General features: G+C 33.8%; 14 protein-coding genes and 2 pseudogenes across 31 annotated transcripts; 7 read left to right on the top strand and 9 right to left on the bottom strand.

The window, feature by feature from the left end:
* The first annotated feature begins 7,349 nt into the window (after window positions 1–7,349).
* On the top strand, window positions 7,350–13,128 carry LOC140803594 (3-oxoacyl-[acyl-carrier-protein] synthase II, chloroplastic-like). 2 transcript variants are annotated; one of them, XM_073159497.1, is made up of 13 exons: window positions 7,350–7,664; window positions 9,214–9,413; window positions 9,501–9,704; window positions 10,030–10,140; window positions 10,229–10,324; window positions 10,494–10,539; window positions 10,616–10,695; window positions 11,136–11,204; window positions 11,327–11,411; window positions 12,036–12,190; window positions 12,291–12,371; window positions 12,669–12,728; window positions 12,878–13,128. In XM_073159497.1, the coding sequence occupies exons 1-13, from the start codon at window positions 7,412–7,414 to the stop codon at window positions 12,992–12,994; spliced, it is 1,557 nt and encodes a 518-aa protein (XP_073015598.1). In that variant the 5' UTR covers window positions 7,350–7,411; the 3' UTR covers window positions 12,995–13,128. The 2 variants fall into 2 exon arrangements, with proteins under 2 accessions (XP_073015598.1, XP_073015597.1); XM_073159496.1 differs by having other exon boundaries at window positions 9,211–9,413; window positions 12,878–13,127.
* An 11,728-nt stretch (window positions 13,129–24,856) lies between these two features.
* LOC140803593 (pectinesterase inhibitor 3-like) lies at window positions 24,857–25,643 on the bottom strand. Its single transcript, XM_073159495.1, has one exon. It carries the CDS (start codon window positions 25,475–25,477, stop codon window positions 24,923–24,925), a length of 555 nt encoding a protein of 184 aa, XP_073015596.1. The 5' UTR covers window positions 25,478–25,643; the 3' UTR covers window positions 24,857–24,922.
* A 6,347-nt stretch (window positions 25,644–31,990) lies between these two features.
* Window positions 31,991–45,014, bottom strand: LOC140842697 (phosphoinositide phosphatase SAC3-like). 2 transcript variants are annotated; one of them, XM_073210788.1, is made up of 16 exons: window positions 44,361–45,014; window positions 43,352–43,556; window positions 43,104–43,269; window positions 40,857–41,079; window positions 40,506–40,582; window positions 37,894–38,081; window positions 37,682–37,779; window positions 37,325–37,458; window positions 37,103–37,231; window positions 36,373–36,751; window positions 35,639–35,760; window positions 35,249–35,362; window positions 34,641–34,829; window positions 33,606–33,761; window positions 32,914–33,022; window positions 31,991–32,528 (listed from the first exon to the last, which is right to left on the bottom strand). In XM_073210788.1, exons 1-16 carry the CDS (start codon window positions 44,475–44,477, stop codon window positions 32,409–32,411), a joined length of 2,526 nt encoding a protein of 841 aa, XP_073066889.1. In that variant the 5' UTR covers window positions 44,478–45,014; the 3' UTR covers window positions 31,991–32,408. The 2 variants fall into 2 exon arrangements, with proteins under 2 accessions (XP_073066889.1, XP_073066890.1); XM_073210789.1 differs by lacking the exons at window positions 43,104–43,269; window positions 43,352–43,556; window positions 44,361–45,014 and adding an exon at window positions 41,376–41,914.
* An 11,120-nt stretch (window positions 45,015–56,134) lies between these two features.
* Window positions 56,135–58,720, bottom strand: LOC140842696 (leucine-rich repeat extensin-like protein 7). The gene has a single exon (XM_073210787.1). It carries the CDS (start codon window positions 58,600–58,602, stop codon window positions 56,440–56,442), a length of 2,163 nt encoding a protein of 720 aa, XP_073066888.1. The 5' UTR covers window positions 58,603–58,720; the 3' UTR covers window positions 56,135–56,439.
* Window positions 58,721–68,065: 9,345 nt separating this feature from the next.
* Window positions 68,066–70,868, top strand: LOC140842695 (V-type proton ATPase subunit D-like). Of its 6 annotated transcripts, XM_073210785.1 has the most exons (4): window positions 68,120–68,180; window positions 68,875–69,070; window positions 69,372–69,416; window positions 69,709–70,868. In XM_073210785.1, exon 4 carries the CDS (start codon window positions 69,727–69,729, stop codon window positions 70,510–70,512), a length of 786 nt encoding a protein of 261 aa, XP_073066886.1. In that variant the 5' UTR covers window positions 68,120–68,180; window positions 68,875–69,070; window positions 69,372–69,416; window positions 69,709–69,726; the 3' UTR covers window positions 70,513–70,868. The 6 variants fall into 6 exon arrangements, with proteins under 6 accessions (XP_073066880.1, XP_073066883.1, XP_073066887.1 ...); XM_073210779.1 differs by lacking the exon at window positions 68,875–69,070 and having other exon boundaries at window positions 68,066–68,180; XM_073210782.1 differs by lacking the exon at window positions 68,875–69,070 and having other exon boundaries at window positions 68,076–68,163.
* Window positions 70,869–71,523: 655 nt separating this feature from the next.
* Window positions 71,524–73,121, bottom strand: LOC140803716 (glucan endo-1,3-beta-glucosidase 8-like). Its single transcript, XM_073159608.1, has 2 exons — window positions 72,775–73,121; window positions 71,524–72,685 (listed from the first exon to the last, which is right to left on the bottom strand). The coding sequence occupies exons 1-2, from the start codon at window positions 73,119–73,121 to the stop codon at window positions 71,524–71,526; spliced, it is 1,509 nt and encodes a 502-aa protein (XP_073015709.1).
* Window positions 73,122–76,081: 2,960 nt separating this feature from the next.
* LOC140803715 (glucan endo-1,3-beta-glucosidase 5-like) lies at window positions 76,082–77,767 on the bottom strand. Its single transcript, XM_073159606.1, has 2 exons — window positions 77,424–77,767; window positions 76,082–77,264 (listed from the first exon to the last, which is right to left on the bottom strand). The coding sequence occupies exons 1-2, from the start codon at window positions 77,765–77,767 to the stop codon at window positions 76,082–76,084; spliced, it is 1,527 nt and encodes a 508-aa protein (XP_073015707.1).
* A 2,923-nt stretch (window positions 77,768–80,690) lies between these two features.
* On the bottom strand, window positions 80,691–82,445 carry LOC140803786 (glucan endo-1,3-beta-glucosidase 5-like). Its single transcript, XM_073159662.1, has 2 exons — window positions 82,063–82,445; window positions 80,691–81,986 (listed from the first exon to the last, which is right to left on the bottom strand). Exons 1-2 carry the CDS (start codon window positions 82,383–82,385, stop codon window positions 80,825–80,827), a joined length of 1,485 nt encoding a protein of 494 aa, XP_073015763.1. The 5' UTR covers window positions 82,386–82,445; the 3' UTR covers window positions 80,691–80,824.
* Window positions 82,446–85,788: 3,343 nt separating this feature from the next.
* LOC140842694 (protein DAY-LENGTH-DEPENDENT DELAYED-GREENING 1, chloroplastic-like) lies at window positions 85,789–93,030 on the top strand. Its single transcript, XM_073210778.1, is given in 8 exon segments — window positions 85,789–86,817; window positions 88,318–88,403; window positions 89,147–89,320; window positions 89,431–89,545; window positions 89,955–90,052; window positions 90,950–91,001; window positions 91,003–91,086; window positions 92,542–93,030. Coding segments are annotated over 8 exon segments (1,290 nt in total). The 5' UTR covers window positions 85,789–86,205; the 3' UTR covers window positions 92,611–93,030.
* Window positions 93,031–94,918: 1,888 nt separating this feature from the next.
* LOC140803814 (squamosa promoter-binding-like protein 5) lies at window positions 94,919–96,212 on the top strand (annotated as a pseudogene).
* Window positions 96,213–97,838: 1,626 nt separating this feature from the next.
* Window positions 97,839–99,509, bottom strand: LOC140803714 (protein FAR1-RELATED SEQUENCE 5-like). The gene has a single exon (XM_073159605.1). It carries the CDS (start codon window positions 99,507–99,509, stop codon window positions 97,839–97,841), a length of 1,671 nt encoding a protein of 556 aa, XP_073015706.1.
* Window positions 99,510–103,314: 3,805 nt separating this feature from the next.
* LOC140842691 (serine/threonine-protein kinase STY13-like) lies at window positions 103,315–110,562 on the top strand. Of its 3 annotated transcripts, XR_012120471.1 has the most exons (4): window positions 103,326–103,567; window positions 104,220–105,214; window positions 105,581–106,006; window positions 110,472–110,562. XR_012120471.1 is itself a non-coding variant. In XM_073210773.1 (3 exons), the coding sequence occupies exons 2-3, from the start codon at window positions 104,322–104,324 to the stop codon at window positions 105,918–105,920; spliced, it is 1,233 nt and encodes a 410-aa protein (XP_073066874.1). In that variant the 5' UTR covers window positions 103,315–103,542; window positions 104,220–104,321; the 3' UTR covers window positions 105,921–106,204. The 3 variants fall into 3 exon arrangements, 2 of the variants coding, with proteins under 2 accessions (XP_073066874.1, XP_073066873.1); XM_073210773.1 differs by lacking the exon at window positions 110,472–110,562 and having other exon boundaries at window positions 103,315–103,542; window positions 105,581–106,204; XM_073210772.1 differs by lacking the exon at window positions 110,472–110,562 and having other exon boundaries at window positions 105,581–106,204.
* On the top strand, window positions 107,731–110,562 carry LOC140842692 (serine/threonine-protein kinase STY13-like). Of its 4 annotated transcripts, none has more exons than XM_073210776.1 (3): window positions 107,731–107,932; window positions 108,598–109,592; window positions 110,056–110,562. In XM_073210776.1, exons 2-3 carry the CDS (start codon window positions 108,700–108,702, stop codon window positions 110,393–110,395), a joined length of 1,233 nt encoding a protein of 410 aa, XP_073066877.1. In that variant the 5' UTR covers window positions 107,731–107,932; window positions 108,598–108,699; the 3' UTR covers window positions 110,396–110,562. The 4 variants fall into 4 exon arrangements, with proteins under 4 accessions (XP_073066877.1, XP_073066876.1, XP_073066878.1 ...); XM_073210775.1 differs by having other exon boundaries at window positions 107,731–107,959; XM_073210777.1 differs by having other exon boundaries at window positions 107,731–108,020.
* Window positions 110,563–112,646: 2,084 nt separating this feature from the next.
* Window positions 112,647–115,077, bottom strand: LOC140842690 (beta-amyrin 28-monooxygenase-like). The gene is made up of 3 exons (XM_073210771.1): window positions 114,059–115,077; window positions 113,225–113,412; window positions 112,647–113,128 (listed from the first exon to the last, which is right to left on the bottom strand). The coding sequence occupies exons 1-3, from the start codon at window positions 115,011–115,013 to the stop codon at window positions 112,829–112,831; spliced, it is 1,443 nt and encodes a 480-aa protein (XP_073066872.1). The 5' UTR covers window positions 115,014–115,077; the 3' UTR covers window positions 112,647–112,828.
* Window positions 115,078–126,401: 11,324 nt separating this feature from the next.
* On the top strand, window positions 126,402–130,445 carry LOC140842689 (probable serine/threonine-protein kinase PBL17; annotated as a pseudogene).
* Window positions 130,446–131,262: 817 nt separating this feature from the next.
* LOC140842688 (TORTIFOLIA1-like protein 2) lies at window positions 131,263–138,821 on the bottom strand. 6 transcript variants are annotated; one of them, XM_073210770.1, is made up of 8 exons: window positions 138,692–138,821; window positions 137,324–138,074; window positions 136,380–136,574; window positions 136,182–136,287; window positions 134,949–135,610; window positions 133,669–134,367; window positions 132,278–132,443; window positions 131,263–131,525 (listed from the first exon to the last, which is right to left on the bottom strand). In XM_073210770.1, the coding sequence occupies exons 2-8, from the start codon at window positions 137,975–137,977 to the stop codon at window positions 131,467–131,469; spliced, it is 2,541 nt and encodes an 846-aa protein (XP_073066871.1). In that variant the 5' UTR covers window positions 137,978–138,074; window positions 138,692–138,821; the 3' UTR covers window positions 131,263–131,466. The 6 variants fall into 6 exon arrangements, with proteins under 6 accessions (XP_073066871.1, XP_073066866.1, XP_073066865.1 ...); XM_073210765.1 differs by lacking the exon at window positions 138,692–138,821 and adding an exon at window positions 138,292–138,683; XM_073210764.1 differs by lacking the exon at window positions 138,692–138,821 and adding an exon at window positions 138,367–138,683 and having other exon boundaries at window positions 137,324–138,228.
* Between the last annotated feature and the right edge of the window lie 5,358 nt (window positions 138,822–144,179).

Genomic DNA, 144,179 nt, shown 5'->3' with positions numbered 1-144,179 from the left:
GTCTAATTTTGGAGAGCAAAACTTGAGTTTAATTTCTTTTTTTGTTTTGTAATTTGTATAATAAAATAAGAATTCACTATTTAATAATATAGCACCGAAATATTGATTTGATTTTCACAAATATTTTTTGAAACTTCTTGTTCAGATTTTCAAATCAACTCGAAGCCTTGCCAATAGAATTATTCTGATAACATTATTCGTATATATCCAATTTTTCATTCGTTTTAAAATATAAAATAAAATCGTTATCGACTACTTCAAATCGATTATGAGAGACAAAAGTACTACTATATTATATATTTTCGCACAATTTATTCTCTACTGTTTTTTTCCAAACCATGGCCGTGTATTTCACTCAATTATAACATGTTACATCAATTTTCAAATTTTAGAGTAAGATAATATTTTCTCAAAAGTTTGTTAAAATTGAGGTAATTAAAACAGTACTACCAAACATCGCCATCAAAAGGCTAAAGATACTTAGACCCGTTAGTTAATTAATACTACCAAACATCGCCATCAAAGTAACATTTAAAATAATCGTATTTATTTGTCAACAAAAATAACGCAGTTTAAAAATAACTAACGTCATCCAAAATCAACGTAACGTAAACGTGTAAAAATCATAATATCATCAACATATAAAAATATGTAACTCCTCTCAAAACACATGAATCAATATGCGGAAAAATAATGGTCATCGGGTCGTGTCACTGCACATCCCGCCTGCCTACTCAGTCTTCGGCACCTCCAGCCCCTGATCAAAATGCTCACCTGCATCACACACGCCTAGTGAGTCTAAAGACTCAACACACCTGTACCAGTAATAACAAGTACATATAAGTAGCACACAGCAGTGAAAAATAGCATAATCAACATACAATTCATGAGCTTAAAAACATGAACATAAGCGTGTCGTGTAATTCCTCTGGGGTCTTCTCCCGTAAACGGGCTCCCTCTGGGCCTTTTCTCTCACGAAATCTCCAATCATATCATCGTGCTTGTCACAACTAAATCACTTCCTTCAAAACGTGTCATCATACACTTAATAAAAATATGCATAAACGTAATTTTTTCCTTAAACCCAAGCATGCAACATATTTATCATAATTGCGTGAAAATCATATGATGCATAAACATTTAAAATATCATAAATTTATGCTCAGGGCGCTGACATGACCAAAATCTCACCAGGGTGCAAAATGACCATTTTACCCCTGAAAACTCAAAAATTACCATTGTACTCCTAGACCCCTAAAATTGACCCGAAACTTACCAAACTCCTTAAAATCCCAAAACATTTTTAAAAGTATTCCTAGACGTAAACCCGAACCAAATTCACGACTTAACCGATTCATATTAAAACTTGGACCGAGATCCCGATTTTTACCCGAATCGAACCGAAACTTATCCAAATCTTTCCCAACTTTTTATCAACTCTTAAAAACACTATAAGACTCTTAAACTTTCAGAAAATGCCAAAAGATTCGGCCTTACTCTATATGGCACCCTATCACCCTCTTCTTCTCCTAACTCACGCTCCTAGCCTACCCGATGGCACCAGACATGGCTCGGCCTCCCCTAGACCAACCTTGGACTTCCCTGGAACCCATGAACCCACGGCTGCCCACCCATGCAAGCCACAGCCCCACCCCAACCCCGAAAGCCAAACTCCCGAGACGCACAAAACGAGCATCACTTCCTCCCTCTCGAACACCAGCGCTTGGGACAGTTCCAGCACGCCATGAACCCTTCCAAGCTCTTTCTCAGACCCATCAGGACCTGGTCTAAGGCTCGGCTACGTCCCCGTGTTGCTGGAATGTCCTTGCACGCCGCTACTCCAAGAACCGAGTCACTCCCAAGGAAATAAACTCTCGATCCAACAGCCTACAGCCTCAGCCCCATTTCATAGTCCTCAAAACCACATCTAGACATCACGCTCAGTGCCTTCCCATTCCAGAACATCAGCCCCTTACACCTAAACCAGAAAACGTGAGTTGGATCAGGGACGTAGTCAGAAAATATTTTCATCATTGGCTGAATAAATCGATAAACAACGTTAAATAATATAAATCAAATATTTAAAAATTCATTCACGTGAAATTTCCTACCAACAGGATACTAGCAGCTTTCATCCTCTTGTTTTCATTTTGGGGGACGGTTGTGAAAGAAAAACCTAAGAAATAGGCTAAATATTGGGCTAAAAATAAAAAAATACAAGGCTAAAATTTTTAAAAAAAGAAAACTCAATCCATATTCTTAAGTAGACCCAAAAAAATAGACTGAGCTGTGGGGTGGCGCCGTCCCTGGTTGGATGCCAAACAAGCAAAGTTTTCATGTCAAATGTTTTCGAATAAGCAGGCATCACACATATCGAAACTTTTGCATACAAATACATATATTACCACCTACTATTGGCGTGCATGATGAGAGAAGGATCATACAAACGTGCCTTGATGATTAATCTAGGAAAAACGATCGAGGAACCACGGCCGAAGGGGAAAGTTTTTTGCTTGAAGTGGAAAATGGAGTCACCGACAACTTGCAGCAGCAATTCACTGAAAGGTAATTAGGTTTAGTGAGAGCTTAGAGAAATACTTAGGTACTAAATATAAGGTTTAAGATTAAATAAATGAGCCCTAAATGTTAATCAAAAGTTTTTTTTTTAAAAAAGTATTAACCCAATAAGCTTAAAAGTAGGCCCATTAAATCCCAACACACTCCCGAAAAATATTTTGGGTTGGAAAGTTCTTAAAAATAATGGTCCGAACCCTCAAAAAGTCCCCCGATTCGATATTTAAAAAATAAAATCATGCGAGTAAAAATACCCAATAAAATCTCATTTTTGAAAAATACCCTTAAAAACACCTTATATAAATTAATGAAATTAAAATAGTTTTCTGAAAATTCTCCGCTCTCCGTTTCTCGTTCGAGCGTGAAATGCAACTTAAAATCATTAATGCATGAATCTTTAAAATTTCATGAAATAAATTATATCATGCAATAATTATCCATAAAATGCATAAAAATAGTTGAAAACATAATTGTTGAAATAAACATGCATTTAATGCTTTAAAATAATTTAATAAAATACCAAAGAAATTTAATATCTTGCATGCACGTGGTTTACGTGGACCTTCAAATTTTCGAGATGTTACTAACTACTACTTTCATTGATTGTATAGGGTGGCCTTCTACAATATTTTATTTTGGCGTTATTATTGGTGGAGATTCTCTCAATACCTTCGTTTGAATTGTAACGTGAAGATAACTAAATTAATAAAGAAGAGTAGGTCTTTTGACGGTCTCACGAATCATTATCTGTGAGATGGGTCAACCCTACCGACATTCACAATAAAAAGTAATACTCTTAGCATAAAAAGTAATATTTTATCATGGATGACCTAAATAGAGATCCGTCTCACAAAATACGATATGTGACACCATCGCACAAGGTTTTGCCTTTCAAAATTTATGTTTACCCTTAATTATTGTTAAATAATAATAATAATAATAATAATAATAATAATAATAATAATAAGGCAAAAGCTTGTGTGAGACGGTCTCACGGGTCATATTGTGAGACGGATATATTTGGATCATCCATGAAAAAATATTACTTTATATGCTAAGAGTATTACTTTTTATTGTTAATATGGGTAGGGATGACCTGTTTCACAGATTAAGATCCGTGAGATGGTCTCACATGAGACCCACTCTAATAATAAATGGCCCAGGTCAAATAAAAACCGTCGCATATTTAAAACTAGCGACTGTTTTTTAAAAACTGTCGCTATATTTAGCGACGGTTGTTATTTGACCGTCGCGAAAAGTAGCGACAGGTTAAAGTCAACCGTCGCCGATTAAAAATTTGGCGACGGTTAAAAGAACACCGTCGTCATTTTCAAAAAAATTCCACCCCGGATATATTTCCCTCCATTTTAACCGTCGTCGATTTAAACTGTTGCGACGGTTTTTACTAAAACCGTCGCCATTTTCAAAAAAATTCAATCCCACCTATTTTTCCCTCTATTTTCTTCCACCACTCTCTATAAATACATACAAATTCTCTCCAATTTCTTCCACTTCACTTCACAACAATTAAAATTTTTTCTCACTTACACAATTTTACAACTTCACAACACTTAAAATTTTTATCACTTACACGATTTTACAATTTCACAACACTTAAAATTTTTATTTCTTACACGATTTTACCACTTTACGATATTTAAAATTTTTATCTTTTACACGATTGTACCAATTCATAACACAGATTTATTAAATTTTTTATATTTTACCGCACCAATTCATAACACAGATTTATTAAATTTTTTTTTAATTTACCTAACATATTAGCGACGGAACTCATATGAACCCCGTCGCTACGTAGCGACGGTTTGTGATATAAATTCCGTCGCACACTAGCGACGGTATTTAACATTACTTCTGTCGCAAAATAGCGACGGTTACGAACATGAATGCCGTCGCAAAATAGCGACGGTTTTGAACATAAATTCCGTCGCTAAATAATAATTAAGAGGAAGTTATATGATATACTACTTCATTATTCACTATAATCGATGAAGTAAAACACATTTATTACTTCGACACCGGTCCAATTCTGGACCGGTTTTTCTCCCAAAACCGGCCAAAAGACTTCGGTATTTTCAATACTACAACTTCGGGTATTATGCGAAGTAAAAGGTACATCTATTACTTCACGTCCATATACTTCGGCACTTAAGTACCCTATTACTTCAGATATTATCTGAAGTAAAAAGTGATTTTTGGCATAGTGATGTTATCATGTATGGCTGTCATTGAAAATTACTCATTGATGAGCTCTATATGTAACCGATTGACTTCTATGGTTATGATCATTTACATATTTTGCTATGTATAACAAAACGTTCAATCTTACCATTAATATATATAATATTAAAAAAATCAAAGAGTTTAGCCCCCTGAGATATTGCAAACTTAAGCAATCAATGAAGCAATCAATGGTTGTAAATATTAGGGTTTGCCTTTAAATGCTGATCGACCTAACAATCAGACCAAAGGGTTGGAGAGATGTGAATTGCATAATCACTTTTAACTTATATTGTAAGCGTTTGTCACTTTATAAAAAAGTTATAGTTGGTGATAACGGTGCAGTTCAAATATTTTAAAATATACAGCAGCCCAAACACCACGATTCAATCGCTCTACTAACAGACACATTTATTGCAAACCAACAATCTTGTTCCTAATAATTACACTCTTTGCGACATTGATTCTGATACCACTTATAGGACCGAGAGCCTGTCGTTTTACCAAACTCTATATCCGGTGATAACGGGGCAACTCAAATCTATACATTGTACAACAGCCTCAAGCCACACGATTCGGTCGTTCTCCTAGCAATGACGATTATTGTACTCTAATATATATTGTAACTATTTACAAAGCAAAATATTTGGTCGGGTAACTATCAAACTAATGTATATAAAAAAAAAAAAAAAAACTTGAGACGAAACACCCCGAAAACCACCTCCGTCGATGATATATATATATTGATCAGATGTATGTGATGCTTGAATTGTTGAATGTATCTATCTCTACATGCTTTTCCCGCCGTTAGGCATCACTTGGTTAGGCATCACTTGGCCACGCTCGTTGCCCCTACAGCCATATCATGAATTGACCCAAACCAACCATTTCATTAATCGCTGGATTATCTATCCTAACAATTCATTAGCATCCCCCTATTTTAAAGTCTTTAAATGTGATTTTCATTTTTTTTCCCTTTAATTATATTGGAAATAATAGTTTATTCTCATCATATAATATATATATATATATATATATATATATATATATATATATATATATATATATATATATGTGTGTGTGTGTGTGTGTGTGTGTGTGTGTGTGTCTATATATATATATATGTGTGTGTGTGTGTGTGTGTGTATCAGTGTATGTATGTAAGTATTTTTATGCTTTTCATCGTATCGGCGTGAATTAATTCCTAACCAAATCTTTCTAAAAATGGATTTATTTCCTATAGCTGCCAATGTTAATTTGCATCAAAACATATTAAACAATTTATTTTACTTTTAATTATAATTAATGGTATATGTTTGAATGAATCGAGTCGAGCATTAACCGGATGTGATTCGCCGGTGGCGGCCATTAGAGATACAGTAGGGGTACGGCAGCATCTCATTAACCGCGGGGGTTTTGTCAAGGAGCTTCCGGTTCGATTTCAGGTTGTTTTTTGGCTTAGGAAACTGCCTAGGATAATACTGCTCAAATAAATTATAATGTTAGTATTTATTTCTTCAAATTCTATATTTCTACAAAAAAAAAATTATATGTTTAACTTTTATTTGACTAAGATTTTTATAATTGATATTTTCAATTTTAAAATTTATTAGTAGCCCTACTGTAAATTAGATATATAAAGGTTAATTTATGGGGGGGGGGGGGGGGGGGGGGGGGGGGGGGAATAAAAGTCATATATATATATAAATTATTATTTGATCATATATATAAAAATTATTTGATCAATATTCGTTATTAAACTAGCCCTCCCTACCACCGCAGTTACCTATAAAAATCTCGCCAACCTAATGGGAGAGTGAATTTATTTACGGGTTATACAATTTGATTTTGCAATATCGTTAAAAATAAGAAAATTCCGATTTACATCACAAAATCCAACAAGTAGGAGTTCCTTCATTTTCTATTTTTGTATAAATACATTTTTAAAAACATTTTATTGAATTCTAGAGCTTACCACACATATAGTATATATATTTAAAAATATTGAGTTGTATCATTATGATCACTAGCTATAGTTTTTAGTAAACGACAAACGTTCGAACTTATAATAATAAGTATTTTTAAATATTCCACGATTTGAATTGATCAATAAATTTGGGAATTTTAATATGCAAAAACTTGTGTGAGATGGTCTCACATATCTCTTATTTGGGTCATCCATAAAAAAATATTACTTTTTTTTGCTAAGAATATTATTTTTTATTGTTAATATCGGTAGGGTTGACATGTCTCACATATAAAGATTCGTGAGACCGTCTCACAAGAGACCTACTCATTTTAATATGACATGTTTTTTTTTTTGAAGAGAAAAACGATTTGAAGCAATTTAATTTGAGGTTTTGTGATATGGCATGTTTTATTATCTATAAATACTGAATGACTTTTTTAATATAATTAAATTGTAATATGGTATAGCCAGTTCATTTAAACCTATTTATTTCACTAATTTAATATTTTATTGATATAATAGATCGGAAACAAATATTCATTAACTTCAAGTCAAGGTTTATAAATCCCACAGATGGAAAAATATACATGGGCGTAGGCAGATACGGATTTATCAAGTTCGTATGTTATGGAGGCATGCATGCCAGTTTCTTCTTCCATTTCCATGCTATATACGCCACCGATTGATTCTTCCTGTTTCTGCAAATGGGCCACGCGTTACAGGAGAAGGGACCTGTTCAGACGCTCGCTGCGGTGCTACGGCGTCTACAGTTTCATGAACTCTTTCTCACCCTTCGAACGCTGCGAAGCATCGCACTTCTCTGCTTCTTTCTTAGGTTATCGCAGGGGCAGGAAGCTGCTTCCCCATGCTGCCTATTCTGGTGATTTCTTGTATATTATTTTTCTCTAGGCGCCTTTCTGTGCGTGCTTCTCTACGTAGTTGAATCAGCTCTTACTGTTTCTAACGATGTGTTGATTAAATCTTTTGATGTGCTAACTTTTTTTAATAGTTTTTAATTACAATATAACCCGATTCTGGACTTTAATTAAGTTGGTCAATTAAATTATTAGGTTATCTTAAGAAGTTTTTTTTGTAATTCATTGTCCATCTTAAATGAATTTAGACATTAATACACATTTCTCTTTATTTCTTAAATTTTATGTCAAAAAAAATTAATTTTTTACATTTCCTTGTTCATCTAAGTTAGCAAATTAAATTAATATGTCTTTTTAAGGGTATTTTTGTGATTCATTGTCCATCTTTGATAAATTTGGACATTAATTCACAATCTTCTTTATTTTCTAAATTTTATGACAAAAAATTATTTATTTGCATTTGTTAGTCAATTTTTGTGATTCATTGTCCATCTTAGATATATTTGGACATTAATACACATTTTTCTTTTTTTTTTCCCTAAATTTTAAACTAATTTATGATATAATCTTTAAAAAAATTTAATTAATATAATCTTTATAATAAATATGAATTATATTGATAGTTCATTATCATTTGTTATATAATAATTTATTATCATTTGTTATATATTACAATTTTACATATAAATTTTTTTAACTGAGTATTACATTTATATATGTTTTTTATTATATATATTTATTTGAGTGGTATTATGTTAAAATTTTATTTTTCTTAAATTATCAATCACCAATATTAATTTATAAACGATTCATTCTGATATAAAATTAATTATCTATAATATGTATTCTTAAAAAAATATAGAAATAAAATCTGCAATATGTTAAAAATTAGCAAAAGCAAAAAGTGATATTTACCTTAATAGCAAGTTTAATGATTTTATTTTAACATTATTATGATAATTTAGTAAATTAAGAGAATTTTATTTGACGTTTGTCTATGTGTACTCTATTTAATTCAATTTTAGTTTTGATTTTGGTAAAATTCACTATTATGTTAATTTTATTTTTATTTTTTATTTTTTCATTTTGAATGATATTTGATTGAAAAATATTTTTGTTGATTTATCATTTAAGAGAGCTGTATTATGTCGCGGATTGAAAAATGTCATATAAATTAGTGAATATATATGATTTATTATCATGATGTACTTTTATGTATTGTGTTTCGATATATTTAGATGGATAAATACTTATAAACATGATGTTATTTAAACGACTATATATATATATATATATATATATATATATATATATATATATATATATATATATATATATATATATATATCAGTCTATTGAAATGAGTGCAATAATGGTGGAAGGGTTACAAGTTGTGTTTGCCCGTCTTTCTTGTGTATGAATAATACTTGTTTTTGAGCAAGGGGTGTGATAATATTTTTATGGGAAGTGGAATATCATTATATTAGAATGATCTTACTGCGTCATTATTCAGTGAATTATCAATTTACATAGTTTCTTTTTGAATTTTAGAAGTAATGGATGTAGCTGTACATCCATACGACAAAGTAGTAGAGAAGAAAAAACGTCCAACAAAGCAAAGGCGCGTGGTTGTAACTGGTCTGGGTGTTGAGACACCACTTGGCGATGATCCGGATGTCTTCTATGACAACCTTCTTGAAGGTGTCAGCGCCATTAGCGAAATAGAGTCTTTTGATTGTTCCCAGTTTCCAACAGTATGTTTTTCTTGAGGTTTCTCTTCAATATTGTTCAATGTTAGTTAGTGTTTGTGAGTTTGATTATCAGCGTGGTTTCAACTGCAGAGGATTGCTGGTGAGATCAAGTCATTCTCGGCAGAAGGATTCGTTCTTCCCAAATTTATTAAAAGAATGGATAAGTTCATGCTTTACACTCTTAAAGCAGGTAAGAAGGCTTTGGCTAATGGAGGAATTACTGAAGCTTCCATGGATGAATTAAATAAACGAAGAGGCGGCATCCTGGTTGGATCGGCAATGGGGGGGATGAAGGTATGACTGCATCAACTGGAGGAAGAGCTGTGGAGGAGCTAATGCACAAATATACACAAGCATTAGAGTTGGCTAGATTTACTCTTACTTTTATCAATCATTCTTCTATAAGAAAAAGTGAGAACGTCTTATTTTGGTGCTTCAGATCAAATTTGAGAGGATTTACCATGGGTTAAAGTTCCTTTACATAACCTCTAGGCTTAAAAAACGGGAGGACTGGAATCTTCTTTTCCTATATATAGTTTTGATCTTGGGATTTATACTAGCACATCCCGTTTCTAGATATGTTTGTACCTCCCTCTGAGCTGATTTATTATCTGGCCAGGTATTTCATGATGCACTTGAAGATTTACGAATCTCCTATAAGAAGATTTCTCCCTATGGCCTGCCTTTTACGACTACAAATATGGCTTCTGCAGTGCTCGCAATGGATCTGGTTAAGCAAATTCCATCTTTTGACAATAGAAACATCATTAATTTGTTTTGTTGAAAACTGTCAAAGCTTGATTAGCACTGTTTAACAGGGATGGATGGGGCCTAACTACTCAATTTCCACTGCTTGTGCAACAAGCAACTTCTGTATACTAAGTGCTGCGAATCACATCATCAAAGGTGAAGCTGTAAGTCTCCGGCCTTTATTTTTCTGAGCATCAGAATACGGATTCTAAATCCATTTTGGGTTTTTTTGCATATTTACTGAAGAATGAACTGTAAATATTAAATATCTAAAGATGTCAGACCATCCCATCGCAACAGTATTTCCTGATGATTCTGCATGAAATTTTGTAGGATATGATGCTCAGCGGTGGCTCGGATTCGATACTTATACCAATCGGTAATTGTCTGTCTTGATATATATGTGTGTTTCAAAAACTCGCGTATTCAGTTATCAAATCATAAACTTTGTGCAGGATTGGGAGGTTTTGTAGCTTGTAAAGCACTGTCACAAAGGAACACTGAACCTACCAGAGCCTCACGCCCCTGGGATCATGTAAAATGCTTTATGCTTATGTCTCTAACATTCGTGCAGGGATTTGATGAGATGAGAACTATCTCTCATTTTGTTCATTTCTTTACCCGAAAATGTTTCCTTGTAGGATTATTATTATTATTTTATCTATGGTCGTCTAAAGCACAAGATGAATCTTCTTGTATTTTTCTAAATATTACTGCTATAAATCGATTTATATACATACCCTTTGATGTTCCAATCATCAAACCTTAGTTTTAAAATGTAGTTTGATACATCAACTATAGTTTAATCTGTTCATGTCTCGACTCTTGCAGAATGTAGGACAATAATAATGCATAGAAACCACGAAATGATGAGTCTTATAAATGCTAGAGACTAAAATAGCATGCTAGTCACTGCTACTTATCCGTCGATCTCAAGTATCACTTCCCCCAACCCATGATTTTGATATTTGACAGAGTCGTGATGGATTTGTTATGGGAGAAGGGGCCGGTGTATTGCTTCTGGAAGAACTTGAGCATGCCAAGGTACACTGAAACTTGAGTTATTTCAGAGTTCATATTTTTACCATCTTCTCACCAGAAATTCGTGGTTTGGCTGTTATTTCAAAATATTGATGATATGTTCTCAATTCTTTGTGGATGAGCAGAACAGAGGTGCCACTATCTATGCCGAGTTTCTTGGTGGAAGCTTCACGTGTGATGCTCATCACATAACAAAGACCCGTCCAGATGGTATATTTCCAACTTTTTTAGCCTACAAGTTTACCTGCACATTAGTTGAAATTCTTCATGCATGAATATCGAAGTGAGTACATGGATAGATCAAAATCCAGGCTGGATATTGGATTAATTAATTTGGACTAGACGCTGTTGATAGACTTAATTTGGGATATAATACAACCATTGCATGTCGACGAAAAAAGTTTAACATTCCGTTTCACTGATATTTGCAACTCTTGTACATTGAACTGAATGATTGAATCGATGGTCGGTTTCTTTTTTGCATTTAATTACGCAGAAAGATAGTTTTCATGAATTTGGATAGTACAATTTATGCTTAACAGTGTAACAATAGATTTACTCACAATTGATTTTATGGCTGTGATGCTTTTGTTGTGATTCGGAAGAGCATGTAAGCCAGTTGTGGTGAAAGTCTCATTTTCCATCTTTAACTTCGAATAACAGATAGATCGACAAGAATGAAAATGTCATTGTTTTCTGCAACAAGACAGTTTTTATAGTCATGTTTGGGTTTGATGTTCCCTATTATGTTGATGTTCCATGTTAATTCTAATATGCATCCCTTCTTAGTTCTTGACTTTCATGAAAATGATTTCTGATATTTACCCCGAGCAGGAACTGGTATCACCCTGTGCATAGAGAAAGCTCTAGCTAACTCAGGTGTATCTAAGGAAGACGTGAATTATGTAAATGCAAATGCAGCATCCACTCCTGCTGGCGATATCAATGAGTATCAAGCACTAATGCGTTGTTTTGGGCGGAATAAAGAGGTTCCCGAAAAGCAAACAAAAATCTGTTTTTGCCATACTGAATGTTGTCGTTTGCTAAAAATTTTGTTACATGTGGCTTATTCAACTTGTTGTCGCGCAGCTTAAGATGAACTCTACGAAATCTATGATAGGACACCTTCTTGGGGCATCTGGTGCTGTGGAAGCTGTTGCTGCTGTGCAGGTACCTTGCTTGTTTAATTTGCCTCTTATTCCATTAGTATAGGCTTATTTGTAGTGTTCCTGCTGGAATGAGGTGATATGGTCTTGAAGAAAAATTTCAAGATTTTATGCATAATTTTTGAAAAATACAAGTTTCGTCGTCGCCCAGATTCCATGCCTCCTCGTATGAATTCATGGCATATGTTTTCACTGGAAGAAAGTTGATCCCTCTGTTCTTATTCATTGAGGGGGTGAAAAATGTTGGTTTGCCGATTGAATGCTGATCGTCCATTACTAAACCAAAACTGTCGTGTCGTAGGCAATTCGGACCGGTTGGGTGCACCCCAATCTCAATCTTGAAAATCCAGATGAGGGTGTGGTATGTATTCATATGCAATGAGTTGGTTTACCTTTTTATTCACATATTTACTGCAAAAATATAATGTTGAATCACACTGAATGAACCTTTGCTAGTTATAGTTAATTTGATTCAGACACATGATCTGTCGAAGATGACATTTAATGCAGGATCTCAATGTGCTAGTGGGACCAAAGAAAGAAAGACTGGACATCAAAGTTGCATTGTCAAATTCATTTGGTTTTGGTGGGCAGAACTCATCTATTTTATTTGTACCTTACCAATAGATCTTAATTTGGGGTTGAAAAGAATAATCATGCTAGAGAAAAATGTAAGTATGTAACTGTGTATCTGTCAAATTAATTCTACTACAATGTTTATTTTTAGTAAACAGATATGCATCAACGAAGAACCTAAGGGGTGTAAACAGGGCCGTACCTCTTGTGAGGCGAAAGAGACCATCGTCTCAGAGTCCAGTCTTCACATGGGCAAAAATAAAAAAATTGTCGGTCTCATGTTGTTGACGTCTGCACATAAATAGTATGTTCATTGGATATTTAAAAAAAAGATGGACTATTGACCCATTGAAAACATGATTAAATATGATGATTGTGTTCATTGAGGATTTAATAAAATTATGTAGAGCCCAAACAATAAAGCTACGTGGCTCATTAATTAAATTTTTAAAAATTTGTATGCATAAAATTATAATGCTTGTCCAATATATTTATTATTTTATCTTGTGTCAACTTATGTGTTAAACTTTTATACTTTATTTCTCGATTATTTGGCCTATTTTCTTGAATTTATGTAGTTCGACCCATTTCAAAAACAAAACAAAAAACAAAAAATGTGATACTTACCTATTTTACATATCTTTATTTTCTATTTTCTTGAATAAAATATTATATTTATTATTTAAAACAAATCATATATTTTTACAATATTGGTTCATTATATTTATCATTTTGTTATTTTGATAGTTTATATTGAAAATTTTCAATTTTAGCAACATATCTTACAATTTTTTGTCAATTTCAATCTTTTTCCAATATAATTGTTCATATGACACTGCTTTACGTTAAAGCCATGTTGTTGTTGTGGTGCACGAAGAAAAAAATCGCAAAGAGATAAATATATAACTCGTAATTATATTTACTTATATCTATTTCGGTTATTTTTAATTTGCAAAATGAGCTTTACGATTATTTATCATCACAAGATTTACTTTTCAACATATCGCCTCAGGCTCTGTTAATCACTGGTACGACTCTGGGTGTAAATACGCTCCAGTGGTTCGAGTTTGTAAGAGCTATATCAAAAAACTGGTTAAGAGGCTTGTTACGTCTTGGATACAGACGAGCCGAACCAAGTCGGATATCTGGGTTGATATTTAGAAGCCTAGAATTATTGAATACATTTTCAAGGCTTGAGGAAATTATTCTCAACAAAGCGCGAAAAAATACTGATCAAACGCAAAACATGAAGAAAAAAATTTGATTCAAGAAAAAGAGGCTCAACTTACGGTTGGGCTTAGAAAATATGTAACTATTTTGGTTTTCCAATTTAAAAATACAATATAATTTTTTTTTATAAAAAGTAACTGAATAATATATACTCAAGGCGTTAAGGTGCAGTTGGGGTGCAAAACTGCAAGAAAATCCGAGTGTTTCTTCATCTGGATTTCTTAACAAAAAGTTCTATACAGTTGCGAGAACTGTTCCAGGGATGATTTGACAGTACGTGCATAAATTCTGAGCAAAAAAATTGTGTGAGACGGATCTCTTATTTGGGTCATCTATGAAAAAATATTATTTTTTATATTAAGAATATTACTTTTTATTGTGAATACGAGTTCTAGTCTCAATAAAAATGTTCCACTTACATGTAAAAAACGGGCTTAAGAGTAGGGTTGACTCGTCTCACACATAAAGATTCGTGAGATCGTCTCACAAGAGAAATTATTTCTCGTGAGCCTTTATTGGAATTTGTTACATGATGAATATTTGTATAAAAACAAGTTATATGTGGTTCCACGTTATTTTTTTTTTGTTTTCAATTCAGATATTCATTATATAAACTTATATCGTGAGTAACACTTTACACTCTGTAGCAAGGTTCTAAAAAGCGTGAAGCGCCCGAAACGCGGATATCGAGCTTCAAGCTTTTCAAGCTTAAGCAAGATTAGCACATGCTTAAGCGTGAAAAAACGTTTTTTATCTTTAGTGTAATTGTAATTATCCCAAACCAATAAATAGATAAAATAATACATAACCATGATAAATTTAAGTCTGATGCATTAATTCTCAAATTTATAAAAGCATAAAAATCTCAAAATTACAATTTTTATTTGTTTTTGCAACTTGATCACATTAAAAAATGCTAAATATATGTCAAATAATTATCAGACTTGCTTAATCATAATTAAAATTAAAAAATAAACATCTAAATTATAAACATAATTAATTATTTTAAAATAAAAATACATATCTTCAAAATAAAATTTTAAAAATAAATATATGCGATTAATTGTGCTTAAGAACACTTAATTAAACGCCTTATTTATGCTTAATTCGGTCAAACTATAGTTTAACCGCTTTTCTCCGAAGCGGGACGTTTTTGTCGAGTTTCAAGCTTAAGCGGGGCTTAAGCAGGATTTTTAGAACACCGCTCTGTAACATAAACAAAGGAACTTTATTTGGGGTATTTATATGCCATGAAAAAAAATGTGAGAATTAAACTCAATTTGCATGCCTAATTTATATTTCATTGTGTGATACACAAAGTTACCGTTTGGTTCATGGTATGAGATATATAGTATGGAGATAAGTAATATTTTGTAATAATAAATTAAATAAAAATGATACTTAATATAGTGTTTGATTTAATTGATTTGATTGATTAAATTTGAGATAATATGATATTATCATTTTATCATTGTTGAAAATATTAATAGAATATTAATAATATTATTTATTAAGGGTAATATCGTAATTTTATATTATTGATTTGATTGATGTGAGATAAATTATTACAAATTTGATTGATGTGAAATAAATAATTAATATTTTGATTGATCGAGATAAATAATACTTGTATAAAACAAGTGATATAATAGAACTATTTACAGGGGCGGAGGGATATGTGGGGCTGGGTTGGGCTCCAGCCCCACCTAATTTAAAAAAAAAATTTAAATATAGTTTATCTTAAAAATTTTATTGATTAGCCCAACCTAATTTTTTTTAAAAAAATTAAATATAGTTCATTTTAAAAAATTTATTGATTAGTCCCAAAACCCAATCTATTTTTTCTTTTTTTTTTCACTTGTTTGATATCTCATCTCTATTATTTTCTCTCAAATTATCACAATTTTCATTGCTTCAAATGGTCGTAACTTCATAATCGATCGCCATTTTTCAAAATCGATTGTAAATTCGAAAAACCCACGGCATAAGCTTTCTTTTAATACCGAAATTTCGAAGTTTCTTTGTCGTATTGGAATTAGCCGTCGCCCATCGGTCGCCGTTTTCACTTAAAATCATGAGGAAATCTTACTGTAAAGACTTTCTACAGTTCGTTCTTGTTGTTCTTAGTTAGATTTTGAATTTTAAAGGTAATTTCATATTTTAGTGTTTCGAAATTTGGGTATTTTGGTTTTTTTGGATTTCGATAATTGATATATATTAAATTGTTGATTGTAAGTACTATATTTGAGCCGATTGATGATATTTATAATTTTTGGGAATTTATTTGAGCATTATTTTGAATTTCCAGATTTTATATTGGGGATTGTCGAGTTTCAATGTTGATTATTTAGTATTTGGATGTTTAGATGCTATAGAAAATATCAATGCGAATTTATGGAATTTTGTAGGAATTGTTGAAAAATTCATAATTATGTAAATAGGATTTTCCAACTTATAAGTCAGGAACCTACAATTTGATTGACAAATGATTTATATATTTTTATCTACGTTGTTTACTTAGTTATCGAATCTGATATATTTATTTAATTTACAGATTGATTCATCTTGTTTTAACTCTCCCTAAAAAAATGGAAGCAGAGTTTTTCGGAGATTCTATGGTAATTTACATCGAACGAGATCTGGTTGAAAAAATTGATAACGATTTAATAATTAATGAGTTTTATTCTAAGAAGAATCGAAGAGCACAACTTCAGTAGTATTTTAATTCCATGTTTTGAAGGTATTAAATATTAAATACTTTTGTTCTATGTTTTCATGAAGTCAATGTTTACATATTTTTTATTTTAAATTTTTTATTTAATTATTTTTTATTAAATATCATATGGGACGGAGCCAGCCCCAGGTAATTTTGAATCCTGGCTCCGCCCCTGACTATTTATATTAGTACTTACAAGTACTTGAACCAAACAGTACCAAAGTGTTATTTTATGCAATTAAAATTAATAAATATTAGTTTTTGAATAATTATTTAGAATCGTTGACATAATATAATTAATATATTTAAATTATAAATATTGTTATAAAAAAATTATTATATAAAAATATTTATGTCATTTGGGATAAAAATTAATACAGAGCAGTGTTAATTAAATTTAGGCAAAAACTTGTGTGAGACGGTCTCACGAGTCGTATTTGTGAGATAGATCTCTTATTTGGGTCACCCATGAAAAAGTATTACTTTTTATGCTAAGAGTATTACTTTTTATTGTGAATATAGGTAGGGTTGACCCGTCTCACGGATTATGACCCGTGAGACGGTCTCACATAAGACTCACTCTTAAATATAAAAATAACACAAACTCTAAACCATAACTGAAATTCATTGATGAATGCATATACATAAATGTAATTTATATTTTCATGAGATGTCGAATTCAAATTTGAATTTAAAAAAAAATTGAAAAGACTTCACATATTAAGTACGTATTTATTTTTATTTATTTTTTGCGCATTTAATATGATAGATGAATATATTAATATTGATAAATATTTTATTTTATCTTTTTTTTGAGAATTTTTCCAAATATGAAAATTATAGCGTGTGTGTGTGTATATATATATAGATAGATAGATACACACACACAAATTATTTTTCAAATAACAAGTATTAATGACAGCTCCATCGATCATTTTAGAAGGAAGTAGGTCTCTGTAAGATGGTATCACGAATCTTTATCTGTGAGACGAGTCAATTCTACCGATAGTTCTGATAAAAAGTAATACTCTTAACATAAAAAATTATACTTTTTCATTAATGACCCAAATAAGAGATTTGTCTCATAAAATACGATCAATGAGACCGTATTACACAAGTTTTTGTTTATACCGTTGTCAAACGGGTAAAATCATGGGAAAACAGGCCAGCCCACCATCCCTGCGGACTGAAAATCCCTAGTCCAACTAAATCCAAAATAGGTTGCGGGTTAAATAGCTCGGTCTATTGGTCTGCTCACAAATAATAAAAATAAACAAATAAAAAAAAAATCATTATAATTGTTGAAATAATATATTTTAATATGGAAAAGTAATAGTTGAATATTTGAATGTTGAAAATAAGAGTTGTAACGTTTGAAATTTGTGTGTGATGATGTAGGTAATGATGTATTTTATTTTTGGATTATGTGTAATGAAACTCTATAAATAGATCTCTCATTTGTGAAGAAAAACACAATTGAGTAGAGAGAAAAATATTATAAAGTGTGTAGTTTGGTAAATTTTGAGAGTTTGAGATTTTTACTTTTTACCATAAATTTTTACTTTTTCACAACACGTTATCAGCACGAAGCTCTAAAAGTCCTACATACTATTCCAAGCTCCAAACAGAAGAAAAAGGTAACAAAAGTAATAATATTTATTTTACTGTTATTTATTTATTGTGTATTTATTTAATATACAATATAATGTTATTATTAGAAATAATAAAAATAAATTTTTCATAAACTTGTTATAAATCCTGGGAGGATGTTAAGACGACATCCCACACTCCCGGTAAGGGATACGACAAGTATAAAAGCCTATAAGGTTTTTAAACAAAATAAATTATGACACTCATTATAATATTATGATATGATATACATAATTATTTAAACATGTCTAATATTATATACATCATATTATTACCATAAAATTATACAAATACATACATTTATTTTTTGTACACCAACGGTCATAAACGGTAACAAACGGCTAGTTTTTGCCCTATAAATATCATCTCACAAACACATTCAATCACTCCAACTTTCTCTTCTTCTCTAAAAATTATTCATCATCAAATTTTTCGAAGAAAAAAGAAGATGGCTTTCTCAAGGATATTTTTAATTATTTTGGTTATCATACTCACGAGTCTTGTATTTATCGGAGAATATCCTCCTCGTGCGTTTTCTTTATTTTTACAAATACTTGTACTTGTTGTTTATCCGTTACTTTGTATTGCAATATTTATTAACTAATAAAATGCATCGTAATTTTTTTTAGTACCACCATGTCAAATTTAACAAAGCTCGAATTTATTGCGCTCGACATCACGGGAAAGAATTATATGCCATGGACTCTAGATGTAGAAATGCATCTTGAGTCATTGGGTCTAAGCGAGACCATTAAAGAAAATGGCATATGCACGTCACAAGAAAAGGCAAGAGCCATGATATTTTTGCGTCGACATCTCGACGATGGATTGAAATGTGAATATCTGACTGAAAAAAATCTCATGGCTTTGTGGAAGGGATTAAAAGAAAGATTTGAACATATAAGGGAAGTTATACTTCCGACCGCCCGGGATGAATGGAACACACTGAGATTCCAAGATTTTAAAAAAGTCAGTGATTACAATTCGGCGATGTATAGAATAATCTCGCAATTAAAATTTTGTGGACATGAGGTCACAGAATCTGAGATGCTTGAAAAAACATTTTCCACATTTCATGCATCAAATATTACTCTACAGCAACAATATAGAGTACGTGGATTTGCGAGATATTCTGAGCTCATCGCCTGTCTTCTTGTGGCGGAAAAGAACAACGAGCTATTAATGAGAAATCATCAGTCCCGACCCACTGGATCAACAGCATTTCCAGAAGTAAATGCTGTAAGTAAAAATGAATTTATACCTGGAAACCAAAATCAATTTCAAAGACAAGGTTTTGGTCGAGGTCGAGGTCGTGGACGTGGACGTGGACGTGGACGTGGACGTGGAATTGGTCGTGGTCGTGGACGCGGCCGTGGTTTTGAAAACAATAGAGATAGTTATAACTCATCTCAAAAGAGCGTCCCAAACCATCCACAGAAAAGACATCATGAGAATACAAGTGTTAATGAGAATCACTCAAAAAGATATGAAAGTTCTTGTTACAGATGTGGTACTCCAGGACATTGGTCCAAAGTTTGTCGAGCCCCTGAGCACCTTTGTAAACTTTATAAAGAATCATTAAAGGGGAAAGAAAAGGAGACCAACTTCACTGAACGCAGTGACCGTTTGAGTGATTCAACTCATCTTGATGCTGGTGATTTTATGAATGATTTCTCTGGAAATGATCAACATGTTGGTGGGATAGAAATGAACAATTTTGATGCTTGCAGATTTTCTCAATGATTTTTCTGAAAATGAACAATATAGTGGTAGAATATAAATGTACAATAATTTGTTTTTCATGTATTCATATAATAATGTTTTATTGTACAATTATGATATGTGTTATATTTATATATGTATTGTCAGTAATTTTATTTCATTGCATATTTTTTTGAAGTTCAAATATGGAAAATGCTATGAGCAAAGCTGAAGTTTGCATACCCGATAGTGGTACAACGCACACTATTCTCCGAGATAAAAGATATTTCTTGGAACTAAAACCAACAAAAACAACGGTGAACACAATATCAGGTCCTGTAGACTTGATTAAAGGATGTGGTAAAGCACAATTTTTGTTACCTAATGGTACAAAATTTTTGATCAATGATGCTTTATATTCACCACAATCGAAAAGAAATTTGTTGAGTTTTAATGATATATATTCCCATGGGTATGATACTCAAACAATGAATGAAGGGAATGAGAAATATATGTGTCTTATCACATATAAATCAGGAAAGAAATATGTGATTGAAAAACTATCAATGCTCCCTACTGGATTGCATTATACACATATAAGTCCCATTGAATCAAACATGGTAGTTGATAATTCCTCGATATTAACCAATTGGCATGATCGATTGGGACATCCTGGTTCAACAATGATGCGAAGAATTATAGAAAATACACATGGTCATCCACTGAAAGACCAGAAGATCTTTCAGAATAATAAGTTTCAATGTAAAGCATGTTCTCTTGGAAAACTTATTATAAGACCATCACCAGTCAAAATCCAAACTGAATCACCAATGTTTCTTGAACGTATTCAGGGTGATATTTGTGGACCAATCCATCCACCATGTGGACCATTCAGATACTTTATGGTATTGATTGATGCCTCCAGCAGATGGTCACATGTATGTTTATTGTCAACTCGAAATGTTGCATTTGCAAGATTACTTGCTCAAATAATAAAATTGAGGAATCAATTTCCCGATTATACAATCAAGAAAATTAGACTTGATAATGCTGGTGAATTTACTTCCCAGACTTTCAATGATTATTGTATGTCTATGGGAATCATTGTTGAGCATCCTGTTGCTCATGTACATACACAGAATGGATTGGCTGAATCATTGATTAAACGTCTGCAAATGATTGCTAGACCAATGATTATGAAAACAAAGCTCCCTATTTCTATATGGGGACATGCAATTTTACACGCTGCTTCATTAATTCGCATCAGACCAAGTGCATATCATAAATACTCCCCATTGCAGCTTGCATTTGGTAAAGAACCAGACATTTCTCATCTGAGAATTTTTGGATGTATGGTGTATGTGCCTATTGCACCACCACAACGAAAGAAAATGGGACCTCAAAGAAAGGTTGGAATTTATATCGGTTATGATAGTCCATCAATCATTCGATATCTTGAACCTCAGACAGGAGATGTGTTCACAGCACGTTTTGCTGATTGTCATTTTAATGAGGAAATCTTCCCAATGTTAGGGGGAGAACAAAAACATACCGAAAAAGAAATTACATGGTATGTATCATCATTGTTACATCTGGATCCAAGAACAAAACAATGTGAAAAAGATGTACAACAAATTGTACACTTGCAAAGAATAGCAAATCAAATACCAGATGCATTTGCAGACACAAAAGGGGTAACTAAATCATATATACATGCTGCAAATGCCCCTGCTCGAATTGAAATTCCAAAGAAACAAATGGAAGATACTCATGATGTCATTAAACGCCTGAAGCGTGGAAGGACAGTCGGTTCCAAGGATAAAAATCCTCGAAAAAGAAAATTCATAGAGAAACATGATGATCACAAAATAGAGAATGTTGTTCCTGAAGAAACACATGATGATGAAAATGTTCTGTCAGAACCACAAACTGACGAGAATCATGAAATCTCTATCAATTACATTAATACTGGAAAAATATGGAACCGAAAAGATATAGATGAAATTGATGATATATTTTCTTATAATGTGGCAATCGACATCATAAATGATAATGAAGATCATGAACCAAAATCTTTTGGTGAATGTAAAAATCGGCAGGACTGGATAAAATGGAAAGAAGCCATCCAGGTTGAATTGGATTCGCTAAATAAACGTAATGTTTTTGGACCTATAGTCCTTACACCTGAAGGTGTAAAACCTGTTGGATACAAATGGGTTTTTATTCGAAAGCGAAATGAGAAAAATGAAATAGTAAGATATAAAGCTCGACTTGTTGCACAGGGTTTTTCTCAAAGGCCTGGAATTGATTATGAAGAAACGTATTCTCCTGTGATGGATGCAATTACGTTTCGGTATTTGATTAGCTTGGCGGTATCTGAAAATTTAGAAATGCGTCTTATGGATGTTGTTACAGCTTACTTATATGGATCACTTGATAGTAATATATATATGAAAATCCCTGAAGGATTTAAGATGCCTGAAGCACAAAGTTCAAAACCCAGGGAATGTTATTCTGTGAAATTACAAAGATCATTATATGGGTTAAAGCAATCAGGTCGAATGTGGTATAATCGACTAAGTGATCACTTGATGAAAAAGGGATATGTAAATAATTCAATATGCCCTTGTGTTTTCATTAAGAAAACAACATCCGGATGCGTAATTATTGCTGTATATGTTGATGATTTAAACATCATTGGAACGAATAAGGAAATTCAAGAAGTTGTGTCATACTTGAAGGAAGAATTTGAAATGAAGGATCTTGGAAAAACCAAGTATTGTCTGGGTTTACAAATTGAACAAAAAGAATGTGGAATGTTTGTTCACCAGACAAATTATACAGAAAAGATCCTTAAACGTTTTAATATGGATAAAGCAAATCCTTTAAGTACTCCAATGGTTGTTAGATCATTAAACATAGAAAAGGATCCATTCCGTCCATGTGAAGATGATGAAGATATTCTTGGTCCAGAAGTACCATATCTAAGTGCCATCGGTGCCCTTATGTACCTTACAAATTGTACAAGGCCTGATATATCTTTTGCCGTGAATCTGTTGGCAAGATTTAGCTCATATCCAACAAAGAGACACTGGAACGGAATTAAACATATATTCCGTTATCTACGAGGAACGACAGACTTGGGACTTTTGTATTCAAAAGATGCTAATCCAAGTATAATTGGTTATGCCGATGCTGGATACTTATCTGATCCACACAAGGCACGTTCCCAAACTGGATATGTATTTACTCGTGGAGGCACTGCAATATCTTGGCGTTCACAGAAACAAACGCTCGTAACAACTTCATCAAATCATGCCGAGATTATTGCACTACATGAAGCAAGTCGTGAATGTGTGTGGTTAAAATCAATGACCCAACATATCCAAATTTCATGCGGATTATCATTTGATGAGAAGCCTGTGATACTATATGAAGATAATGCTGCATGTGTTGCTCAAATGAAAGAAGGATACATAAAAAGCGACAGAACTAAACATATTCCTCCTAAGTTCTTCGCATTCACCAAGGAGCTTGAGAAGAATAAATGTATTGATGTTCGTCACATTCAATCAAGTGAAAACTCATCAGATCTCTTCACAAAGGCACTACCTACGTCAATATTCAGAAAGCACATATATAATATTGGGATGCGCAATCTACGAAATTTGTGAAGAGTTGTTCGTGTCAACATGAGGGGGAGTTCACGTGACTGCACTCTTTTTCCCTTACTATGGTTTTTATCCCAATGGGTTTTTCCTAGTAAGGTTTTTAACGAGGCAGTACAAAACACGTAATGAAGACATCATCGTATCATGATCATCATCACAAGGGGGAGTGTTGAAATAATATATTTTAATATGGAAAAGTAATAGTTGAATATTTGAATGTTGAAAATAAGAGTTGTAAAGTTAGAAATTTGTGTGTGATGATGTAGGTAATGATGTATTTTATTTTTGGATTATGTGTAATGAAACTCTATAAATAGATCTCTCATTTGTGAAGAAAATCACAATTGAGTAGAGAGAAAAATATTATAAAGTGTGTAGTTTGGTAAATTTTGAGAGTTTGAGATTTTTACTTTTTACCATAAATTTTTACTTTTTCACAACAATAATTAAATAAAAATTTCAATTCCTTTCATAATAAATATTTATAAAAAAATATCAATAAAACTTTTAATTATGATTTCACACGTCTACATTTTATATAAAGTAATTAATACAAAAAATTCACTACTTTCATTGAAAATTACATAAATCGATAACGTAAAAATAAAAAATAAAAATATTCCTTTTAGACGCAAGCCCGTCTAAGCCCGCGATCCGTCGGGTTAACATATCTGGGCCCTCATTTAAATTGTTTGATGGAACGAGTCTATCCGACGAACAAAATCCGACAGATCGTTCCATCTAACAATGACGCTATTTTAGATAGAATTAACGAGCAAACTTAAATGCAGAGCAGCTCACGAGTAAATAAAAACTTGCATCATAGCTCAATCAAATTCAGACTATATATATATATATATATATATATATATATATATATATATATATATAACCTTAAAACAACAACATTAACAGACTAGTACCGTGTGAATTTGCACACAGATCTTTATATATATATATATATATATATATATATATATATATATATATATACATAGTTCGACGCGGAGTTTAAGGAGACTCGTCAAGAAGGTTGATGAGATACAGTGCGTTGCTGGTGACTCTGGCCACGTTGGTGATCCTCCGCCGCACGTCGGCGCGGACATTAACGCCGATCTCCTTGAATCCGTCGAGGCAAGTGTCCTCATTCGTCAAGGCGGCGCTGACCCACGTCTCCGCGTTGCTCATCTGCCACCGGAAATCCCCTCCGCGGTGGAGGTGCTGCAGATCTGAAAGTGTGTTTCTCAGCTCATCCATGGCGTCCCCCATTTGCTCAACGCAGTCGTTCAGGGCTCCCCGTGCCCTCCGGCCTCGAACCGTCAGCTGGGATAGGAATACCGAGCCTCTGCGCACGTGTGCAAGGCTGACCCTGACTGCGAGCTGAGCCAACTCGCGGGGTGTGCTGGCGGAGCTGCCGTGCGTCGAGAGTGTTCTGAGGCAGATGTTGGGGTAGCTTGCGTGGAAGCAGGAGGTGCGAACTAGGTCGTGCCTGTAGGCAGCATGGGTTGTTGAGAGTAGCAATGTCAAGAGATAAACGGTCAGAAAAAAACGGTGTCCCTTTGCCATTGTGGTTCCGGCGAACAATTCGGCTGTCCGTGGTTGCGCTCGCGGTGGCGGTGGGTTTAGGGCGGCGGCCACTGTTTGTGGTTGTTGCGATGGCTTTCAGGACACAGTGCGAGTGAATATTGTGGACTCCTGATTAATAGATTTTGAGATAAAGGAACATGTAATGGGTGGTTGGGAGGTTTTTATAGGGGTGGCAGACATTAATTTGATCATGAAATTTGACCGAATTTATTACAAGACCAAGTTTTTGTTGGATTATGATGCCTTAATTATTTATTCCAAAACATATGAAATTAAAATTATAAGATAATGCACATTTTACGTATGAACATCGATCAGACGTCACTTATCTCTTGAATATAAAAGTATATTTATTACATCTAATAGGTCTATGTTACATAATTGACGTTTACAGTATATTAAAATTATATATTTATATCTTCACGTTACAAGTTTAAAAAATGCACATCCATGTGATCATACCACACTGTAGAGCACAAATCAAGGTGAATGTCGGTTTGGATATACAAGTCAAGTTTTCTAACTATTTTTTAAATCCAATTTTATGAAGTGCTTTCAAGGAATTATCATGTTCGGATAGAGCAGCAAAATAATTCTTAAGAAAATACTAATACTTTAAAATTTTCCATCCAAACACATCAATAGACGACCATATTTTCAGGTCGGTTCGGTTTAGACATGTTTGAAATCGGATTTTAAATTTTTGAATCAAAACGCATCACTAAATCAACCTACCTCCTTTAAATAAGGAATATATACATATAGTTAAAGAATGTTAATAATGAGAACTATATTTTTAGTTACGAAATTACAAAATTATCTCAAATATAATTTTAAACAAGGTCGTGATGACCTTATTTTTCCTGTTGGTTGGCCGATTAGTGAATGGTATGCAACATTATCGCAGTCCATGTGAACCATGAATTTCATAGTACGAAACCTAAAAATTTCCACCCAATTTTCAAATAGTCCTTCATTGCATTAATAATTCGTCACGTGATTACGTGTTATTACATTGTTTCAAATTCCATACAATTATATACACTATCATATAGGTTATGCAATTATATAATATTCCGTATAATTTGCTCTAGGCTAAACAGGTTTTGTTCCATCCTATTCTCGCATATCTATACAGATTAAGATCTTGACATGTATCGTTTTCTTGACACATATCAAGATTCTTTTCGGACTCAAAATCCAAAGTCCGAAAAAAATGACACATGTCAAGATACTAGTCCGTGTAGATAGTTCCTACACGGATAAGATCGAATTTTCCGACAAACATACAGTTTTTGGTTTTGTGTGGCCTAGCTATAAACATGATGCATGTTTCACGAGCAAGTTGTGTGGATATATATATATATATATATATATATATATATATATATATATATATATATATATATATATATATATCAAATAGTTATCCATAAAATTGGATCTTAAACCGGGTCAAAATGATTATTAAAACAACTTAAAATTTTAACGATAAATATTTGACTATTAATCTATCCTTATTTAATCCACTCAACCAAACACACCCATAGTGTAGCCTTTTAACTTTTTCTCCGTACAATAGACACCCCATAGAAAATAGGGAACTTTAAATTACTAATATATTTTTTTATATATAAAAAAAATTGTTTTATGTGAGGATGATTGGTCCTTCTCTCCCCCCTTTTTTTTAACAACATATGTCGAATCAAATAATTTGGATATTTTTTGTGGATTTTTTAAAAAATTATCTACTTAGTACCATCAGTCTTATTATAATTAATGGTTAAACGTGAAGCCTTGCATGTGAGAGTTTTCAGAAACTCATGCATGCAGGTCCCTCTGATGGAGCCCTCCTCCCTCACATGCACGATTTGAATGAGTAAATTAAGTTTTTGCGTAATATGAAATAATTAATTCTTTGTGGTACTATTTCTTTTTTGGACACACTATATTTTCTTTTGTTATGGTTTTAGCGTAAACCATTAGATATGGCTCGAAAATTCATTTATTTCTATCCGGGGCGACTTGCTTTCTTGGTATATCCAGATGATAGGTAGGAGCATAAACTGATCTTACGAGCATATTCCGAGGTTTAGGCCAAAGAAATGCTGTAATGCTTACTCGCTCATTAATTTTAGTCATGTAACTTTCATGTTTGTTTTTCATTTTTTTGTCATATTATATTGAATTCGAAACTGATTCAACTAATTAATTTAACCAATCTCAAACTGAGAGTCTCGACAGAAACACCATTTTTTTTTATTGAGTGAATCAGTTTTAGTCTTGTTAGCAGTGAATTTTCAATTTAGTCATGTAACTTTCATATTTGTTTTTTTATTTTTTGTCATATTCTGATCAATTTTCATTCTTAATCATATAACGTGTATATATATTTTTTATTTTTGACCTTTTAACTTGTATGTTTATTCATTTTTTGTCCTTTTTTTCACTGACAAACACGAAGGAATACGGTCAAAATTAAAAAGGACCAATGGTGGGGAAAAAATACAAGTTACGTGATAGGACCAAACATGAAAAATAAATGAACGAAACTAAAATTCAAATTCATTATTATCATGATAAAAAAATGAACAAAATTACAAATCGAACGACAAAAAATATGACTTTTCCCTTTTGATTTTGCGTTCTGATTCAATAAAAATATTAATTTAATATAAAGTCAACTGCGTTAATAAGAACCCGTTAATTAGCAACGTTTTATCCAATATTTCTCGTTATTACAATAAATAATTCCGTAGTAATAATAATGGGAAAAAAAAGAAAAAAATAATTTGTTTGATAATTATTAAAACTCATTTAATATGTTGCATCACTTTCAATAGTAGAAGACCAACCCCAACAAAATATCATAATTGAATTTATTGTGAGAGGTTAGGCATTAATTACATTTGAGTCTATGTATAGCAACATATTTGGTATAAACTTTCGAGATATAAAAAAGTCCATTTTGATACAACGACGTAACATAGTCCGCAAACTACTGCATTAATTCGGAAGTTTACCAAAGTTTAGCTTATTAATCAAGGAGATTGGCAGTGTAAAAAATGGGTTAATCGGTTAATCCTCACCGTGAACTTACTAACCTTTTTTCATGTATGCATAGCACAATAAATTTCATTAAAATTTAATTTCTTGATTTTCAGAATTTCGAATAATTTTTTTTACGTACAAAAGTCTTTTAAATAAATTATTTAAATTTTGAAAATCAAGAAATTTAATTTTACGTAATATATGAGAGACATATATCCAATTCGGTGTAATAATAATTTTTTATTTCAGAAACAAATTAAATATATATGGCTTGCTGAAAGAGAAGGGACATGCATGTGCGAGGAATTCACGTACAAACATTAATAATAAGTGTCGATTATTACAAGCAATATCTGTATTATGTTAGTAATTAATTCATATAGCAATTATAAATTATAAATTTATTTCTAATTAATCAGATATTATGAGAATGTTCGGTCGTCGATCCACGCAATCATTCAATGCAAAAATACTCGTACTACATAATTAATTCCATGCGAGTTCTTGTAAGCCCAAATAGTAGCTAGGGTGGATTTGTCTCTTGTTAGACGGTCTCACGAATCTTTATCTATGAGACGGGTCAACCCTACCGATATTCATAATAAAAAGTAATATTTTTTTCATGGATGACCCAAATAAGAGATCTGTCTCACAAAATACGACCCATGAGACTGTCTCACACAAGTTTTTTTCAAATAGTTATACTACTCAAAGTACTTAATAATTAGCATATAATATAGAATTTTTGATACGTCCCGAATATGTTTTTGGGTTTACGTGAGATATTCGTCCAAACATCTTTTATGTCAGCAAGTGCCTACATATATGTTCTCAAAATAATATGATTATATAATAGGCAAAAACTTGTGTGAGACGATCTCACGGATCATATTTGTCAGACGGATCTCTTATTTGGGTCATCCATGAAAAAATATTATTTTTTATGCTAAGAGTATTACTTTTTAATATGAATATGAGTAAGGTTGACCCGTCTCACAGATTAAGATCCGTGAGACGGTCTCATATGAGACCCACTCTATATAATATATATAATCTACCGTTATTTTCTCCTTTTATCTTAAATATGTAAGTAAAATTACTTCGCGAACATCTTGCAACGTCCATGAGTATCTATATATTAAGTAATTCTTTTGTGAGATGATCACGAATCAAATCATCGAGTTCAAATTTAACCTTTGTGGTTATAATTCATAATTAGCTATGAGGCTGGCACGTCGCAATAATATTCGTTTTTTTTTTTAGATTCGAAATTTTAGTCGGCGAAGGGTGTCAAAAAATTCAAGCTGGCATGCATCCTTTTGGAAATTATGACGTCATTAAAACATAAAGTTGAGGTCTTTATCAAAATTAAAAAAGCCGAGAACCTCTGGGATGCGAAAATTGACACCACATCTATCATAAGCAGAGACCACATATTAGATTATCACTTTCTCAAATTAAATAAATAATATCAATTATCAATATTTATTGAATATAATATATTAAATTTATTCTTACTTTTTTCCGATCCTCCTTATGGTTTTACATGACTTTTTCTTATTTTTTCAGAGTTTGGTTAATTAATTAATAAATTATATTTGTTATTTTTTGTAAAATTTGAAGATTACATTTCAATCTCCAAAGATTTATTTTGATAGTTATTTTAAGCTCTTCTCATTCAAACTATGTATTAGTCTATATTTGTTTTAGTTTTATTACATCAATTTGTTTAATGTATTGGATCTTTAAGGTTTCATTTTATTTTAATGATTATTTATTTTCCTCCTTCTGTGAGGTTTTTTACTTATTATTCGAAGCTACGTTGGTCTCCATGATTTAATTAGTTTAATTTATCGATGGTTCATATTTTGTTTTTATTTCTTTTTCTTCATCTTTTTTATGGTTCGATTAATCTATATAATATGCTTATTATTTTCACAAAATTATGAGATTATATTAGTCTCTAAAAATTTATTTTGATAGTTATTTTCAGCTCTCATCTTCAGAATTATATATCATTCTATATTTATTTTAACTTATTATATTAACTTGTTTGGTGCATTGAGTTTTTTAAGGTTCCATTATATTTTAGCACATATATACTTGATTTCATAGCTCCATTTAAATTAAATTTATGAGATAATCTTTATAATTTTTTAATCGAGATAATCCTTATAATAAATATGAATTATAATGATAATTTATTAGTATTTATTAGATATTAAAAAAAATCATATGATATTTTAACCGAGTATTATATATTATTTTATTAATAGGTGTCTTGTGGGATGGTTTTAAATCTTTATCAATTAGATTGATCAAAATTGTCCATATTTACAATAATAACTAATATTTTTGACATAAAAAATAATATTTCTCATGAACCCAAATAAGAGACATGTATATCAAAATAACTGGTGACACCGTTTCACAAAAAAATTTTGTATTTTTTATTTATATATGTATTTTAATACACATATTTATTTGAGTGATATAATTTTAAAATTTAATTTCTCATGAAATTATTAATTATCAATATTAATTTACAAATGATTCATTCTGATATAAAATTAATTATCTATGATATGTATCTAAAAACAAACATATAAAGTTAAACAAAATCTGCAAGGGGTTAACAGTTGGCAAAATCACAATTGATATTCAACTTAATAAAAAGTTTAGTTGTTTTATTTTAAAATTATTATGATAATTTAGTCAATTAAGAGAATTTTATGTTGATAATCGTCTGCCTATGCATACTCTATTTAAGCAAATTGTGGTTTAAATTTTGATAAAATTCATTATTCCGTTATTTTTATTTTTATTGTTTTCTCATTGTAAATTGTGTTTAGATGAAAAATATATTTACTAATTTGAGATAACAATCGTTATAATATAATTGCGTGGATTGAAAAATGTCATATGAATAAATGAATATATATGATTTTTGTTGTAACGTATTTTTATCCTTTGTGTTTTAATATATTTATATTGATAAATACTCATAAACAAGATATTCGAACGATTTTAAACATTATCTAAATCTCATTATTATATTTTTCATTATCAGTCATCTATGTGCAATAACATTTCTAATAATCATAAATGTAACACATCATACATGATATGCAAAATATACTCGTACCACATGGAAATTAGGAACAAAAACTTGAACTGGAACTTCATGATCGAGTCGAACTCAAGCATATTTAAATCGATCCCGCGTAATCACCAAGATTAAAATCATATTTGTGCATTTATTTCATTTCTGTAGATATTTGTGTATAATCGTACATCTGCTATTCGTTCATCTATTACCTGTCATTGAACTTGTTTGATTAATACAGAAGGGCATTATAGTTAAACCAAATCGCCATGCATGCGGCCTGCGGGAGTCGAATTCAAGTAAGGCATCAGTGACCAAGTTTTACGCTCCAAACCTTATTCACAATGTCAACCATTTTCACAAGGTAAAAATCAATGTAAGGAATCAATGACCTATCACTATAATATATTTACACCATAGAATATCAGATTTATTACCCAGGCAGCAGTTGCATGAAAATGATTTGGAGTATCTCAGAAAAGGAAAGTCATAGAGACTGCTGGAAAGAATCTTGAAACTATTTCATCAACGTGATTTTTGAAGCCTTTAAGATCAGACTGAGGTCTCTAGTTGTAGATATCATGGTGGTACCGAGGGTGGCTTTAACGGGAGAATAGCCAAACCACGAAAACCGGATTAACACATTCCATTTCTCCGCATGCCACTAAATTCCTCATAAACCTCACATCTTCCCTCCATGAATGGGCTCTTCCAGTATCTTTTGTTAAAAATAACGATGCAGAACCGATCTTCTCAGTGACACAGTGTTTCACCGTTCATCACCCAATGTGCAAAATTATCTGAATATCCCTTGCCAACTTCATTATCCTGTACTTCACCATCACACAACTCAGTTCCAGTCAGCTCCTGTTCCTACAATAATTTAGCACGATACCAAGAATCGGTATTGAGATCGAGTGTAGACATAGAAGCAAGACACCTAATATGTCAAAACATGTTATAAAATTAGACAAACATTACAAGAGTTAAAATGTTTGGGGAACAAGTAACATCAATATGTTTTGTGCTCATCAATTGCTTTTTCGTAGGCCAGTTACCCAGTTGTGTTAAAAAAATATGCTGGAGACAAATAACAGATAGTCTGATAAAGCAAGTTTCTGAATCAAGCATAATAGGAGCAACTGTACTGCTGACAGCTAACAACCTTGGTAAATTAATTTTCATTAATAAATATGATATTGACACATTTCAATTTATTATCATCGGAACATAAAGATAGGTAGAAACTGTTACTAACCCTTGAGCTAGTTCCACACTCAATGGTGGACGGAGATGTTTGACCAACCATTTCATTGCCGACATTTTCTGATGACAGTGCAGCAATTGAAGAGGCCGTCAGCATTGATCTAGGTATAATGAGAAAATAAATTTAGCTTCAAAACAACCTTTACTTCACAATATCCACACACAACCCCCAATTCTGCATTTATCAACTACAGAATGTTTATAGACCCTTTTCTCAATCCTGTTTGTCAACACATTATCACGCTACCAACTCTAGGATCAGACACCACGTTATTGAATCTCATAGAAGTGTTCGAAGCGCTGTGAACCTAGTAATATCATCCACAGGACAAAGAGCTATCACCGAACGCAGCATCTTAAATAAAGAATAAAAAGACACTTTCAATTACCGGACAAGAATGCACTTGATGCTCATTTCTTTAATTTAAACGGGTAACAGGATTCAGTAGTTTCATCTTTAAATTAGTGATAAATTACACTAACCACCTCAGCAGGTTCGGCCTAATTATCATATAGAGTGCCCGAATTCTAAAAGTTACACTCACCGCTCCGGCTTTATCCGTAAGGCATTAAAAATTAAGGACGATAGTTGTAATCAGGCCAAACCACAGTTGGCTGTCCTTGTATACTTTTAAGTTGATAATATGAGCAAAAGATTCAAGTCAGTATCAGTAGAAAAACTACCTCTCCAACAACTCCTCCTCACAAATTCCAGAAGAAGATAGCCAATCTAAGTCAACAAAATTTGAGCAATCAACTGCTTCCCCATTTTCATTCTCAAGGTATTTATTCATTTGTATGGCAGCAAAGAGCTCCCTGGTGGGAACCGGAGCGGCATCTCTGCAGACAGAAACAATGAGACATGTAAGGGAAAGGACGAGGGGCCCTTTATAGACCAAAATGCACAAAAACCTACAGTTGATTCCACAAAGTCCTTAAATATTTAAATAAATAAGGATCAAACAGGTTGGAGAAAGGACGGAGGGCATGTAAGATAGGTCCAGATTCAGGTACGGACCTTGTGAGATTCCTGTAATAGATTTAGACACACCAAAAATTAATTTCTATACAGGTATGAATCGAGACTGTTTCCACCTAATACCCATTGCACATTATCCAAATATATATCACAGCTCAATCCCCATAGGAGACCATTATCCATAAAAGGTGTCCTCTCACCTCCTCCCTCTTGTCAAAGGCACCAACTTTCAGTTAGTCTCCTTTCCCGCTAAACTTTCCACTTCTCTTCGCTGCTCTATTTATGCTTACTTATGAGCATGCATATCCAATGCAAAATATGGTTTTTTTACAATACAAACTAGTAGAACATAATAAAAATACATATGTGTGCATACACATACGCATACACTTGGGCGTAGGATGCTGAGAACTACAGTTTGGGTCTGGTTCAGCCCATACGCAAACACAGAAATGTAGGGCGTGGATACGGCCAGTTAAAATTTGGAATTGTCCGGATCCAGGTATGTGTATGGTGTGATTTACTTTCAATCACTGGAGCCTCACAAGCTCCTCACCCATTTCCATCTTCACAAAAAGGAAGCGCAAAATGACTCCTCTACTATCCACCAATTTTTGTAACTATAAAACCAGAAAAAGCTGCAGTCGTTGGTTGCACGTAACTGATCCTTAAGTATTCAGGTCATCATACACTAATGAGCCCAGAATTTGAATTACTCAATAATAAGAAAAGAGAAGCACCTTGAACATGCTAGATCGCTTTCAGAAGTTGATATTTCTCGTGTTGACTCAGAGAGCATTTTGCTTCCTCCTATTAATGTGTGGGAGAAATGAGCATCAGAAAAATCTTGATTGCTGTTTAAGGTTGATGTGGGTGAGAGACTCTCGTGAAGAAAATTCCCGTCTGACCATGATTTTTTAATAGGGGACCTGAACATGAAAAGGAAATTTTATGTGAGAAAAACAAGCTTTCATGCACCATTTTTTTCTAGACGATCTGCTAGACATTAAAAGTATATCTGGGATTGTATTTCATATTATTGAGATTACGATATACACTTGATATGATTTGATTGTTGTGATTAAGAGTTCAAATCGTAAAAAAATTCAAATTTCACAACCATTAAGGTTATTACGCTATTTTTTAAGAAGGGGTGATTTGTCATCTCCAATTAATATCGTCCCAAGCTGATGCGAATTTAAAAATTCTGCGAACATCGAACAATCTAATAATTGTGTTATAATGTCTGCCAAAAACATTGAAAAGGAATATTTAGATGGGCTTCACATGGTATATGGCAAGGCGGGAAGTAAATTGACAGAAACAAAGCTAGGACTACTACACATACCTTCCATCATCATCGAAATTTAATTGTTCGAGCCTTCCCATGGTGTAGTGCTGGTCTGAATCAAGCTCCCAAACATCAGGTTTACCAGGTTGAGGTTGAAAATGGCCCAAAAATCTGCATAAATATTACCATTGAAGATATGAAGTGAAAACATTAATTTATTAACTAAACATGAATTGATCATCAAAAGAAATAATACATGCGAGAAACATTTTTGAAAAAGGGTAGAATCTTTTTTTTAACTCCTGCAAGCCAGGGAGAGGAGTATGGTATTAAGCCTGACACATACACCACACCCCCAAAATTGTAACAATTATCATTGCACATTTGATCTCTACCAGTAAACACATTTCTGAGGGTGCGTCTAGAATTATATGATGCCCAACTTACACATTAATTGCATTTTGTTTCTCTGTATCCATGTATGCATTACTGTAATATCTCTGAAGAGTTCGAAAAAATTCCTGGGACTCTGTGGCAGCTTTCCATTGACCTCTTCTGGCAGAAAATATCTATGACAGTGAAATCTTAAAAATGTCAACAGACTTATCAAAATCCCAGCGGAAAAAATTGTTAGTGAAACAATTGACCCACAAAAGAATTTCTCATTCTGTGATGTCACTACAAAACTACAGAACATATTCTATTTGGAGAACGTCAAAGACAGGTAACAGTTACAGTACACAAACCGAGTTAAGAGTTACAAGTTGTTTGTTAGATCATTGCACTGTTTAAAATATAAAAAACATCTAATCTAATTGAAGGATCTCGTTTGTTATGAATATGTATAAATAATTCTTCTGGCACTTTGACAATAGTTCAATAAGTAGGAAAAAAACCTTCACCGGCTCTACATGAAAGGTGGTAACAAATACAAACTTTGTAGCAAGAACTGCAAAATACCAAAGATGAAGAAACATATGCCTGCTTGAAGATCCATATTTGCACATAAAACCTTTTACTGATGAGATGACTAGACCGATTCCAACTCTAACTAATTTTCAATATAATGCCTTCAGTAAGAGAATCAAATTACTTCCATACATACGACGAAGAAGGAAATGGTAAGACAATAACTTTGCCTATCAACCTAAAATTAGGACAGAACTCAAAATGTAGCTTACCTTGTTGTGAGCAGCTGATCCACCATATTGATGTGCAAGAGTGTCACCCATTCTCTCGTAAAAACTCATCAACTCCTCAGCCAAAGGATCATCAAGGTCTATTTTTGATGAGGTTGTTACACCTAATCCCTGCAGCTGACTCCCCAGAGCAGCCAAGCCATAAGCATACTGTGCCACATTAGTGCGATCCAAACAATCTATACAATTAGTCCGGAGCACTCCTTTTTGCAACATTGGAGGATTGAAAGAAAGATTGCTATTAGAAATGCTATAGCCTCCACAAGATTTCACATCCAAGTTATCAGAATCCCCATGCTCATCATCGTTATACTTCTTAAAAATTGTGTTAGAATATTTATTGTTGAACATGTCAACATTCCTGCGACAAATAAGCATTATTCATAAGGGCCTTGAACTACTAAATATATGGAATGCAAAAGCAGGAAAATAGGTAATCTATGAGATAGAGTTGTCTGACAATTATTTACAGCTTTAACATCAAATTCCAGTCACCAAAACCAACACCAACATAATTTTGGTCAAAGTACTACAAAAAAATGCTCATTGCAAATATCATAATTACTCTGATTTTCGGTGTTGACCAATGACAAAAATTACAGGTCAAAATATACTCCAAAGATAATTGTGACAGCTTTTCAAAAATATTGGCACACTCAGCATTGGAGAACAAAAAAAATACATTGTTGCAAGATGGTATGACGGGACTCACTTGAAATTAGGCATATTAAGATGCCCCTCTGATAGCGACACCGGTGTTATTTGACAATAAAAGAAACTTGTCAGTGTTATCGCATATGCCGCCACCTTTCCTAAGAGTAGCAAAACGTTTGTAGCATTACTGATGGAAAATCAGGGGAAAAAAGAGAGAGAAATTAGCCCATTATTCCTAAAAGGAAGAGCGGCATTTTTTCAAAGGATAAACATTAGGTACCTCCGAGAATGTTTGTTCAAATCCAAGTGCAGAAATTTAAGTCGATTCTCCTCAGACAGATCACTGTTAATAACTTCAATAGCATTCGCAAACTCAGCGCGGAGAATGGATTCTCGAGGCTTCTTTTCATTTGTCTGTTGAGAAAGATGTTGGTCAGGTGGCTCATATGATTGTTCATAGAAGAATCATTTAGGAAAGCATGGTAAGAAAAGGACATCCAGCTGATTGGTGGTAGCCAGAGCACTTATAATTTTCTAATAGGCATCACATGTTTTATAACAGGTAATGAAATAAGGTACGCATAAATTCAGATGCAACACTCTTGAGAGTAAGACCAAAACCATAAAATCCTCCTACCTTAATCAAATTTAGAATGATGATAGGATTTCCGTATCTCTTGTTCAGATTTTCAAAATGAAGCCTCGTTGCCTCATATGTCTGGTCCCTCTTTGACACTACAGAACAAAATAACCATACAAAATAAAAATAAAAACATGCATGAAAAGGTAACATAATTTATTTAAATATCAAGTTTTATGAAAAAATACGAAGATATGAATACCACTTACATATAATATCAGGCTTAAGGTTAAGACGTGAAGTTTCTTGTGACCAGTACAAGGGGATTGATCCACGATTTTGAACCACAGAACTAATTTGAATTGGCAGGCCTTCAGAAACATCCTCCACAACCATCTGCTCCGTCTCAACATCATTTGCAACTCGGCCCTTTTCGTTGACACCCCTTCTTAGGTATCTTCATTTACAGAATTTAGAAGATTCACATAAGAGGTTGAAAAAGGAGAAAAGCTAAGAAAAAAACTCTCCAATACCAACCAAAATCATACCGATAATCAAACCAATGATGAAGGGATAAAAATAATATAAACTAACCCAAAAACGTACAACTTTAAATTAGATACCATACCATCAAGAAAACAGATGATAACCACTAATAGATATAAGATGAGAAAAAGAGTAAGACCGGCGAGATTACAGAATAGAAGTAGTTCCAGACTTTTATTATGCCATTGTAGTTACAGTTGCTCCCACGAAACAATTAATCAAGCTATTTAAATAAAATAATGTGGTTTTTCTGACTTTCTATGTTGTCAGTTCATCAGTTCAGAAATGTCAGGATACGTGATAATCGCAATAGATCACCTATGTCGCATGGATATGGGTATCGTATCAAATACGATGCAGACACAGCGATACGATAAATTTTGAAAATATAAGACGCTCTGCGGCTATGGTACGACAATTATTAAAATATAATAAATGAATATTATATAAATTTTGTATTAAAAACTAAAAATTGTAGAGATTAATATATTTACATAAATATATTGTAGAACTTCAGATGAGAGATTTAATAAGAAAAAGTAAAAAAAAAAAAATCATTTTTTTTGCCAAAACTTATCTCCGCCGTGTCCATGGCGTATCATAACCATGTCCAAGAGGTATCTGGCTGATCAAACTTACAAAAAGTCAACGATACAGACTTTTCCATATCCTACATGCGTATCGACGTGTCGTGTCCGTGTCCGATACTTCGGAAGAAAAAAATTAGTAGTATTCGTGCTACATAGAAGATCACCATTACTTGGTTGGATTCTTATGTCTTTCACTATGATAAAGCAAAAAAGAAAAACAGAGACATTACAAGAAGAAGAATGCCACGTGGAAATGGCAAACTCAACTAACCTAATAATCCCAACACTAAATTATGCTTGATTAGCAAAACCAATTCCTGTCCTTATAGTATAGTCTTATCATCCAAATACCGCGGGTATTGACATAGCAAAGATCGTCAAGCTCATTTTTCTAAGCTCTACTACAAACAGATGCCACAAAGCTATTGACCCAGGTTCAGTTACTATCTTATTTTCAACATTTATCCTCTTTATTAAAACTTTTAAATATTTTTTGTTATATCCTTAACAAGCAAAATAATTCACGCTCGAGTTTGAGTAAACAGTGGCTCAAATTAGGGGCTTCAGAATCAAAATTGGTAAACTTATGCCTAGCTTGAGCCGATGATATTTTATTCAGGTTCGGGTTCCAACAAGAGTTTGGGCATTGAGTCAATGTTCACTCAAACTCAATCAAAATTGGCAAACTTATATCTAGCTTGAGCCGATGATATTTTATTCAAACTTGGGTTTCAACACGGGTTTGGGCATTGAGACAGACAGACATCCATTATGCGTATGAGTGAGGGATGTTGGTATATCCTCCTAATAGGGTTGAACAAACTTGATAGATACACAAATCAGATCAAGAGATATATATGATTTGAAAAAGTAATTACAGATCATCTCAAACTTCATCTCACAAAAAGTAACGACATCTCAAAGTTCAGACTCACAAATGAGATCAACTGATTGACAAATCAGATATATCGATTCTAAAAATGTATATTTCATCTCAATCTCAAAGTGACCTTAAGCCCTAATCCGACCATCTCACTTCTGTTCTTTCAGGAGACTGATTATTTCATCCTTAAATTATTTGTCCTTTATTTTCATCTTCACAATTTCCACAAGATTCTTGTCCATCGTCTTGGCAAACTCGAACATCTCGTCCTGTCTCTCCTTCTCGAGCTTGAGCTTTTTCTCATCCTCCTTCCTCGCACCCGGCATATACTTATGCACGCAGGACCCTATGCCAAGTATATGCCAGGTGCAATGAAGGAGTAGAACAAGCTCAAGCTCGAGAAGGAGATAAAGGACGAGATGTTTGAGTTTGCCATGACGATCGACAAGAATCTCGCGGAAATGGTGAAAATGAAAACCGAGGAGAACGAATTTATGGGTGAAATAATCAGTCTCCTAAAAGAACAGAAATGAGGTGGTCGGGTCAGGCTTATGGCTATTTTGAAATGAACTTTTTTAGAATCGATATATCTGATTTGCAGTCTGTTGATCTGATTTGTGAGTATGAACTTTGAGATTTGAGAGGAACTTTGAGATGAACTATCGTTACCTTTTCATAATCCCATAGATCTATTGATCTAACTTGTCTATCTATCCAAGTTCAACCATATTAGAAGGATATACCTCGCTCATTTGCCTAATGGATGCCAAGCAAGGATGTACAGTCAGAAATAAAGTACAACTTGGAATTAAATTACTAACAGATAACTCCAAATTTTCACCACACAAAACGGTAATTTCACCTTGTACCAGCATAATGCCGTGAACGCCTCGCAATTAATGTTAGCTTGAGGTTCCCCCCTGATATAGAAAGTGTAGCCTGAAATACATCAACCATCAACATCATACCAAATCCTTGATGCTCGTAAATATAAACCCGCGTTTAATTTTATTTTCAGACATTAGAATGTGGTAATTTCACTTCGGTGAAGAATAACTTCAAGTTTGAGCTAAATAAAAGTAAATGAAATTCGATTTGACCTGATGATGAAATAGCAACTGACTTATTTTTATACTCAGGTGAATTGTGGAGCAATCACATTAGACGGATTCCGTAAAAAATAAATTGAAATCATAAACTCTCAGAACCTCACCTGCTTAAAAAACCCATACACCAATGCAACAGTCCATATAGTATTCTGAAGAATATTTCGTATTTCACGAGTAAGAAACTCATTCCATACGAACATGGTTTCATACAAAACTTTCCCAGTTTTGTTATCACAAGTGTTCTTCTGGAGACTCCTCATCACATGGTAAGAGTAGCTAAAGAAGAAATCCTTTGTAAGGTCCACCATACACAGGAGCTTCTTGTACCTAAGCAGCCAACAAAATAGCAATACTTTAATTAACACAATGAATTAATCAAACAAACATTCCATCGAAAAAAGATAGGAAAAAATTTCAATAAGCATTTACAAGGTCAAAGGCTACCGCTTTCATCTTTTTCCATGAGAAACAAAATCATTAATAAAGATAGATTTGAACAATTGGAGGGCAGATAGGACATCGTATCAGCCTTCAAATAACAACCCAACTTGTATTTCCAAGCACATACACTTCATACAAATGTTTACTTAGGCTAATATAAAGTCATCCACTTAGTAATGTACCAAATAGGTTTCCTTTAAGACACTTGTCTTGTTGCCATCAATGCAACCCAATATTCAATTTTCTATCATCCTTTTGTATTCCTTTGAAGTTCCAGTAGTTCTTTCCTTTTCACAATTCCCAGGTAATTGGTAAAATCATCAGCTTCAATAATTTCTACTTTTTCTCACTCTACCAATCAAGTATTCAGTTTTCATAAATCTATTCAAGCCACACCAAATGAAAACCGATTTTTTATTGTATACCAAGATCATATACCAAAGTTCAAAAGGACATGAAAATGATAAGAGAAGAAAAAATGATCTCCAAATTAGTACAATATTTGCATAGCACACACTAACTGGGGGAAGGGGGAGGGGCTATGCTAAATAAGAGTTTTTCTTTGCCCTAAATCGTGTGGATATTTAATTTACTTATTATAAAATTCATTTAAATAATTTTATCTTGAAAGGACTCAAAGATCTTCTAATTAAAAGCAAAATCAGTAGTGAGATGAGAGGTTAGGTTATGTATCAGAGAGAAGCAAAACCCCACCACTCAGTTTGGTTTTATCCACCTAAACCTATTGTCCATTCCCTAAAACAACATAAATATCATGACTCTTTTTAAATTTAATTCCCAATAATACTTTATTATATATTTAAGTGTAATTAAATAAATTTACACAGCATAATTTTAAAATATCTCACTCCTTTTGTAATCATAGTTCAAAACACCATGTCATAAAATAACACCGAGACTACCTTTTTATCTCCCAAAGGCCAAAACCACTCAAAACTTTTCCACTCTGTTTCCTCCTCCCTTCAATACCCCCCGATGAAATGAAGATAACAAATTATGTTAACAAGACTACCATTTTTACCATGACTTCAGGACAGCAAACACTGTCATTCAGATTCTTGGAACTCTTCCTCACATAAAGACTCCTTTACACAAAATGGCAAAGGTAAATTAACACACAGAGATTTTTTTACACAAAATCAAAACTGGCAAAGATAAATTAACAGACCACCATATGCTATAAATAAGTTTGGCAGCTGCAAGAAGAATATATCAATTAGTAAAAATGTTTCAACCAATTGCACCAAGCCTCACTCAAATCAAACAAAACCTTCGACCAACAAATTTGGGTCTCTTGGATCCATTCACGGTTTTTCATTGTCTAAGTCATTTTTCAAAAAAAGGTCAAAATTGCATTCATTAAAAAAGAAGTTCCCAAGGTCATTGACCATAATGAGTTCATGAACCAAGTCTGCCATTGACAAAAGTGGTTTGGTATCAGGCCCAAAAAAAATCAGACCCAAAGGCTACGCTATAGAATACCCGATGATGAGTAATTAAGATACATTTTTTCGATTCAATGGGAAGCATAAAGAACATTATATTTCAACCAAACAGTTAACGCTGGGTAAAGTTTTTTCACATTAAAGAAATACTTTTCTTTGAACAAATTGGAAAAAAAAAGGTCTGTTGTTAAAAGAATTGAAACCGAGAAAAAAGGGTGTGCAAAGTTTTTGGTTGAAGAAAAGGGGTTACTGAAGTGGTCTTTCAGCACATCAACCCTTACATATTTCAGTAAAGATGTTAGGAAAAAATTAACGAAAACGAGAAGGAATGAAGGATACACCATTGCTCCTCCAAGTGTAATAAGAGAACATGAAAAAACACTTAGAGGAAACTGTTAAAAAGAAACATGGAAAAGCATATGTCAAATGCAGAAAGCCGACAACCTGTTCTCGTTTTGATAGGCAACCATGTTCGATCTAACTGCAGAGTTTGGAAGGGGGATAATCTCGCATTTGGAGATGGCATAGACATTGTGACCACATATTGCACCAATTTGCCTCCTTTTTGTAATTAGTAGCATGTAATAAGGCCCCAGAAATTTAATAAATCCTGACATACATAAGAAAAGAAAAATGATCAGGACTAACTGCCTTCACCTGCATAGGACAGAATTATGCAGCGATCTACCTACCAACAATGCCATAGCAAGTAGTGACAAACTTTAGTCCTCCTGTGGACTTGTTTCCTTCATGTATTCTTCTCAGTAGGTTAGAGCACTCTCTTTCAGTATATGTTGTAGGATCTTCACAAATGTTGAGCTCTGAGGGCTCCAATCTGTCAATTTTCAGGACTTTCCAATATGTTCTACTTTTATCCCTGCCTACCATGTAAAAATTCTGCAACCAAAATTACGAAAAAGAGGGAAATATAGCAAAAAAAGTTGTCAGGCAAAGAAAGTTACATGGATTTTTTAATATTAGCAAAGCCAAATAAAGAAAACAAACAACCTAAACTAAGTATGCATACATTGTGTACTAGAAATACCGTGACAAACCAGATAAAATGCATTCTTCAAAATAACTACAGAATATTACTGATGCTCACAAAGGCAATAGTTTATACCCAACAGAAGGCAATCAATAGAAGACCGTGATTATTTACTTACTTTCAAGTGCTGATGGTAGCTTTTATAGCATATGATGACAACCATTTCAGTAAAACAAACTGACAAAATATTTTAGCTCAAACCCGTATGCCAGACAAGAGGACAGGGGGTTGATCAGATACTCGGAGTGCAGAAAGTTTCGAATTCCTCCTAAATTAATAACAAGAGAAAAAATATATTGCACTTTTACAGCTTGCTGATTGATCTAACTTTCAAATGAAGGATATTTAGGCGAGACCGCATTTTAGCTCCACATAACGAGATCCAACTCTAATTTTACTCTGAAACATTTTCTTCTCAAATTGACTATCAAGAAATCAAGAAAAAACTTAAGAAATTGCGGTATATCACAAAACAAGCAACTGCAAAAACTTAAACGCAGCAGCATCGAGCATTATACATAACTGTGAGTCTGTAACTGCCTGTTAATACATCCAAACCTTCAAAATCACATCTTTATTCCGGATTTACCAAAAAAAAAGATCACACTTAAATTATTCACGGTAACTGTCAACGTCAAAGAAGAAAATTATACCGATCGAGTTTCATATAGTCTGAATTTCTGCATGATTGCTTCGGGAGGTGGAAAATGAGGGGTAACATGATGCCGTTCCTCGTTCTGTTGCTGCACAAATTCCAGCACATCCGCCATTGAATATTTCCCCTCCACGATCCCCGAGCCCGAGTCTCGGGGGATCAATTAACGCAATATAATCAATCACAGAAGCCCTCTTGCTTACCGACTTCTAAACCCCATAATCACCCTCAGGTTGCTTCAGGTACAGCATTCTCCAAACAAAATCTTCGATCAATACTCAAAACCCGAACAATATTTCAACCTTTTCAACCTCCGAGCACTCAAAGTCCAATAACTGAAGATACTACACAGTAAATTACAAAACCCACAAGCTGATATCTGAACAAGTTGTCAAAAGAAACAAACTTGGACACAATTCAACAGAATGGAAGATTCTTGTCCAGAGAAATTTAAAAAAAAACTACAAAATTGCAAAAAGAAAATAAAATCCCAGTCAATGGGAAATTCGGGAAGGAAGCGGAGATGTAAATAATTTCGCTGTGCGAAGGAAATAAAAATGATTGAGGATCAGTGGGATTGGATTTTATCAAATTTGTAGATAGAGGAAGGAAGAGGGACAGGCTGGATCTCCTGAAGGCAATTCAAAACCACAACTTATTTAGTTAGTTGGTGAAGAATATGCCATAATTTATTTATTCGTTTTGGATTTAAGTCATTTTTAACTTCTTCTTTTTTTTTCTTTTTTTTTCAAACAATTTTTTGCTTAATAAAATTTGAAAGTTACCTCTTTTTCGGTACATTGGTTGAGGAGGTGAGACGATCTCACGAATCTTTATCTGTGAGACGGTTCAACTCTACATATATTCACAATAAAAAAGTAATACTCTTAGGCTGCGTTTGGTTTGGAGGATAAAATAAACTAATGATTAGTAAGTAAATGATAAAGAAAATGATTGTTGTAGGAATGTAATATATGTTGTTATGTTTGGTATGATTTTTAAGTGTGAGATAATTTTGAATTTTTTGATGAAAGGACAAAATTGCTCCTTCTTTTTATTTTCTTCCACTCCGGCGGCGACGGCGACAGCGGCGGTTCTGCGGCGGCGGTCCGGCGGCGACGTCGGCGGTGGGTGGTCTGGCGGCGACGTCGTCGGTGGGTGGTCTGGCGGCCGTCGACGTCGGCGGTGGGTGGCGGCGACGACGGCCAGCGACGCCGGCGTGGGTGGTCTTCCGGCGACGGTCGGCGGTGGTCTGGCGGCGGCGGGCGGTGGCCGGTGGCGGCGGTCATGGCGGGAAGTGGTGGTGAGTTTGGATATAGGAGAAGGGTAAAATTGGAAAATAGGAAGGATTATGATTTGGATGAATAATCCTAGGGGGTGAGAAGGTATTATTTTAATCCACCTAATATAACCTAATCATTCATAGGAGGTATTCACTTGGTTAAATAATCACGCGAACCAAACGACTGACTAGGTAGGATAAAATAATCAATCCCTCCTAATCACCCGAACCAAACGCAGCCTTAGCATAAAAAGTAATATTTTTCATGGATGACCTAAATAAGAGATTTGTCTCACAAAATACGACCCGTGAGACCGTCTCATACAAGTTGTTGTCATATTTGTTTGTATAGTGCAGGGATCAATTTTAATTTAAAATTCAGTTGACTTTTTAATTTGAATTTCAAGAAATGTCACTAAAAATAAAATGCTTAATATAACTTTCTAAATAAATTTAGTTTGTTAGGTTTTAAAAACATAGAATTTGTAATATATATTTACTGTATTATAATAGCTAGAATTATTGTTTGAAGTCATTTATAATTTTGTAATTTCTGAAATTATCATTTAGTACAATGTATTTGATTAATTATATAAATTAACACTTATATTTAAAGATTTTATATGATCTACATGAATTATATCAGTAATATATTTTATATATTTCGAATAAATGGATATTGTACAAAATAAAAAATACTCGTGATTTTTTGTTTCATATATAAATATGAGTAGGTTTTTTCTGATACTGTCTCACGAATCTTTATAAGTAAGACGGTCAACTTTATCGATATTCACAATAAAAAGTAATATTTTTTTATGGATGATCCAAATAAGATATTCGACCCACGAAATTGATCCGTGAGACCGTCTCACAAAAGTTTTTGTGTATAAATATATATACCTTTCAAAATCAAATAAAAATAAAAGGAATTCAAACGCTTCAAAATCTTTTGAATCGTGATGCTTGTTGATTCATGGAAACGTGTAGATTTTTCCATTAGATAATTTGACCATTCAATTCAAAAGCCACCACTTCCCATGTCGGATAAACAAAATTTGTTGCACTAAATTAGGATCGGATTTCAAACAATAAAAATTTATGGCAAAAACTTGTGTGAGACGGTCTCACGGGTCGTATTAATGAGACGGATCTCTTATTTGAGTCACCCATGAAAAAGTATTACTTTTTATGCTAAGAGTATTACTTTTTATTGTGAATATGAGTAGGGTTGACCCGTCTCACAGATTATGATCCGTGAGACGGTCTCACGTGAGACGGTCTCACATGAGACTCACTCAAAATTTATATTTATATCTCCATTGATCTCGTCTATGTATAGTTAACATCAATTTCAAATTCGAGCTTGTCTTTTTTTAAGTCGAGAAAAATGATTGTTATAATTGGATTTTGAATTTGGGATCTCGTTCTAAATTTAATATTTTTAATGTCATGCGAGTTATTATGTTTATTGATGGTTGTTAAATATATTTGAATTACTGAAAATAAAATATCAAATACTTTTTTTTTGGTTCAAATAATAAAATTCAAATACGCACAAGCGCTAATTAAGCAATCAAAAAATTTTAAGAAAAATGGAGGTCAACGTAACGGCCGACCATTGACAGCAATCCTCCACGTAAAAATCCAAATGGCAGATGCTACTTGGTCGGGTTCAGGTCAGAAAATCTTATCTTTTATTTTGTTGAGAATTAAATATTGCTCCATTATCATGGATTATAATTGATTTTGATATAAAAACTGAAAAGGGTTAAATATAATTCTCTACGGATCGTAAATGAATATATATCTTCATTTTCTTTTTGACACATTCTAATTTGGTCATGTGTTGCTAGGAAATCCATTATGTAATATAATAATCTTTACATTTTATATTTCCAACATTCATTTTCAACGGCCAAATAAAAAGCGTCTCATGTCGAAATATCACAAGTATCCTCTCGTCCCGGGCCATCGCAGATCTCTGCTGCTTGAAAGAATCATCTCATCGAGGATTGCATGCGAAAAGATCGGTGGTGTAGTTATTTATAGTCCAAAACCCGCTTAAGCTTAGAAAATCTCGCCGGTGGACATTCTGGTGCCTCTGTTGCAGTTGCGGGTCTTGTGACTTATGTGAATCTTAAGCTAAGGAAGCCAATTTATCAGCGTTGATGACAACAAAAATCTTCTAGGAATTTTTCTTGATTGTCCGCCCTCGGTTCTAATAAATGTAGGGCAAAAGAGCTCGACACCCTGATCTAATTTTTACACTGAAAATGAGAATCCAATGCATGAAGTATACGAAGGTGTATGCAAATGACCAAACATGATAACCACTTAGCTTATTTTATTTATCCCAAATATCAATTATCTATTATTACATACCATTTTTATCGAAAAACTTTAACTCAAAATTTCTTTCACACTTGGATACACACACACACACACATGTTTGCATGAACATACATCTCGCAAGAATAATGTTTTGGTAAGTAATATTGGGGTCTACGATTGGGAATGATTGGGAATGATTTATAGTGGGACAGGGAATGGAGAAAATGTGATACTTTTTGCATGGCTTTCACATACTATTTCCATTAATATTAAACCATCTTTATTTTAAAACGTGGAAGATACCAACTTCAAGGACCCTCGCGGCCGACAGGATCAAAACTCAAATTTAGAACTTTAGTGTTGTAAGCAATTGATCAAATGATTGAATGGAAGTATTTCATGCTCTAAGATTAACTCATTCAAAGGTTTATAAATTATACGAGCTATCGTCGCATAATAGAAATATGATGTGATATAATATCTAGAAAAACTTGGATAATAATTTTAGAAATGAAATTGAATAAAAGCTTGAAGATAACCTCCATTCTATTTACAGAGAAGCTCGTAAGATGAGCAGAATGAATTCTCAACTAACTAGTAAAAGCACCAGTTGACTTCCTATTTTTACCAAGTACATTAAAGAAGGAAAGAAAATGAATGAGAAAAACGTATTTCTAATAAGCACGTTTTTGTTTTTACTTTTCTTCCAATATTCCCCCTCAAGATGGGGAGTGAATATTTTCAATACCCATCTTGGACAACAATGCTTGAAATCTCCCAGGAAGGAGTGCCTTCGTAAACAAATCTCCAAGTTGTAATTGTGAAGCAACATGCAGTACTTTGATGATGCCTAACTGAACCTTCTCACGCACGACGTGACAATCGATCTCGATATGTTTTGTGCGTTCATGAAACACAGGATTAGACGAGATATGAATGGCTGCTTGATTGTCACAAAACAGTGTCACATGTGTGTCAACAACAGTGCACAGCTCCTTGAACAATGCAATCATCCAGACTACTTCACAAGTAGCATTTGCCATGGACCTATACTCGGCTTCAGCAGATGACTTGGATACGGTTTGTTGCTTCTTCGATTTCCATGAGATTAAAGAGCTACCAAGCATCACACAAAAACCAGAAACCGATCGTCGCGAGTCAGGACAAGCGGCCCAGTCAGAATCTGAGAATACACTTAATCTAATGTCAGATTTGGAGCTATAAAACAAGCCTTGACCTGCTGTTCCCTTGACATATCGCAGGACAGAATACACTGCCTGTAAGTGGGCAGACCTTGGTGCAGAAACAAATTGGCTCAACTTGTTGACTGAATAAGCTAAATCTGGACGTGTGATGGAAAGATAGAGCAGCTTTCCAACAAGTTTACGGTACAATGAAGTATCTGTCAACAGCTCACCATCATCTTTACTCAATTTCAAATTAGCATCCATAGGAGTAGCTCGTGATTTACTCCCAAGAAAACCAGCTTCAGTGAGTAATTGAAGTGCATAGTGTCTCTGGCAGATATAAATTCCTTTCGAAGACCTGGCCACTTCAATACCCAAGAAATACTTCAAGTCACCCAAGTCTTTCAGCATAAATTTCATATTCAAGAAGGCTTTCAAACTTTCAGCTTCAGCTTTATTATTTGTGGCAATTACTATGTCATCCACATAAACTAATAAAGCTAAAAATACATCATCATGTGTTCGAACAAACAGGGAGCTGTCTGCATGGGATTGAATGAAACCAATCTCGAGAAGGGTAGAGGAAAATTTAGCAAACCATTGTCGAGAAGCTTGTTTAAGCCCATATAGAGACTTTTGTAACTTGCAAACAGCATTGGATGGCAAAGGTTCCCCCTGTGGTTTATAACCTGGAGGAAGTGACATGTAGACTTCTTCAAATAGGTCCCTATGTAAAAATGCGTTGTTCACATCTAGCTGCATTAAAGACCATCCTCGGATAGCAGCCAAAGCAAGCAAAGTTCGGACTGTCACCAACTTTGCAACCGGGGAAAATGTTTCAAAGTAATCCACTCCTTCTTGTTGAGTATACCCTTTGGCCACTAATCGAGCCTTGTATCGCTCTAGAGTCCCATCCGCCAAGAATTTGGCTTTATAAACCCACTTGCAACCTACTGCATGTTTTCCAGGTGGCAAGGGAACGATGGTCCAGGTGTCATTGCTTTCTAAAGCACGTAACTCATCAGCCATGGCTTGACACCATTCCGGATGTTGAACAGCCTGAGAAAAGGTGTGAGGCTCATGAATGGATGAAATGTTATTGACAAAAACTCTGTAAGAAGCAGAAAGCCGCTGGGTACCAAGGACCGAAGAAAGAGGATGGGCAGTAGAAGAAAGAGGATGGGCAGTAGAAGAAAAACATGAGGAATAGTTAAAGCAATGATAGTCACGGAGATGACTAGGCTTGGTGTGTAATCTGTTGGAACGAATTCGGGTTTGATGTAGGTGGTTTGATGGAGGTTCATCAGCAGGTAATGACATATCAATATGTGCAGGAAGAACACTCTCCGAAAAGAAATGCATAGATGGATCGGGAGGAGAAGGTTGTTCTGCAAATGGAAAAGTTTGTTCATGAAAAACCACATCCCTGGATATGTAAACCTCATTGGTATCAATATTGAGAAGCTTGTAAGCCTTGTAACCCGAGGGGTATCCAAGAAATACAGATTTCAGGGCACGAGGGGAAAACTTAGAGCGTTGACTCAAAAGAGTGGAACCATAGCAAAGACATCCAAAGGTTTTAAGGTGAAGATAGGATGGGCATTTCTTGAATAACAATGCAAAAGGACTTTCGTTGGAAATCCGAGGAGAGGGAGTTCGGTTGATGAGATATACTGCGGTTAAGACACAATCACTCCAATAAGCCAAAGGGATGTGTGACTGAAACAACAAAGCTCGGGCTACATTTAAAATGTGTTGATGTTTTCGTTCCACGACGGAGTTTTGTTGTGGTCGTTCAACACATGAGTGATATGATAGAATTCCCTCGGTCTTGAAAAAATTGGAAAAATTCAATTCTGGGGCATTATCTGATCGGACATACTTGACTTTGGAATTGAATTGAGTTTGAACCAGTCTACAGAAATTTGGAAAAATCCCCAGAACATCAGATTTTGTTTTCATCAAATAAATCCAAGTATAGCGTGTGTAGTCATCAACTATGGTAAGGAAATACCTATATTCTTCCACACTTAAAAGGATGAAAAGGGCCCCAAATATCAATATGAATCAACTCAAAAGGAGTATTACAGATTTGATTGTTAGAAGAAAATGACAACCTTCTTTGTTTAGCTAGATGACAGATTGAACAATCAAACTCATCATTGGGACTTATTGAATTGTTTTTAAGTAAAGATCCTAATACAGATAACCTTGGTAAAGATGGATGTCCCATTCTATAGTGCCACAGTTGGCTTTGAGTAAAAGAAACATTACAGAGTGCAGGGGTTATGCTGGGAGATTGCAGAACATAAAGATTTCCAACACGGCTACCCATCCCAATCCTCTTGTTCTTGGTAATGTCCTGAATGACACAGAATCAGAAGTAAAAAATACGGAACACTTTAGATTCTTAGTGAGAGCACTGATGGAAATAAGATTGAAATGGAAATGGGGAACAAAAAGGACATTCTCCAGTGCCAAAGCAGGAGGTAGGAAAACAATACCTATATGTGTTGCTGCAACCGTGGAATTGTTGGGTAGTGTGACAGTGGAATTTGTGGCTTTAAAGGATTGAAAGGATGCAAGGGAACAACAGATATGATGTGTTGCCCCTGTGTCTAAGACCCAATGATCATTAAGAATTGAAGAAAAACTAAGGGATAATGAAGAAATACCACTAAGACAAGACGCAGAGGATTCAAGCTGTTTGGAATCCGTTGTGGTGCCATGTCCAAGCTGTAGTTGAGTGCTTAGGAAGTCAAGGAGTTGCCTGCATCGTTCAGGGCTTAGCAACTCATTCCCAATTTTGTTGGAGTCATTTCCCGACTGTAGATTTGTTTGAGAATCAACCTTCAGGACATTGGGTACAACATTTGCTCTAACTTTGAATGCATGCTGTTTCTGTTTGTATTTTGGGTGGCTTGGTGGGTACCCATGCAATTGATAGCATTTATCTATGGTATGACCTGTATAATGACAATAAGAACATGTCAGATTATCTGATTTCCCACCTTTATCACCCTTACCATATGAAGGCCCTTTCACAGCAACATTAATCGGTTTTGGAGACAAGATTGGATTACGATCCAATGATGAACCAGAAATATCAGAGTGTATAGATCTTTGGCGTTCCTCTTGCACCACTAATGAGAAGATCTTTGATATTGCAGGAATTGGATCCATCATCAAGACTTGGGCACGTATTTGAGCATACGACTCATTCAACCCCATTAGGAACTGCATAACACAATCCTGATTCTGATATTTCACCCAATCCTTCATAGAACCACAGCTGCATACCGATACTGGCTGGAAATCCTTCAATTCATCCCACAAAGTTCTAAGACGAGTATAATAAGTACTAACATCCATCGAACCTTGCTGTAGATCAGTTAATAGCTTTTTAATTTGAAAAATTCGAGGCGCATTGCTTTGGTGAAACCTTTCCCGAAGATCAATCCAGATTTCATGTGCGGTAGCGATATACATGAGACTATCTGCTATTTCTCGACTTACAGCGTTGAGTAGCCATGAAATCACCATGCTATTGCACCGGATCCAAGATCCATATAACAAATCTTCAGAGGGAGGACGCAAACACGTACCATCAACAAAACTAAGTTTGTTCTTAGCAGTAAGTGCCATAGACATGGCGCGACTCCAGGTATTGTAATTGTTTCCTGCAAGAGAGTGAGATACCAACACAAGACCAGGATGATCGCCATTTTGCAGAAAGTATGGGCTGCTCGAGTCTTCGAGAACAACTCTCCCGATCTGCGAACTTGAAGCTTGAGATTGTGACACATTAGCTCTCACCATAACTGGATGTAGATCTATATCGGAACCTAGTGCTCTGATACCATTTTAGAAATGAAATTGAATAAAAGCTTGAAGATAACCTCCATTCTATTTACAGAGAAGCTCGTAAGATGAGCAGAATGAATTCTCAACTAACTAGTAAAAGCACCAGTTGACTTCCTATTTATACCAAGTACAATAAAGAAGGAAAGAAAATGAATGAGAAAAACGTATTTCTAATAAGCACGTTTTTGTTTTTACTTTTCTTCCAATAAATAATATAATGAATGAGAACCCAAAATATACTGCTATAATTGTTCTCAGGAAAAATCAGAGCAAAACCATAAATTCAACAAATAAAGTAACAAATGAAAATGACAAAATTCTCTTCTCTTCTCACGGTTATATGCTCTCAAAACCCATTATCTCAGCGCACAAAATCTTCTAGATATTTGTGTGTGTGCGATCGAGTTTGTTGTGTATCTTTTGGAAAATTCGTAGGCAGAGGTTGTGGAGGGGTATTGGAAAATTTGTGTAGTTGGATGACCATTCTTCACAATTTCCCTTGAGCCCAATACTTGTTGAGAAATGAGGACTGGATTTGAAGCATCGAAAAGAGTAGGCAGAGGTTGTGGAGGGCTATCGGAATCCCTACGAATCTCTTCAGTAAAGAAATATGGAACACCGGATGAATTTTGGCATTTGAAGGGAGCTGCAACTTGTATGCTACCGCACCAATTCGATCAACTATCGGGAAGAGCCCATAAAATCTTTTGCTTAGCTTATGTGATTAGAACCTCGGACAGATGCTTGTGAGGTTTCAAATGCACCCAAACCAAATATCCAACTTTAAACATCACATCAGTGCGATGTTTGTCAGCTAGATTCTTCATTCGATTACGGGCTCTTTCCAGATTTGCAATCAGCTGCTGTAAAATCTTATCCCGCTGATGAAGTTCTTGATCAACCCGCAGCATTGGAAGTGGAGTCAAAAATGTAATGTGATATATATAGTTGGTGGAGGTCGACCATGCACACTATCAAAGGGTGCCAGTCCGGTAGAAAGTGTGAAAGGCTGAATTATACCAAACTCGAGCCATGCCAAAAATCCAGTCCAAGTTCGAGAATGCTCCATAGTAAAAATTAGAAAATAAATTTCAAGTCTCACGATTCACTACTTCAGTTTGTCCATCGATTTGAGGGTGATAAGATGTGCTCATAGATAATTTAGTAGGGTGCCAACGAGTGGTAGAACGTGGATTCAATAATTTAGCTTCTTGAAGCGAGCCCAATAGCTTGTGCCAAAGAAGTGGGTCGGAGGGTGTAATGACCATGGAGCATAGGTTGATCCAACATGAGACTCAATCCATATCTATGTGTCACTACTGGTCATGGACCGTAAGTTGTCTTAGCATGAGCACATACTCATATACCATCACTCATAGAATATCTCACCCTCTCCAACACTCGAACTTAGAACTTCAAATGTTTATTGGTGATCTTCAGAAGCCAATGGCCCAAAAGTAATTTCCAGACTTCAAGTAAAATCATCCCACGAAAGAAACTGGCGGATTTTATGGTGCCATTGAGACCGCGGAAGAGCTGGACCATCCATATGAATTGATGCCATATTATTGGAAGTAGATCGTTTGAAGTTTGTCGTTTTCGGATAGAAGAGAGCACTTGTGTGCGGGGATTTTTAGCTCAAGATGAGAATAATGGCATGTTTTTATGCCTGATTGTGCGGAGAATTTGCTGTATGTTTCATATATATATGTAGAAAATTGTTTTAATCTCTTTGAGTTACCTGTCGAGCCGAATTCTTGGAATTACAGGTTGATGCTGATATTTCAAGCATGTCTTCTATTCATATTTAAGCACGGCGCGCGTGTATTTGAAAATTTAGCAATTTAAGCTTTGTGAGAATCGATTTGACTTTCCTGTGCGGAGAAAATGGAGCAAATTATAAGTTTTTGTTCAGTAATACGCAGATACAAGTTATAGCATAAAAGATTGAAAGAAAATACAATTTTCGTATTTCCCAAGATTAATTTTTTCTTGTTGATATGATCATGAATATTTTAATATGATTTTATTTTTCTAGATAATGTGAATTATCCTAATATTTTTGTCATATATATCTTCGTTCAAAAATAGTTTATTTTTAATAAAACTCTTATTTACATATTGTGTAGGTTTCCTTGTTGATAAACTCTAGGACTATAAATAAGATGATTCATCTCATTCAAAGGGGTGATTTACGTAGAAGCATATTTCCACGCCATAACTTCAGAGAAAACAATATACAATGTTGCTGTTGTTTTGAAGAAGTGTTGAATCTACATGTTGTCGTGATTGATGGAAACATCTGCAGACAACAACTGTGAAAGAGTTGGCTGAAAATTTGTTTCTGTTGCTCCAGTTTTGACATCGTATTTTGCTTCATTATAAATTGTTTTAATATGGTTGTTTGTTATCAAAATCATTTGATTTTCTCAACGTGTCGAGGAAATTGGTTTTTGATTAAAATCACTAGGGTTAGTTTTTGTGTAAAATCGTTGGTTTTCTAGTTATTATTTTTATCGTGAGACACCGTACAAGTATTCATACTTGTGCAAAATTTATTGTTCCATCGTATTTACTTGAAGTCAATTTGTGTTACAAACTTATATATTCGATCCACTGCATATTATTTGACATGTCATAACAATTCACACAACACTTAATTCTGATAAAACACAAATTTATGATCACATACCATCTTACTTATTTTACTGTTATTTTATTGTTTGATAAATTACGTCTCATTTCCATATGTTACAAAGAACATATGGTTTTTAAGTGGTCCATTCTGGTAGAGTAGTCGTACCATGTTGTTAGCCAAGAACACGTGATTTGCTGAACCAAGTTTCAGCCACAATTGTGAGCTTGTTCAACAGGAGTTGTAGATCCTAAGTAAAGTAGCTCTCTTTTGTTCTTATCCGGCTGGATCAAGTTGTAAAAACTTAATCTTGAAACCTCAAATTGAAGACACGATTCTTTTATGAGTCAAGTAGATGATCATCAATGGTAAAGACTGTGTAGGATTCAAATAGAAGAACTGTGTTGGATCAAAACACACACACACACACACAAAGATCGTCTGTTTAAAAGGAAGACAATGTTGCAGGATTCAGAAAATATTTCAAATGGGTGATTGGAGTATATAAGTTTGAAATTATACACAATATGACACAAAAATTAACAAATGATGCATATTATATAGGGAAAGAATAAAGAAAAAACCCCAGATGTTTCGGAAAATGAAACTAAGAGTAACACTGAATGTAAAGAAGCGCGCCTGGAAATGAAATCATGGCTCATCAGAAGAAACGCCACCTTTACAGGAGGTAGAGAACTGCCTCTGTTTCCTTCTTAATCCATATCGTAGATTTTCACACCCGTGGAAGTAAGATGGTAACTCGAGTTGAGAAAGATTAGTAGTATGGAATGGAAGGGGGTGGCGGAGATGCGTAGGAAACTCCTCTTACGGGAGGAAGTGGTGTGATTTCTGGAGGAGGTGGCGGTGATGAATACTGGTAAGGTAGTGGAGGGGACGGTGAGGGAGGCGGGGGAGAGGAGTATTTGTAAGGTGGTGGGGGGGACGGAGAGGGAGGCGGGGGAGAGGAGTACTTGTAAGTTGGTGGAGGGGACGGTGAGGAAGGGGACGGCGACGAATATTTATAAGGTGGTGGGGGCGATGGTGAGGGAGGCGGCAGTTCACAACCAACTGGTGGGGGCGATAGTGGTGGCGAATGTACATATGGTGGTGGTGGTGGTGGTGGGGAGGCATAGACGTAAGGTGTCGGTGGCGGCGGTAGCGATGAGTATACATATGGCGGTGGTGGGGAGGGTGCGGGCGGCGGCGGCGATGAGTGTACATATGGCGGTGGTGAGGAGGGTGAGGGTGGTGGTGGGGATGGGTATACATAAGGTGGTGGTGGTGGGGATGGTGAAGGTGGCGGCGGCGGTGAGTAGACGTATGGTGGTGGTGACGGGGAAGGTGATGGGGGTGGGGGTGGGAGTGGCAGTGGCGGGGGTGGTGGTGGTGAAGAATTCACGTATGGTGGTGGTGGTGGTGGTGGTGGTGGTGAAGGTGATGGATAAATGTAAGGTGGTGGTGGTGGTGGTGGCCGCGGCGGAGGTGGTGAGGGTGGAGGAGTCGGTTGTGATGGGTAAATATAAGGTGGGGGCGGCGTCTCATGCTGTGGTGGTGGAGGAAGCCGAGTCACCGGAGGGATTTCATGAGTAGGCGGAGGTGGAGTGGAGACTTCATGAGTAGACGGAGGTGGAGGGTGTGACCTGCTAGACGGCGAAGATTTGGACGTAGGCGGAGGCGAACGCTGGAAACGTGGTCTTGGCCCCTGCGATGGTTTCGGAGACGGCGGCTTTTGCCCAACTGGCGGCCGCCTCCTACTGGGCACTGAAAGAAACCCTCCACACCTAAACTTGCTACAATCAAACGGCTTCGCAGCTTCCGAAGCACACTCCTTAGCAGACCTCTGATCACTCTTCCCAGGAATACAATTCTCCCGCCCATCGGCCACCGTCTGCCCACCAAACTTACTGCACTGCGGCGCCACCTTTGTGAAGTAATTATACGAATAAGTGAAGTTCTCCAGCCGCGGCAGCTGGCAAATGCCACTGGGCACCTCTCCTGTGAAAAGATTGTGCGCCACATTCAGCTGCTCTAGGCTCTTCATACGGCCGATCTCCGCTGGCAGGGACCCCTGTAGGCCATTGAAGCTGACGTCAAACACCGTGAGCTCCTTCAACAACCCAATCTCCGGCGGCAAACATCCCGTCAAATTGTCGTTCATCAAAATCAGCTCGTTCAAAGTCTTCCCCATCTTCCCAATGCTACTGGGGATGCATCCGCCCAGATTATTATTCGCCAGAACCAAAACAGAAACCGGCGAATTCCCCAGGTTCTTCGGGATTCCCAACCGGAACCGGTTATCATTCAGGAAAATCGCATCCAAATCCTTATCAAAAATCTGGGTCGGAACAGGCCCCTCGAATTCATTAAATCTGAGATCCAAGAATTTCAAAGTAGGCAATGAGAGTACCACGGTAGGAAAACCCCCGACGAACCTATTGTTGCTCAAATCCAGCTCGAAAAGAAGCCTCAATCTCTTGAAGCTCTTCGGAACCACACCACAGAACCTGTTCGAGTTAATGTGGAACAGAGCAAGATCAGTCAGCAAACCAAGCTCCTCAGGCAGGTAACCGGCGATGTCAGCGTTGTTCAGGTCGATCCCCGCCACCACTTTGGTGGAGGAATCGTTGAGAGAAGGCGCGCAGAACACTCCCTGGTAGGAACAAACTCGTGGGCCCCTCCAGTTCGCAGTGAAGTTGAATGGATCTGAGTAAATGGCTCTTTTCCATGCTTGCAGGGCAATGTAGGCTTGCCGGAGACTTGCATTCTCGAAGTTAAGCGCGTTGGCATCCCTGACAATGTCGTTTTCTCCGGCAGAGGCATTGTGGAACTGTGAGGCTAACAGGGAGAGAATGAGGGCTGTGAGTAAAACCATTGAGGGACAGTGCCGCCGTAAGAACGGCGGCATTGCGGTGGAAGTAATGGGTGAGGGGAGATTCATGAGAGGGAAGCAGACAAATTTCACGAGTAAAGAAAGAGTTGAATTGAAGACATACAGGGAGAACAGAGGAGTTCCAGCTTGCAAAATAATGTGCGTCCCTTCTTAGTCAGCTAATAATAATAGTAATTTAAAAAATATATATTGATTAGGTTTTATTTACTCCTATTATTATTATTATTTTTATAAAATTATTTACTCCTATTATTATTTTTATCTTCTCTAATGTTATATTCGAATTAAGGATAACATAAATACCATATTATAACATTTAATATATAGTATAGATTATATTTATAATACGTGTATATGTCAAAATATTTTACGATAAGTTCTAAATGAGGAAACCTAAATGAGATATGATTTTGGTTTCATTCTTATATTTTTAAAATTAATAGTTCTGAATTATTTAATAATATTATTTACATATTTGGTATTTTAAAAATATAAAAAAGAGATGTTTACCCCGCTGCTTCCTCAAAAATAATTAGCATATATTTTTAGTTTTTTTAGGACATTTTGAACTTTTCTGTCTTTCACAAAAAATTTTATTAGAACGTCTCACGAGTTTGTAAAACATATCTTCTACATGATATGATTTAAAAAAAATATTATTTTTTATATCAAATATTATTGTTCACTATGAAAAAAGACTGATTTGACTCCTTTTACGTATATAAAAAAAATATATATATAGTCTAGTTAAAAAGTTATTTTGAATCCTATAATCCTGAATAGAGGAAAAACAAATGAAATTGGTGTGGACGACGGTAAAATATCTCTCGTAGACAAAGTCACAGTCAGGGACGGATCCAGGAATAAGAGTTGGGGTGGGCTTGAACTCAATATGATAAGTTATATATTATTAAAAAAAAAGTACATCATATCGTTCAACGAAGTTGTGCCTTACGTGATTTTAAAACATAAAATTCATCAATAATAGAATTTACATCAATATGTTTAGCTAAATCTCGTTCAATATAGAGTGTCAAACAATCGGCAAGAAAGTCATCCTCCATTTTATTGCGAAGTTCCGTCTTCACATGCTTCATTGCTGAAAAAGCCTGTTCAATAGTGGCAGTAGACACAGATAATGTCAAAACAAGATGAATCAATCTAGTCAACATAACATAAACACTTGACCGTCCACTCTCGGTCAATTGCTGACACAACTCAACAAGTGTAGAAACCTTTAAATTCTGCATCACATCGAGTTTATAAATGTATCAATTCATACTTCAAAACAACAATTTCTTGATCTGTGAAATCTCCAGGATAAAACTTCTTCGCAAGCTTGCAAATATCATCACTGTTAAATGAGTCAAATGAATTTTTAGGATCTAAAGCTATACTAAGAGAAAGAAGTTTCACCGATTACTCATTGAACCGAGTATTTAACTCCATCAAAATGAAATCTATTGCTGCATTAAAAACATCAAAGTGGTAATGATGTTCTATTGAATAAACCGTCGCTAATTAAAACCGCCGATCCACTTTTTTTTTATTTTTTAATAATTTAGCGACGGTTTTAGCAATAACCGTCGCTAATATTTGCGACGGTTTTTGATAAAACTGTCGCCGATCCCCATCGGCGACAGGTTTACTAAAACCGTCGCAAAAGTAGCGACGGTTTTCACAAAACCGTCGCTAAAACCGTCGCTAAATAAAAAAAAATGGGCTGGGCTACAGCCCAGTACAGCCCTAGCGTAGATCCGTCTCTGATTACGATTATATATCATAAAAAAATTAAAACAAAATTTCGGTTGTACGAGGGTAAAATAAATAATTAATATTATAATTATGTACTGGGAAATCTGATATGAAGTCGAAGTACAGCTTACATGTAGTTTGCATCCATCTTCCACTCCTACTTTGAACTTTTTCTTGACAAAAATGATGTCCAATAATTTTAAGTATTTTTAAAGTGTAAAGTACAACATAATCAACTCGACATGTATAATTATTACAATTCTTATATTTTATTAAATTAAATTAAATTATTCAAAATAAAGTTCATTTGTGCGTGATCTAATTTCTTAATTTTATGAGTTTATGACAATGTAAATTGATTTATTATTTAAAATTTTATTGGATAAAATTATCAAATCTTTTCCATTGTATAAAATTTAATACTATAAAAAATTAGAAATAAATCAACCCCGCGTAAACTACTACATTTGGGAAAATGGAAGTGATGTAAATGTAGATTTTTTTTTTTCTGAGATATTAATGTATTTTTTTAATAATAAAAGTTAAAGAATGGAAATTAAAAAAATAAACTGCAAACCACGATGTGTATGACAGACTCAAAGTTGAAATGACAAAGACAGTGATATATTGAATCCCTAATCTCGTGATAGAAGCTCACAATATCTTACCATCTAAACTTCGGTTTGAGATGTAATGGATCGGATCTTGCGTCCTAATGAACCGACCCTAACCATACCACTATTTGAAAATGGTGACAATCGTTCAAATTTCAATAGACAATAAATATTTAATTAAATGTTGTATATTTTTTATTTAGGCTAAAGATTTTTATGAGATTAAGCAGTTGATCATATTTATTAATTTTGTTTGTCTTGTTCAGACAAAATCAATCCAACGCGTGTCTTAAAACGAATCGAGTCGGTTCTAGAGTTTTTCGAGTTAGCTCAAAAATATTTTATTCGTATTCGAACTTATTGAAGTCGAGTCAAACTCGAACCCAAATTATTTTTTTCGATAGTTCGCTAGTCAATCGCAAGCTTTAGTATTTTATTAATATAATTATATATTAAATAAATAAATTTTAAGTCTTTCGATTACTTATTTTCGAGCAATAATTCAAATATTTCGTAAACATGTTCGGATCTTTCGACCCGAATTTGAGCTTTAATTCGAACCGAATTCGAACCAAAATTTTTAAACTTTTCGAACTTTGAATCGAGTTCCAACACGAATTAAACAAATTCAAGTCGAATATGAGCCTTCGAATTTTCGTCATATTTAGCTCGATTCAGTTCGACTTGTTTACACCCCTAATCAGAGCTCTTCCAATTGCTTAGCCAAACTGATAGTTTATTATTTGAAGGTAAAAAAGTCATTAATAACTAAACAGATTAAAAGGATAACTGATGGAGCATCTTTTATCTGTCTATCAGTCAGTTTACGTCAACAATAATTCCTTGAAATTATTCTGTTTACTCAATGTTAATGGTTAGATTTCAACAGAATTATCGGATAAATTTTTCCGTACTAACAGTCTCTGATTACAAACAAACTAATCTCGACTTACTTTTATATATATAAAAAAGACAGTGATGTAAAAAACTACATGACCAACTACTGTTTCATTTGGAACGGATATCAGATTTGATTTTACTGGCCATTGGATCAAAGGCTATAAATAGAGGTAGACTTCAGCCACTCTCTCTCTCTTTTCTCTAGCATTTTTTAAAAATTTCAAACACTCAAGCTTTCAAGAGTCCAATTAATACAAGTTTATATCACACGCTTGAGTGTTTTAATCAGATCATTGAGGATCTTTTGTGCTAACATTCTATTTCAAAAAATACTTGTAATCTAGCACTAAGAGTATTGATCAATTTTATTGAATGTATTACTAAGAGTTTCAGTTAAGCTGTACGACAAGTCTTACTTGAGTGAGAAGTTGTAATTGCCCAAATCTTTTAGCAAAATCCTTCCACAAAGAAAAAAATGGTAACATAGGAGTATTGAAGTATGCGAAGATCCAGTAACAAATTTATGTCATTTACTTATCAATTACCATGCCTTAACTTTCTACTTGATAGTTCGATTGATTTGTTATTTTAAGTCATTTCGTGCACAAAAGTTATCGATTAACACATTTATGTGCAGTGACATACTGCTGACTTATTAGTACCTTACTGATAAGAGTTTCATTTTAGTGTTGCTAATCTAATCGAAAATATTTTTATAATTTATTGAGATTATTTATTCATCTCACTCTAAATCAATTTTTTATCTTAACGTTTTTTATATTAAAAAAGCGATGTTTAGAGAAAAAATGAACATTTTTCCTTAATATTCTAAATTATCAGCACACAATATTTTAGACGGTATCTACAATAAAAAAAAATTCAAATGAAAACCAAAAATTACTTTGTTTATCTAACGAGCTTGTCACACAAGACTTGCTCAATATAATTTGCTTGACTTATACGATTCACATACAATTATGTTAGTTCGAAATTTATCCAATACACATAAAAAAATATCTACTACGAGTCCTCACGTAATAAAAAACACACACGGAAAAACATAATAACATACGTGTATTCTTCCATTTAGGCTTTAGCTGTTTCCCACATAATAAGTTAATGATTAGGAATATCAATGATTGATTTTTCAACATAGAAACCTAACTTAAAATACATAATAAATGTGGGGTGTGTCACATGGGAGATCGTCTCACGGATCTTAATCTGTGAGACGGATCAACCCTACGGATATTCACAATAAAAAGTAATACTCTTAGCATAAAAAGTAATACTTTTTCATGAATTACCCAAATAAGAAATCCGTCTCACAAATACGACCCGTGAGACCGTCTCATACAAGTTTTTGCCATAAATGTGTTGTTAATGGAGACATGGCGGCCTAAAAATATATTATATTAGAATTAATTTGTTTTCGATGGCATAAATAGTTGATTTGTATGAAAAAATAAGAAAAAAATCTGGAATTTAAAGAAACTTGTCCCAGGCATTTTGGTGGGAATCCGAGAGTCAATGCCCGACGTAATCAACTCATCACGCTACAAACAAATCTTATATTAATCAGATCTATCAAATCTCACTTTTAGAGAGCTGTACTTTAGACTAATTAATTATTTTAAAAGACCCTTGTTTTTACTTTGATTTAGGTTTACTAAGGTAAGACAGCAAATTACCTATTATATATTATATAGTGAGAGTTTTGATACGAAGACCACCGACAAATGTGAATGAATATCTAGGTTAACATCATTGAGGTGATGTTCGAAAACTCTTGTGAAATCGTCTCACGAGTTAATTTTATGAGACATATCTTCAACTTAGTTCAACTCATGGAAAAATATTATTTTTTACGTCAAAATAATAATTTTAATAGTATAACATAAAATCGCAAGACCGTCTTATAAGATATCAACTCATATATATTAAAGTAAACTGATTTTTTGTGAGACAGTCTCACGAATCAATTTAAGAGACGAATATCCTATTTAAGTTATATATGAAAAAATATTATTTTTTATTACTAAAAATATGATTTATTATTGATCGGTCTCATAAAACATATTAGAATTGACCTACTAATTATAATTAAAGTAATATGTGTTTGTCAAACATTTAGTAACGTCTCTTTATCTAGCCTATTCTACGTTGTTATTCTCTTAACTTTTTAGCTCCAACGTGCGACGTGCTGCCATGTCATAAAAAAATGTTAATGTCTTTCCATCTCCAAAAAAAATCAAACACCAACTATCAATTTTATTAAATTAAATTAATTTTTTTGATCATTTTTTTTAAAGTAAATGTAGTTATTTTGAATTTTTTTTATTTCATTCACTAAATTATGTATTTATGTATATCCACAGACCACAATGTCAAGGGTCATAAAAGTAGGTGCAGCAATTATTATATTGTCTAGTTCTTGGCCCGACTGACACAGCCTGACATAGAGACTTAATTTTTTTTTTTCCAATTGATCACATATACAAATTATATTAAAACTAATAAATAATGAAACTAAGAAAAATATTGGAAAAATGTTTACTTTAAATTGACAAGTACGTATATATTTTTAAGAGTGAGTCTCGTGTGAGACTTATCACAGATCTTAATCTGTGAGACGGGTCAATCTTACGGATATTCAGAATAAAAAGTAATACTCTTGGTATAAAAAATAATACTTTTTCATGGATGACCCAAATAAAAAATCTGTCTCACAAATACGATCCGTGAGACCGTTTCACACAAATTTTTGCCTATTGTTAAAGGTACGCGTGATCAATATTTGAAAACAAAAGAGAGAGATGTATCATTTTTTCATGTAGAGTTTTATGTAATCTTAAAATTTCACTTAAGCTACAATTGACATGTTAATAATGTTGCACCAAAGATTAAGAAATAAGAAAAATTGTTCGGGGCTTAGTTGAAATATGTGAACACAATAGGTGTAAATGAGATTAATTAATTAATTATATATATATCTATATGTCTATGTGTGTGTAAACGAGATTAATTAATTAATTATTATATATATATATTGTATATATTCCTATGTTAATTGCAACCATAATTAATGCAACTACAAAATATGATTACATCACATGCCAATGACTGTGACCAGAGACGGATCTACGCTAGAGCTGTACTGGGCTGTAGCCCAGCTCATTTTTTTTTATTTAGCAACGGTTTTAGCGACGGTTTTGTGAAAACCGTCGCTACTTTTGCGACGGTTTTAGTAAACATGTCGCCGATGGGGATCGGCGACAGTTTTATCAAAAACCGCGCAAATATTAGCGACGGTTATTGCTAAAACCGTCGCTAAATTATTAAAAAATAAAAAAAAAGTGGATCGGCGGTTTTAATTAGCGACGGTTTATTCAATAGAACATCATTACCACTTTGATGTTTTTAATGCAGCAATAGATTTCATTTTGATGGAGTTAAATACTCGGTTCAATGAGTAATCGGTGAAACTTCTTTCTCTTAGTATAGCTTTAGATCCTAAAAATTCATTTGACTCATTTAACAGTGATGATATTTGCAAGCTTGCGAAGAAGTTTTATCCTGGAGATTTCACAGATCAAGAAATTGTTGTTTTGAAGTATGAATTGATACATTTATAAACTCGATGTGATGCAGAATTTAAAGGTTTCTACACTTGTTGAGTTGTGTCAGCAATTGACCGAGAGTGGACGGTCAAGTGTTTATGTTATGTTGACTAGATTGATTCATCTTGTTTTGACATTATCTGTGTCTACTGCCACTATTGAACAGGCTTTTTCAGCAATGAAGCATGTGAAGACGGAACTTCGCAATAAAATGGAGGATGACTTTCTTGCCGATTGTTTGACACTCTATATTGAACGAGATTTAGCTAAACATATTGATGTAAATTCTATTATTGATGAATTTTATGTTTTAAAATCACGTAAGGCACAACTTCGTTGAACGATATGATGTACTTTTTTTTTAATAATATATAACTTATCATATTGAGTTCAAGCCCACCCCAACTCTTATTCCTGGATCCGTCCCTGATCGTAATTGATATCTTTTGGTGTCCACTTGATAAACTTCGTTTAATTAAATCATACTGATAAAGTAAACTATACTGCACAAATCATGTATGAAATAATAATAATATTTGGAATATGAAAATTCTTGAATTTTACTACGCAAATTTTTTGAATTTGTTCTTTTTTTAAAACAAAATCTTTTATTTATTTAAGCATATGTTGATTTAGTTCTTTTTTAAAAAAAAAACAAGAAGTTGTGTATATGTGTTGATCCACTTATTTTTTTTAAAAAAATTAATGAATCTGACCTCTAACTTTCATTTTTTATATAAACTAATTTGAAAGTTAAATCATTTTTTATATTGTTCGTTCGTAGGCAAATTTTTTTGAATCTGCGAATTTTTTTTTAAAAAAACATTTATTAATATTTTTAAAATAAATATTTTCCTAAATAGCTCAAATACTACCATTTAATAACAAACTAATAATTTTGTATTGTATTACAAAAAGGCAGACGTTCATATTATTTAAACTAGTGTTCGCAACAACTTCTAATTTTTTAAAAATTATTAAGTTTATAAACTTTCGAAGAAATGTACGAAATTAGAAGTCGCAAGTGTTTATAAACAAAATGAAAATTTAAAATGAGAAGTGTTTAATAAATAAGTGATTTTAATACTAATATTTTTTTAATCAAAATCAATTTTTATTGAAGTAAAATCATCATCTCATTAACTTCTAGATTTCAATTAAATTTTCAGAATTTATTCCAAAATTGTTTTTTTAAAGCCAAAATCCAAGAATAAGTTTTTTCTTAGTAATTTCGAACACTCCATAAATAGTATTATAATTTATAATGGATTATTTATTATGTTTTAAAAGCACAAAAATTTTAAAATTTTAATTATTTTCTTCTAATTTATGCTATAAGCAAGTAAACAACTTTTTTTATCCTGAATCCTAAGGTAATCACGATACGGTTTTTTTTTTTAAAAAATTCAAACGAATTGCTATTTACAGTCGGTTTACAGTTTTTTTAATGAAAAATATTAGAAGATATATTTTAATTTATTTGAAAACAACAACAATATAGTGTTTCCAAAAATAAAATATAATTCAAAGCGTATAAAAATAAAATAGATAAAACAATAATTAATATTCAAAACTAAGTTAATAATTTAGCAACATAACATTCTCACATATTTACAATATTTTATTTTTTATTTTTTACTTTCAAATGTCAAACAAAATATTGTAGCAAAAGAAATAAATAATCTAATAAAAGAATAATTAAGAAGGAGATAAATTTTATTTGTAAAAATAATAATTTTGAAGAAAGACTAGGTAATGACAACTTTTTTACTTGAATATGTTGTTTACAAATTATTATAAAAACGGTTTAGACGATGCGTTTGGTGCGGATCTTGAAAAAATAAAACCGAACCGGGTATATAGTATGGTTTATGATTATTATTTTTAATCACAATTCTTATAAAATATTATGAAAAACGATACAATACAATTAGATTCAGACGATCCGAACGATTAATAAAAAAATTTGACCACCTTCCTGAATCCCTTTGCTGCACCACGGATGAGAGCGACACGAGAATCCAACTAGGGATGGCAATGGGCCGGGGTGGGGGCAGGGGCGGGGGCGGGTTTGCCATTCCCATCCCCATCCCCGAATTCCATCCCCACCCCCATCCCCGCTTTTTCGGGTTCGGGGAATCCCCGAACCCGAAACTTCGGGGATCAACATCCCATCTCCGTTTCAAAAATATTAATATGACAAGACGATGATGGATTCGAAGATTTTCTCAAACCAAAATTTATTATTATCTATTATTATTAGCGATAATATTAATATTAATAACAATATCAATATTAATAATAATGATATTATTATTAATATTTTAAACAATAATATTATTATTATATTATTAATACTAATAATACTATTATTTTATTATTGATATTATTTTTGGGACGGGTTCGAGGATTTTGGGGATGGGGATAATAATCTCATACCCGTCCCGAACTATATCGGTGATTTAAAAAAATCCCTGAACCCGAAACCAAAACCGAAAAAATCGGGGATCCCCATCCCTGTTTCGAGTTTTTCCCGTGGAGCCCCAAACCCATGGAGAAAATTGCCATCCCTAGATCCAACCGGATGAAAACTAATGAAATACCAAAACTACCCCTTCTCACAGCACAAAACCACTCACCATGTCCCAAATAGAATTAATTCCCCAAATCAGCTCCAAGCTCCTTCTCCTTCTTACCCGTCGATTTCAAGTCCGGTTGAGGTGAACTGATCCTTCGTGTATGTTTTTTTTAGTTCGTTTTGAAATTCGGATTATGTTTTTGTTTTGTTTTTGAATTGTTTTACTCGATGATGAGCGCTTCCGATCTTTTTTGTTGTTAGAGATTTGGGGTTCTTACATCGTTGGATTATTATTATTATTTTTGGTTGAATTAACATAAATTGGAGAGACTTGAAAGGGAAATGCTATGATGGATCATTTGTATTGTTCTGTATTATATCTGTTTTGATGGAATGGAGTATTGAAGCTGTGAAACGTTAATTTGGAATCAGTACTCGATTTATTCTTTAGAAATTCATAGCATTCAATTACGATTGCTTCCAGCATACTAACTGTTTTATCCATTGATCTCATCACAATGAAAAGATCATTATCATAATTGCAAAAAGCCCGATTCCTAAATGAGCTGTAGTCGATTATGTGATTTCTCTCCTTCATTGTACGTTATTAGAAATCAATTAGACTGTCCATGATCTCCGAATCACTCAAGAGTGAAGCTTAGTAACTTTATGTTTAGAGCTAATTTTGGGGTAAAACAATAATGTTAGGAAATTTAGATTGTTTTTCCATGATTTGTGTTCTTACTCTGCGTTGTTGGAGCAATTAAGTATTCATGAATATGAAACAAAATTACCAGACCAATCTCTTTCTTATTTTTTTTTCACTTTCTTTCACGTCTTCATCTTCATGCAGACAAAATTACATAAGTTGTCTGCATGCTGTGCTTGGTTTTGGATGCTAGCAGAGAAACTGAGAATTATTAAGGAAGTTTCTGCTCACTTAAATTCTTCTGGCTTGACTTCGAATTTGATGGAAATTAGGGATTCGTTCTAGATTAGTTCAGAAGGGTTAAACTATTATACGTATGGCAAGAAGTAAATGGAGTCTGGTCAGTATTCTTTCATGCGAAGAAAGTAAAGTTTTATTTACTTGAAATGTTCTTCGATTGAAATTAAATCAATTGGACAAAATAAAAAAAAATTAATCGGAATCGAACTGTCTTGTTACCATAAATTTTCATTGTTTGATTTTGTCCCATTCTTATTTTTTGTCTATTTCGAGGGGATTCAATTATTTGAAATTGGTCCATTTTTATACCAGTTCATGCATATAACCTATTCAATTAAACGAGGCTATGTTCAACATTATTGCTCTGAAAATTGTTATATTTTTGCAGTTTGTTGTTTCAGGTGCATAGGAAAAATATACGTTTAGTTGAGAAAGAGATTTGTCAGGTAATTTTGTTTTCTGTTCTTGATTATTTAAATGCTCTATCTGAGATATTATTTGCAGGAAATACTTAATTTTTTATTTGTATAAAATGTAAATCAACTTTATTCTTTACTCCACCGAAACACAATACATTCATATAGTCAGTCATATCTTATGTAGTTTCCAACTAGTCCTCCCCACCCTCCTCAACCCAAACAAATAACAAAACTAAAACAAGACCAACTGATAGTAGAAAAACTATATGTCTGCTTTAACTATTAACCCTTCCGTCACTTTCCTTTTTTTTCTTCTCAGCCATAAAATTGAAAAAAAATGTCTGGCCAGAGCCAGCGCTTGAATGTTGTTCCAACTGTTACAATGCTTGGAGCAATGAAAGCTCGACTTATTGGGGCTACGAGAGGCCATGCCTTGCTCAAGAAAAAGAGCGACGCTTTGACTGTGCAATTTCGACAAATTCTCAAGAAGATCGTCTCAACAAAAGAGTCGGTGGGAGATATCATGAAAAGTTCTTCCTTTGCTCTCACGGAAGCTAAATATGTAGCTGGTGAGAATATCAAGCACATCGTTCGTGAAAATGTCCAAAGTGCATCGCTTAAGGTGCGATCGCGTCAGGAAAATATTGCTGGGGTAAAACTTCCTAAATTCGAACACTACATTGACGGAGAGACTAAAAATGCCTTGACTGGATTGGCAAGAGGAGGCCAACAGGTTCAAGCTTGTCGCACAGCATATATAAAATCTATCGAGCTTCTTGTAGAGCTTGCCAGTCTTCAAACTTCATTCTTGACCCTTGATGAGGCGATCAAGACCACAAATCGTAGAGTCAATGCCCTGGAGAATGTTGTAAAGCCACGACTAGAGAATACAATAAGTTACATCAAGGGAGAGTTAGATGAATTGGAAAGGGAGGATTTCTTTAGACTGAAAAAGATACAAGGTTACAAGAGGAGAGAGCTCGAGAGACAGCGTGAAGCTGCCAAGGCATATGCAGACGAGAAGGTTGCGGAGGAAATCTCTTTGAAGAAGGGAATTTCTATGAATTCGGCACACAACATGTTGTCCCAAGCTATGCAGAAAGATGAGGACATAATCTTTTGAATAAAGGTCAGTTTAATCTGCTCGATCGCACTTTGTGGCTCTGCTCATCCCCTTGTTTTGTTTAGCTCTAGATATATAATGTCATTCAAAATAATATCTTATGTGTGTCGATGTTTATTTTCTTGGTTTATAAAAACTCATAATTGTGAGAATTTTCTTGGCTTGGGCTTCCTTGGTACAAGAATGGCTGTTATTGTCGTGGACCGACTTTATGCGTACAAATTATCGTCATTTGTGTAATGTCTTGATAAAATGTACTAAATAAATGAACTGAATTTAGAGCAGTTCTTGTAAACGCGATGTGCCTGTTTACGGTGGAGAATTTCGGTATAATATTGCTATCATTTTTCTGAATATGGTTCTGGCGTGGTGCTAGCTGGAGTTTGACATTTTTGGTGCTTCCAAGTATAAGAATGAGGTGAGAGAAAGACAGAGCTCCTCGAAATTTCTCTGAAGTAGATGAAAATTCATAAATGTATAATAATATGTTTTTTTTTACCACAATAATATAAAACTTAAAAAAACAGAAGTTAATTACAGAAATGAATTATTTTGTTGGGAACTGACGAGATTTTTAAGTTAACATAGTCAGAAAACACTCGAAAATTTAACCTAACTTATGTGTGTGTGTGTCTATATATATATGTGTGTGCATTTGATATTGAAACTGGTGGTATAATTTAATATTTAATTAATTAATTATTTATTTTTATATTTGCTCGGGAGAATCGTAAAAAGAGTTTCGAGTGACCAAATGCAGTCTGCAGACTATTTTTGCCGCGATTGATGACATATTTAATTTTTAAACCTACTCATTTAATGTGTTTATTCTTGGACTTGAGAGAAATTCTTGAATTATTATTGACTATATATTTAAGCTTGTGATTTCATGAGATAATCTAACACGAGCCACCCAAACTGAAAAAAAATTAAATTCAGTCGGATTCATTAGTGTACAACTCTTTCATCATTGATCTACACTTCTAATTTCTTCTCAATTCCTCGGAGACACTATAAGATCATCCAAAGCACCGTCAACGCTAAAAGCCCAGCTGATGCAGACATCCGCCCATGTACTCTGTCCCTGCTGCTGCCCGAGGCGCCAAACGTGGCTCCTTCAATGACATGTTCAGCGGACAAAATCTCCACCGGAAACTCGCATATCCCGTTGGAGGGATCATTCGGCACCAACTTTCCCAATCCACCCATGTGGCATTTATCATCCGACGTCTGAGCGGCCTGCCCCTTGGTCTGGAAGTACCTGTTGAATGCATAAGAAACCTTCTCCACATAAGTTAACTTCTCGCACGATCCCCCCAGGTCCAAACTTGAGCAATCCGATTCGTTGCACGCCAGGATCTTCATGTACTCCACTTTCCCGGGGTCGTCCAAGTTCCCATTAAACACACACCATCTATTCGGCATGAAGATCACTCCTTTAGCCGTGCTGGGATACAAATCCCTTCCCTTTCCAGAGAAATCGATCCTGTATTTGGGCTCCCCGTTGAATTTATAGATCCCCCAATGACGCTGGAACGAACCCAATTCGAGAAACAAACGGTTTTCATCGGACAGGTTATTTAAGAACACGTTGATCGTCTGGTTGGGTCTCATGGGGGTCCCTTTTCCACTGGCGATAAAAGGGAGAAAGCTTTTGTAAAAACGTTCGGCATTCGTAACGTTGGCTCCCGGGTAACTATCCGTAGGCCAACCGACGGCTCCGATTACGATTTTCACGCTTGACGCGTTGGCTTTAGCCAAAGCCCAATGACATGAATCGTATAATAATTCGAATGCATTTGTGTACGTCGCGTTTCCGTCGTTTACCTTGTGACTCGATCTGTTGTCCATAAATGCAAAATCAAAATCCAAGCTATTGTTGTTCACGAAGTGAATCGGGAACACGCTCAAGAAGAAAGGAGCATCGTTTTTTCTGAGGAATGTCACGTATTTCACCATGCTCTCTTTGATATCTTCTCGGAAATCGGTTTCTGATGGCCTCGAAGTATTCGTCAGATTAAAGACATCAGTGTAATGTGGGATTGTTGCTTTGACAGATGACATATCATGTTTGTTCAGCTGTGTTTGCATGATCGCCAAGACATCTACCGCGTGATCGTAGGTTTTGTTGAAGAATGTTCGGGAAAAGGGATTATTTCCAATGGTCACATACCTGAAAACACATTCAAAATCCATCCTTTTTACACAACATTTAACAAGCATATATCTATATATATATATGTATGTATATATATATCATACCTGAAATGCAGTACATTTTTGTAACGAATGATCTTATCCTCTACCCACCCTTTTGCTTCTGTTTCGTTTAAATAATTGACCAATGCGTTATTGGAGAGACCAAGGGTAACATTAATTCCACTATTATAGAAAGCCTCCAAAACATTATCTACTTGCTGAAAAATCCTGACATTGTTGATTTCATTCTGTAACAGCAGATCAACAACCATTGAAGGGATCAATCTTTGAGAGCTCAATCTTCCCCAGTTTATGCCAATAAATGCATCTGCACATGAATAATTGCATGACCAAGATATCAAACAAAGACCAAGTATAAAACTAAAGTTTGGACTCAATGGCTTCTTCATAATCGTATCTGTATCTCCTCAGCTCAACGTGTATTCATATTCTTGATTTATATAGAAAGGTAAAATTTTGAGGATAAGGGTGTTTGAAGACGTAAAGGGGTGATTTACCAGAGGTATTATAAGGATGCCAGAGGATTTAATTTTAAATTAGGTGAGGTTTAGTGATTTACCGGAGGTTTTCAAGGGAGCCTCAATGGAGGATAAAAAGTTTTAAAACTTTCTATAAATAGTTACTATTTTTCTCAAAAATTTGTGTATAATCTTGGAATAAATAATAAGCAATGTTAGAATAAAATTAAGGCAATCCGGTTGAGATAAAAAGTTTTAAACCTTTGTAGGGTGTTAACCTGATGTTGTATCAAATGTTTCTTTATACATCAATGAAAATATAACTCGCATGAATCATCTTTCGATGTACACTTAGTAAACTCATATGATAACATATAATATTTTAATTTTTTTTTTAAAAGTCATTTTACAAAAGTTTAGCAAAATTTTTTAAAAGTTGTTTTAAAAACAAATATGTATTTGAACAACTATTCTATAAAATGTTTTTACAATTAGAAATTAATAATTTTGATTTTCATCGCTCCTTACATTTATGAAAGCATAAAAAAATACATTTCAGTTGTTATTTTAAAAACTATATATACTTGGAGAAAAAAAAATTTAAAAATATTTTTCATTTTTTTTTTCAAAAATCCAAACATATACTTTAAGTATTTTTACTTATAAAATATTAAAAATATTTTTAAAATACTTGTTTAAACATATATAAGCTAAATTTGCTCACAAAAAATTGTACAAATTGTGCCAATGATCCGTACGTCATACACATTTAAGAAATAATAATAATAATAAGGCAAAAACTTGTGTGTGACGGTGTACAAATTGTGACAATGATCCGTACGTCATACACATTTAAGAAATAATAATAATAATAAGGCAAAAACTTGTGTGTGACGGTCTCACGGGTCGTATTTGTGATACGAATATCTTATTTGGGTTACCCATGAAAAAATATTACTTTTTATTGTGAATATGGGTAGGGTTGACCCGTCTCACAGATTATGATCCGTGAGACGGTCTCACAAAAGACCCACTCTAATAATAATTAGTGCGCTTGTATTTTAAAAAATTGAAATAATTATTTAAACATGATGATATTTTATTTTAAATTAATTTATTTATATATATATCGAGAATGATACATCGATCTAAAAATTTAAAAATAGATAAATATACGTTTGAATTTGAAACTATAAAATAAAAATAAAATTAAAATATTTAAAACATAGATAACAATATGATCAAAATATATTTGTGGGACGAGTGAACTCCATCTAGGGATGTAGTCGAGTCGAGCCGAGCCGATCCGAACTCTTGAATGTTTGAGCTTGGTTCGTTTATAATTGAGTCGAGCTCGAGCTTTATTTAACGAATATATGCATGGCTCGCGAGTTTATTGAAGCCTTTATCGAACCTAAATAAACTTAATAAATATGAATTATACATTTAAATTTTCATTAAATTGATTTGAAACTAAATTATATATTTAAAGAAAAATATATTATTTTTATTAAAATTTGTAAATTTATTATAATAAATAAATTTAATAGAATTTTTCTTATGCAAAATTAATAAATCAAATATCAAAATTATTATTTTCCATTTAAAAGATTACTCATGAACTTACCAACAAACATGTTCACGAGCTAACGAGCCGAATACTATAAAGCTTGAGTTTGGTTTGTTTATCTTAACGAGCTCAAACGAGCTTTTATCGAATCGAGCTTCGAATAGTTCACAAACGGTTTGGTTCGTTTACATTCCTAACTCCATCCATACATATATTGAAAAATGATATTTTTGTCATAAAAAATAATATTTTTTCATAGATCTGATCGGATAAAAGATTTGTCACACAAAATTGTCACATAAGACAGTCTCATAGAAATTTCAGTGAAAAAAATAAATCAATAAAGCTAAATAATGAGTGTATAATTGTAATTTGGGTATGTATCTTGTGAGAAAGTATTTTTTTCATAAATCTGATCGGATAAAAAATTTGTCGCACAAAATCGTCACATAAAACGATCTCATAGAAGTTTTTGTGAAAAAATAAAATAAATAAAGCTAAAAAATGAGGGTATAATTGTAATTTGAGTATGTATCTTGTAAGAAAGTCTCCGACCGGACCATATATCGAGTGACAAATATACTTTTGATATAGAAATCAATATTTTTCATAGTTAAAATCCAAAAGAGTGAGACTCATGTGAGACCGTCTCACGGATCATAATCTGTGAGACGGGTCAACCCTACCCATATTCACAATTAAAAGTAATACTCTTAGCATAAAAAGTAATACTTTTGCAAATGTGGCTCAAATAAGAGATCCGTCTCACAAATACGACCCGTGAGACCGTCTCACACAAGTTTTTGCCAATCCAAAATACATTAACTTTTTCAGTTTGGATTTTGGTTTAACCGAGTTTCCAATTTTTTAAATTTTAATTTATTCATATTTTTCATTAAAAAATAAATAAATTTGTGTTATAATTTTAAAGAAGTCTTCGTCAAATGAATTAAAAGTTAGTTAGGATAGAATATATATTAGTGACTGAACATTTATACACAACATATAATACATGAAATAATAAACATACAATCATTTTCCTTTTTGAAAAAAATTAAATTGACGACTAAAATCAGATACGCGTGAGGTGTAATTTTGGAATTTTTAAAAAAACTTAACCAAAAGTTAATTAATTATATAAATCACTATTTAATTAAAATTTTATATGTAAAAAATTGAACTTATTCTCCGTTACAACGATTTGCATGCTATAAATTTTCAAGTTTGACCAAAACAAAATGAAATTTAGTGTACAAAACCTTTCTATATACCTATATACTTCATTTATAAACCTTATTTGAAAGGGAAGAAACCCTAAATTCTAAACCGGAGGCGCGCGCTGTATGATGATCCAAAGTAGAGTCGAAGCTAAAACCCCGACAGATGCAGATATCCTCTCGTGTATTCTCTCCCCGCCGTTGTTTATGGAGCCAAATGTTGCTCCTTCAACGGCATTTTCCGCCGACAAAATCTCCACCGGAAACTCGCATATCCCGTTAGATGGATCTTTTGACACCACCACCCCCAACCCATCCATGTCGCATTCTTCATTCGACGACTCAGATGACTGCCCCCGCGCCTGGAAGTACCTGTTGAACGCGTAAGAAACCTTGTCCTCATAAGTTAAATGGGAGCACGATCCCCCCTCATCCAAACTTGAGCAATCCGTTTCATTGCACGCCATTCTCTTCAGTAACTCGACTTTCCTGGGATCTTCCATGTTCCCATTAAACATGCACCACCTACTCGGCATGGATACCACTCCTTTAGCCATGCTGGGATGGATTTCTCTCCCCTTTCCAGAGAAATCGATCTGGTATTTGGGCTCCCCGTTGAATTTATAGATCCCCCAGTGACGCTGGAACCCACCCAATTGGGTAAGCATCCGGTTTTCATCGGACAGGTTATTTATGAACACGTCGATATTCTGGTTGGGTCTCATAGGCGTGCCTGTTCCACTGACAATGTAAGGGAGAAAGGTTCTGAAAAAACGTTCCGCATTTGTAACGTTGGCTCCCGGGTAACTATCCGTAGGCCAGCCGATGGCTCCGATTACGATTTTCACGCTTGTCGCGTTGGCTTTAGCCAAAGCCCAATGGCATGAATCGTATAATAACTCGAATGCATTTGTGTAGGTCGCGCCGTTTGTATCTTTTATGCTGTAATTCGATCTGCGGTCCATAAATGCAAAATCAAAATCCAAGCTATTATTGTTCACGAAATGAATCGGGTACATGGTCAAGAAGAAAGGGGAATCGTTGATTTTGAGGATTGTTACGTATTCTATCATTTTCTCTTTGATATCGTCCCGGAAATCTGCTTCCGATGGCCTCAAAGTATTTGTCAGATTGAGGACATCTGTGTAATGTGGGATTGTTGCTTTGATATTTGATCTGTTACGTCGGTTAAGCTGTGTCTGCATTGTCCTTACGGCATCTACTGCGTTAAAGTAAATTTTGCTTTGGAACACTGGAGAAAAGGGACTAGTTCCAAGGGTGACGTACCTGGAAAACACATGCAAAATCCAGCATGTTTACACAATTCCAACTCGTACATTAATAAAGAGATTATATTCTTTTTCTTTTGAACAAAAAGGGCCGGGTTTATATGTTCTTAATAATTAAGACAGATCAATATGCATACAGAGCCGATCGACGACATACCGAAATTTCATTACATCTTCATACTTGATTATCTTGTCCCTTATCCAAACACTTGTTCTTGTTTCGTTTGTATATTCCGCCAATAACGTATTAGAGAGACCAAGGGAAGCTCTGATTCCACTTCCATAGAAAGCCTCCAAAACATTGTCTGCTTGCTGAAAAATCCTGACATCTTCGATCCCATTCTGTAACAGCAAATCAACAACCATGGAAGGTACCAATCTCTGGGAGCTCAATCTTCCCCAGTTCACGCCTATATATGCATCTGCGCATGAATAATTGTATGACCATAAAATCATACACAGCCCCAATGTAAAGATTGAGCTCGATGGCAGCTTCTTCATAATTGTATACATTCGTTTCTCCTTGGATTCTCTTTTCATATGTGTATGGGAAATATCCATACAACTATTGGAGAAATGTATACATTCGTTTCTCCTTGGATTCTCTTTTCCCAATGAGAAATGTATGCATGGTTAAATATGCGCTACACAATTGGAGATTAATGGTGTTTTAAGACGTAAAGAGTTGATTTACCAGAGGTTTTTAAGGATATGCCAGATGATCGTATAATAATATCAGGTGAGAATGGAGAATATACGTACGCTTCAACACTTTCTATAAATAGTTTTGATATTTTTATTATTGTGCATACTCTTGGAATACCTAATAAAAAAAATTCTCCAATAATTCAGATCTTTGAGTGTTTTAATATACTTGGAGAAGAATTGATAAATTTGGAGGCAAGAATATGCATTACAACTCTATTATACAACAAAGATGCACTTGCTATTGGATAGATACATGATGAATTTGAAATTCAAAGATTTCAATTATATTTTCATTATTAATAATGAAACAATAGATGCAATCTTAAAACTATAATTTATTTATTTACATTTTAGTTGCATAAACTAAAATTACTTTCAAATATAATGCTTTCATTATTGAGAAAACTTGAAATTCATCCTAATTTACATTAAACACTATATAAACATGGAAGATGTGAATTTGAAGTTTATGATCTTGCTAAATCAAAACTATAAAAATACAGCTGAATATATTTGAAGATTTAAAATCTTTTAATCCAAACACAATCTCGAAAAAAAACTCTTAATTTTAGATTATCCCACGTACGATGGAGGCATGCATACTTCATTATGCAAATTATCTCCAATTGGATTTTGGTTTAAAAAGTGATTATCGAATTTGTGTGTTTTTTAAACTCAGATTATGTGTTATCTTCTACTTAATTTAATTGAAATCCAAAATCTGATTCTACGGTGATTTTGATTCTCATTCAGATAAAAAAACTAATATCAGAATCACTTATTTATCAAACATTACATACTTCTGATTTTCAGTTTTCACTTTTATTCTCAAACACTATCTATTTTTAAATTTCTCCACATTTTCACAATTTATAAATTTAATAAGATCATAACACACTCCCTTACAGTTATTGAGGCTTAATGTCAAAGAAATTTTTCTTGCATCTAATGGTTGGTTGTGGTAGTACTTTGACGGTCAATCTTTGGTTCTTTCGAATAATGGGTACGTGGCTTCTTTCATGCCACAAATTTGAATGGCAATTTGGAGGGTTATGAAATGTTTTTGCAATTATTCTTTGTTCCTTCATTAATTTGATCGCCTTCAACGTTGCCGCCATGCTCCTTATCATCTTCAAGAATTAAGAATTAATTTGATTGGAAATAGAGGATTACAAATTATATTAGCTGTTATTGAGAGTTGTCCAGTGAATTCATCATGTTAACATCCAGGTAAAAACTTACGTGAAACGGTCTCACGAATCATATTTTGTGAGACAGTAGGCACGCGACGTTTTTGGAGAAGATGCTAAATGAAAGTACATAGTTTATTTCAAACTGTAAATAGTAAAATGACGATGAAGGCAAAAAAATTTGACAAAAACTTGTGTGAGACGGTTTTACGGGTCGTACGTAGTTTGTTAGACGAATCTCTTATTTGGGTCATTCATGAAAAAATATTACTTTTTTATAGTAAGGGTATTATTTTTATTGTGAATATCGGTACGGTTGACTCGTCTCAAAGATAAAGATTCATGAGACCGTCTCACACAAAACCTACTTAACAAATTTTGGGCAACTTAGTTGACCTTTTTATAATATTGATAATTAACTCGTGGAATTTCAATCTTCAATACATTCTCTTTATCATACATGTATTTATTTCTCATTATCATATAATCACTTATTTACAAACTTCGTGCGAGACTAGTATTTTGTATTTCTCATTGTTAAATGTCCCACATCGGTTAGATAATTAATCTTTGAGTGATATATATATATGGAATTGGACAATCCTCCCCCCTTGAACTAGTTTTTGGGGTTGAGTTAGGTCCAAGTTCCAATCTTAATATGGTATCAGAGTCCGGGTTTCACCGTTATGTATTGGACTGCCTATAATTAGGTCACCCGTTCTGTCCATAATTGGGTCATTTGTAAACTTTACGCTCCAGATATTCATTCCTGGGAGCTTTTGAAGTTGAGTTAGGTCCAAGTTCCAATCTTAATACTCATCTGATAGGAAATCTTTTTCACTCCGTTTAGCTTTATCCCTTCTGGGAGGATTTCAGTGACAAGTTTTTAGGAACTAGACCTAACGACAAACTCTTATTTTCTTTTTATTATGGTATTTTTGAACAAGGTCATGAATTACTAATTCTAAAATTTCTCAAACTTCGAATAGCATTAATGGAATTTTAGAGGTTGGATAGCATATGTTTTTCTTTGATTTTATTATTTTTTTATTATTTATATTTCCATCATTTTTATAAATTAGTATTCTGACGGCAAATCTCGCGGACCATTTGTATTTCTTTGAACATATTTCTTTGATTTTTATTTATATTTCCATCAGTTTTATAGACTATTCTCACGACGTCATGTGGAGTAAATTTAAATATTTGACATCGCTAAAAATGTTTCATTAAATTAACACTATATATCTTTTACATTTCTTCATCATTTAATTTGGTTTATTCTTTTATATATAAATTTAGTTTATATAGTTATAAAACTATCGATTAAAATAAATTATTATGTATATTCATGACTGATTTTTATCAATGACTTTTTCCGCATAAAATCTATGAATTGTATTTAGCTTATTTTACCTAACCAACCAAAAAATTCGATCATGTCATTATATCGATCAAAATAACAATATTCAATATCACATCAATATCGAAAAATGTTGAAATCTGATGGACAAAATCGCAAAAAGACACGTTTTTTCGATTTTCTAATATAGAATTTTCAAATCTCAAAGACAAAATGAGCCACACAGCAAGCTAAAAACAAAAATAAAGATCCAATCGATGTCTTTATTATCTTCTACATCAATACTTCACTTATAAACTAATCAAGGTTCCATATGATACTGATAGCTAAAAGCACGACATATGCAGATACCCACCACCCATGTACTCTCTCTCCGCCGTTATCGGCTCCAAATGTTGCTCCTTCAACGGCATATTCTGCCGACAAAATCTCCACCGGAAACTCGCATGTCTCCGTCGATGGATTTTCTGACACCACCGTCCCCAACCCACTCATGTCGCATTCTTCATGCGACGAGTCAGCTGCCTGCCCCTTTGTCTGAAAGTAGCCGTTGAACGCGTAAGAAACCTTGTCCTCATAAGATAAATTGTGGCACGATCCCCCCTCCTCCAAACTCGAGCAATCCGAAAAGTTGCATGCCATTTTCTTCATATTGTCCACTAACCTAGGGTCATCAAGGTTCTTATTGAAGACACACCATCGGTTCGGCATGTGTATCACTCCTTTAGCAACGCTGGGATAGGTATGCTTTCCCTTTCCAGAGAAATCGATCCTGAATTTGGGCTCCCCGTTGAATTTATAGATTCCCCAGTGACGCTGGAACGTACCCGCTTCGACACGTATCTTGTTTTCGTCAGACAGGCTGTTTATGAACACGTCGATATTCTCGTTGGGTCTCATGGGGGTCCCTTGTCCACTGGCGATGTAAGGGAGAAAGCTTCCGAAAAAACGTTCCGCATTTTGGACGCTGGCTCCTGGGTAACCATCCGTAGGCCAACCGATGGCTGCAATTACGATTTTCACGTTTCCCGCGCCGGCTTTGTACAAAGCCCAATGCAATGAATCGTATAATAATTCGAATGCATTATGGTAGGTCACGTTTATGTCTTTTATGTAGTGACTCGAATTGTTCTCCACAAATGCGAATTCCAAATCCACGCTGTTATTGTTCACGAAGTGAATCGGGAACATGGAAAGCATGAAAGGGGCATCATGATCCTTAAGGAAACTTACATATTCTAGCATTTTCTCTTTGATATAGGGCTGGAAATCGACTTCGGATGGCTTCGAAGTATTTGTGACAGTGAGGACGTCTGTGTAATGTGGCATTGTTGCTTTCATATGTGGTCTGTTGTTGATCTTAAACCCTTCTTGCATATTCTTCACAACTTGTACAGCGTTGACGTAAATTTTGCTGCTGAATGTCATAGAAAAGGGATCATTTCCGATGGTGACATACCTGAAAACACATGCAAAATTCAACGTTTTACAGACAACGAAACCTGTATGCATATAGCAACAGACGACTGACGTACCGAAATTCCATCACTTTTTCGAACTTGAGTATCTTTTCTTCTATCCACCATTGCACTGTTGACATGTTTAGATAATTATCTATCACGTTATTAGAGAGACCGGTCGTAGCTCTGATTCCACTGTTATAAAAAGCCTCCAAAACGTTGTTTGATTGCTGAAAAATTCTGACATCTCTAAGATCATTCTGCAACAGCAAATCCACGACCATGGAAGGGATCATTGTTTGGGAGCTAAATCTTCCCCAGTTTATTCCTATAAATGCATCTGCGCATGAAATCATGCCCAGCCCCAATATAAAGACTAAGCTCCATGGCTTCTTCATGATTACACATATATATATATATATATGTTCCTAAATCAAGAAAATGATCATCGTGTGTATATATATATATGTGACAAAAGTGGGGGACCAACAGTGTTTTCTATAAGACGCGAAAAAGGGTGAGAGGTTTATAAGCCGGTCAGAGATATACCAGAGGTTTTCAAGGGAGGCTGAATGGAGGATATAAGTTCACGATTTTCTGATCTCTCTAATCTTGAATGAACCAATGAACAAGTCTCCATTCGAATCGGCTCAACTTCATATTCATATCGTCCGTAGAAAAAGCTGGATTTTGGTCCGAAATACTATTTTTTTCATTTTTGATTATGTTGTTTGGTCAATGAATGGAATTATAATCAACTAATTTGTATTTTTTTTTCCTAATTTGAATGCTCATATGATGCTGAAAAACAATACTTTGACATAATATATTGATAATAGATTAAAACTGTAAATTGATTGATAATAAGATAAAGGAAAAACGTAACTTAAAAAATTAAAATCGTAATTTTCCCTTTTATTTCTACACATCATCTCAAGTTCGTTGGTGATATTATAAATACATCTCGCATGTTATATGTTAATATATTTTTATCAACCATCTAAGATTACTCAAAATCTTAATGAAACCCTGAGTACACTTTTTACTATTTCCTTCGAATTCATTTTGTTGTTTTCTCCAAATAAATACTCAAATGCAAAGCGAAATATCTTTAAATTTGTTTTTGCTTTTTAGGAGGAAAAAGTAGCATGCACTAAAGGTGTTTGGATGTGGTGCTGTATACAGTACCACTGTTGGATAAAATGGATTGCGTATGAGGTCCACGTGATGCAACAGAACAACTCTCTAAAAACAATATTCAAGGAAAATAAATTACACATTTAATTATCCAGATGGTGGGAGATTTTGACCCAGAGTTTACCCTAGATGCAGCACTTACCACTGTTGGTTTTGGTATATACCAATATCTTCTACTTGTTTATGGAGGATTGGGTTGGATATCTGACGCTATAGAGATGATGATTCTCTCATTTATTGGATCATCTGTTCAATCTGAGTCAAATCTTTCTCCCGCTGAGAAGAGCTTGATATCAACTATGGTCTTTGCTGGCATGTTGATTGGATAATCTTTTTGGGGCCTTGTATCGGATTCTTTTGGATGAAAGTAAGATGTTCGGATTTTACTTGTCTACTCGAGTTTCAATTTTTCAGCTCTGGCTAAAGGTGTGATAATTCTTCTGCATTAGGGAGCAACAATTTCTTGTTATGTCCTTTATGACTATCTACAAGTATTAATTTATGGTATCTGAGCTGCTATATGGTCTGTTCGACTTTCCAAAACCACTGAGGAGTTCATGACATGTGTCAAATCTTGCATTAAGAGTTGACACGTGTCAGCTCCTCAATGATTGGGGTATTACTCATGTGGATAGGTCGAAAAAACCCTGCTATATATTGCTTAAAATCGTTGAGTTGTATAATTATCATTAGATATAATTTTGGTATAGTTTGTCTGCTTCCGATACTATGGTTAGTAATGGAGCAAAAATTGTGCTTTCAATTTACATGAATGGCAACTTTGAGCATTTATTAGGAGACAAGTGCCTTACTGTCCTATTGTGATTTCTTATGTGGAAAGTAGTCGAAACGCAACGTTCAAGTGGCAGTAGCAATATCTTTCAACCCGTGATAGTGGCAAGTGCTAAGTCAGTTCTATAATATACACTGATATGTCTCATATCTTATTGACAAAATCTACTTCTGCTTTCCTTTCAGAAAAAAAGGTATCCTTGGTGTGGCTACGATAACAGCTGTGGTAAGTGCTTTCTCACGGAATTATATTTTCTTTGCATAGCTGGAATGGGTCTTTGGGGTTGGAATTTGTTCCAACGCAAAATAGAGGTGCTTGGATGGTTGTCTTATATCTCTTTTTTTTTTTTAATGATAAATTCATTAAAAGATAGGTAAAAGTTTATACGGATACAAATACACTGGACATCCCCAGGGACAATCTAAGAAAAAGACAATTCAGTATTACAATTTGAACAACTCAAATACCACTATCGAAATTAAATCATATGAATAGCATTTGGCACACTTCTTAGGACATGAATCTTGATCTTCACTATCACTCCTTCGATCTCCGGTTCCTCATTCTCGAAAAGTTTCCTATTTCTGATAGTTCATATTTGGTACACCGTCGATGCAAGAGCAACACAGCGCATCTTGTTGAGGGCCGAACTTCCTCTGTACACACCTCGAAATGCCGCTAGCATAGCATTTGGAGATCCCATGAGTTTCCGCATTCCAAGCCAATCTCGAATACAACCCCAAATTCCACGAGTAAAAGGACAATCAAAGAACAAGTGGTTAATCGATTCATTAGCACCGTTGCACATAACACACGATCTATCATCAAGATAACCCAACCTATCTCTAGTTAGCAACTTACCGTGAGCCATTAGCCACAAAGTGAACTTATGTTTCGGTAAAATGCAGTTTTTTGCAAGCAGAGGTTTCCACGGCCATCTAGTCCACCTACAAACAAAGAAATCATAAGCATTTGTCACTCCTTTACTTTCCCCGAACCAATTATTCATCACCGAAATCACTGCATTCTTCGACCCATGTGCTGAAATCAACTCATCTCTCACAGCAATGATTTGCTTTATAAGAGGCGATTGTTCTTTGTTCCAGTCCCAACTCCAAACATCTGAATGACTATTCATGGTTCACCCACTTTATCCATAAACTATCCTTCTTCTTTTGAATATTCCAGAGATTCTTCGCACATAATGCCTTGTTCCAAGCTTTTAAATTCTTTAGGCCCCAACCTCCCGCATCAAGTGGTTTGCAAAGTACCTCCCAAGCGATAGGTGGATGCTTAGTAGGCCACACAAACTTACGACACAGAGAATAAATTTTGTCGATAATACACATAGGGAGAGGTAAAATAGATAACCAATAACACTCAATACCTTGCACCACTGATCGTATAAGCTCAAGCTTTCCTGCATAACTGAAACTGAAACTGCAATGGAAGCTCTCAATATATATTAGAGATATAGTTTTTAGCCATTTTTCATATAAAAATAATAATGTTATGAGATCGTCTCATGTGTCAATTTCGTAAGATAAATTATTTTTATGATAAAAATATTTTTTATTTTAAGAAGATCGTCTCGTCTCACAAGACCTACTCTGTTTTTTTTTTTAAAAAAAAATGAGTAAAATGTTTATTGTCTTAATTTAACGACAAACGTAAATATAGAATTAATAGAAAATATTTTTCCACTTTATTTTAGCAGTAGAACAGTTACGTAAGGTATTTTTGGATAATATAAATAACTGAAACACAAATATAATATTATAATAATACATTTCGAAAATGTGCGGTGTCTTGTTTAAGTCAGCATTCGACTCTACAGTTACGGAAACACAGCGATGGGTTTATCCGAAGAGAATGAAGCCAAGACCGGTATCCAATTCCTTTTGCCTTCTTATAACGCCCAATAGATAAAACCCGTAATAGAATTCTGGTTTCCTTTTAAGCTTTTTGCTGGAAGCTTCACGGGCTTTGTCTCCTCCATATTTTAGAGCCCTCTTCTAGCTTCTGGAATCATCTTATCAAGAATGGTGCACTAGCGAATTTCTCTTGTGAAAGTCTGAATTATATTGAGAGACGATGCTGCATTTCTTGGTGCTGTGTGGTTGATTGAATCAATGGTTTCTATTGTATGTTTGGCGAGTTTCTCTGACCAAGATTGCATTTTTATAGGTATATGAGGCTGAAAATGTGGAATTTCATACATTTTCTTCATGAGCAATTCAATTGTTTTGTGTCAAAGTCTAGCTTGGTGCAAGAACAGTAGTTCCAGTAGTTCATTTTCGAATCATACTTCGGCATCTGCTGTAGTTCGATTGTCAAGTGTAAGGAAAAAGTCCCGTGGCCTGGTTGCGAATGCCAAGAAAAAATATTCGAAGAGGAGGAAAAGTTGGTGGCAGAGATTCATTTTTGATGAGGATGGGAATTGGCTTGGTTTGAAAGATGAGGACACGATTGACGTGTTAGAGTCCGAAGATTCTAGTGATGATGAGGTATCTGATTATGAGAAATTTGAAGCGTGGAAAAGGCGAGCTGAAGCAATTGTCGAGTTGAGGGAAGCACAGGACGATGTAAAGAATGAGGAGAGTAGAAGGTGGGAGGATTGGCTTGTTGATGGAACTAGTAATGATTCTGTTAATGGTGCATCATGGATTGACAACTCGAATGATGCTGTTGGAAAGCCTGGAAATGATACAGGAGAAGATTTAACCAGCATGTTTTCTGGGAGAGGATTGGTTAAGTCTGTGAGGGATATGGTTCTAGGCAGAGAAGATGATGATATTCTTTATGAAGATCGAGTTTTTCGTTATGCCTCAGTCAATTCGGTGAGTGATTGATACATTGGCATCAAAATAACTTCGTTAAGATTTAATCTTATGCTTTTATATTGGTCAGATGACAATTCTCATACCATACCTTACTAATTGTCGATCTTGTGGAGTTGGTACAGTGCTAATCACATACAAGAATATGAGTACAATGTGATTTAGTTCCAGATTCTGCAATAGGATTTTTGTTTTGTTATCCAATTTGGGTTGTCCAAATTCATCATGCAGATTATATCATACTTCAGTCGTACAGCCTGAAAGAACCTATTTGGAGTTCGAGAGGACTGATATTAGGAAACATTGCCCAAAACATAAAATATAATCCCAATTCTAGTATGCTGATTATGAAAGTTGGCATCCTATATTAAAATCGTATGTTTGTGTGTATGTGTATGCATCTACTGTTGGAATGCTGAGGTTCAAATTGACTGGTTTTGACGCTCTAAGCCGTTAAGTCCAAATGGAAAGGTGTTGCAGCTAAAAGACTCTTGTCACGCCATTCAAGGGCACAAATAATGAAAGGACTAAAATGAAACATAAGAGTGCCCTCAGTCCTGTGAATTATACATGTCTCTTGGTTTTCAATTTGTGGATCTTTCTTATTTCTAGCCAAAGATGAAAACCCATGAATATTATTAGGCTGCGCCAAAGTAATCAGAAGGAAATTTCCCTTAATCATACTTAGGAGATTTTCAGGCATTGCCTTTGGGCTTCGTTATTCTGTTAGCTATGTTATCTAATCCATTAACCAGAATGGCACACAATTATTTGGACAACAGAATCTCAGCTTCAATATAGATTATTATACACACTCTGTGGAACTATTTGAAAATGTCGCTGCTGTTATTGGCCTTGTTGTTGCTCCTCGGATAAGGAGAAGAATATGAATATGTGGGTAACTACCTAATCTTCTCCATGATCAATAATTTAAGAAGGATTCAGATTTCAGTGGAGCCAAATGCTGTACATAACTACCCGGCCAATCTAAGTGATTGAAGTAAATTTTCCACCATTTTCAATTATTTTCTTTGACAAGGAATAGGTTAGTGATTTCCGCAGCTCAGCTTAGTCGGTTCTATTTTGAACGCCTATTGCGGTGTAAATAATTTTAAATTGAAAAATGCGCAAGATGCTAGGAAATTATGAACCACGAGGTTTGTTGAATTGGCCAAACAGAGTTAAAAAAAACGAAATTCCTATTTGTGATGCTTATGTCCTTGTATAAAATAAAATTTCATAGCGTTAGCCATTGCCTTTATTTTTCCACCTATCTACTTTTGAGTTGAATTGTTAGTAATGGAATAGTTATAATTTTGGCATATAAAGATGCAGTAGCTCCTTGCATTGGTGATATTTAAGTTGCTAAATTTTTAGCATTCTAAATTATCATGCGTGTTTGCATTGATGATTGTTTGAAAAGTATAATAGGCCATCCATGCATGTTGCATCTTTCCATCACAATTGATGTGCACAGTATTGTTAATTTTCTTATTTCAGGCCAAATTTTTGGCAGTACTTATAATTGTTCCATGGGCTATGGATTTCTTGGTTCATGACTACGTTCTCATGCCGTTCTTAGACAGGTATATTTTTACATGCTATACATTGCCTCTTTGGATTAGTGAAGTGATATACATTTTTGAAGTCCTTGTGATGACATGGTGGTGATCTTGATTTACAAATTTTAAAAAGTGGAGAGGAATCAGCTTACTATTTGTCATTTTCTGAAGGGCACAGATTTGCAATGACAGCCAAGCGGAGAGCTAATATCAAATTTATTTAAAACTACCTGAAATATATTGGGCTGAAAGGGGACTTCTAGCGGTTAGTTTGAAATTCATTAAACTTAAATTAAAAAATCCAAACACAACCTAAGGAAACAAAAGGTGAGGAGAGAGGGCAAGGGGGTCACATTTTGCATAGTAAAGTTTTCCCTTTTTTTTCCTTTTTTAATTGGAACCATAAAGTTGAAGCAAATGCTCATATGGGACGAGAGTATTGAAAAAACTTTGACGGGTCTGTAAAAGAACAAAATGTTATGGAGAAAAACAGTTAATTTTAACAAGTCCCATACTTAAGCCGACGAAAACATGGAAAATATTAATTAGGCATCCTGCAATGAATTAAATTGTTGCTTTATGCTGTAGAGAGGAAGCCAATTTTCAAGCTGTATAGGCACGTTATTAGCCCATGATCTACTCTATTTTAATAATAAAGCAGCTCTTTACAAGTTAAGATTAATTTGGTACTGGCTATTTCTCTTGAAGTTGGCATAGTGTAGTTTTATCCATTTTCACTCAATCAAGGTTCCGATTATCTTGAACAGGTATGTCAAGACCGTTCCACTCGCTGCGGAGATGCTTGATGTTAGGAGATCACAAAAGAAAGAAATGATCAAGGTTCTTAATCTTGTGAAAGCGCGTTATCGACTTGAAGTAGAGATTGGTAAATCTCCGCCGCTTTCTGATGAGGATCTTTTCCTGGTAATACGACAGAAAGCGTGAGTTTTACTAACATTATAACCATTATTTTCATAAATGCCTTTTTTCCCCCTCTGATCATACTTAAAATTCTTGTCAAATAAGAGGACTCTTCTTTGTTACTAAACAGAATAGCATTGAGAGATGAGCGGAGGTTAGAGAACCGTAAAGCATTCGCAAATATCTGGTCAGACATTGTGTTTGGGGTGTCATTGTTCGCTCTTCTATATTTCTTTCAGAATCAAGTGAGTTTTCATCAAATTTCCCCCTCTTCTTACTTCTACTGCAACATATTATTCTTCTATCTTTTCTCTGTCTCTTGAACTCTGATATATGAACACAGGGCTTATATTAATTTCATGACTATGTCTGTTATAATTACCACTAAGATGTTTCGACATCAGAACGCCGAAGATAATTAAAAGACTCCAGTCAAACATTAACAAGAGGCAAACAAATACAGTTTTGAGTGCAAAGTGCTTGAGCTTGACATTTGTTGATGGTACGAGAGCTAACAATTTTTGTTCTTCTGGTAGTGCCCACTTTCCATTGTTTCTTTCACAAGGTTGCAACCAGCCATCAAATCCTATATGTTTAAATGCATCTTGTATAACTTCAGATGACGCCTTTTCACTTTCTCACAAACTTTTGCAGGTAGCTTTGCTGAAATTCACGGGTTATAAGATTATCAATAACATTTCAGACACAGGGAAAGCATTTCTTATTATACTCGTCACCGATATTTTTTTGGGGTAAAACTCTCTTCTACCCCTTTTCCACAAAATTCTCACATTTTATGGTGGCTTGATCAGTTGGAGTTTTCACTGAAGGACCTGTGTTAAAAGGGAAAGATCTATTAAATTTATGCAAGTGAAACTCACTCATGCCCTTCCTATTTCACTCCGTTATCAGTGGAGTTTATTATACCAGAATACAACGGACGATGTTAACGTGGCCATTATGTTGTAGGAAACCACCCCTGTCAATTGAGTCCAAATCAATTCATTCTACAATATGTTGCATGCCTTGGAATTTAAAACTGGATCAATTTTATTTTATTTATTGAACTTCTGTATTGCTTACTGTTTGAACAAATCGTTCAGTGCAACTCGACAATTATCTCCAATAATAAAGTCTATCCTAATATCAAACTTAAAAATGTGCAAAACATGAGCATCGTGCATTCCAACAGTCCTTGAATTGCTTTTTAGAAAGTTTGAAATTCAAAAAAGGACTGATATATAGGGTATGCATGCACACCAAACTCATGTTCGAAATTTTTTAGATGAATTGAAGCTCACCGAAAAATCTCAAAATATAGACTTTTTTTTTACTCTGGTGAAAGTTCGAATTCGAACTTGGCTTGTTTGGTCCAAATCTAATCAACGAGCATTATTGCCCAAACACTCAAATTAAGTTTGAGAATTTTGAATATGAATCGAATGATACTTGAACCGCCTAGAAAAATTCGCCAGTCAGTTGGATTCATTTGTATCCTTGGCCATGGTATTGTTACTCGGTCTAGATTTTCTGAGAATATGATAGCGCCACTCTCCAGGAACTTCAGTATTCTGCAACTACTCAAGAAAGTGTTTCCCCTTCTGTTATTTCTTTTATAGTTTAGGTGAAAGCATCAGTTACATGTGCAGGTATCATTCTGAATCTGGCTGGCAGACATTATTAGAGGTTATAGTTGAGCACTTATGGACTAGAGGTGGATCAGGCTGCTATAACTATATTTATATGCTTTGTTCCGGTCGTAATAGATGCTTGTGTGAAGCTCTGGGTATGTTGCCTATCCATAGTCTTATCTTTTTATTTTATTTTTACGCATCAAGCAATTTCCTTTTTATCGAAACTAATCTAGCTTTTCTTGAGGTTACTCCAATTATTATTTCATCAAAATCTATGTGGATAAATTAAGCAAAATGTAATGAACACATAGGGTAGGGAATGTTTCTAATATTTCTTTAAACTTTTCTGCCCACCACCATATGTTAGCAATATATCCCATGTACATGTATTACATCATTCGATTAATCTTGGATTAGGAATTCCAAAATGTGAGCAAGTCCATAGTATTTTAAACCCAAACCCTTTCCCATGTTATCTGCTATTAATTTTTTAAATGAGCCAATGCATGATTTGTGACTTTATGAACATGTTATGCAAATATTAGTTCTTTATGGGTCAAAGAACGTAATCTGATGATGGCTTAAATAGTTAATAACCTTCCAGCTTTCTGAGCAATGTCTTAGTATCTAGTATTAAGAAATCTATTTTAACTTCATGTCGAGAAGTTTCCACTAATCCTAAGTTACGTCAAGGACTTTAGAGAACTTAATCTATTTGAAAGTTCAAATATCTTATGTACATCTTTGCTTTGAAGAAAACGAAATGATGCCAGAAGTTGTGTTAATAAACCTATCTCGTGTAACATAAATATCTGTTCAGCTTCATTGTGTAGAAATGTCCTGAAAGGCCTTGTTGACATGTTTCATATCTCCTCGATAAATTTGAGAACTGCATTGGGAACAAATATTTTTCTTTAATCCCCAATGATATGACTGCCTTTTGTTCCTAAAGGTTATCAGTTTTCTTTGTTTTAATTTTTTGTGTATTTTATGCAATATAGTTCTACATCTTGCTTTATATAGTAGATGCATGGTTAATATTACTTTATGGACAAGTTCATAAGTATAAATACAATGGAGCTCTCTTCTTTAGAAATCACAACCTTTTGGTACCTTTTAGTTGTTTGGGTTTTTGAGAGACTTCTAGAGCACAAGTATCTAATGGAAGAAGATGTGAAGAATCTTGTCATAATAATTGATGAAACACTCCCAGGACGTATATGGTCTTTCAGGTGGAGGTTTTTATATCTTTCGAGTATCATGGTTGACTACTGAACTAGTGAAAAACAACTTATGAACCAGTCTAAAACCGGTGGCTTGATGTAATGAAACTCACAATAGATTGTGCTTGTATTTCAGATTTAGTATGTCTTTTGGAGATTCCTCGTATTTGCTTTTTTCACATCTCTAATGTCAAATAAGCTTTCCTCTCTCGCAGAAATGTAAAAAAAGGACATAAAACTTGCATTTGCATCAGTTTTTACAGTCTCTTCCTGCAAGAAATTTTCTCTCTCTAGCTCATCTTATTTTATTCAATTAATTTCTGGGATTTTGTTTGCTCACAGATATTATAAATCATTATGCTAATCATTGTTTCCATTTTTCAGTTATTCAAATATCTGCCAAAATTATCCACAAAGGTGTCGAATATTTTCCAAGAAATGAAGAGGCATTAGCCAGATACATATATTTTTTGCCGGAGGGTCATCTTTCCACTTGTTAAAGAATCTTGCTACAACTTGTATTCTTCACCTCAAGTTCGGTTCTCTCTCTCTTTTTTCCTTTCTTCGTGCATGGAGGGTTGATTTATTCTTTCATGGAGCTATCAAACCAAACATAACGATGATGCAGGAGATTTTCAAAGTCTGCGCAAGTTGTTTGTAGTCCATGCATGAAAGATATTAAGGGTCGGAGGTTTAAATATCTGGTTAAACTCTTGTAATTCATCTCTATTGAACCAAGGAACAGAATTTTAACCATTAATAATTATCCAACTTAAATGTTTTACAAGTACAATAATACAAACCGATGAGTACATAAATTTGTAATTTTCTAAAAATATTGCCAACACAAGGTGCTGTATTATCGGACAAAGAAATAAATGTTGCATTCTAGTTTTTTGGAATTATAATGTTGTTTTTGCATGCTTGTGTTTATTTTTAATACACATAAATACGTAGTATAAACAATTCTTTGACTAAGGTTTTTTTTTTTGCTTGAATTTACACATGAAATCTTATGTATTATAAAATTCATTCATTCATACCTGGATTTGTGTTAGTTGTTAAAAAATTTCATTTCCAAAAAATAAATATAATAATAATAAATCATTTTTGGATTTAAAAAAATATACAAATCTAATTGTAAAACGTTTAACAAGACTATTTTTAAAAATAGGGTTTGAGATGAGCTTTAATAATTAAATTATCTTTCGAGAATAAGGATATTGTAGATCGTACTCATTGCGTAACGACTCTCTTGGGCACTTGGGTGCCGGAAAGTAGGTGTTTTTTCGAGTTGGTTCGCAACACTTATATGGTTTTAAGGATCATATGCGCTCAAAATTTCGGGCAGATGGATTTTCAAACATACTAGCAATACTAATCGGCTATCTGCAACAAGATATTGATACGTGAGATTGACTTTACGAGTTATCAACATTCGTTATGTTATCAATTCTTAATAATATCCAAGTTCACACCTTCATTTTAAAATAAAATTTAATTATATCTTTTTAAAAAAAAATTAATGTAACACAAAAAAAATAATGAACACCATTTGTTAAATCTTGATCTTAATTAAATTATCTCTCACAAAACAAGTGCAAACATATGTTCAACTTCAGAGATACCAAAGGAGGAGGAGAGAATATTATAATTTTTTGAAATAATTATTTGACCAAAATTTTGGAATATGATCTTTTGAGCCGACCTACATCAACAACAAAAAAATCAAAATATTTTTTTAGAAATATATATCCCACTTCTTTCGCATGTGCCAACACGTTTATTAATAAAAATAATTTTGCACAGAATCAAACGCTTTTCGTCATAATAAAAATTATAACAGATGATAATGGTATAATTTAAATTTTTTAAATTATATAGTTTTTCAAATATCACGATTCAATAGTTATTTCGTTATAGACAACTGTTGCATTCATGTTTTATAACTATGTTTTCTTAATTTTTTAATATACGATATATTTTACTAATTTAATATAGTAATGATGACGATGAAGACATGACAATAAATGATGATGTGGTGGGTGGTGATGATGGGTAGGGGAGACTATTGCCGGGCAGCGGGCAGCCACTGGTCAATGCCGTTTGAGTTTCGACTACCAGGTAGGGGGAGGCTTCTTGTCCCACAACCATATTTCCTATCATGTACTTTATAAGAACACGAGTCATTTAGCCGCGTAATTGCATAAAATTGCTTCCTCCGAAAATACTTGAATTTATGAAAGAAACGGATCCACGACTCTCCACCAGTCACATGCGATCTAAAGGCCAGAGAACATATGCCCTCATATTTGTATTTCAGGTGTACAACGAATGCTTATCGAAATAAAGCCCGATAAATGAACACTCAATGAGATAAAAAGTGACTATGGATGTTAAACTTTGATCTGTTGGGGTTAGAAAACTGTAAGAGGCCGGGCAGCAATAAAAAAAGAACAGTAGATATAAAAGAATTACATGGTATTGTATTCCCCTTAGCTTGTGATAATGCATGTGGTGACTGGTTAATGTAATTTTGAATAAGCCAATAAAGAAAGAAAGAAAGAAAGAAAGAAGAAGTCACGTGGAAAGGGATACTAAACTGCTGGTGAACTGAATCGATTTGAATTGCAAAAGGATGCTTTCCATTTGTTCTTTAGTTGAGACTACTTCTCTCTGTCGTCTTAATTTCGTGGGGTCAAGCGTCCCTATATCAAATGAAATAATAAAGATGGTTTTTAATGCAAAAACCCATCTTGGTTGTAGCATGTTTTTCTAGAGGGAGCACTGATCCTGTTCACCACCTATCTTGTACTCTGCTTCCTTCCTACACAGAAATTCTTGATGTAGAGTAATTGATCCATCTATATCTCTAGGGCATTTACTCTGTTGCTCGAGCATTTAAGCTTATTCTGTTCATCCGTTTTGCCCGGTGCTTTATTCTACGGTGTTAAATGTGCTTAAAGACTTCGACCTAGAATTCAGGAGCTGCTGCAGTCTTTACTGCCGCTAATTCAATGCGTTTTGTGCTTGGGAATCATCACCTTCAAGAGGGAAATGCTTGGATTTTCTGAGGGTTGTTTCTGTAATGGAAAGGAGGTATTCAGAAAGTTCAAAGGGGTGGGAGAGGGAAATTTTAGCTCTGCCTAGTGAGAAGTCTGATGAAGTCCCAGAAAAATATGGTCATTCTGCATGTCCATCTAGCTGTAATTTTTGTCTACACGGTAATGAATTAGGAATCTGCTCGTTTTCTATGCATCTTACGTCCGAATCCGCCGCTGTCGATTCCACAGATGGTTTCTGGAAGTTTAGTTCTTTGCCTCTGCACAGCATGAAGACAAATGGTACTGTTTCAGATTATTCTGAGGTTTCTGTCTTCTCTAGTGAACCAATGCATATTGGTTTAAATCTTGGAAGACCGGAAAAATATGGGGATAATTTTTCTCCTATGGGTACTAAAAGTTTGGTTTCTACAATTCCTGCATCGGGTACAGTCTCGAAAAGACCGAGGGCCTATTACCCAAACGTGCAGAATCCTTTCTGTCAAGTCGATGAGTGTAATCTTGACTTGACCTCAGCAAAAAATTACCATCGCCGCCATAGAATCTGCGGAAGCCATTCCAAATGCCCGTCAAGTAACAGTTTCTGGGAGGGAACGGCGTTTTTGTCAACGATGCAGCAGGCAAGTATATATGATAAATATCGCAGTAACGGTTGGAAATAAAAATATATATATATCATAAAAATTGATACTTTCAAGATTACGAGATATCGATGATCTAAATTTCTTGATCCGTGTTTGATTTTTGAAGGTTACTGTTTTAATGTCTTTCAAAGGTTACATGACTTGTCTGAATTTGATGACAAGAAGAGGAGTTGTCGGAGGCGACTCTCTGACCATAATGCCAGAAGGCGAAGGCTGCCACCAGAGTCTACTAAGCTCGGTTCACCTGGAGTACTATCTTCCGCATTATATGGTGTTTTCCCCTTCCAAACTCAATCTTCCCAAGTTCATATTCCTTAACTCCTCACCAAATATTGTTTTTCGTTGAAATTAGCAGATCCGAGGCCATATAATGTTTTAGTGGACAGGCTTCCAGTTTTGAATCAAACATGGGAAAATAATAGCTTTTCCGCGGCAGCTACCTCAAAAGTTGGTGGACTCGAAGAGACAATATGTTTTTCTGCCAACGAGATTTATGATTCTGACCCCAATCTGCGAAATGACCAAGGGATGCTCTGGGCCATCCAGATTCCAAGTCCTCAGAATCTTGATCGTTGTATGTCAAATTCAACTCTTCGTCTATTGTTTGTTTGTTTATGCTCTGTTTAGATATTACTTATCTGTGAAAGAAATAGAGCATCCCCTTTGAGCTGCAATAATGTGACTTGCCCTTGCCTATTATTTCCATTTGTATTAGAAACCATTTTCTCGGAAAGTAGCCCAAACGATGATTTGATATTTCCATAATACGTCCCTTCACCTGTAAACTAGAGATAGGAGAATCATTGCATGCTAGTTGGAACTTGGCCATACATTATGGTCTCTGCTTAATAAACTTAAGTATCACAGGTTCGAATGTACCTAAGGCGAATCCTCAGGCAACACCAGATCTTCTGAGAGTTTACTCACGTCTGTCGTCTAATCCTTGGATGTTAAACGAAGCCATTCCCACACCAGCTGCGTATTCTTGGAATAAGTATAATCCAGAAAGAAACATAGATGATCCACTTCAGTGGGCGGCCGCGCTGGTTCACTCGAGCGACAACTTTTGAACAGAAAGAGGCCGGACTCAGGCTTCCGATCCAGGTACAGACCGGTTGCAAAGGATTTCAATTGTTGAGGGCCGATCATGGCTCCGAGAGTCTATGCTCCACCGGGAGCTTTACTCCCTCTGCATCAAATAATTGACACGTGTCTCGTCTTATTATTTTATTTTATTTGTCTTTTTAATTTTTCTTTTTTTTCTCTTTCCTAATTTATTGCTATTTTCTCTCTCAACTTTTTTAATTTCTCTTTCTTGGTTACGTTAACTTATCATTACAAATTACAAATGTTGTTTTTTCTTTCTTAATTTTTTTAATTTTTCTATTTCCTCATTTATTGTTATTTTTCTTGTTTCCTTTTTCTCCTAACTAGTGTCATACCTAGTATTACATAATATTTACAAAAAATGTCTTTCTTGAAAATTTATGAGATAAATGTTGCATTTCATTTGGATTGAGACCACTCCAATTGTTATGTAATTCATGTCCGTGTTCCTTTAAAAACAACAGGTGAGTAATTTCAATGTATTTATATATAATCAAACAATAATAATAATTTTACTTACACCATGCATAACATAATTTAATGTTGGACAAGATATTTGAGATGACCAATGAAGATGGTGCATTTCTTGAGCTCCATTTTGATGAGAATGATGTGGATGACCAATTGTTGCTCCAAGAAAAAGTTCATCTCTTGCATATTGAATGTTTTGAACTTTACTTGTTGTATTTTTCATCATTCTTCCTGTTATATATATATATATATATATATATATATATATATATATATATATATATATATATATATATATATATATATTTCAAACAAAAAATAGGTTAATACATTACATTTTCAAATAATACACACTATAGCATGATAAAGTGAAATGTGCTATAATTACAGTGTAAATTTAGATATAAGTATTACCTTGTTTTTTCTTTCCTTTTGAAATCCAATGGCTTGTCATTCCAGAGTTATTAGTTCTCTTTGATCTAATATGAGCAGGATCACGTACAATCATTTGATTCATGTCATGATCATCTTCACCAACAATTTCACCAGCAATTTCAACATCTAATTTCATGTTCTGAAACATCTCATTTATCTCCAGTGAAAGACTTTGAAGTCTTCTTTTGATCAAGTTTTTCGAATCAACATGAACCGTACTTTTTGTAATGAGATCATAACAAAGTCTCATCATTTGATTTCTATACACAACATCTGAATCTTTCCCACACTCCATGCTGAAATTTTCACAACATTGTATCCTATTTCTAATTGTCTTCGTCCATCGCATTTTTATGTATGTTGTTGGTATCGAATGGACATTCATGAATTTTAAAACAATCAAAATGTGCTTACACAACACTCCAACTGTTTCAAAATAATGACAAGTGCATTTGATTTCATTAGTTTCCACATCAAATGTGACATTTTGGATCCTATTTGATTGTCCAACCGATCTTATGTCAAACTTCATTGGATTGCCCGTGAATGTAGGGGGATGATCAAACTCAATGTTTAAAGAATTCACTAACTCCTTTTCAAAGATTTTGTAGATGTCAATTGTATAAACAAATGCGGCATGCTGTAGCAACGGTTGATTTTTCACTACGAGTGTAGGCATCTTATGTCGGCACTTATAGTCTTTTTCATTTTCTTTTATCCGCCACCGTTTCTGAATTTTTTCAAATCTATTCACAAATTCAAATAGAGTAAAAGTTCTCTTTCCACCATCTTTCAAAACAGAGTTTGTGCATTCACTTCTAGAGGTAGCCTTAAGCCCAGCACAAAATTTTTGATTACTAAAGGCTGTTGACCATTTATGTCGCAACTTGTACATTCCCCTCAACCACGAATGGTTTTCAAGACCAAACTCACCAATCATTTTTTTCCACACCACATCAAATTCTTCCTCGGAATCACAAAATTGCATACACTTCATAAACATGCCTTTAAATTCATGATTGACATTCAAATTACCCAAATGTGAAGGGGCATTTTTTGAAATGTGCCATTGGCAAAGACGATGTTGTGAACATGGAAACACCGATTCAATAGCATTCATCATTGCTTGACATTGATCTGTGAAAATTGTTTCTGGTTGTTTCCCCCCCATAGATTCAAGAAATGTCTTAAACAACCACTGAAATGAAGTCTCTGTTTCATCAGACATGAAAGCTAACCCAAACATCACATTATCCATATGATGATTTATGCCAACAAATGGAGCACATATTAAATTATATCTATTAGTCCGATAAGTTGTATCAAAAGAAAGCACATCACCGAAATACTCAAAATCAATCCTAGCTCGACTATCTCTGTAAAAAAAATTTGACAAACGACCATTTTCATCCATCTGAATATCCCAATAAAACAAGTCTTCCTCGTTTGATTTGGTTTTAAAATATCGTATCAACTCAAAAGCATCTCCATTTTCAACCCTCGAGTGTCCCTTAGTGACATAATTCAGATAATTATAAGCATCTTTTCGAATAAAACCTAAATTCTCCACTCCATGTGATTCTTTTTCCATATATGACAAGACACTAGAAGGTTTTATCCCAGCCTCTGACATTACTCTTAAAGTTTCACCTTGAGCATATGAAACTTTACGAGCCGATCTCAACAAATATCTTTAACTTTCATCAACCATTTCATGATTATGGTTCATTTCAAAAATTGTCACTTTCCAGTCTTCATTTTTTTTCCTTCGAATCCTAAGTCTTGCTTTACATTTGGTTCTTGTTTCTAGATTTTGATACAAAGGTCTATTGTTATTTGCACTCCGCTTTCCATCCTTTATTCCTTGAGATGAACATTCAAATTCTTTCATATAAAGATCTTTAGAACCACTAAAATAAGCTTCTTTCCCCCTTCGAGCACTAAAACCTTTAGTGTGTGCATACTCACAATATAATAAATAAGCATCATCAATACTTTTTATGGTTTGACCAATAGCTAACCTTTGCTCAAATTCCTCAACAGTGGATACATGTTTTTTCTCAACATCTGACGTCTCCTCATTTTCGGCCTTGCTGTCTTCATTGGTGCAAATGATATTACCAATAACACCTTCTCCATCATTTAATATCAAATCTAACAAAAAATAGAGATAAACATTATAGATATTAAAAATCATCAATTAACAATATCATTTGATATATAAACGATCAAGTAAGATATTTTAAAAAATATGATGCATTCTATCAATGTTGTATTTATGGGCATATTTGTGTTTCTTTTAAAAAAAATTCTTTATATTAATGTATTGTTCATATAAATGAATGGTGAAAAATAATATTAAATCAAAAAATAAAAATTGGCTATTCAAGAAACGATATCAACGAAACATTAAATGGCGATTCTGAAAAAGAGGACTTTAAATGGACTAAAAAACTACTATAAAATACATACCTTCCATTAAAAATTAATGCTGCTGAATGAGAGAACTTTGGGTTGTTGAATGGCGGGAAGAAGACACTCGCATCACTTAATTGACGGTGGTGAAGAATTAGATTTTTTTTATCGTTCAACTTTTTCTTCTCTTATTGTTCAACCATGGTTAAATATATAAATGTAATGATATGTTAAGGTAACCAAGAAAGAGAAATTCAGAAAATAGACAGAGAAAATAGCAATAAATTAGGAAAGAGAAAAGAAAAGAAAAATTAAAACGACAAACAAAAAAAAATAATAAGACAAGACACGTGTCAATTATTTGATGTAGGGGGAGTAAAGCTCCCGGTGGAGCATAGACACTCTCGCTCCAATCAAAGAGTTTTGAGTCAATTCGAAACAGGAAGAAAATAATAGTTTTCGTTTTGAGTTCTCTTTTTTTTAGATTTTTCTTCCCACCTTGAATTCGAATGCCTTTCTGTTTTTTTTTTAATATGTTGCATCGTTTTATGATTATTATTATTATTTCTTGTCAGTGATTTCAGGTAAAGAAGCTAATGGAAAATTCAAATTTTAGGTTGTAAAAAAATTCAAAGTTTTTCGGTAAGTCGAAATTTTCGACAATCTTATTATATACTGAATAACCAAAATACTAAAATGATATAAATTCAGAAAAATATAACACTTTTGTAATTAAATCATAAATAAGAAAATTTCTTTTACCTTTGTACAATTTTTCCTAGAAACTTTAAACATATTATAACTACTTATGTTTCCATAGCAAACATGTTTTTTTGGACATAAACGGCGTAACAATGACATTATATCGACATCTTGATATATCACAAATATTCGATATATTCATTATGTTATTTGAGTTGTATAGAAATTTTAATATAGCAAGATTTGCATACGATATCAAACCACTATCGCCCTAAATATCACAATAATATTTATAAATTAAATAAACATGATATTTTTAATTAATGAAATTATGGATAAAATAAAAAAGCTAAGGCCTAAGACTTAAAGTGACTAATTTTTTTTTTTTAAAAAAATCAAACCATATCGCCCTCATTTTCATTTTATAAACTAAATTTTTTTCCAAAATAATACGGATATCATACTAATATCTCGATATATCGTAAATATTCGATATAATCGGTATGCTACTTGTATCGTACTGAAATTTGCGTACGATATTGGCATAAATTTTCTATTACTGAAAACTTTGGTATAATTTTTTCAATACCAAAAATTTCAATATGGTATAAGGGATGAACCAAAATTTTCTGTATACCGTATCGAAGTACCCTAGTTTGGTGTAAATTGATCATAATAAATTTTTTTTTAATATATAATCTATAAAATACTCAATAATTTTAAAATGTAAATGTAAATGCGATATTTAGTAAGGAAATTTTCGTAATTCTCAAATTTGAACTTCATTGGTCACTGGTCACAAAAGGAATCATCATTTGATCACCGACTTCTGAAAAGGGCAGTCGGTGAATTCAATAATAAATGAAGGCACGCCGCATCAGTCTCAGTGAATCTTGGAATAATGACCAGATATTGAGTCTCGCAAACGGCAGTGTGAGAGTTAAATTCTCTCCAATGAAAGAGAGCTCTTTGGGCGCGGTGTAGCACAAGGTCTAGGTGCTGCTGGTTGGCTGAATCATCATGATTTACCTACTCTTACCATCCTGTCGGACCGGGATGAGGGGCGCCTAAGCAATAATTTAGAATTTAAAATAAATTAATTTTGTATTTTAAAAAATGTGCGTACTAGCGACGGTTTTTCAAAAGCCCTCGCTAATTAGCGTCGCTACTATTTCCATAAAATAAATTTTAAGTTTTTTTTAAAAAATTATTAAAATTAATTTTTTTTATTTTATGGAAATATTAAACCGTCGCTAATTAGCGACGGCGTTTTAAACACCGTCGCTATTAGCGACGGTCTGTTAAACACCGTCGCTAAATAGCGACGCGTTAAAAATTAGGTTTAATATTTCCATAAAATAAAAAAATTTAATTTTAATAATTTTTTAAAAAAAACTTAGAATCGGACTATGCTAACAATATTAATGATCTTAACTAACACTTAAAAATTTACAAAAAATTAAAGCAAAAAAGTTTACCTTTTCAAATTAAACAATTTAACTTTTAAATAAGTAAATTTATAAACCCACATATATATACATGTAAGGATTAAACAATTTAACTTTTAAATAAGTAAATTTATTTATTAATATAAATATTAAAAATAATTTCAAATTGAATATGTTATATATGTCAATTAATTATTGGTTCAAAGAAATTAATAAAAAATCACATGTTATAGTTAAGTACAAAATTTATAAAATTCTATTAAAAAAAATCTACAAAAGTCTATAAAAGTCTTGCAAAAAAATCTACATAAATCCACATAATTCTGTTTATAAATCTGTGAGATTCCATAAAAGTCAATAAAAATTTATCAAATCCATAAAAGTCTATCATTTAAAAAAGTCATTAAAAGTCATCAAAACTCTGAATTGAATACACCCCACTTAAAATTTTTCTCTCTTACGCGATTTTAGTTTCGACTTAGGTTAAACTTTTTCGCTTTAATTTTTTGTAAATTTTTAAGTGTTAGTTAAGATCATTAATATTGTTAGCATAGTCCGATTCTAAGTTTTTTTTTTTTACATTCTTAATTTTTTTTTTATTTTATGAAAATATAAACCGTCGCTAATTAGCGACGAAGTTTTGAAAACCCGTCGCCAATTAGCGACGGTTTTATAAAACCGTCGCTAATGTCAAGTGAAACTGTCGCTAATGTCAAGTCAACGTTAGCCTTAACGACAGGATAATGGTAGGGACCAATTCGAGAATATTTTGAAGACATGAAGGATTAATTAATCAGTAAAAAATCAAGAGAGACTGAAATGGGAAAAGCGGTTAACGAAAAGGACGAAAATGGGTATTATCCCCATAATTAACTCAAATGTTCAATTCGCATTCCCCGTCCCTTCGTTTCATCTCTCCTCTCTCCCCGTTGTCTGATTTCTCTCTCTGATACGGTCTCTCTCAAGGCATCGTTCTTTCTACTCCATCTTTGATTCCTATTGTGTACAGCTGAAGTTTTGTGCGGACGAGGGGCAGACTTGTGAATTCAACAATCTCCTGCGGGGTTACGTCGCCTTTGGCTGACCCAAGCCGACGAAAAAGTGAAGTCAAGCCCTCTTGATCGAGGTTTATTTTATGTTTGTTATATATTTTACCATCGGATCACTGAAATTTTTACCTGTTCGGAGGGTTTCTGGGCTTTTTCTTTTGTTTATGTGTGATTGTCTGGGGTTTGATTCGGTATGTTTTTAGCTGGATTGATTTTTTGGGTGTTGATTTTTTGCGTGTGAATATTTCATTTTTTTGTGGGTTAGTAGCTAAAGTTTAAATCTTGGTTCTATTTTTTGGGTTTGGGAAGGGAAAATTTGATGGTGAAACTACTCGTTCTGTTACCTGTAACGAGTCTTCTACTCGAGAAAATGGGGAACAAATGAGTAACTATCTCATGAGCATTTCGATTCTGTTGAATATCAAACTAGACGTATCTAAGGAATTATATTTTGAGCTCAACGAAGCTAGTTTAGTTTTGCGCGTGTACGGTTATGCGTATTTTGACACTTATTATATAATATTGGTTTGTGTTTTTGGGTTTTTACTAGAGCCTCTTTGGTGGCTTTGAAGGTCTTATTAAAGTTTCGATGATATAAATAATTTTGGTATCTTCAATTGGTTCTGATTATCTTTTATTGGCATGAATTACTTTTTGATAACTAAAACGTGTAGATGGAGCCATGGAACATTATTTTTAGTTATCAGTTTCTTTTTGTATACTTTATAGGTATTTGGTGAGAGAGGTTGAGCTTGGAAATGCTTAAGCATACAGGATAAAGGGTTTTCAAGGTTCTGTTTGGTGGAAATTATTGATAAGAAATTCGAGAAAATGTTGGAGGGTCCGAAATTTACTGGAATCATAAACCTAAACCATAACCATGAAAATTACGATTTTTCTCAAAATTTCTATCGCAAGCTCAATGAGGGATCAAATATGTCGATAGATAGTTATGGGAGTTTGCAGTTGAGCAACAGTGGAGGCTCTGTTGCCATGTCTATGGACAGCAGTATGGGATCAAATGGTTCCAACACTCGTATCTTGGGCCACCAAGGCCTCAAGCATGTACATAACTATTCGGTCGCTGCTAGTGTCAATCATGGGAGAGCATCTCAAGGGCTGAGTAATGATGCGCTGGCTCAAGCTTTAATGATCCCTCGATATCCTACGCAGGGACTTGGTGACTATGATGAGTGGACCATTGACCTGAGGAAGCTGAACATGGGGCCAGCATTCGCTCAAGGGGCTTTTGGAAAGCTGTATAGAGGCACGTATAATGGCGAGGATGTTGCAATTAAGCTTCTCGAGAAACCAGAGAATGATACAGAGAGAGCACACTTGATGGAGCAGCAGTTTCAACAAGAGGTAATGATGTTAGCAACATTGAAGCATCCCAATATTGTTCGATTTATTGGTGCATGCTACAAACCCATGGTCTGGTGTATTGTGACTGAATATGCCAAGGGTGGTTCAGTGCGGCAGTTCTTGATGAAGCGGCAGAACCGTGCTGTACCCCTTAAACTGGCTGTAAAGCAGGCTTTGGATGTGGCAAGAGGGATGGAATATGTGCATGGGTTGAATTTAATCCATCGAGACTTGAAGTCAGATAATCTTTTAATATCCGCTGACAAATCGATCAAGATTGCGGATTTTGGTGTAGCTCGCATTGAGGTACAGACTGAAGGAATGACTCCAGAGACGGGCACTTATCGTTGGATGGCGCCGTAAGTTAATTATCTTTTTTGTCTGTCACTGCGTTTGTAGTTATGTTTCCTATATAACTTATGTAAGAGATTCCATTTCGTTATACGTTCGAACTGTTTGAAATATTGCAAGTCATGTAACCAAATTTATTCGTTTTCTGCATGATTATTATTTTTTTGAGCTCTCATCTCTACCTAAAAAATCCTTAGTTCTCTCTAAATTCAAATATTGATGCTGCAGTTCAAATAGTTCAAGTATGAATGACAGAAGATTTGAGACTCCGAGCTGTTTCTGAGATTATTCTTTTTTTATTTTTATTTTCTTCTTATTGTAGTTTTTTAATTGTCTTTTGGTGGGATATTTGGGACATTGTTCTTAAATTTCAGGGAGATGATTCAGCATAGGCTATATACACAAAAAGTCGATGTATACAGCTTTGGGATTGTGCTCTGGGAGCTTATAACTGGGATGCTTCCATTCCAGAACATGACTGCCGTTCAGGCAGCATTTGCAGTCGTCATCAAAGGTGTTCGACCAACGATCCCCAACGATTGCCTTCCATCTCTTGGTCAGATCATGACTCTTTGCTGGGATGTTAATCCCGACGTGAGGCCATCGTTCAGTGAGGTTGTCAGAATGCTCGAGGCTGCAGATAACGAGATCATGACAACTGTTAGAAAAGCTCGATTCAGGTGCTGCATGACTCAACCGATGACTACAGATTAGCATGCAGTAAGAAAATAGTAAAAAACAGGAAAAGGAATATAGGTGATTCCATGTCGGTCGGTCGTGTTGCGTGTGTATGTATCTAGGTTAACTATCTAGGTTTAACTTCTTGTATCTTACCCGCGGATAGACACGGGGAAGATGTTTATTGCTATAAAAACTGTTGTTTCTTGGTTTTGTTTTTCGTGTTTCTGGATTTAAAATTCGGAACTATATATGATAGAGGAGATGCGATGTGTATACATGCATTCGCTTGTCCAAAATATTAATCACTTTTGATCAATAACATTGAAGTCAATCGAGTCTAGTGCGAATCGAGGTCCATGCACGGAAGATTTGTGGACCGAAACTTGTGTTCGTGAGTTGCTCGGAAGATGTGTGGACCGAAACTTGGCTTCTTTGAAATATTTTTCAGTGTTTCGTTCAAACTTTAAGTTTTTAAATATTGTTCATCTTAATATTTTTGCCTTTAATTAATTAATACTCGAGAAAAGTTGAGATGTATTTTAAAAAACCAATAAAAAAGAGACTATTAAATACTCTCTTTGTTGCTTATTTGAAAATTTTATTTCGAGAAATTTATGAATTAATATTTAAATATTAATAATTACGCAAGAAAATTGACCAAATTATATGGTTGATTATATAAATATCACACAAATGCTCATTACTATATTGTACTTATTAAAATATAAATGTATGCAAGACACATATATACATACTTGGTATACATATATTATATAAACATGATAAAATATTTTTAGGCAAAAACTTGTATGAGACGGTCTCACGGGTCGTATTTTATGAGACAGATATCTTATTTGGGTCATCCATGAAAAATTATTATTTTTTATACTAAGAGTATTAATTTTATAGTGAATATCGGTAGGGTTGACCCGTCATAAAGATTCGTGAGACCGTCCTATAAGAGACCAACTCATATTTTTAATACAGAGCTCTTGAAATGATTAATATTTTAATATGTGGAAATAAAAAAAAAATAACTTAATTTTTTTGAATAAAAACTACGCCATCATCGATAGATTATTTATTTTTATATGTTTGTCTTAAAAATATTTATTCTTAACAAACTTTCCCTCCTAATTCAATTATTTTAAAAGTTGTTAATCTTATATTCTTATCACATATATTATTTTTTTGTGTATTTTTAAGTTGATTATATCATTAAATATTTAGTATAATTATAATAATTAATAAATTATATAAGAGTGTGATATATATATATTGGATTATATAAATCGTAGTAAGGATAACAAATTAAATTATGAAAAAAATCATTTTTAAACCCAACATTTGACTTGTAGTGATGTATCATTATATTATCTCATATACTTATTTCTCATCTATTTTATTTCAAGTGTGTTGGTAATTAGTTATTACTTTCGACATACATTAAGTAAATTTTTGCGTTAACATAATATATGTCAATCATGCTAGTGAGCTAAATCACAATGAATAAATAATGTGTGACAAGCTCGTCCAAAAAAATGTCAGTAGAATGAATTGAACTTCTGACCACCGATCAACTTGGACACATATTAAAATATCATTTATATGTTTTACATTATTCATCGTCACATTCCACGAACCAAGGTAAATGAGTTTTTTAATCTAAATGGGATACACTTCAAAAAAAAAAAATCTAAATGGGATACATTTACATTTTAATCTAAATGGGATACATTTACAAGAAAATAAATTTAGCCACTATTTTTTGCATTAATTTAGTTAAGTTTAATTAAATTTAAAAAAAAATGTAGGTAACATAATTAGCACAAGGGTTCTGTTCCATTCCGACTCCCTTCATTTCATCTCTCTCCTTTGTCTGCTCTCTCTCTAAAACGGTCTCTCTCATGGCACCGTTCTACCTATTCTGTCTTTGATTCTTACTGTGTACAGCTGAATTTTTGTGGGGACGAGGGGCAAACTTGTGAATTCACCAGTCTCCTGCGGGATTACATCGCCTTTGTCTGACCCGAGCCGTAGGAAAAGTGAAGTCAAGCCCTCTTGATCGAGCTGTATTTTTCTGTTTCTTGTATATTTTACCATCGGATCACTGAAATTTTTCCTGCTCGAGAGGTTTGTGGGCTAGTTCTTTTGTTTATGTGTGCTTTTCTGGGGTTTAATTTGGGTATGATTTTTAGCTGGATTGATTTTTTGGGTGTTGATTTTTGCGTGTGAAGATTTCGTTTCTTGTGGGTTTGTTGCTAAAATTTGAATCTTGGTTCTAGTTTCTGGGTTTGGGAAGGGAAATTTTAATGGTGAACCTACGAGTTCTGTTATCTGTAACGAGTCTTCTTCTCCAGAAAATGGGAGGGGAGGCAAATGAGTATCTATAGCATGAGCATTTCGATTCTGTTAACTATCAAACTAGATGTATCTTAGGAATTATATTTTGAGCTCGACGAAGCTAGTTTAGCTTTGCGCGTGTACGGTTGTGTATTTTTGCACTCATAAGATTGTGTTTTTTGGTGTTGCTAGAGCTTCTTTGGTGGTTTTGAAGGTCTTATAAAGTTTTGATTAAGTAAATAATTTAGTGTTTTCAATTGGATCGGCAATCTTATTCGCGTGAAATACTTTTTTGATAGTAAAACATAGAGATGGAGCCATGGAACTTTATTTGGAGTTATCAGTTTTTTTTATGTGTCCTTTATAGGTATTTGGTGAGAGAGGTTGAGCTTGGAAATGCTTAAGCTTACAAGATAAAGGGTTTTTAAGATTCTGTTTGGTGGAAATTATTGATAAGAAATTCGAGAAAATGTTGGAGGGCCCGAAATTTACTGGAATCATAGACCTAAACCATAACCATGAAAATTACGACTTTTCTCAAAATTTCTATCGCAAGCTGAATGAGGGATCAAATATGTCGGTTGATAGCTATGGGAGCTTGCAGATGAGCAACGGTGGAGGCTCTGTTGCCATGTCTATGGACAGTAGTATGGGATCAAATGATTCCAACACTCGTATCTTGGGCCACCAAGGCCTCAAGCATGTACACAACTATTCAGTCGCTGCAAGTGTCAATCATGGGAGAGCATCTCAAGGGCTGAGTAATGATGCGCTGGCACAAGCTTTAATGAACCCTCGGTATCCTACGCAGGGACTTGGTGACTATGATGAGTGGACCCTTGACCTGAGGAAGCTGAACATGGGGCCAGCTTTCGCTCAAGGGGCTTTTGGAAAGTTGTACAGAGGCACATATAATGGTCAGGATGTTGCAATTAAGCTTCTCGAGAAACCAGAGAATGATACAGAGAGGGCACACTTGATGGAGCAACAATTTCAGCAAGAGGTAATGATGTTAGCAACATTGAAGCATCCAAATATTGTTCGCTTCATTGGTGCATGTCGCAAACCCATGGTCTGGTGTATTGTGACTGAATATGCCAAGGGAGGTTCAGTGCGGCAGTTCTTGATGAAGCGGCAGAACCGTTCTGTACCCCTTAAATTGGCTGTAAAGCAGGCCTTGGATGTGGCAAGAGGAATGGCATATGTGCATGGGTTGAATTTAATCCATCGAGACTTGAAGTCGGATAATCTTTTAATATCAGCGGACAAATCCATCAAGATTGCGGATTTTGGTGTAGCTCGCATTGAGGTACAGACTGAAGGAATGACACCAGAGACAGGCACTTATCGTTGGATGGCGCCGTAAGTTAATTATTCTTTTTTGTTTCTCTTCTATGTTTTCATGCATTTTTAATCTATTTGGTCGTAAATGTTGTGTGCTAGTCGATTGTATTTTGTTTCTCTTATACGTAAAAATTCACAGTCCATTTGGTAGTTCTCACTATTTTTACTGCCTACATTAATAACGTAAGACATTCCCTTTCGTTATACATTCGAACTGTTTGAATCATTGCAAGTCGTTTAGCCTAATTTATGCTTGCTCTGCATGATTTATTTTTGAGCTCTCATCTTTACCAAAAAATCCTTAGTTTTCTCTAAAATCAATATTGATGCTGCAGTTAAAATAGTTCAAGTGTGTTTTGACAGAATATTTGAGACTCCGAGCTGTTTCTGTGGTTATTCTTTTTGTTTTGATTTTCTTGTTGTAACAGTTTTTTTAATTATTTTTTGGTTGGATATCTGGGACATTGTTCTTAAATTTCAGGGAGATGATTCAGCATAGGCCATATACACACAAAGTCGATGTGTACAGCTTTGGAATTGTGCTATGGGAGCTTATAACTGGGATGCTTCCATTCCAGAACATGACTGCCGTTCAGGCGGCATTTGCAGTCGTCATCAAAGGTGTTCGACCAACAATCCCCAACGATTGCCTTCCGTCTCTTGGTCAGATCATGACTCTTTGCTGGGATGTTAATCCCGACGTGAGACCATCGTTCAGTGAGGTTGTCAGAATGCTCGAGGCTGCTGAGAATGAGATCATGACGACTGTTAGAAAGGCTCGTTTCAGGTGCTGCATGACTATACCGATGACTACAGATTAGCAAGCCGTAAGAAAATAGTGAAGAACTGTAAAAGGAAACAAAGGTGAATCCGTGTCAGCTGTTTGTATTTATCTAGGTTTAATTTCTTGAATCTTACCCGCGGATAGACACGGGGAGGATGTTTATTACTATAAAAACTGTTTGTTTTGTGGTTCTGTTTTTTCCGAGTTTCTGGATTCAAGATTCCAAACGATCGATAATAGAGGAGATGCGAGGTGTATCAAAATATTATTCACTTTCGATCAATATAGCAGAAATAAATATTGCAGAATATATGGACCCAAAACTAAAAATAAATTGTTTGAAACCATTTAAAGAGTCTTGTAGATGTATAAAGACAAAAACTTGTGTAAGATGGTCTCACGAGTCGTATTTGTGATTTGTGAGACGGATCTCTTATTTGGGTCACCCATGAAAAAATATTAATTTTTATGCTAAGTGCATTACTTTTTATTGTGAATATGGATAGGGTTGATCCGTCTAACAAATTATGATTCGTGAGACGGTCTCGCATGAGATTCATTCATCTATAAAACAAAATAAAAGTAAAAAAAAAAAGAGAAAATCATAGATTGAAATAATATAAAATTAATATTAAATCATATGTGATCATAAAACGTGAGGCAATTGATAAAAAAAAATTATTTCCAATAATTCCGACCTTAATCTTTTCAAAAAAAACACGTATAGTACTTTGTGTTTCCGAGCCAAAGTTAGAGCACAAGAAAATCGCAATATATACTTTATTCGATACAATTTTTTTTTGTACACTGATCTTGGTCGTCCTCCACCTTCCACCACTATAATTTTAAAGAATTACAAGATAATATTATTTTAAAATATGAAGTCAACAAAGTTGGTTTGGTATACAAGCACAATAAATGTATCAATCGAGTCGCATTTGTAATTAGTTTTAAAATTATAGAAATAGAATTCAATCATTTCAAATTAAACTACTTTTACACACTTTGGTTTCACATTATGAATAAGTGGTGACAAATGTAAGATCTATACAAACGTGAAGGAAGTTACATCTAACTCTAAAGTTAACGGGTCTAAATGTAAGCTCGATACAAATTTGAAAGAAGATATATTTAATTTTTAAAGTTATTTGAATCTTTTTTTAATTATAGTAAACTTTAGTAGTGGAGGTATATATAATTAACCCTATTATATATTTAGAACCTTAGATTTTTTTTATATAATTTATTAAATCATGTTTACACATACAAAATGGTCGTATTCTTATAAAGAATAAATAAATAAATAATGCATGTTTCTCAAGAGCATTATCTCTATGGTGGTGGTCAAAGTTGGCGGTTTAACATAATTAACACAGAGACGTAGTCAGGAAATTTTTGACCTAAAGCTGAACGACTCGATAAACAATAGTGACATTAACTAGATATAAGCTGCTGCTCTGCGATTTTTCATCGAATAAAACTCATCGATTATTGAATCAGTATCTATCCTTGCACTAAACTTTCTTTCAATGTAGATAATCATATAATCTGCCAATAACTCTTCTTTCGTCTTATTCCAGAGTGAGGTCTTAAGAAATTTCATATATGAGAATGATCGTTCAGTTATTGCCGTAAAAACATGAAGCGTTAAAACAAGACAAATCAAATCTTTAAGAAAAAATGCACCAGAGCCGCGATGCAGGCATGCTAGGGCGGAAGATTTTTCCCGCCATAGTGCCACGGGTGAAATTTTATGCTCGAAACTCGCCTTGGGGGGGAAAAACAGAAAATCCATTAAAAATATACATCATACAGAAGTTAATCTCAAGCTCTATACATACCAAAAATCTAATCTTCTATGACTTCATCATTACATAAGCTGAAAAATAACTACAAAATTAACCAAGCCATATTTGAATATTTCTGCATAATAAATGGAATAAACTAATTAAGTAGCAAAAAATAATCATTTCACCTCATGCAAACTCAATCGAGGCCTTCTCCCGCACAAGTTTTTTCAGATCTCTTACCAGAAATTCCTTTCAAATCCTCACCCTCACAACTTTTTTCAACTCGAGGCTCTTACTTACAAAATAGAGTAATTTCTCTTTTGATTAAATGGGTTGAAAATAATTTTAATGAGCTAAGTTAGTAATATAATTATTTTATGGACTGAATAAAACTTTAATGTAGACTAAAATTATATATATACTATAATTACTAATAATTTTTTTTTGATACAGGGGTAGAGCCCACCCCAATCTTTGATGTGGCTCCGTCCCTACACATATATAATTCCATTCCATAATCATTATCTTCGTCACTTTTCAAACTAAGGATAACTCTCTTCTAAAATCACATCACCAAAGAAAACAAAATACAATTATTAGAAATACAAAATACCATATAAGCCTTAGATCGAGTAGTTTTCTTTTATATCAAAAAGGATACGATAGTAATTCGCATATTATCATGCCTTGTGTGGATAAAGACGAACGGGCAGTCCCTTGGCCGGAATAGGCATTGGGTTCACTACAATCTTTTCATCGGCGATGATCTTCTCCCACTTGAATCTCTTGACTAAATGATGCATGAATACAAGTATCTCTAGACGGGCATACTCTTTTCCGGGGCACATTCTCGGGCCTCCTCCAAACGGAACAAACGTATACGGGGCGGGTCCCGATCCATCGAACCGAGATGGGTCGAACTTTCTTGGATTAGGGAAGCATTCGGGGTTGATGTGTGTCGAGTTCGCGCTCCAATATATCTGATAATCATATATGTATTTTAGTTAGCATTCACTTCATACATCATAAATATATATTATAATCATAGAAAAATTCGAAATCCAATTTTATTATACCTTCCAACCCTTTGGAATAGAGAAACCATTGAACATGAAATCGGAGAGGGCTTCTCTGAAAGCGCCTTGGAGTGGCGGTGCAAGCCTCAACACCTCGCACGCAACATTCCATGAATATTTCATCTTTTGAATATCTTCCCAATTCAAAAGTTCACCGGGGGGCTTTGAGTTTGCAATTTCCATTTGTTCTACACAACCAAAAATAAAATGTCAAAATTACTTTTTAAGGTTATTTTAAATAAAGATTAAAGGCGACGATGACGGATTAATAGCCCGATTAAGGTGGGGTTGGATTGTATTTTGAATCTTGATGTCATTAACTAGAATGAAGTTAGGATCTTTGAATCACAAGTTGAAATATGAATTCTCTTGGAAATCATATGTGAAAAGAAGAAATTGAATTAGATACTTGGCAGGCGCGTTTTGACTTGCCAGGAAAAAAACATTCTTCGTTATATATTAATATTGATATATTCGGGAAAATCAATGAAATCATCCTCAAAAGTTGTGCTATTCCACGTTGGCATTCCAGCGAGAAGAACTAAAGAACAAAATATATATTTGATTGCACTGAGACCAAATTTTCGAGGACAAAAATCAAAATTAAATAATTTAAGTTCTATATATATATAATTAGAAAATGATGATCGACGACTAGCTTGTTATTACGTTAATCCGAGAATTCATTTATAGTTGCAAGTTCATTGTCTAATAAAAAAATGAAGACCGGTAGGCAAGAGTCGAAATCTTTTAAAACTTATTGATAAGTTAAATAAATTAAAATTGGAAAAACAAAAAAGGCAAAAAGGGAAGAGAATAGATTGCTGGGATTACCGTTGTAGACTCCCTCGTAGATTTCAGGCAACTCCTCGAGATATTTGACGATGAAAGTGCAAGCAGAGCTAGCAGTATCGTGCCCACCAATTAGCAGACCCAAAATCTTGTCAGCGATATCCAATTCATTCATAAATTTCCCATTTCCGTCGCTTGTAAGCAGCATGTGCGACAGTATGTCTTGTGTAGCCGTGGCTTTTCCCTCTGCTAGATCGATTTTTCGCTGTTTGATGATGGAGATAAGCTCTTTCCTGATGAAATTCGATGCCTTGATCGCCTTGTTAAACGGTGTCCCGGGTAAGTCTATAGGGATTGAGATCAAACCAGAAGCCAAAAGATTGAAAGGATCGGCAAATTTAGCCACGTGCTGTGGATCCTCAATGCTCACAAAGAGCCTACACGCGAGCCAGAAAGTGTAGTTCTTGGCGAGAGGGAACACCACTACTTCTTCCTTATTTTCCCACCCGTCGGCGAAGTGTCTTCTCGCTATATGATCCATTATCCCGACATATCGTTGCAAAGCCTCTGGTTTAAGGAAGTTTGGGAGCATTTTTCTCATCTTAATAGCCTCTTCTTTGGAGGAAGATTGGTTAGAAGATGGGAAAACTTTGTCCACAGAACTAGGCCACCATGCTTGAACGAGCTTATTCTCGTTAGAAAACAAGAACTTGTTGCCACTCGCACCGCAGAAAACAGCAGCCGGTTCACCTAAAAGGTGAGTCCTGAACACTTGGGACGAGTACTTATCTATGCGATCGAATATGAATTTTTCGGGTTGACCCTTCCAGCCGGTGGACAGGAATTCGAGGCTTTCACCAATAACCGGCCAGCCGGTTTTCCCTGGCGGGAGGGGCGTGCCACCATGGGTGGATTTGTTCCTGTAGAAGATAAAGTTAAGGGAGAGGAGAAAGAGGAGGAATAAGAGGGAGAGGAGAGACACAGAGAAGAGTTCCATGTCTAATTAGCCTGCAGAGGAAAAGTTGTTTTTGTGATTTGCGCAGGTCATTTTAGTATAGGAATTGGGCTCATTTATAGGACATACACGTCTGTTGTTTGCCGGTACGATGAAGTCAAATCTTGGAATATTTAGGTACCCAAATGATGTTGGGTCGTATGCATTTTAGCCATTTGATATATATAATATTAAAAAGAGTAGCTCTTTTGTGATACGGTCAAACGAATTTTATCTGTGACTGTGAAGCGGATATTCACAATAAAAAGTAATATTTTTTAATGGATGACTCAAATAAGATATCTGTCTCATAAAATATGACTTGTGAAGCCATTTCCCACAAGTTTTTGTCTATTAAAAAAATGCCCAACCTTTGTAAGTTAATTGGTTGGAAGTTAAAGGGATTTACTGTATATTAATGTTATGATTATGACCATTGACCATTAATGCTGTGATTAATTTTGAAGATGTATATGTAATATTTTGTGATATTTCTAAAATCGTATATTGGATAATATTTTACTGTGATTTGAAATTTAATCCAAAGTCCTTTTACCTCACATGTGGTGGAAAATTATTTTTAGTTTTTTTTTTTTTTACTATGATTTGAAAAGTTAATGCAAGGTCCTTTTACGTCATATGTGGTGGAAAATTATTTTATTTTCCTTTTATATATATAAAAAACTTAATATTGTGTGCATGATTTCCAAAAAGTAATGTTTAGGCGATTGAAGAGATAGGTCGTTTAGTTACATTTCATAATAACTTATCGAGAAAATTGTATTTTTAGTTCTATAAATTTGATATGTATTTTGTTTAGTTTTGTTACTTTCAGATTTTTGTTTCATGAATTTTTTTGTTGTTGCCCTGAAACTCATTAAATTTATTGAATATGAATTATTTAACAATGATTCTATCATATGTGACACATGTAGAGGAAATAAAGTCATGTTAATTAAATTAAAATTAATCTGAAAAAAAAGAAAGGGAAAACCATAGCAATATGACACCAATACTTCAAAATGTGAGGAAAAATGTTTGTCATTTACCTTTATTTTTGTCACATGAGCACGTAGAAGAGTATCAGTGTCAAATAAGTACTATCTGGTTGATTTAGTGTTTTCGGACAAAAAGTAATAAAAAAATTCAATTTACTAGCTGAAAACAAGATTTACTGTTTTCGGACAAAAAATAATAAAAAAATTCAATTTACTAGCTGAAAACAAAATCTGACAAATTACGTAACTAACACTCAAAGTAAACTAACTAAATTATACATTTATATTAATGCAATGGGCCATCTTCGCTATTTGTGGAAATAGTGAAGACTATTGACTGCATATATGTTATAATTACCCATTAAATTTGTTATTAAATTAATAAGTATGTTAATAGAAAGACCGTAAAAAAAAAGTATGTTAACAGAAAGAGATAAAATGATATTTGATATTTTCATTATTGTAATTTATGTGTATTACAATTTAATTTGTTGCGATATGGGGTAAGATAAACTTTCAAGGAAGAAGTGTAATAATTAATGTCTTAGCTTTCATGTCTTTAATTATTCATTGAGGCTGTAATATCCATATTAGAGACTATTAAATTAAGGTGAATATATGCTACATCGAGAGTTGTGTTGAGTACCATGGTAGGTCACCCGAGTAATTTTGCAGCACCGGGCGGATATTCTGGCCAAGGAGTACGTGATTGAGATATGATTATTCGGTTGTCAGAATTGAGGTCTCCCAGTTAATCCACTTTTATTATTTTGGTATCGAATCCATTTTATGTCAGAGTCTATTGACGGGTAGATATATCTTGTATTTGTATGGTGATTTGTAGTTGTTATGGTGGTGGATTTGGAGTAATTTTAAGTTGTTGTGAGCTTTGTCGGCTATATTTGAACTGCAGCTTGTGATATGTTGAATTGTCCATGGACGACAGTTGTATGTGACTTTATGAATACCATAGCATCGTCCTTGAGTCGATTTTTTTTTACATTTATTTTAAAACTTTTGGTATGTCCTATTTACGATAAGGTCCTGTCGAAATTTTTTCAAGCCCTGAGATCTATTTTTAAGTATTTTAAAATATTTTCGCGGCAGATTATAGTTAAATCATTATTGTTTGATAATTAATTGTAATTTTAATAACCAGGCCTATACTCCATGTGTGTTGTATAAGATGATCGACTGACCATCTCACTGTAAAATAAAAAAAAAATTGATACAATCCACATTTTTTGTTTTCAAGTAAAATAATCGATCGATGATCTAATACAAAACAAAAATCGGGAGTAGATCTCTCAGTGTAGCATAGATTCACCTATTGTTTTAAAAGTTATAATTAACAATACTTAATTGTTGAAGTGTTAGTTAATACCATAGGTAGTTAAAATGACAGTTACTCTGTTAGTTAATATCCAGAAATTGAATTAAGACGACCAACTAGAAGAGTAGGTCTATTGTAAGACGATCTCACGAATCTTTATATGGAAATTAGGTAAACCATACTGCATAATAAAAAAAGTAATACTCTTAGCATAAAAAATAATATTTTTAATGGATGACCCAAATAAGATATACATATCACAAAATACGACCCGTGAGACCGTCTCACACAAGTTTTTACCCAACTAAAATTATAAAATTCCGTGGTACGTTGTAATTGGAGATTTTGACACTCATAAATTTGATATTTTAATTTTAATTAATACGTGCTTCAAAATTTTAAATAAAGAGTAATGTAATTTATTGACAAATATAACTTCTATAATTAAAATTTGTTTCCATTTTTCACTAGGGTATTAATTGTAAGTAACAATAATAATGAGTGAGTCTCATGTGAGACCGTCTCACGGGTCATAATCCGTGAGACGGATCAACCCTACCTATATTCACAACAAAAAGTAATACTCTTAGCATAAAAAGTAATACTTTTTCATGGGTGACCCAAATAAGAGATGTGTCTCACAAATATGACCCGTGAGACCGTCTCACACAAGTTTTTGCCATAATAATTTAACTATTGAAGTAGCCTACGTACCAGCTTTGCACTACGAAATTAAAATTTATCTTCTACCTAGAATTTGTGGCTTAGTGATATTTGTTGGGTATTTGCATAGTAACATTAAAGTTTGTATTTATGATTAATTAATTTGTCTCGTGCACGATTACTCACTCGCTATATAATCATTGTCTTCCAGAATACAACAACTACGATTTTGATACAGTGTCACTTCAAATTTTGAACTCCACTACCCACGAAATATTAATTTAGAGCTTTCTCGAATGATTTTATATCAAATAATCAAAAATTTCACGTTTTAAATTATCAATATTATAAACTTACAAGTCAAAATTTAAGATTTTATCCCTTGTAAAATTTTGATTTGAACGCGTTTGCTTTAAAATTCAAAACTTTAAGAACAATAACTCTTGAATTTGATTGAACCTCGAATTTGAAAAGAGTTTCGATCCTGGGTGGGTGGTGCCCACACAAGTCGGTAAAACGGGAATACAAATTTAAAAATAAACTCTGGCCTTGATGAACCCCTACGAATGGTAGGTAGGTGAATAATGCAAGGAGTTGGAAATAAGGGAATTAATTATACATATCAGGAAAAAAGAAAGGTAGCAAGAAGAATATTGTATGTACGTATATATTAAAAAAGATATACCACGACAAAAAAAGTAGCTATGAAATATGCGCACGCTAACTAATAAACTAGAAACTACATTATGCTATTTTTTCCACACTAGCTAGCCGGCGGATAAAGAATACAGACAATTTTTTTCTTTATTATATCAATTAAGAAATAATTATTTGGTTTGTATCAACTTGGGAAAAAGTCAATTGAAATGAGAATATTATGTATATTAGTAATACTAATTTTTTATTATTAATAATGGTATAATGACATATTAGTAATGATATAATTGGCCTAAATTTTTCTAGTAATAAAATTTTTTATTATAACATTTTTTTTTGTTGAACTCAGACTCCTCTCAAGTCAATCGGTTATAAAATTTTAGTTTATGCATTATATAAGCATCAGTTTTTATCAAGTTACACATTCTCACAATTTGGTTGATATATAAATATAATATATATTTATGGCTAATCGTGCTCATATTTTGTATATCAATGAGGTGACATTCACTTATTAAATGCGATAAAACATATAAAAATTGTATATCTAATAGGTGAGTGTCACATCATCATCTCAATGATGAACACGGAAGTTGACACATTTTGTGGACATCATACCAAAACTAATATATATATATATATATATATATTATATTTGATATTTACGCCATACTATTCAATTTTTGCGTTGATTTTCACTTCTCAGTTCAAAAATCAGTATTTAACCAATCATAAAATTTGACGATTTCAAACTCTCAGTATTAAGTAGTAAAAAAACCAGCAATTAGGCCATTTGGAAGATTAAAATGTTTGTTTGCATATTTTTTTAATGTTCAGCAAAGAAATTCATTCCCACTTAATGTGAAATTCATTCCCACTTAATGTGAAATTCTTTTTTTTTTTTAATTTAGTCTGAAAACCAAATTTTATCATCTACATTGTCAATCTTTATTTGATTAAGATTTTCACCGTCCAGCTTGTAGCGATGCTATAAATTAATTTAGTTTTCCATTTGTTTTGGATCTCAAACTTCTTCGAGTTTTGTAACATGTAACATTCCATTTGGTCTAGTGTTAAGATTGGAACTTGGACCTAACTCAACCCCAAAAGCTAGCTCAAGGGGGAGGATTGTCCAATCCCATATATACCACTCAAAGGCTATTTATTCAACCGATGTGGGACAATTAACACACCTCTCTCACGTCTAGGAATGAATATCTGGAGCGTGGAGTTTACAAAAGACCCAATTATGGCAGAACGGGTGGCCTAATTATAGGCAGTCCAACACATAACGGTGAAACCCGGGCTCTGATACCATGTTAAGATTGGAACTTGGACCTAACTCAACCCCAAAAGCTAGCTCAAAGGGGGAGGATTGTCTAATCCCATATATACCATTCAAAGGTTATTTATTCAACCGATGTGGGACAATTAACATCTAGTGGCACCAATCACCATGCATGTGTCCCAAAAATGGGGCACGTCTCAAGTTCGAGATCATGTGTTTAAACCTCACCCTATTGTCAAATTTTTGTTATTTGTCTTTCTTATTGATCTTTGGAACAGATAGTAATATGATTTGAGGCAATGAAAGTCATTTTTCTACCAAATGAATTTTCCCATATATATGTGCTATATGGAATGACAATCATCTCAAGATACAACAACTCAATCCAAAAATACAGCACCACAAATTCTGGATGTCAGCAAACAATGATATGCCTCAACTTTCAAATTTAAGAGAAAAAAGAATGCAACGAAATACATATGTAGAAGAAATCCTGAATGCTCGGCAGAGAGATATATATAGAGTGAGTCACCGGTATCACACAAAAGACACACCCTTTTGTGATAAGCCATGGAATGTGCACAAGCCAGATGACGCATGTTTCTGTGCCAAGAGACAGTCACACGAGGCGCACTGGTTCGGACTTGAACACTGACTGGAGGGTATGCACTGTTTCGAAAATAAAAATTATTTTTCAAATAAACTTTGTCCAATAAGATTAATGTAGTTAAGAGACCACACCGCACCGAGCCGACCTACCGGCCACGCGCATGTGTTTCACTGAAAAACTATCTATCAACGTCTTCTCCTTTTTAAAAACATCTAATATCCTTTAGAGACCAAACTCTTAGTTCAAACTTGAAGTTAATAAAGAGGACTATACTTGGCTCATTTCTGAATATGAGACAATTCGCACTTCTTTTTATTCACTACTCACCACTTATCCAACCATTTTTTACGTTTATATTTTTCTTATCGTAAATCAAAATAAGATTATATTATCAAGAGAAATAATAAATTTTTGAGATAAAAAGGGACTGCGCAAAACATTTGAAGAGACGAATTCATATATTTATACAAAATCATATGTTTAAAAAAAAAAATTAAGATCCACAAAGATTTTAAGTTTTAACTTTCAAGGTTCCCTCCTCCCTACGGCGCACACTATCCCATCTTCGACAAATAATTACGAGGATAAAAACAAGGTTGTCTCGAACGAAACATCGCTTTCAAAATATAAACAAAACAAACACATCCTATAGACTTTTTAGATGTATTCATTATATGAGGTAATTGACGTTTTGTCGAATAACATTTTTATTCTCGGTATTGTCTTTAAGCATAAAAGTCTTAAATATTAAAACAAATTGAATTTGTGGAGTAGAATGTATTATACTGACAAAATACTTTGATTTTTACAAAAGATTTGACGAATTGTGAAGATTATGCGTACATACATATATACGTGTGTAAATGCAGACAAAAGGAGGAGGATTTCATTTCCATCAAACCAGCTGGAGTCAAGAAAATCCTTAAAACGTAGATTTTTATGCAGAATTGTCAATAAAATTTGATGCCATCGATTACAATAATTAATTTGAATATTAAGAAGAAATTAAAGCTATCTTAATTATATTAAGTAAGAACTTAATCATTTTTCAATTTATCTAGAGTGCTAAAAATATAAATAATCTCTTTGGACAGGTGTGACAGTTCTGTCAGCAGTTTCTCTCGAAAGTTATCAAGGAAATTTTCAGTGTTGACCTCACATCTTCACAGAGTAGTGAGACTAAAAGTGGTGGAAGCCAGACTAGCAGCGATATTATCCAAAATATGATGTTCAGAGATGTTCATTTTTGGAGACAGAGCAAAACTTGGAATATCCTTAACTGCTATAGGTTGAGATACAACCATGGAGATATTTTGATTTGAATTGGAAGAAGGTCCTTGTTCAACAATCATCAAAATTAGTTGAGCTTGAGAAACTTGTTCACTTTAGCAATTCAGACCGAGTGACTGCATCAGTCCCTATCTGCAGATTCACTAACTTTTGAACAATTTCAGCCACTAATGTGCGCGCTTCACTCATCAACACTTCGGCCTTGTTGACAGGTTCGACAAAGGCCACATCTCCAACTTGTTCCAATAATTTTGCACGAGTTTCATTAGTTTATCCAGCAATGTTGAAAACTCCATGAAGAGTCTTAGCAGAAATTGGCATTGGACCAACCGCTATTTTCACGTCTGCAATGATTTTCTCCCATTTAAATCTCTTCACAAGTTGATGCATGGACACGAGTATCTCTAAACGGGCATACACTTATTCCAGGGCACATTCTCGGGCCTCCACCGATAATGGCACGAATGTGTATGGGAGATTCTCGTGCATGCATGCGATGCGAGTATAAAATCTAATTTACTGATCCAACTAAACTATCGTTCACCAAAGATTCATTGCAGTGCACTACCATATATATATTAGAGTCTATGTTGGTCCAAACAATCATTTGATACCTTAATTTTTCATCCTCAACCTTTCGACAGTACCAAAGATCTCTGAAATTTCTGGTTCAAAACTGTACGTTCTAACATGACAAGACTGTGAAAGATGCTAACAATTAAAAACTAATAAACAAAAGCTGACTTGTGGAATTCCATAATGGGCTTCCTCATTTTTCATAGCTTGAACTTCATTTGGGCTCATTTAGATCAGGATTCTCGAGTTGCAAATACGAACAAGTATGATTACTAAAAAGTTATTGTCGAAAAAAATATTTGGACCTCTTCCAAAAGAGTAAAAAATTTACATTTACGACGTATATAATCAAAATATCAAATGTAATTATCGTTAGTTCACACATAAGTTGGAAAAAAATCACTAAGAGTTGAATATATATGAACTTGGATAATCTTCAGTCAGTTTTTGGGGTTGAGTTAGGTTTAATTTATAATCTTTAACATTGTGTCGGAGCTCAGGTTGTGTTTATTCATGGACGTGAGGGGGTGTGTTTGTTGTCTCACATCGGTTGAATAAAATTATTGGGAGTTGCATATATGGACTTTGACAATCTCCCCTCTTAGAACTAGTTTTTGAGGTTGAGTTAAATCTAATTCTTAATCATAACGATTATATGTATATATTAAACTAAAAAATTACAAATAAAATAAGCTCTAACATTAATAAAATAATATTTTTATCAAAGTTCAATAAATTATAAGAAACAATAAATTATAAAAAAAATAATAATAGTGAACCGGTTTTTGATTGGTTCACCGTGCGTGCTGAAATTTTCAGAAAGAAACAATTTGAAAATAAAAACATGGAACTAACTACATGAACGACAATATACGATTGTCTTTTAACTTCCTCAGAAAAAAAAATGAAATTTTTTCCTTCTTTTTTTTAAACCATATGAAAAATAAATAAGAAATGTGATGGATATTAGGTATTACATATATTGTAATATAAATAGTTTTAGTATTAATATTATTATCTTTAAAATGCTTGAAAATTTGTCTGAGTGAAATATATATATATATATATATATATATATATATATATATATATATATATATATATATATATATATAAATATATATATATATATAAAGTGTATATATATCCGTTGAGTGTTGATTTATAGTTTCTCCTCTTTATTTGACAATCTGAAAATTGTCTCAAACATTTTATTCAACTTAAATACACAAAAACTCTTATGAGACTGTCTCGCATGTCAATTTTGTGTGATGAATAATCGATCTAGTTCAATTCATGAAAAACTATTATTTTTATGTCAAAAATTAAATTTTTATTATAAGTAAGAATCGAATCGATTTGTCTCGCAGGTAACCAACTTATTTATTTATTGGGCAAGTATATGATTTGGTTGGTTTGACACAAGGAATTGAAGAATCCTAACTAGACGAAATTCCAATAAACCACGAAACTAGCAATGTTTGGTGTTTGTTGAGAGACTAATAATTAATAAATTGCAAACTTTAATTACTTTATTTGAAATAAAACTTGAGAACAAAAAATTAGGTGAGGACGTGACATAACCAAAATTTAGTATCCAAATAACATTTCTCTTTTAATATTTATTGGCAAAAACTTGTGTGAGACTATCGATAGGGTTTAATTTATTATTTTTTATGTTAAGAGTTTACTTTTTATTGTGAATATCGATAAGGTTGACTCGTCTCAAAGATAAAGATTCGTGAGACCGTCTCACAAGAGACCTACTCTAATTTATTATACACATATTCAAGAGACCTACTCTAATTTATTATTATACCATCTCATAAAAGATCATCTCATAAGAGACCTACTCATATAAAAATCTAATAGAAAATATTATTTCAATATATATATATAAAAAGGGTGAACCCCACCCTCGAAGGCCCCACACAGAGCCGCCTCAAGCCCCGACGTGAAAGGAGGTAAATCAGGGTTATACACCGACAGTAGGTACCCAGAGGAGAGGTTGGCTGGAGAAATTCATCATAAATTGAGAGTCGAGACTCGAACCCTTGCTAACATAGATTAACAATTCTTCACTTCAAGCCTTTACCACACGATCTATGCTCCTGGGAGCTATTATTTCCATATATATAACATCTAGTCGAGATTGCATTTGGTTAAAAAGATTGACTTTCTGGCGTTGACCGACAGCTGGCAATTTGAAAATGAAAAAAATAATTATCACAATATTTAATTAAATCAAAATAAAAGAAATCATTTTGCATGGAGGAATAGTAGATCTAGAACCGTTGAACCGTGTGGTACTGTGTGTCAACCGCGTAAACCATCGGTCAACCGTTGATTTCAAAATAACGCCAAAGAAAGAAGAACAAGTTGTTAGGACCAATGGAATCCGGATATCTCCAAACTGGTATGATATTGTCCACTTTGGGTTTTAACCCTCATGGTTTTGCTTTTGGAACCACCCAAAAGGCCTCATACCAATGGAGATATCATTCCATCTTATAAACCCATGATCTTTCTCTAGATCTTCCAATGTGGGACTTTGGTTGCATCCCAACAATCCTCCCCTCAAACGAAGTTCCACTATTATTCTCATAGTCCGAGCCTCCCCTCAAGCCTTATTCGCCCTCCAATCGAGGTTACTCCACTTCACTGCGTTGTAGCGCACGCCTTACATGAATACCGGGAGCATCAACCACCTCGAGAGTTTAATCAAGGATTTTTACCGGGAGCTCTCACCTCCTTCGTTTAGGTATCAAGGATTCCACCCACATGGCTCGATCTAGACCCTGGCTCTGATACCACTTGTTAGGACCAATGGAATCCGGATATCTCCAAACTGGTATGATATTGTCCACTTTGGGTTTTAACCCTCATGGTTTTGCTTTTGGAACCACCCAAAAGGCCTCATACCAATGGAGATATCATTCCATCTTATAAACCCATGATCTTTCTCTAGATCTTCCAATGTGGGACTTTGGTTGCATCCCAACAATCCTCCCCTCAAACGAAGTTTAACCTCGCCTTAAATTCCAGAACCAGCCTTTGATTCGTGTACGATAACTTCACGAATAAATGAAAATTAATATTTTTGACATAAAACATAATGTTTTTCACTCAATCGTCATATGATAAACGATATTGTTCATAACTTAATTAACAAAAAAGATATTTTTACGGTAAAAATAATAATTTATTTGAGTCGGAGATTTGTCTCATATTATTAATTCATGGAATGGTCTGATGATGTTTTGTAATTTAATTTTGAGTTTGATTATCCAATTAAATGTTTAGAATTAAAATAATGCACCTGTTAATCTAAAAATTACTCATATTATAATTTTTGAAATTCTAAATTTCTAATCTCAAATTACAAAATTAGATTACTCATGGGTTTTTATTTTTGAATAATATACACATAGATTACTCACATTTTTTATTTTGAATAATATACACATGAATATGAAATTAAAGCAAAAAATATAAATTTGAGCAATACAAGGATTTCAAAATTTTCATTTTAATTTTAGATCAAATTGATACATGATATTGAAAATATTTTCATGATTATATTTTATATTAGTTATATTTTTAAAATCATGAAATATAGAGGAGTTATTTATAATTTATATATTTTATATTAATTTACAACCTCCACAAAATTATATTAAAATAAAATTATTATTGGAAATATGTAAATTTTCAAAATTATAATATTATATTTTATAATATAAATCAAACTAATTGAAAAATCGATTAAAATCTAAAAATTTGAAACAAAAGTATAAACACGGATCGATTGAAACCGAAAATCGATTTAATCGTTGTTGAGTATAATAATTGTATCGATATATATATATATTTTTTTTCCAATTGAGAATAATCTTCCCTTTTTTGTAATAATAGTCACGTGCGTACACAAATTTTCTTTCGTACGATTATGAATGAGTATGCATTATAAACGTTGCGATCAAAGAGCAAACCTTCCTCAAATAGCCTCGTGTCAGTCTCAGGGTCTCACCGACTCTTCGCTGTGTGTTGAATGTTGATGTGTGTAGACCGTAATCTATATCGTTGGTTTCATATCAGGGGATTATTCCGGCGGCCCTTATCGATTTCCAGTGTGTTTCTCTTCGATTTTGCCGCGAAAGCATTTGGGTTTCTTCCGTTGTTTCGTTGGAGTAAAACCAGTGCTTAAAAATCCGATTTTGAAGTGATACTTGGTCGAAATCCATGGAACTGGAGATGTGAATCTGGTGCGGTTTTGTCTAAAAATGGGTTCTTGTTTCAGTGTTGTAGAAGATGAACAACAGTACACCGATAGCAAATCCTCCAGTCACAAAGCAGGTTTCATTTTCTACATGCTTATGATCTTCGTGATTCATTTCATTTCCTTGATTCAATTTACCTGTCTTTGTTTAAAGCGTATTGATTGTTTTATCCTTGTTGGGTTTTGTTTGAATTGGAATTGAGTATCATGCCTGATTATCAACTAGGAAACTTGCAGTTTAAGTATAAGAATTTTTATTTTTTAATCCTTTTTAACAATCACTGCACCGATAAAAAAATATTCCCGTCATCAACCAGGTCTTATTTTCAACCATGGATGTTGTTTTTGATCTGCCATCCATGTATGTTTAGCTGATCATTAGAGGCTGCAGGCCAGAGGAGTTGCTCTAGTGAAAACTACAATATTTTTCAGGTGTTAGAAACAGAAACGTAACACCCCTTCTCACTCCTGACCGCTCCTTTTTAAATTTATTTTACTTAATTGGTATCAGTTGAAAAGTCTATTGCCTACGTAAATGGAAATAATGGTACATCCTTGTCTGAAATTCTTGGTGTGGATATGACAAGTTGTTTTCAGCGTAGGCCGCAATTATGTGTCTGTTTCTTTAATTTTAATGGGGAGTTGTACCGACTTAAACATGGTGTGGAGAATTGTGAAGATTTAGTGAAGGCACGTCTGAAATGAGTTGATAATGTTATTGAGATATTAAGCCGGTACACATCAGCTACCTGTTTGGTCAATCCTGGGATTTTGCACTTGTATATAACAGACAGAAACTTCAGGGAGTTGCAATCTAGTTGCGGCTCTAGACTTTTCTAAGGGTTAATATTCAAAAGTATATATAGATCCTCACTTATTTCTGAAAGACAAATAATACCATCTTTCGTTATTGTCGTTGTGAATTTATGGTTGTGGCTCAACTACAATGCGTGATTCTATTGCTATTCCCTGAACAATACTGATACTGACTACTTCTGTTAGGTGTTTGTGAAGAGTTGGCGTCACCGAGAAAAGCGAACTCTGTGAATTCAAACGCCATCGTGGTAATTTCAAAAGACATAAAGGATCTACGTCAAAGGCCTGTGAATGGTGATCTTGATATCTTCACTTACGAGGAGATGAAACTGGCCACCAAACACTTCCGGCCCGATCAGGTTCTTGGTGATGGTGGGTTTGGTATCGTTTATAAAGGAGTGATAGATGATGATGTGCGGCCTGGTTACAAGACAACTCGAGTCGCCATTAAAGAGCTTGATCCCGAGGGCCTTCAGGGAGACCGAGAATGGCTGGTATTTCCTTTTTTAACCAAATATTATATTCACCGATATTTTCTGATCTTTTTGCTCTTAAAAACGAGCTTAGTTTTTTAAGGGTGTTGCATAAGGCAGAGAGTCACTCATGACTACTACATAACATGCCAAAAAAATGGTCAAAGTTGTCGCCATCTGAAAGGTTGGAGGATGAAAATATTTATAATTTGCTTATCATGGCACGTCACCAGAAAGCATTGGGACCTCTCTTGTCTTGTGGAACATCACCTCGCAAATGGCGCTAATTTTACTTCCAGTCTTTGCAGATTCTCATAAGCTGTGAAAATATATGCCTTCAAGTTTTTCACATTTAAGATTAAGATACGTTGTACAGCAGAATGAAAAATGCACCAATTGTAAGCTGGTTTAAGCAGCAATAATCAATAACACGATTAAGTTACGTTGTGTATAAGAATAAGAAATGAAAGAACGGCTGCACCACATATTTTTCTTCTCCAAATGAAAACTTTGTTGTAGTGTTCTCATTTTATTTGCTATATACTGAAAATTTACATAGAAAAGGTCGTAAGTTGACTCATCGTTAAGTTTTTGCACTTACAGGCAGAAGTCAATTATTTAGGGCAACTTTGACACCCAAATTTGGTGAAACTAGTTGGCTATTGCTGCGAGGATGATCACAGACTTTTGGTTTATGAATATATGGCATCTGGGAGCTTGGAGAGACACCTTTTTCACCGTGAGTACAACAAAATCACATATTTAACAGCTAGTGCTGGACAATGTTTATTGTGTAGAAGTATATATTGCATCCTTTTAGTTTATTTCTGATTTTCTTATAACTGCTGTTTGCACTGTTGCTAATTATTGCAGCTAAGAACACCAATAAATAGCTATATGAGAAGCTTTTATAAACATGTATTGAAGGTGTTGCGTTTGTATAATCTGATATGATGCCAGCGAGAACTTGTGTTTGCACAATAATTTAATACAAAAATAAATATTTCGCATGTATTTTCGTACAAATTCAATTTGTTTTATTTCTTTTTTCCTTTTGCTTATAGGAGTACGCGCCACCTTATCATGGCACAAGAGATTGAAGATTGCTTTGGACACTGCAAAAGGGCTTGCTTTTCTTCATGACGTGGATAATCCTATAATATACAGGGATTTTAAGACGTCTAACATTTTGCTAGATGTGGTAAGTTGAGCATCGTCCTGTTTACAGATCTAACTAGTATATTGAGGAAATGGAAATTAATTCTGAGAAAGTAGATGTTCCATTGAACAGAAGAAGGGTACGACTGTACCGTGAGCAGCAAAATTTTCAAGAATCCTAATAACATGTGGTTTCTTTGTTATTGAAAGTTTATTTTTTAAAATCTCCATTGGTAGGACAAAGGCTAAAGTGTGCAGAAAACATGCAGGATTTTAATGCAAAGCTCTCCGACTTCGGATTGGCTAGGGTCGGCCCAACTGGAGATCAAACTCATGTTTCAACCCGAGTGATGGGTACTTATGGTTATGCTGCCCCCGAGTATGTGATGACTGGTGAGTCCTATGTTGGCATACTGGTTTCTAGCTTTATGTTCAAGAAGTACCTGTTTTGATGTGTAATTTTCGGTATCATTTTGAATGTAACAAGATCTATTGCGACCAATCAAACAAACCAGTGGTATATTTGTTGGTTTTTTAAAAATATAGGCCTTCAGTTCGAGTCGCACAGTGTGTGTGAGTGAATTTCAAAAGACTCTGGTTATCAAGACTGATCCTACGATCAATTTTACTCCATTTTCAGGACATTTAACTGCACGAAGCGATGTTTATGGTTTTGGTGTCGTTTTACTTGAAATGCTAATTGGAAGGCGTGCCATGGACAAAAGCAGGCCTAGTCGAGAGCATAATCTAGTCGAGTGGGCTCGTCCAATACTCAACCACAACAAGAAACTTTTGAGAATACTTGATCCTAGAATTGAAGGGCAATACTCCACTAAAGTTCTCATGAAAGTGGCCCATCTAGCATATCAATGCCTCAGTCAAAATCCGAAAGGAAGGCCTGTAATGAGCCAAGTAATCGAAATTCTCGAGCCCCTGGTGACACAAGAAGCTAATGAAGACGAAACAATTCTACTGAATGGAGGTGCCTGTGTAACACTTTATGAGGTTCCGAAAAGGTTTGCAGAAACTCCAATGGGGAAGAAGGTGGACATAACAAAAAGTGAGAGCCATCGAGAAACCGAGCATGCAAAGGGTAAACATGTTAATGGAAGGAGCAAAAGTGAGCCTCCAATGGAGGACTTTCTTTGTAGTTCTTTTCAAGGATGAAGATTTTGAATTCTAAAAGTTTAATGCAGTTTCTTGTTAATTTTCTCTTGATTCCTTTTTTGAAAATAATTGATGAGTTAAGATATTTGGCATACATCATTATTAATAGTTACAGATTTTGATGCAACCACAGATACACAGCATGCAAAATTTAAATTATTATCTATTCTAGATTTCTAGTCCAAAAAATATCCTCCAATTTTGAAAGTTCTGATTGTTTTAAGATATACTTCTAAAATCTCTTTACAATCATTATTGTTTTATATATTTCCAAAAAAATTATTATTCACAGACGAACAAATTATCAAAGTAGTCATTTTCGAAAATGATATCATATATTGACCTATTTTCAATGTAATTGCAATATTCTGTGCAACAAATGCGTTAATGTTTTAACCTTCATATGAAATATTGGATTGTATTTCGTCCTCTTGTTGTTCCTTAGCTGTTTGTACGATTAAAAATTTACTTTGTGATAAAGTTGAAGCCCGCTCATCTAAGTATTCTATGTGATTTCAAGCACTCGTGCAATCAATTTTAGGAGTAGATGGTTGGCTAAGTTATGTGTGTGTGTATATATATAAACAAAACGAGAGAATCTTTTGAATTAGTTGAATATCTAGAACTTGTCGATTAAGATACAACACCGACCACACACCATTTTTCTAAGATAACATAAACTTTTGAGACGAAGTTGCTTAGAAACTTGCTGGTCTTTAAAAATTATTTTACAATCAGAAAACAGTCTATCGACCATTACTTGAACTTTAGAGCAGTTCGCAACAAGTGCAATGAATTTAAGCTACAAATTTGAAATCACTTTCAATCCGACCGCATCCTGACAATAATTAATGGGCTCTAAGTGGCAATCTTAGAATTTTGATTATTGTAATTATCTATTCCAATTTTAAAGAACAAATGGGACAAAGAATCAAAGAAAACATCTGAAATAAGACACATACAGAAACTACAAGCTTCATAGCAATTTGGGCAGAAAAATATTCCACAACTTCATATAATAACAAGCCAATAGGTGTTTCGTGGGGAAATATTTCAAGCATATTAGCTAATTTTTCAGATAAACATTCAACAGACATTGATTTTTATATTAGTTTCTTACTGGGCATCATCAACAGCTCCAATGTCACTTAATCCACAACATCACGCTTTAGCATGTTTGAGTGGATTTGTTGGCAAGGTCCACTTCCTGCAGAGAGATAAAAATGATATCTTTAGTTCATTGAATACAATAAAAACTTCCTTTTGTGGGGGTTGAAATATAATCCTTTTCGAACCATAATTGAATAATAATGTTTACTAAATTGTTTTACACTGGTGCCGCTGGAGCTTCACCCTATTGTTCAAAGAGTTACACTGTTCAACCTCAGAAACAACTCAACGAGAGAATAATGTACTTACATAGATAGGTTTATGTCATTTTCGTCTCTCACAGGAATCAGGAATTTACATGTTTCTTGACTAAAACACACAAATTCCCAGGATTGCACTTTGAAAGTTATTAAAAGACTCAGTTACACACTTGTGTAAACATTGTAGACGGGATTTTCTTAATAACACAAGAACCAGGAAGTACAGGAAACAAAGCAAAGGCTTTGCTTCTATCTCATCAACTTCTATGACTCTTCTATATCTCCTATACAAATTTATGTTGCATAAACTCTAAACTAGATAGGTTTGGAGTTGCTGTGGTTCTTATGTTAATATCAGATGATCACATCTGTGACACTTCAATTTATACAGTGCATCTTCCTGAAAGGTTGAATTGAAGAATCATTTAAGAATTTTAAAAAAGATTCAGAAACATAATTTGATATTCTGAATCACAATATTTCTGAATCAGATTTAGATCTTTTTAGAACAAACTTTATATTTTGAAATAAAATATGCAAATGAGCTAAGAGAGGACCATCAAGAATCACAGATGAAGCATTTTCTAACCCCAAATGTGACGCATCATTTTTGCAAGCTCAATAAAATATTTCCTTTCTGCAGGCTTGAAACCATCCACATTTGCAGATTCCTGGATTGAAGCTATAAGGTCTCGCTTTAATTTTGCAGAGAGCGCCAAGTACGTTGGTCCATGGATGTTACTGAGGTCCACAAGCTAAAAAAGAAAATTATGTGACTGATGATAGGATTGTTGATGCTAACAAATATTTTAAAAATCTGACACATGATGGCCTAACAGTTTAATTCACCATGATTTGTGACAGTTCAATTACAACTGGAACACTACAAGAGATGAAGCTTTGAACTTGTATCATCGAACTAAAAATCATGTTGTGCTAACTGAGGAAACATAAATACTGTGACTCTAGCACTCTACAGGTATATGGAAGATCCAAAGTAAAAAATTTGAGATGAAAACAAATTTGACAGTCTAACAGAACAGTGTGCTTACTGCTTAGTTGGAAAAACAAAACTTCCCTGATATTTTTCTTGTGCGTGCTATCAAGACTTATAACAAAAACAGTGTGTAAGTATTTTGTCACCTTTCAGTGTTTAGAAAGCAAAATACAGATTTTATTCATTTACCTCCATTGACTAGCAGTAAAAAACTGGAAGCGATACTTCTAGAAAGCATTGCACTGTTGCATTTGCATATGATTCAGCCAGGAAAAGTTTGTGTCCAAAAGAACAAAGTGACCAATAGAAGTCAAGAATAAGATGAAATAGAATAGAGAAACAAATTTTGCCATGTAGTTAGCAAATCCCTAACTTATTCGCAAGATGCATAATGGGATGGTTTAATATATCCATGCCACCTACATGATGATTTTATATCTTAATGAAAGCTTGTTTGGCTAGTGTAGAATAGCTGTGATCATAGTTATTATAGTCCCTCAAGGCCTGTGTTACTGCATCTAGGCTAGAGATGCAGAATGACTCGGCCCACCCCCATTGTGCCTAGATGCAAGCCAAGGCACAACAGTCCAACAATAAGCGCCTTGGTTTCGAGCTTTGTTGCACTTTAAAGGCTCGTCAAACCTTTAAAGCGCATCATAAATGCAAGCATAGTGTATTTTAAATGAAATGCAAGGTGATAATCAATCTTTTTAAACTATAGACTATTTAATGTAAACTTTATTGTTGCGCATTAACTTGTAAGGATGATATTTAATGAAGTTTTCCTAGAAATTGATACTATAGTATGTTTTCCCTAAGTGCACCCCAGTTCAATTAGGGGCGCACCTTCCCTAGATTTGTGCCTATGACCAATGATATCCTAGCACCTTCCTCACCTCTAATAGCAATGGCTATGTGATGAAAATGTAAGATGGTATGGCTATCTCCTGATGTCAAAATATTTTGCAAACAAGATGACTTGCCTGCTGAAACCATGGAATAATAGAATTCACAAATCTTTGCTCTAATAAGAACTTTGCCAATGTGCTTAGTAGCTCATTTCCAGTCTTTTGAGATAAATTTTCCAGAACCGGACCTGTTTTATCTAGGAGCTCAAACAAAAGGAATTTGTTCCTCGAACAAAGAGCTTCTTCATATGCAAAGTCAAGATCCCTGTCCAAGATGTAATCATTGATTACTTTCCGCGGGTTCTTCTTAGCTTCCAGTTTATTTAGTCTTGACTTGATGCAGGGACTTGAATCAAAGATATTGCTTTTCGTTCGTGTTTGGCCTTCATAAATTTCTGAAGAAAAACTTGCAGGGGTGCTGCTTTTACCAAAAGAATTGTTGCTTAGCTTAGGAGTAGCATCAGCCCATATATCTGAGTTTTGTTTCCCATAACCATTTGATCTCCCCCTGATAAATGTGTTCTCCCATATTCCTGCATGTTTAGTTGGAGGTAATGGAGGATGCCCATTACTTTCGACAGAGGCCCTGGGGGTACTCCCAGAAAATCTGGGGGAAACAATGCTAGGACTACTTTTCACAATTTTGGTCGCCAGCACATCTGAATATCTTCCTCCATGAACAAGTTCTTGTGCTATTTTGTCAACCACTAATTCAAGATTTGACACTTTCAACTGTACCACGGACATGCCATCCGTTATGGTGGTCGTAAATGCCTGAATAAATAGGAGATGATTTAGATGATCACAGATTATTAAGGTTTTGAGAAAAGAATACTTTTTTAGTTCCCCCACAAGATTGATTCGGAAGTTAAAGAAAATGATGCACGTTTCCCCCTGGGACTGGTGTGTTGATGTAGGAACAATATTAAACATGGAAACAAGCCTTTTGCACTAACTTCTACATTTCAATACTCAAATACTTGCATTCATGGCAGCACAAACTAACTACAAAATTATTTGGTCTAAATGTAAGGCATGACGAAAGCTTATGACTTGTTTCAGGTTCCATTTATTTACAAAGAATACTTCGGAAATCTTAATGGGATTGTTAGCTAAAATATATTTCCATAAGCCATGTTTCAATTTCCAGATCAAAACATAACTCGTAAAGCATAGATTGATTTAAGCGTTTAAAGTTTGATGCTTAACATTTAGATGCTTTCATTATCAACATTATCACGCACAAGGCAATTTTGTGTTTATGAAATATCTCGATCATTTTCCTTAACGGTAGCTGGGCATCTACTGAAACAAAAAAGCAAAAGAAACAGAGCAAGAAACAATTTAGTAATTACCTTTACCATATCCATCAAACTTGATTGCTTATTTTCAATCTCCAAAAGCTGCTTTCTGATGAGCATCAAGTCTTTTTCAGTTTTTAAGCAACAACCAAGCATAATTTGCGAAGTAGATTCTGTAACCGTGGAATCTAAGCTCGTACGATCATGCATTTTCGTCAAGTATCTTTGCTCCTCGATACTAGCTTCATCATTTGCAAACCTTTGTCTAGTTCCAGTTGACTTTACCAAACAGGCATCATCAAAAGCATCACAATGGATAGGAACAACCTTTGATTTGATGCTTTCCGTGAAAAGAGTGGACGCGGAAGAGAATTCTAGCTTGTCATCAAGTTCTACGTAATTATATCCAATATTTTTAGTACTACTAACATCCGTAAAAATATTTTCACATCTCTTTGTAACAGAGCTACCCTCAGATTCATCATACTGGTTGTCTGATACTGAAATATTTTGATTCTTAGGAATTGCAATTTCTATTTGCCAATCATTTGTTCCAGATTGCTGAGATTTCTCAATGTTAGTTCCTCCAGCTGTTTGGGATGATAGAGGAACTCTTTTCTTAGCCAATTCACTAGCAGATCTCATCTGTTTAATATCTTTTAGCTTTGAGCCACTGGAACTGGTAACATCACCATAGTCAGATGTGTAGGAAGTACCTATAAGAGATCAAAAAAGTTTTACACGAGGAATTACAAATATACTAGCAACAACAAGTTGAGAGACGCAACAGCAAGGAGACACTTCACTTCAAACAGTAGAATTTACAAGGAGGGATGAAAAACACAAAGAAACAAATTCATATGGGTCAATCAGAATTCCAAACCCAGAAAATAAAATGGACCTAGATGGATCAGCTTCAGTAAAAACTGCACATAAAAAATTCTTGATCATAAAGTGAATAAACTAAGCATATGGTTCAAAATTCATTCAATTGTCACTTCGCAAATATAATCTCAATCGTCAATTATCTACTGTTAATTTATATAAAAGAAGCTAAATAACTGTAAAAGTGTCCAATTATCGGTTTAAATCCACATAAATAATTCCACATATGAATTATTCAGCTCCAACTTATATGTGGTGCCATTGAAGTACTTAGAAAGAAAAAAAACCCGGTAAAAATTATCAAGGCGCCAAGACAATCAACACAATTTTTAGAGAGTGGCATACCATCTTTGATAATGGTAATCTGCAATGAATCAAAGAACATGGAATTGATCATAATACCTTTGACAGAAGATCCAGCTTCAGAAGGTTCGGGTGTTGATACCAAACCAGGAAGATTTTTCCAGAGTTGCAAGGCCTGCAAAGCTGCGTCCCTTACTGGCTTCACCTATTGAGAAGAAAAAGGTATACGAATTTACAGATTAAGTATTTTACGAAATGAAGCCACTGAAATATGACATTTTAAATAATACAGCCAACCTTGTCAAAACGACATGATTCAAGACAACAGATGACAGTGTTACGAAATGTGCCCAAGGAAGACACTAAACAAGAAGCTATATCTCCTAGCGCAGAGCAGGCAGCTTTACGAGTTGCCCATTCGCTGTTCTTCATGGCTTCTTGGATGCTTGTCAGAGCAGCACTCAGTGAACTAGGCGTAGGAGCACCCCCAGCCTAGAACATTTGATAAGAAAATAAAATGCGACGTGAGTACAAATGCATCACTACCAAACAACAGTATACATCGATATTGATTTTTGGAATGTGTTGTGAGAATTTTGAGACCAATCTAAGGTAGATGAGTCTCAAATTATAAGCATCTTCTTAGAGAAAGTTAAACTATCAAAACTTTCTTAAAACTTCCTTAAATTTTCCACTGTGATCTCTTTATTAACCAATTATTGCATTTCAAATGTCCAATCTTACAGTATCTGCGCACTGTATATTCACAACCAAGAATTGTTTGATTTGATGAAGCCATGTGAATCATTCTAAACATGTGACAGGTACAGAACCCAACAAGAGTTATGTAAGTGATGCCCGAGGTTCAATATTGAAATCATTTAGGAGGTTTCCCAAGTTTTTTCCATATCGATATAAGAAACATCTCAACTTACTGAGGGCTAGTACGAGTCAAATAGCAATTAAAATGACACCTTTTATTCTACTTTGGAAACCCAAACAACCCAATCATATAGGTCTAAAAAATAATGGATAGGATCGACTAAAATCCCACAAAATGTAGAACATATTATGGTTATAACAATAGATTTGGCAACAGGCGAGTAAATGAGATATTCTTTAAACTGCTGATGAGCTCTTGAATACTACATTACACCAATTAGAAGAATTAACTATAAAACAGACGTGAATGCAGAAACAAAAGTAAAGGGCAAATACAGGCGCTGTGGGCAGAAACAAACCAGAATCATACTCCTGTTCAACTCAATGACTGCTGGTTTTGCCATGAAATGTGGATTTTTCGTTAACTTGATTGTTCTTGCCAACATCTTCTGCAAAATCAAGGGTGGAGGATCATGAATATTGTCAATGACCCTCGACAAACACAATGCTGATCCAGATTGCACTTGCTTGTTCTGCTCACCCAGAGCTTCAAAAAGTGGCCTCACTAGCACGACAAAAATGTCATCTGTTTCAACCCTATTACCACTCAATTTGGTCGCCAAGATACCCACTGTTTCTACACACACATCTCTCACAGCAGAATCGGTATCCTTTAACCTTTTAACAATGCTAGCTACCATCCTGCCAAGATGAGGTGCCACCAGAATCTCGTGAAAAGTTGCCAGTTTGCCCATTAGGCGAATGCATTCTTTACGTACAGCGCATTTCTGTCCGGAATCTGTGTCCAATATGCAGGACAGGAATGGAGCAATTCCATCATGAGGCAAGCATTCAATGGTTTTCTCGAGCTCCTCGACCCCAATTTGACAAGTGTCCCTATCTGCAAGCTTGTTGAGCGCAAGAACTACTCTTTGTTTCAGCTCAAAAGCTGCTTGCTGACCGGTCATTCTGGAACTAGCTTTCCCTTTCACCAAATTTATCTGTGACTTCATCTTTATTCACCATGCGTCTAAGGGCCCATAATAGCTCAAATTTCAACTCCGACACAAACTTATAAGCTCCCCTCTTTCATGACTTTGTGCCACCATCCTTCAGTGTTTAAAAAAACATGCCAAGCCAAAAAACAAAAGAAAATGGAAAAGCGTTACGTATTCAAATTAAGAAAACCATCTTCAGGAATCCCAACATTTTCTAAAACTATCGATCGAAGAGTCCTATTTCGCAAATCAATAAATCGGCATTCCTGCATCATATTTATGACAAAATATAAATATGTATCAAAATAAAAATATCATGAAAACATTACTTTAAATAGCATGGATCCAAGAATCGAGCTAGAATAAGCACTAGACTATGAGCTGGAAGAACACAACACACACACCTCAGATGAATACAATCATCCCTAAAAATGAAAATATAATCATTCCCTTATCGGTCCAAGAATGCCACGCATGAAGTGAAACCTTACTTGAAAGACCAACCATTCTGAGCTTTCACGTAAAAAAACAGCACTAGTTAAACAATGCTTCGAGAATGGAGCAGCAAAAATAAAGTAGCATACGGATAACGAAATGTTACAGTAGTGTCCCATTCGATTCTGTCGAGTTCAAATTCAAATTTTAAGACAGAATAATGAAAAGAAACATCAAAAAGAACGAATCTCAGTACGAATAAGAAGTCAAAAGCGGAGATCGAGGATATCTCACCCATACGTACGCTCAGAGAAGAGAGAGAGAGAGAGAGAGAAAACAGTGTGTGTGGATTTGGGGATCTTCGAGTTTTTTTTGGCGGTTTGGGTTTCCATTTTTGAAATTTGAGGAGAATCGTGGCTTTTCATATACCAATTTTTAATTTAGAATTAAAATAAATTGGCTTTTCACTTAGAATCTGGTTTAGTTGAAAGGGATTCATTTTTTAAAAAAAAAAAAATTGGCAATGAGTCTCTCAACCTATGGCTAATATGATCTTTCAGGGAACGTTAATGAGATTATTGAATAATTAGTACGTAAATAATAAAAATAATTATTGATGTAGAAATGTAATATGATGATAAAATAATATTATATTTGACATGATATTTTACTGAGAAATAAATTAAGAACTTTTATTTTTATTTTTAACAAGTTACCACTTTTTTTGTGTAGGAAAATGGTAGGTTGGAGACAAAGGTATGATTAAAAAATTGATAGTTGGTAGTACGAAAGGGTGGTATATGTTTATTTTCCTTCAATTAATATTACTCAGTCCGAATGGATTGAATAAAATTATTAAAAATCCAGCCAAATAAGGGATAAACAGGTTAAACCAACCACAATCTGATTCCTTGTACCAAATGACTTCTTAAAATTGAGACTGATTTTCAAGAGAAAACAGCCAACGTGAGGCAGCATATTTGAATTTTAAAAAATGACTTAAAATTGATGAGTTACCATCACTTTCTTTTTCTTTGTTACTTTGCAATCTAAACTAAAAAAACTCCAAACAGAAAATGAAACACCCGAAGTTTACTAGTCAATATTGTCGATGATGATAAAGAGAAAAACATATGTAACATATTAGAGTGGTATTTGTCTCACGTCGGTTGGATAATACACATGAGAGTTATATATATGAGTTTGGACAATCCTCCCTCTTGAACTAGTTTTTGAGATTTAGTTAGTTTTAAGTCTCAATTTTAACATGGAATCAGAGTCAGATTACATCGTTATGTGTTGATGATAGGCAACAACAACGAAACATCTGTTGTTGTAGATGTGGTGCATGAGTATGGTCTTGTTAAAGACCTTGGTTCTGCAAGGCCTGATGGATGGGCTTATCGATTTCCTAGTACCAACACCATTCTTTACTACTGGCCGGCCACTCTTTGTGACTTGAGCCTACGGATGCCACACCAATCGGACACGCTCTATTGGTTGGGAAGATCAACATATAGATGGTGCTCATAAGTTATTCTATTTTGTTGCTTCATTCTCGTTAATTCTTGACGTATATATGATATTTTTCTCATTTGGACCGCAGGTACACTGATGAGTTATCTGAGGTTGAAATAAAATTACTGCTTAGTATTTTTTGTGATGCTAAAATTCTTGAGAAAGGCAAATGGCCCACTCTTTTTTATCTTTTGTGTCTAATTTTTTTTCTCTATTTGTATTGATTTCTTGGTCTTTCATAAACATCGAGTACTTATGGTTGAAATGTCTAGGAACTAGTACACTGACGTTTCATATATGATATCTTCTTAACTATATATATATATATATATATATATATATATATATATATATATATATATATTATATACCTATAAAAGTGCGGATTTTTCTTGACATTGTTTTCCGATTGTGTATTGACAAGAATACCCTTCGTGCAAACTTGAACAAAATAAAACTTTTTATTATTGTTATGTAAAAATAAAAATAATAGGACATAAATGTCTCATCATTACTAATAATCAATTGACATTTAGAGCCTTATAATTTCATCATTATAAATTTTTTTACCATTAAATACTCACACCGGAAAATTATATTTAATCAAAATTTTAAATTTATTTTGTGAATTAATTTCTAAATGCATGAACAAATATAATATTTTATAAACCTAAATTTAATTGTGAATTTAAATAATATTAATCAAAATCTATATTTCCAATTGTGCAATGACAAAATTAATCTTCTACACACACTTCAAGAATAAAAAGTAACTCCTATATTAATTTTATCAAATAATTCATCTTTATATTACATTTAAATATTCTATCTTTTTAATTTTCGCTCTACAATTTTTTCCTAATGATTTTATTGTAAACTTTTTTACCATTAAATACTCACACCAGAAAATTATATTTAATCAACATTTTAAATTTATTTTGTGAATTAATTTCTAAATGCATGAACAAATATAATATTTTATAAACTTAAATTTAATTGTGAATTTAAATAATATTAATGAAAATCTATATTTACAATCGTGCAATGACAAAATTAATCTTCTATACATACTTCAAGAATAGAATGTAACTCCTATATTAATTTTATCAAATAATTCATCTTTATACTACATTTAAATATTTTATCTTTTTAATTTTCCCTCTACAATTTTTTCCTAATGATTTTATTGTAATTTTGTAATTATATTTTTAGTGTTATTTCTGATTAAGTAATGAATTATACTATCACAAAAATAGAATAGAATGTAACTCATATATTAATTTTATCAAATAACTCATCTTTATACTACATTTAAATGTTTTATCTTTTTAATTTTCTCTCTACATTTTTTCAATGATTTTATTGTAATTTTGTAATTATATTTTTAGTGCAATTTTTAATTAAGTAATAAATTATAGTATCACAAAAAGATAAATAAAAAATTTATAACTATATGTGCAATAGTAGAATAACTTTAGTAGAATAACTAACATATTTTATGGGTTTTTTAACAAAGAATTGAAGAAAAGAGTTTAATTTTGATTTTAAAATATAGTACGATTTCAAAAAAAATATGAAAAATCATCTATAACGAATATATATATTAGAGGCATAATTATTTTATTAAATTGTATAACTAAAAAATTACATGTATTTCTTGTAAAATCAATTATCAATCAAAATTTTGAATATGTAATTCATGAAAAGAGATTTAATGAGCAACAAAAAGACATTAAGTTATTTTCTATTGTAAAAACAATATATGATATAATTCTTATAATAAATATAATTATAATGATCATTGATTAGCTTTTTCAAAGTATCAGAATTTTTGTATATGATATTTAATATCTTTATTTAATTATTTTGAAATCAAACTAATTAATTCAATAGATACAAAACTAACATTTTATTTATGAAATTTTATTTCTTTAGTTATATTTCAAATTTTAAAGTGAACTAATAGTTCAAAATCTACATCCAATAATTATTATATGAGTTTATTTGATATTTACCATATAATCTTATTTGAATGTGCATTTCTTTACATATGTTGATTTGTTTATTATTTAAAAACTTATTTAACAAGAAATTAATAATCATCAATGTTAGTCTACGAAAGATCGATATATATAATTTATTATACATGATATATAATTGTAAAAATACAAAGTAAAAAAAATTCTTTATGAGGTTAAATTAAAAATTATGAGTTATATTTTACTATCAATATTACTATTTTATTTGTTTTAATATTGTTTTTATGAGTTAGTCACAGTGATTTTAAATTGATAATTATTTGTCTTTAGTATGTTTCGTTTTTTGTAGATTATGATTTATACATTGAAAAAATCCATAATTTGGTTGATTTTTAGATTATTATGCTTTATACATGGTGTTTGAATATATAATTTTTTTTTTAAAATTTGTTTCAGTTCATTTTGTTCTATATATTATGTTCATTAAAATTTATTATATAACATAAATTAATCAACTGCTTGAATTTTAATTTGAAAAACAATTTTGAAATTAAGTTATATAAGTTCTTATAAATCGTCTAATATGATAAGAAATTAAGCTCATATAAATAACAAAACGATTCAAATTGTTTTTTAGAAAATCAATTTTTTTTAATTTTTATAATATAATTTATGTTGCACGTTCATCATGCTAGTTAAGATAAAAACCCTATTTAATCCAAATGATATGTTCCTAGATGATATCTTCCTAACTAATTGAGATAAGCTCTTATTTAAGGAATTTAAAAATAAGAAAAATCTAGAATCCTATGATCTAATCTACCACTTTGTACATCCCATGAGAGGTTGGGTTGGGTTGGGCTGGGCATTTGCTGGTGGTGGGCTGATAGTGACAAGTTCACATATTGCAGTGCATCTTTTTGGTTCTGCATCTTGCTCATCCCCGCAAGTCAAAATTTTATGCCTCCTGACAATTTTTTCTATGGTCACAAGTTCATCCCAAACTTGTGCATCACCTCATGATCTTATGGATGAATGTAATACCAAATATGACACTTTACAAGATCAACAGCCATGTAATTATGAACATCTGAAAGGATTTGAAACCATAAATCTTTCCAAAGGAGGTAGTACAACAAAAGAAGAAATTTTGAAATTGTCTCGACAAAGAGCTCCGTGCATGTGGTGGTTTCCTACCATCATGAATTTAAAGTTCCGAAATACTCGATTTTCTGTACCAAGTGGGAAAATTGTACTTGCTGCGCTGTTATTGCTTTTGTATTATTTCGCAAGGAAAAAAGCATACTGCTTTGAAGAGGTAAGATTTATTTTCTTTTTGTTTCATGTGGAAGCAATTAGTCATCAAATATAATAAACAAGCATGCTCCTTCAGTTCCAAATTATGTCCATGAAAAACTCTTTATCGAACTTGTGGCAACTTGCATTCTCATACCAGGTTTGAGCCATACATATCCCCATTTGATTTCTCAATGTTTTAGTTTTGAATTTGATTCGGGTTTAGTTACTCATGCAAGCACTCATTTGAGGACAGTATCTTTTGTAGTGTTTCCAATTTAATTGTACAGCTTCTGACCTGTCCTCCAAGCAATGTTATAAGATAGTTTCTATTTTTCTCGTTCCAGAGGACTATGTTGTAAATTTTTAAATTATTCCCTTTGATCTAAAATTGTGTCGATACAAAGTTTATTGACAAAATCAATGTGCAATTATTTCTTGCCCTAAATTTGGATCGGTTCGTATGTAACATTTCCTTCGAGCATTTCAAATATAACATCATCTCGTTTTTTCACATGATCGTTACTCAAAGCCACGAAGTAAAGATGTTCGGAAACTTAATCAAACCGTAAAACTAAACCAAATCGCACGGTTTGGATCGGATCGGTTTCTAGTAATCATAATTTGGATTTGTCTTAAAATCAACCAAACGGAAAAAATTGATTTGGTTCGAGTTCACATCTCTAAAAAGTTGAGTTTTTTTTAGTTAGCAAAATTTGTAACCTTCTGTCGTCATGAAACTCAAATTAAAAAAAAAATCACAATAAAATTCAAAAGTTAAAATTAATCATTTAAAACGAATCAAAATTCATGATTTGCTTTTATTTGAAATTTTGTAAAATCGAAAACTTAGGTTTTGTTCGGATTTCATTATCCATGTCGAACCAATATGTATTCAAACTAAATATTAGTAGGGATGTCAATGGGTCTGGGTTTTACCCAGATCTACAATGGACCCGCGTGTATGGGTGGGTTTGGATATACTAAAT

The sequence above is a fragment of the Primulina eburnea genome, chromosome 10 (genome assembly GCF_022965805.1).
Source record: "Primulina eburnea isolate SZY01 chromosome 10, ASM2296580v1, whole genome shotgun sequence".
Taxonomy (NCBI): Eukaryota; Viridiplantae; Streptophyta; class Magnoliopsida; order Lamiales; family Gesneriaceae; genus Primulina; species Primulina eburnea.
The sequence above is the reverse complement of the archived record's forward strand: the minus strand, read 5'-3'. Positions and strand labels throughout refer to the sequence as shown.

Bases quoted from the DNA above. Each gene is read 5' to 3' on its own strand.
- LOC140803715 (XM_073159606.1), bottom strand. From the start codon at position 77,767: ATGAAGAAGCTGCCATCGAGCTCAATCTTTACATTGGGGCTGTGTATG. The intron at 77,265-77,423 runs GTATGTCGTCGA...TGTGTTTTCCAG, and splicing joins GAAGATGTAATGAAATTTCG to GTACGTCACCCTTGGAACTA.
- LOC140842696 (XM_073210787.1), bottom strand. From the start codon at position 58,602: ATGAATCTCCCCTCACCCATTACTTCCACCGCAATGCCGCCGTTCTTA.
- LOC140842688 (XM_073210770.1), bottom strand. From the start codon at position 137,977: ATGAAGTCACAGATAAATTTGGTGAAAGGGAAAGCTAGTTCCAGAATG. The intron at 136,575-137,323 runs GTTTGTTTCTGC...CAAATGTTCTAG, and splicing joins TGAACAGGAGTATGATTCTG to GCTGGGGGTGCTCCTACGCC. The intron at 132,444-133,668 runs GCAAGTCATCTT...TTTCTTTTTTAG, and splicing joins TTATTCCATGGTTTCAGCAG to CTTGTGGACCTCAGTAACAT.
- LOC140842692 (XM_073210776.1), top strand. From the start codon at position 108,700: ATGTTGGAGGGCCCGAAATTTACTGGAATCATAGACCTAAACCATAAC. The intron at 109,593-110,055 runs GTAAGTTAATTA...CTTAAATTTCAG, and splicing joins ACTTATCGTTGGATGGCGCC to GGAGATGATTCAGCATAGGC.
- LOC140803714 (XM_073159605.1), bottom strand. From the start codon at position 99,509: ATGTCAGAGGCTGGGATAAAACCTTCTAGTGTCTTGTCATATATGGAA.
- LOC140842691 (XM_073210773.1), top strand. From the start codon at position 104,322: ATGTTGGAGGGTCCGAAATTTACTGGAATCATAAACCTAAACCATAAC. The intron at 105,215-105,580 runs GTAAGTTAATTA...CTTAAATTTCAG, and splicing joins ACTTATCGTTGGATGGCGCC to GGAGATGATTCAGCATAGGC.
- LOC140842690 (XM_073210771.1), bottom strand. From the start codon at position 115,013: ATGGAACTCTTCTCTGTGTCTCTCCTCTCCCTCTTATTCCTCCTCTTT. The intron at 113,413-114,058 runs GTAATCCCAGCA...TTGGTTGTGTAG, and splicing joins CTACGAGGGAGTCTACAACG to AACAAATGGAAATTGCAAAC. The intron at 113,129-113,224 runs GTATAATAAAAT...TATGATTATCAG, and splicing joins CTATTCCAAAGGGTTGGAAG to ATATATTGGAGCGCGAACTC.
- LOC140842695 (XM_073210779.1), top strand. From the start codon at position 69,727: ATGTCTGGCCAGAGCCAGCGCTTGAATGTTGTTCCAACTGTTACAATG.
- LOC140803593 (XM_073159495.1), bottom strand. From the start codon at position 25,477: ATGGCAAAGGGACACCGTTTTTTTCTGACCGTTTATCTCTTGACATTG.
- LOC140842697 (XM_073210788.1), bottom strand. From the start codon at position 44,477: ATGGCGGATGTGCTGGAATTTGTGCAGCAACAGAACGAGGAACGGCAT. The intron at 36,752-37,102 runs GTGAGTCCCGTC...TATTTGTCGCAG, and splicing joins CTTAATATGCCTAATTTCAA to GAATGTTGACATGTTCAACA. The intron at 35,363-35,638 runs GTAAGTTGGGCA...ATATTTATGCAG, and splicing joins AAACAAAATGCAATTAATGT to ATTTTTGGGCCATTTTCAAC.
- LOC140803716 (XM_073159608.1), bottom strand. From the start codon at position 73,121: ATGAAGAAGCCATTGAGTCCAAACTTTAGTTTTATACTTGGTCTTTGT. The intron at 72,686-72,774 runs GTATGATATATA...ATGTGTTTTCAG, and splicing joins AAAAATGTACTGCATTTCAG to GTATGTGACCATTGGAAATA.
- LOC140803594 (XM_073159496.1), top strand. From the start codon at position 7,412: ATGGAGGCATGCATGCCAGTTTCTTCTTCCATTTCCATGCTATATACG. The intron at 10,540-10,615 runs GTAATTGTCTGT...AACTTTGTGCAG, and splicing joins TTCGATACTTATACCAATCG to GATTGGGAGGTTTTGTAGCT. The intron at 11,412-12,035 runs GTATATTTCCAA...TACCCCGAGCAG, and splicing joins AACAAAGACCCGTCCAGATG to GAACTGGTATCACCCTGTGC.
- LOC140803786 (XM_073159662.1), bottom strand. From the start codon at position 82,385: ATGAAGAAGCCATGGAGCTTAGTCTTTATATTGGGGCTGGGCATGATT. The intron at 81,987-82,062 runs GTACGTCAGTCG...ATGTGTTTTCAG, and splicing joins GAAAAAGTGATGGAATTTCG to GTATGTCACCATCGGAAATG.